The sequence below is a fragment of the Pipra filicauda genome, unplaced genomic scaffold, assembly GCF_003945595.2.
Source record: "Pipra filicauda isolate LSUMZ 115617 unplaced genomic scaffold, ASM394559v2 scaffold430_size1018388_pilon, whole genome shotgun sequence".
In the NCBI taxonomy this organism is placed as follows: Eukaryota; Metazoa; Chordata; class Aves; order Passeriformes; family Pipridae; genus Pipra; species Pipra filicauda.
The window spans coordinates 664852-809030 of record NW_024104566.1 but is presented as its reverse complement, the minus strand read 5'-3'; the positions used below and the strand labels follow the sequence as shown (position 1 = coordinate 809030).

Here is a 144179-nt window from a genome sequence, read left to right as displayed (position 1 = left end):
GTAGATAGTGTGTGGAGGGAATGAACTTTTATCAAGGCATAATTGAGAAATGCGTTAATTGTTCTTGCTTAGCCATTTCCTCTCTCTGTAATTCTATCACAAATTTGAAAAGACTGGTTTTGCCTTTTCTGCTGATAGAGACGGAAGGAACTGTCCCTGTAGTTTTCAGAAGTACTTTAGGATGTACAGTTGATGCATGTATGTTGGAACATGTTCTGTTTGTCAAGACCTTTTAACAGTCCTATTTGTCTGGTTGTAGCCTCAGAGAAGATCAGGAGCCCAGGCTGGGGTTTTATAGTCAGCTCCTTTTGGTGTAATTCTGCAGTATTTTTGCAAGGGACAGTTCCATACACCCTCTCTGTCACTGCCAGCTGCTCGCTCTGTTCCTCCTGTGCTCTTGAGTAAGTGTCTGTGTGATCGTGCCTTGAACCTAGAACAAGGGACTTGATCCAACCTGAAAAAAACACCTGTTTTACTTGGCAAGGTTTTGGTTGAATCAGGTTCCTGATTCAGCACTCATTATGTTGGCTTGTTCATTAGTGTCATCCCAAGACAGGAGTAAAGAACTGGGAACAGAGGGTAAGGCCACACTTTACATGGCAGCTTGTAATGATGTTTGAGTAAGATGATTTTATAATTAACTTCCTAATTATTACTTTTCTGCTTTCCTTAGATACAAACCATGTTGAGTATTGTCAGATGTCATTTTGTTGGTATCTCACAAAAACCTTTTATCATCATTGTGTTAATGTGCATTTAATCAAAAGTAACAACGATGCAGATGATTGCTGTGAAAGTTCCCAATGAGAGTGGATATATGATCTGTTTCACTGGAGTCATACATTTTCTTCATGCTCTTTTCTTGCACTAGTGAGATGGATTGCTTCTGGTGCCTAAATCCACATATTCAGAAGGGTCTATTGTTCTCCCCCCCTCCCCTTTTTTTTTTTTTAATTCCATTGAGGTTGTTTATATGTTTGTTCAGTGGTTATATCTGAAATTACTGACTTTTTCCTTTAGGAGTTCCAGTGCTCCGTTGTGAATCCTTGAAAGGAAGCAGGGATGGTTTGCTTCTCTTTGGAACATACTGCTCGTTTTTTAATACATTTTTCCCTGAGAGCCTTCCCTATGATTCCATACAGCAACCCTCCAGCATTCAGCTGAAAAACAATTTAATATTTCCTTGCATTTCTCTGCCAGCACTACTTGGACTCTGACTAATGCTAACCAGTGTAATTATCTGTGACTTTCCTCCTAAGCTTTCCATTTCCACTCAGTCCAGAGAACAGTGTTCTCCAATCCACAGCAATTATGAGTACGATATATGAGATAGCTGGAAGAGGGTATTGCGGATAAAAAAATGAGATGGTGAACTAAACAACCACTGCTAAATCAAATGCATAACAGGTCTGAACTTAGACTCTCTTCAAAACTGTCATTAAAACCATTGAGGATTCTGCTTCTATGCTTGCAAGTCTAGTGCTTTGATCTTTATTTATTGAGTCTGTGTTTGAACTCATCTCACTCTGCTAAGGTATTTGAAAAACATAGTGCTGAGTTGTCTTTGCTCTTTTACACATGAGAACCAAGGCCAGCCTGTTATTTTCCAAACAGATGGAAATAAAATACACATTCATATAGAAGTGTGTGGAGAACCATGTGAATATTCTTGTGTAAATATGCCCTAAAATATCAACATCCACATTCGATAACATTGATACTAGGGATATAAGATAGGAGGGAAAGTGGATTTATACCTGAGTCCCAGGAAAACGTGGTTGTGCACTTCTGAAGTAAAGGTGATTAAGGGTCCAGGTTAGTTGGAAGTCTCATGATATTGTGTTTTCTAGATGCCAAAGGTATTTGTAAGCATCTCCTTCAGGTCCCCTTGGGCTCCAGCACTTGTTTCTAGCAAATGATGCACAGATTCCAGGGTGTTAATTACCAATCTCAGATAGGTAGTGCTCCTTGCTTCCATTCGTGCTGAATTTCAAGATTTTTCTTATGTATTTAATAGAAATACATAAGAGAGATTTCTCAGTTTCTGTTGTTGTTCTCTGACCTTTGCTTTTGCTGTTACTTTTTTTGACTTCTGGTGTGGAGGAGTCCACAGGCAATGCAACTCAGGTAGACAGGCACGTTTTCTGAAGAGATTGTGTCTATACAGTGTGTGCCAAAGAGATGTGGTACAGCATTTGATGATTTTATAGAAATACTGGAATTATAAGGTATACGTGCTGAAAGAATAACAGCAAATCACAGAGAAAGCAAGTAATGAAAAAGACATTGTTTATTGAACTAATTTGCACTATTATTAAGATATTTCTGTTGCTGTAGGAAATACAAAAAAGAAATGTGGGGAAAAAACTGTATGTTGAATACTTAAGTGTGCAGCTTCCTCTTTTTTTATTTCTCATGCAAAGCTTTACATTTTGATCTTATAGTTCGTGTCTTTTACCTTTTTTATTGTGTTATACTGGATAGAGATGCAGTCATTTCATTGTAACCTATCCTTTAATTAGCAACCTGAATTTAGCTGCATATCTTCCTGATTCAGGAGTATAAATATGTCTCTAAAAAATTACATCTATATTTTTGGCTGTTCAGGTGCATGTTTTTCAGAAGTATGCTGTATCATTATCTTCAAAAACCTTAGGTTAACAAAATACGTTAAAAAGATGAAACCTACAAACCCTTATTTTAAGATATTTATCTTTAAAATAAAACATATCCTGAAATATATCCTAATTTGTGGAAAGACCTGAAGCTGGTTGAAGCATTCCAAACAAATGAGAGTATCACAAAATTAGAAAAAAACCTAAACATCTGTTTTGCAGTAGATTTTAGGTTTTTTGATTTTGCCATTTAAATTGCAAAAGTAAATGGCATGTAAAGTCAACAGCATTATTTTGTATAATGTTCCAAAACATGAAAATATACGAGAGAAATTGTCTTTTTGTATTTCTGTTCTCAGTTCCATTTAAAATAAATGAGTTTAAAAAAGAAATTTAGACTTAGATTTTCATGCAAAATACAGGTTCCATTTCTTGAATGTTTTTATTTTTAATTTTATTCCCCACCCCAAGTCTGCAAGTAATATCTGCTACCACAGTGCCTGCCAGTTTGGATTGCTTTCCAAACTCCGCTGCAACAGGATCAGGCTGTGGGGAAACATTTAGAAATAGTAATGTGTAGTTTCCATGTGCTTCAGCTGTGACTCACTGTGATCATCATCCAAAACAGCTCCTTTTTTAACGTCTCAATGACATCGGTCACCTCTGTGATTGAAAGTCTTGAGGATGTTTGTAATGAGGTCAAATGCTGTAATCAGAGAGACACACTCTCTTCATTTGATAAAACCTGCGATATGGGATAACAAATAACATTGATACTGCAACTATTGCAAGCTCTTCAACCCAGCCCCCTGTGTGCACACACACACATGCACGTTTCACCTCTAATCCTATAAATGTGCCTCCAGTCACGGTGGGGAAAGATGTTACTTTGGAGCTGGTGATGCAATGAACACAAATGAGCTGTTGAATGAGGCTCTAGAGTCAGAGGGTACCTACTCCTAGTTTTCCAGGAGTCTGTTGGTTCTGATTGCCTGCAGAAACAGGAAGATTGCACAAGTTTAATCGTCTTCTGAAAGCGAGCTGCAAAAAACGTCTCCTACTGGTCAATTGTAGCTTGTGGAGCTCAGAGACGGTATCAGAGTGTAGCAGCAATAAAATAGAATTCTGTGGTTAGTAGTTTTGGAGAGACAAAGGACCTACTGTGTTATAGTCCTGGTTTAGACCTATGCTTCATTTCCACCTTTTACCACCATGTAAGTTAGTGTTGTCAGTTCCACTGAAACTGAAAGTAACTTTTGTGGGCTTTACACTGAACACAGAAAGTCAGCATATTTAAAATTCTGATCTTCATTTTATTCCATAAAGAAATAAGAGTTTCTGCAAAAAAAAAAAGAAAATAAAATTAATGACACCGTACCTTATTCAGTTACCTCAGGTTTTCTTGTGGGAATCAAAGAAAAAAAAGAATAGTTTTATGCCAATTATCAGCTAGTTAACCTTTACTTTTTCTTCAGCCATATCTACTAATGTCTGCTTTTGACTTTGTTTTTTGATTTTATTTATTTAATTTCCACACTGGAAAGATGATCCTGTGGCACTGTGAACAACCACTGAACCTTCTGAAGAGATTTCTCATCTGGGCTGTTTTGCTGGTGAGTTGCTTGAAGCCTGATGCTATAAAGATAATAGAATTAGGAGACCTAGCAGGCCTCATTATTTTTAATTACTATTGCTGCTGCTCACACACTACATGTAATTCAGTAAAGCTGGAGTGGAGTGAGGGGGGGACCCAACAACTCTGCATTTCAAAATGGGCCATCATAGAAGCAGCAGTTGTCAAATCTTTCTGTGAATTATGTGTTTTTCAGATGTATCATTCTAATAATACTTAGGACAAATCTCAGAAATTCAATGAGGTAAAGAAGAAAAGGGAATGTGGGTCTTAAATAGGTCAAAATCTAAGTACCTTCTGCTTGCTTTTTGGTTCATTTATCAAAGCAAAATCAATTGTTATTATTAGCCTATTATCATCATCCTTCGAGCGAGCTGGCTTCTTTTAATCAATATTCTAATTCAATTACATCAAATACAGTTTTAAATTGTAGCAACCTAGCCCCATGTATGCTAAATTTATATGCATATCTTTATCCGTTATTTTCTTTTTCTCTTTGTTAATAAGATATTTCTTTACAAATAAGCAATAAGCAGCTGTGTTGAGGCAGTTATACATCAGAGTTGATAGTGGACCACCTACTCAGTTGAAATGCTCTTTGTCTTTTATTTGTATGAACTATATGCTTTAAATAGCTCTGAAACTGTCATTGAATTTTCCAGTCACAATGTAGAGAGACTGAGGACCAGTGCTCTGGGCCATGGTTTCCATTGGCTCCTTTCAGCTTATAAACTAGGTGTTCATGGACAGGGATACAAATAGTCCATTTCCCATTCCCTGGTAGTTTCTTTTCATCCTGTATCTGCTCTGCTCCTTCAGGGTTTGTCTGATAGCTACCTAGCTGTGTGTGTCTCAATGTTCTGATCTGCCCCTGTGAATTTGGTATTGCTGCTTTGTGCATGCAGTGCTAAAAGCAAAAGTAGAATTAGTCTTGCTCTCATGTCTTGCAGTGTCCAAAGTAGAGATTTTACAGCTTTGAAGAGAGCAACAAAAATTCACTTACTTAATTTGTTGGGGTATTTTTTTATTGCAGCTGCCTATTAGAAGGCACTGCAGATGGTCCTCTTCTTCCCTCCCATTAATACAAATACAGTAACTGTGCTATGGCTAAGAATAATTGTTTTGCTTCCCTGCAGGGATTTAGACACTAGTTAATCATGCAATAGCAGTTTCCATAAGATGTACTTTCCAGGACGATAATGTGGTTCTAGTTCAAACATTCATGACTTGGAAGTATTCAATATCTCTGTCTCTGCCCTAATTTATGACAGCAAGGGAAGGCTTGCCTCCACTATGTTTTTCCTGAACACATGTAAAAGTGTATGGGTGTTTGCACACATGTTTATGTGTATGTGTTTTCGTATAAATAAATCAGAAGCCTTTCTTTGGTGGTCAATGAAGAGATAACTGGGAGAAGTCTAATTCTGCTGCCTGTGTATGGAAGTAATTTTGAAGAGTGAAGTCAGCAAGGGCACGCTTTCTGCTACATCTTTCCAAATAATTCTGTTGTAGTTTAATTGATGTGACTGTAGGGCTGTATTTTGCATTTAAATATAATTCTAATCCTTAGCCCATTTACTTATGTATTGTGTCTGGTCATCCAAACGTTTCTCTTAGTAATGAACATGTCAACTCAGAACAACAAAACTTTCCTTGGCTCTGGTTTCCTAACTACACATGTGCATGCTGTCACTTAAATATGCAGTTTCTGTGTTTTTCATTCTGACAGGCTGTTTTGTCAGTTTTGAGCCCCGTATTTTCTCCAGTGTTTATTGTGGAGTCAGATGCAGTTTTCAGTAACATTCTGTCATAAGGGGGCTTAAAATCATAAACCCAAAGTGATTATTACCCTAATGGGAAATGAAGTGCAAGTAACTATATCACAGTGTTATTATGCTTACTTCTATGCCAGTCATATGTATGGTCAGTATAGATGTGTGGAGTGAAAAGGAGAAAATAGTTTTAGAACGGAAACATGCAGAATCTCTAAATGTTTCAAGGCACAATCAATTCTTTCCTCACAAAGTTTCTCCATTCTCTTTCTTCTTAGGAGAATGTACAATCTAATATATCCAAAGCCTAAATTAGGCAGGTGTCATGAAAGAAAAATGCATGGGAAAATCATAGAATCAAGGACTGGATCACACAGGACCAAATTTGAGTTAAAGTCAAAATAGTTAAAAGTGGTTTCCTACACATAACTCAGCATATTCATTTTTTTCTGTATTTTTTTTTGGTTTTGTACATCTAATTGTCATTAGGTGTCATTTACATGGAATATATGAGCTATGTGTGTGTATAAGGGCACAACAATGTAGTTTTCTGTTGTTCATACCAGAACCATACATGGATAGAGAGAGTATTGACAGCTAACGCATGTTTTGCAGTGAGCTCCGCAGTTTGAGGCTGTTACTCATGTGAGCTCAGTGACTGATCTGCTCAAACTCTCTGGTGGCTCTTTCTTCATTTTCCATGGCCAGGACCACAAACACTTGAGAGAGGCATTGTGTTTTCATTAGCAAAAGTGTGCTTCATCTCCCAATGGTTTGAACTCCCTTAGACACCAGTGAAATGCACTAGGGAGGTGATAATCCTTTATAGTAGATTTCTACATATATGCTGCAGTAAATCTATTAGAGTAAGAATAATTTTATTCATATGTGTATTCAAATACATGTACATTTTTATTAAACTGCATTACACTCTTCCTCAGATAAAACGTTAAAGTAATTTTTGAATATTAATTCAGTCACAAGAGTTTTGTGAGTCAAAGCCCTAAATTATTCTGCAGATGGTCAAATGATGCACTGTAATATTATGGTTGAGACTTTTGAAATGTAAAGAAGGGAGATGCCCTTTTGTCCAGTGGAATTTCCCTGTGGAATTTCTTTAGGTGCCATTACAAAATCCCATCTCAATGATATGCCAATGATCACAGGAAAGTTAATGGAGGAGATGGAAGGAGAATCAGGTGTCTTTTCATCCAGATATCTTAATCTGAGATATAACTATCTGATGAGTTCATCTGAGAATATAATACGCTCCACAAACTTTGAAGTAAGGCAGATGGACAGTATGCATAGTTAAGCATGTGAATGCTTTTCACCATACATTGGAAAGCACTTGTGCCTCCCACCATCTCCTTTTTTGGAATGTTCTAAAGGTTTTATAAAGTTCTCAATTACGAATGCTTTCCTATGTGGTATAAAACATTCCTTGCAATAGTAACTTCTGTTCTCCAGTGCCTACATTTACTCTGGTATCACGAGTGTTACAGGTGTTTGTTAAGAACTGAGTTCTGTGATAAGAATTTTAGTGTTGTATGTATGTATTTTAAAGCATTTTCTTCATCCATAGGCATGAAATATGGCACTTTTTCATACGATTGTACTCTGAAATTTAGAAAGTTATAATTACTTGGGTGTGAATTAAAATCAGAATAATCCAGAGTGCTAAATGAAACATTTTTCCTGTAAAAGTTGATCATGATTTTCTCTAGGTTGTTTAAACACTTATTTTGTTATTCCCAACATATTCTTTATACTTTCCTATATATTTTAACAGAGCAATTGCTGATTTATTGTATACACACCTGAACTGATAAAATGCTATCAAAATCCTCCCAAAATATTGGGGGAAATCTGTGAGGACTGAGGGTGCATATTCCACATAATTAAAGAGATAATGGGTACCAGAGTGCTCAAACCTTAGCCTTTTAGTCCTGATTTCAGTAGTTGCATGCACGTGGACTTTATTCCTCTCATTTCTCCCTTTACTCTGCTGATGGGATGTAAGGTGACTTTTGTGATAGAGGAAACCTGTGAAGTTTCTAATGTGTAACTACATATAGTCTTCTCTGTGGGATATCCTACTACAGTAACGTTCCACTTGCAGGCCAAAGAATGTGTTTTGCCACTGGTAGTCTGTAGTGTTTTTTGCAATATCTAAACCCTTTGAATCAAATGGAGTCAACACAAAAGCCATTATTTGCTCAGTGATATTTGTAATTATTTTTTTGTGTGCGTGTGTATGAGAAGCTGTTTTTCCATAGCTGTGCAAGATAAATCCTTGTTATTTTCTTTTTTTATTTATTTCTAATATATGGAAATAAGCACATTCAGAAGAAGCATTAATATAACTCTTCCTAACTGATGTAGCTACAAAGAGGTCATGGCACTGGGCAGATGTGGCAATGAAGATAGCAACATAAGCACCTTTGAAGTATAGGTTTAGCACAGAACAAAAGACGTTTGGTGAATCAATCCTTGTCCAGTTAACCATGTGTTAAAACTGGTGGCCTGTTGATGTACTTGTCACAGTATTCAAGATTAGATATGTCACTAGTTGCCTTGCACTTTACAGGCAGACTCCTATGGGCACAACTGAAATCTTGGATTTGTAAGAAAGGTTCATGATATGGAGTATGGACTGGACTTCATTTACATTGTGAAGCGAGAAGTAGGAAGAGCAGTTAAAGTTTCAGTACTTCATGTGATACATGCTTCTAGGAAAAGTAGCAGCACAGCCACTTCTGTAGCATTCCCATTCATGTCCCAGATGAATAAAATCATGGCAAAGTGGGTGAAGTTTTATAACATTTCATTCTATATTGTAAATACAAAAATACTAGAAATAGAGACAAAGATGTAATGTAGAGTAATCAGAAAATAGAGATGCTCAGTGCATGACTATTCACCTACTCCTTTGCTTCTGCGTTTTTTTCTTCCAGGCTTTGGGATGCTGAGGTGTTTTTATGTGCATCTTTATTCCAGAAGCAATTTGAATAGAGATTTGCGTGTTCATTTGTGGCTTGGGTTAATTAAAGGTCAATATTTTGGGAGGGATTAAGGGATACGTGCAGTTTCCATGGGATGAACCTCAAAAAGATTTCAGTGATTTATCTATTCATGTGCATATAAGGTATGGTACTTAAACATCTATTACAGAAAACAGCACACTGGGGATTTGGGTAATAGATCATTTTAATGTATGAATAGGTTACATCCCTAAATACTAGTTGGGAAGGGTTGGTTCGTATGGGAAGGGGGCTAAAGTAAATGGCCAAGAAAATTTATGGTGTTGCAATTCAACAAAAATATCGATTAGAAGATGAGGAACTCCATTTTTATAAACTTAATCAACAATGGTTGTTTTATTTCAGCTAGTAGTCTGTCAGGGACAAACAAGAACTTTGAGCCTGGAGTGATGCTGGGGAGGGGGGGAAGTTGAGCTGGCAATATTCTAGGGAAAAAAAAGTACAAAAAAACCAAATCCAAAAACGCTGATACAATTTTCCAGAAGATTCAAAGGCTAAATATTTAAAAGGGGATAGAAACTGTCTATGTTTTGTTTTGTTTGTATTGCTATATAGTTGCCTGACTGGAAATTATATTTCAACAAGCAACTGCTGTATTTATTGGCTTATATTTTATTTTGCTAATATTCTGCTAGTGTCCTGTATTTCCATAGGAATCATCTAATAATCTGTTCCACAAAATAGTAGGTTGCCAAGATCCATTTAGAGCCGTGAGTGCTGTGGCCAAAGGTCAGTGCTGGGGGAGCTCTGCTCCTCAGTGTGCAGGTGCCACTTGCGTCACAGCCATTAAGCATGAAACTAAAATCAATTTCCCTGCATCTTTGCAGGCTGGCAAACACAGTAGTCACCTCAGCAGAAAAAAAAGGCACAACTTGCATATGTGGTGTGCCTTTATGGAGAGCTGGACAGAGTCTGAAAGAAGTTTTGAAGAGCCTGTAGCTCTGATTATATCTCCAAAACCAGCTGTCGCGTTGTCTCTGCTGCCACCATTCCGGCCCACTCTGCTGCATTTGTATATCATGTGATACCAAGTGACTTGCCAACAACAGTCTGACGAATTTGCTTAATGCAGTAAGGTTTACAGTGGTATCAGAAAGAGTCTAATTCTGATTCTGGATTTAAAATTACAAAGGCTCCTCCTCAGTATGTGATCCACCATGACTGCATGCTTTCAGGCATTTCCATGCTAGAGATTCTGCTCCACCTTCCTGTCTGAAAAAGTGCCTTTCCTTCCCTCGTTGGTGTCACGGAGAAGATGAACTCCTGAAAAACTTTTCCTCCTGATCTTGAGATGATTCATCAGGAGGATGACAATGTCTCTCAGGTCTTTTAGCTAAAGGGCACCCAATTGATGAATATAATGATTTAAAAAAATCAGTTCGATACCAATCAGTTGACATAACAGTTTTGGTTACTTTAAAGTCAAAGTCTAATTCATGGTGAATTTAACAAAAGGGGAAAAAATCCTAAATCTGTTTTGCCCATGAGAGCAATTTAAGTTATGTGCTTAAGTGGTACCTTGTTCTTTGTATGAGTTGGTTGCTATTTATTTCTTCAGAGTCTTCACCTTATTTTATCCTTATTGCTTCTGTTCATCAGTGGTTTACAAGTACAGTGGTGTAAGGCTCAGAAGTACCAGTGACATACCTCAGCCTCCCTGGATTATGTCATATGTTATAAGTACTCATCTTTTACCTCAAAGCTTCAGGTGCTTTCAGGGACACAGGCTGAAGCCTTCCTGCTTTGACACAGCTATCTGGAGCAAGAAAGAAGCAGCAATTTTGCCTGGAGGCAAATTTTAAATAGTCTCTCCCTTTTAAATAATCCTTGGACTGGGGAGAGATCCATGGCTCTGAAGAGTCGTGAGGAGCTGCTGCTGAGGTCATCCTGTAGGATGTGAGCTCTCTAGGATGCCTGTCATCCACCTTGGCTGCTGGGAAAGCATTTCTCCCTTCTCTCACACACTTCCTTGGTTGTGGATTAACCACTGGATCACTTCAGTTTCCGTTTCCTTCTGTCAAACTTGTCTTGGGCAAGGCGGCCACTACTGAGTGCTTTTAATTTGACATTTTCTTTAGGAGCTATCAACATCCATGGAAATAACATCTGTCAGGGAGGTGGCAAGCTGGGAATTGGGTGCCTGCCCAGCCATAGCATAACAAGACCGCAGGGCACAATTGATGGAGTGAACAGGAAAATTTCTGAGCCATTGATCCACGAGCCCACATAATGTGTGAAATTGGAAATGAAGCCTGTCAGAGGAAGCTAGCCATATAATCTTAGATTATCTTCATAAAAAATACCTTTAAAACCTAAAACTTAGATTTAAAGACTAACCTTAACCATTGTTTGATAGAAATAATTCTTTGTTTCTTTTTTCTGGAGACTGTTTTTGGGTTTTTTTTGGTTGTTTGGAGGCTTTTGGTTGATTGTTTTTTGTGTGTTTGTTTGTTTGTTTATAAATGATTTCCTACTTGTAAGGATTGTAGTTTTTCCTTTTAAAATCAATTTATAAACCAATTTATCTTTGTGTAAACACATATACATAGGTAGTTATTTACAGAAATGTTTTTCAGATGCCAGCACGAAGAAGATTTTGCATTATGATTCTGAATGGTAGAACTAAACACCTGGCAGGACAAGAAAGAGAGACCTATTTAACATGCATAAGTCAAGTTATAAATATAACTTGACTTCAGTGGAATTATTTCAGATTAGCACGTATGTGAAACAGTCCTAGAGACTATCATATATTCCTCTTTTTTAATTTTCCCTCTCTTTTGAAGAGTTATTACTGTGGCAGTTCTATATTTCCTAATAGAGGTTTCCTAGTGGTTCTGAAAAGTTTGTTGGAAGCTGCAGCATGCCTGCTTGAAGTATTTTCTCATCCTCTGCATGGATTTTTCTGTCTCACTTGCCAAAAGAGGACATGAAATAAAGTGGCTAGGCTGGGACAGCACAACTTTTCAGCACATTTACCTTGTTAAGATCATCCACTCCTTCTGAGCAGTAACAATTACCTCTTGCACAAGGCTTTTTGTCTTTGGTATGAAGAGAGTATTAGCTATCCAGAAACTGTAATATTGCCTATGGAGGAGGAAGTGATGGCTGTTTGGGCACTGACTGCATTTTAATGTTTGCAATCCTCTGCAAGTTTGGGAGATTATCTTTTATGCTATGCACCAATCTTCTGCCTAAGCCTTTTAGCATACAAAATTCAGCAATTTTATTCTTTTTCAGCATAAAATTGGAGTAATGAACCTTAACCATAAGGTTAAGGTTTTTAGACTGTATGCAATTTGAGAAATCACAGTCACAGAATATGCTGAGGTGGAAGGGACCCACAAGGATCATCAAGTCCAACTCCTGGCCCTGCACAAGACCATCCCCAAGAGTCAAATAGGTGTTTCTGCTTCTAGATATGAAATAGATATGTACATACATTTCACAAACTACTGTTTGGTAGTGTCTGTCTCTCAAGATAAAAAACCCTCCACCTTTACTACATGTTAAGTGTCAGTAATGGCAATTACACTGGATTTTTTAAATGATTTTCCATGACCCTCACTAAAGAGATAGCAGATCATTCCTGTAGGGCTATTAACTTTTAAACAGGCTTGAGAACAAAGACTTTTCACTTGCCTCTGAGATTATGAGAAACAATCTGGAGTTCTAACTTACCTTATGGTTTAAAGAGTTGGCCAATGTAAAAGCAAACTAATGAACTGTGATGTTATTTTGGTAAGAATTAAAAAGTGAATCAGATCATAAGCGTATATGGCTTTTCCTACCACCTCTTATGAGTTTCCCAACTTTTGGTTGCTGAGGGCAAGTGTTTTTTAAACTGGTGGTCCTGTAAATATTCTGTATTCTTGGCAGCAAACTAATTAGCTAGGAAAATCTAGAAAATTATGACCTAATGTTCCACTTCATTGCTTATAGAGAGCACATGAAAACCAGTTTCCTAAGAACTGGATCAATACAATTCGTGTTTAAAGTTTGCTCTGAAGAGCAAATATTACTGTTTAATTAAAATTATTAATTTTATTTTTTAAAAGAAAAAGAGAAGAAAAAAGTCAATAAGATATTCTTCAAATATACTCATTCAACTAGTGAACTTTTAATATGTATTGAATTGAGCATAGGAGAAAGAACCTTTGGTGAGAAAAGTTGTGACATTTCCTTCATTACATCGTGTACAAACAGTACTCCTACTTTGGCACACGGAAGGAGAAAGTTGTGCTTCCAACTGTAAAGATATTTACTGCAATTATAAACTTGATAGAAAATCAACTAGACACCAATAGAGTTCCTTGTAGTTATTTTATTTAAACTTTATCTTCTAATTTTTTTTACATATGCAGCTAAGCTGAAACTTATTTGTGCACATCTTTAGCCTGTAACCTTCCATGCTCCTATAAAGATTAATTTTAGTACTATTTCAGTTTTCCAATATTGCTGGTTCACATAGCAATTTTTGTTCTTTATAAATATTTTTTCTTATTAACGTCATATAGATAAGTAGATTTGCCTGGATTTTAAAATGTTCAGATTTTGCTTGAGAAGTAAGAAATAATACTAATTTCTATTATTTATCCATTTCCCAATAACATATCAGACATTTTGCAGATGCAGAGCAAAACTGCTCTTTGCCTCAAATATCCTATAACTTAGGCTACTTTATTTTCAGATGTAAGCTGAGAAAATATTGAAATAGTTTTTCCAAAATAAAGCATTTCATACTTGTTTTACAAATTAAGCTAAAGGCTTTATCAGAGACAGCTGATTTCTGATAGTAGGATCATTTCCAGCATGAGTTCAAACAAAATGGAGTGGGATAGGGCCATGTGCAGTTTTTGTTGGGTTTTTTTTAAGTTCTTATCATATTATCCATTAGTGTAGCACTTTCAAGTGGTCAACATGGCCTGTTGAGCCTTTGTTGCTACTTTAATATATGTATTTATTGTTTCATTCTTGTAATCCATGAGTTTCCTCCTTGAAGGGCAGAGAGTCAAATTCCAGCAGTCTTACATGAAGACCATCTAATATATGTCAGACAGAGGAGAGAGGTATGTGGACCCTCACTAAGATATTAATTTATTGTTGTTGCAATGATTCATAGTTCTGCCTGATCTTGCCCTCTTAGAGTCCATGTCATTAATGAACATCGTCATGACACAAAATCAAAACTAATTTCATTTTGTAAGGGACACCCACAGCTGAGACTCTTGCTGTAAATATGATCATGTTGTTTTTCTGTCATAATGATGAGTAGATGTAAGTAATGTTAATAAGATAGCATTTCTAGCAGTGATAGGTGAGAAAGAGTTCAAGCTGTACTGTGTAAAGCTTGGAGTTTATATAAATGGGCTGAGAGAGATATTTCTAGCTATTTATCATATTAAGATAGTTTGCAAATCAGGTGGGGTATTCTTTGCTTAATTTAAAACTGTTGGATTAGGTATTAAAAAAACTAAAGTCAATATTATGAATCATGAAGGAAGCCTACTATAAAGCTTTTCTACACCAGAGTAGGAGCACAGCTCTGGAACAAAAGTCATGCACAGGATTTATCAGTTCCCGTCAGTTATTTTTTCAGTACTCTTTTAAAATAAAAACAGAGTGCTCTCAGATTGTCATGTGTCACAACAGCACCATAAGCATCTGAAAGGTTTAAAGAGCTCATATCATCTACTATTCTTTGATAAAATCACCATTGAAACATGATAAAGGGTATTTATCCCCCAGTGCTCAAGGTAGTTTATTCATTTCTGAAATCTCCTGTCATCAGTGGATGAATTATTGTGTCATAGTGTAGACTAGAGAAGGACAGAAAGTTAAAAATGGGCAACCTCTCCCATGATCCCACAATCACAGCTGGCCATCAATTTTTCTTCTTTTCTGTGATTAATCTACGTGGGAAAGGCTTTATTTTTCTGTGCAAAACTTGCTCTCACATGCTGCATGATAGCTGTTAACGTTAAGTAATTTAGAGATTAATATAACCCAATCAAATCTGAATCTCCCTGTTCTTTCACTGGTGCTTTTTGAGGATTAGTCTTGAATTCAAACCTAAATTAAGCTGCATGGATTCTTCTCTAATGGAAGTAGATCCATTTTGGCTGCTTTCTTTCATTAATATGATAATTTTATTAATTGTACGTGGTATTATTTTTACTGTTCACTTTGGTTTTTTGATTGTTATCTCTACTTCTGACCCTACAAATCACTGTGAAATGGTTTGCCACATAAATGGATCAGGTGAAAACAAACAAACCGGCACACACACAAGCAAGCAAAAAATGCAACAAACAAACAAAGAAGCAAAGGAAAAGCACCACACAAAAAAGAAACAACCCCAAACTGAAAAACTCACCCAAACCCAACCCAACAGCAAGAAAATCCCTAATTTTACCTCTTCATTAAATTAATCACCTTGCTGTGACATTCTTGTGTGCTTTCTAATTTGCAGGTTAGGGGCTGAAATAGAGAACTTTTGGAAGCAATTGTTTCTGTTCATTCTCTAATTAGAGGGTATCCATCCTCTTCTCTCTCAGTTGTACCTCACCCAAAGATTTGATTCCAAAACCATTGTAACCATTATCAGAACATGAAAGTACAACATTTCAATAGGTCAGTACCTACTATTTCAGTCTCAACCCCTTCTTGTTTTCATGTTTTTGCTGCAAACTAAAACTAGCATTAGTCTCAACACTCCATAAAAAGAATAAAGGAAGACTGGAAAGGAAAAATTTCATTGTATTTTTCTGAAACTCAAAAAGTTTAGAATTCTCTTATAGAAGCAATCATTAAGGTATTTTACCTACACCATGTGAAAGGTGGTCTTGTTAAGTAGTTTTACTTTCTCTTGATGTGCAGTTTTCTTGTCAAATAGGCTGTTGATTACCACGATTAAAGACAAACAAAATAACCATTCAGCTTCTAATATAAACAGGCTGCAGTCATCTAGTAAATTTGAGATCTGAAAATTGATATTAAAGAAAATGATCTGGATCTGTAATTTGTAGCTCTGGGGTTGTAATGCTAGTGTTCATTAAAAGTCATTCCTGATCTTTAAGTGCTTAAGGATTGGTTTTATAAGTTTAAGCTTTCAAATATGCCTAACAAATAACTGAGTAGGAAGAAAGAATGGTAATCAAAGTTGCAGCTAAAATGGTCTACAGAACTTTTAAACTTTCAAAATAAACTTTAAAAGTATGGTAGATGAGGAAACGTGAAGGTAGAGTAACATGATGTAACTTGTTCAGCTCTTTACTGACCTCTATTACACTGGCTTCTGGAAACTTAAATTCTAAGACTGACTGATCGTGATGAGTGTTCACCTCAGGATAGATGCATTACTTCTCTTTGCATGCTTCTGTCTATGAACATTATGATTGCAGAGTGGGAGGACTGGGAGGCACCATGTAGTTACTGTGCACAGGCACCTCAGTGGGGAAAGAAATGCCCATCTCATCTTCCTACAGCTTGAGCACTGTCCATGCCTGCCACTAACATCAAGCAGTGCTCTCAGTAAAATAAAGGGAGTTTTCTCCATCTTTTATTGTCTTTAGTAGTTACTGTTTGGGCAGACACTCATGAGAATATTTAATATATTAATCAGTGTTAATCCTCATTTCTAAGGCCAGCCCTGAGTGAGAAGGGGAGATGAGTCCAAATCTTCTAGTGGCCTTAGCATCTACTCCACAGCAATCATTCCCATTTCTCAGAGCAGGCAATAGATATGGGCATTTTCCAGATTCCCTTGTCTTCCTTTCCCATTTGATTCATGTTTTGGAGATTATCTTTGCTACTCGTCAAAGTTTTGTAAGTATTTTGAGAGAGAATTTATAAAAACCCAAACCAACAACATAACTCAAATCCAGCCAAGGGCATAGTGCTGTGCTTTAGGGTGAGACTGTAAGTTGCTGCAAATCAACCCTATTTGACTCTTCAGCATTGCAGTCCCCTCCCAAGACAGGGAATGAAAATACATCCTTGTTTCCCCTGAGGAATGTACTTTGCTCTGGACTGTATCTTTTTTTAACCTGAGAACCTGATGATGAAAATGCAGATCAAGAGCTGCCTATCGCCCTCCTGTTCTTCCACATCACTTTGTCATGACATAAAGAATAAAGTGCAGAGCAAATTATGTCTGGCAGTTTGCAGCAGGCTATCAGGGCTGCTGCAAGCATCATGCAGCTCCACTTGCAGTAAATCCACTCACACGGACTCATGGCTGAGGTGGTCACCCTGCTCCTGGGAGCCTGGCTGGCAGCTCCACCTTACACACAGCTGTTAGTTGTTCCAGAAGCAATTTCTATGTCACTTCCATTTTCATTTGGGACATACTGACTATTCAAAAAAAATTTATTTAATGTTTTCCCTTCCTCCTTGTTCACTTTCTGTGTTGTAAAGGTGAATTAAGAATATTCAGCTCTAGCCAGCCTAAAGCATGTAGTATTCTTTTTGAGGCACTGCTTGTCATGAGAAAAATCCAGATTGCTTGTTAGTACTGAGGCTTGAACTTTAGAGGAAACAATTACCCCTGTTAAAAGAACTCTGTTTAATGTTCATTGCATAATGAGAGGACAACAGGGAGGATCGTTTCACTACTTAATGGACTACAATTAAACTTAAAGCAAACTTTTGTCCTCACTTTCACCAGTGTAACACAGGCCAGGATTTTCCTCCTATGAGTGAACAAAATGTGAAAGGTATAGTTCTGCAGCTGCTTTGTTTTTGTGGACAGTTTCCTGACAGTGAAGTACTGTGCAAGAAGCAGCTGCAGAATCAGGCCCTTTGTACACATGGGCTTGCAGTAATCTTAAAAGAAATAGAATGGGACCAGCAAAATGGCACTTCAGCTCAAAGAAAAATCCAACGTCTTCCATCTGCTCCCTGATCTTGCAGCTGCAGTGAATTATGATGTGCTGTCACATTTATAGGGTGATTTCATCAACTGATTTATTTAATTAATTTAGATTTAACATTGTACAAAGGGTATGTGATAAAGTGGTGTAACTCTTTCCTCGGCCACCACACCAGCCAAGATTTATTTTAAGTACACTCTGCCTCACTGTGTCCTCCCTCGTTCTTTTCAAACAGCAGCCAAGAGAGAGTTCAAAACAGCTGATTGGACCTAAAGCTGCTTAACTAACAGTGCTGCCATGCAGCAGGACCAGCAACCTCAATCTTGTGTTATGATCCGTATATTTTCTCCACCAAAAAAATACCTATCACACTGGTGTATCCCTAGTGACTCTTGAATGCTAACAGTGGGTGCATCTGGGGCCAGACAGTTAGTTGGAGTGTTAACAATTTTAAGAATATGCATCTTGAATACCCTTCTTGGATATAACCTTGAAATGGCATAAACACCCTCTTTTACTTTGGGTGGAACAGTAAAATCTATAGGTGCTAATAGATAAAATCAGTAGCATTACAAATCCACACTTGTGATTTGGTATCATGCTGGTTGCAAAAATAAGACTCTTTCCCGATGATGGTTTCAATAATCATAGTACATTTATATAATGTAGAAATTGGAAATTGGGGCACGGGTTTAGGCAGCAGTTGTATGCAGACACAGGAAGTCATGATCTCTGTGCTGAAAAGATTCATATCAAATAGATAAGACAAGTTAATAGAACAGAAGTATTCAAAATTTAATATATTCTGATATATATGTATGTGTGTGTGCATGTGTGCATGAGAGAGAGCAAGAGAAAGGTATTTAATTACGTTTCTTGGCTGGGTGGACATAACTCTGAGAAACCAAAGGAAGCTGCAGTTTCAAAATTTTTTGCCTTAATATTTCTCCAGTGGTCATTTAAAATGGGGGCAAAGGCCAGGCCGAGTAAATCCCAGTAACATGCCAAGCATAGTTTAACTGAGTCAATGTAAAATATCTACATTTGTAACACTTATTTTGTAGAATTGATCTTGCTGCAGTTACGAGCCATAAGAATGCAATGATTCTCATATATAAGGAAATAAAAGTGATAATTTTTGGTAGAAGAAAGAATAAAAACAGTTAATAGGACTGGATATTTATTACAATGTGTACATAGAAGTGGTCTGAGCACCTTTTGTGTACCCTTGCATAATGGCCTAGGCTTTCTGAAGCCAGAGAAAATAGAAAGGTTTTCTGTATTTCATTTTCATTTGTCTTGCTGTGGTTTTCATACTCCTCAAAAACATTCAAGCTTTTGAACTGTATTTTCCTGATTAATTTTTCTATAAGTGAATATTTATTAAAAAACATAGCTTATTTCTATGGAATAAAACCACAGAAATAAAAGGTTTTTCACTAGTAGCAAAACTGTAAAATAAAAGCTCTGCTAAAATGTATGTCCTTAATCTGAAAAGCTTTAATGTTTGTTTGTTGTTTTAATTTCCCAATACTGGATAAAATCAGTGCAAAGGGAAAAGCATTATTACAGAAACTAGGGTTGTTTCCACAGTGCTAAAATTAGGATTGCTAGAACTCTAGGCAGTATTCAACAAATAAAATTGATAAAACCCCAATATTTTATTGTGTTAGACAACTATAAAAGGAGTTATCATGTGGTAGTTGGAAAAAAATGAGTTAAAACAGTGTAGGAACTATATCTTAATTTCAGAATTGACCTGCATAATTAGAAGAGGAGAATGTCACTGAGAGAACGACTTGCTCAGACTTTTTGGAAGTTTATTAATCAAAAGGTAGAGATGAGAGGGAGAAAACAGCATAGAATGTTGAGTAGTACAGAACCATGAGCTAAGAAGAAATTACACAGAAGATCGATTTTTCCAATAATACGCATTTCTAAATATCTTTTTACCTTATATCTACAGCTAAATGTGTGTATTTATGCCACAATCAGATTAGATTTACTTTCTCCATCAGTATAGTTTGAGTTAATTAAATTCTTCTTCTCCCTCCTCCCTCAAGAGTTTGTGTAATTCTCATGTTGCAACAGAACCATGTCTAAAATCAGAGTTGGTTCCCTGTCGCTACTGCACAGATTAACTGCTGTTCCTATTGACCAATTCACCTTTTGATTATTCAGTCAATACAAACAGCTCGGTGTGGATGCCAATGCCTTCCTCTGCCTCTCACTCTTTACTTTCTGTGATTTCTACAGTAGATATTGCTTGTCATGGGCCCATGTCCTGGTTCTCGCTAAGGGGATTATTTAGGCTGCCCTAGCTGAGTGCGTGTGAAGTCAAGGATTTCTCCTTGCCAAAAACCAAAATCTCTGGTAAGTGCTTTCAAATCTGAAGCAGCATGCATGTGAGTTGATAGGTGTGGGGAAATATAGTAGAAAATACTATGTTTAGCCAGAGATTTTATCTATTAGTGTTGAATGGGGTGTTGATTTTCATGATCATATCACATTTGGCAGATTCCTTCAGGGCTGTGCTTAGGGTTTTTTCAGTTTTACTTTTTTTCTCTTTTCTTCTTTCTGGTAGTGTTCAACTTGAAAACTGGCACCACCCGCTTCACTTCCAGACCAAACTGTGGTTTGCCTAGGAAGTGAAAATGAAATGCTTCTGAATCAGAAGTCTGATCTCCATATGGATTCACTCAGTGTTATTAAGAAGCTAACAGAAAAATCATCCCCTCCTGTCAAATGCAGAATGTTTGACTTTCATATCCATTTTTTAACTAGGAAAACATGTTTGAACCTGGGAGATCAAGCAGTTCACAGACATCAAGCTAATCCATCACAAATCTAACAAATCAACATTTAAAAATAGCCTTAATGCTATCCTTTAGACAGTAACAAACATTATATTGTTATTACTGTATTATTAATGTGTTTTTACTAGTAGCCATAGTAGTCATCTGAGAGGAGATGTCTTCATCAAACTGGACATGATTTTGTTAATGAAGTGATGGTGGAAAAATAAATTCTTGGCCCTAGCCAGCACAAGAGAGAAGGGGCTAAGAAAAGTTGCATTTATTTATTTTTGCTTACACTATACAAAATGATGTTGAGACATTTTTTGAACAAATCAAAATGTTCTCTGTTAGACATATTTACAGACTCCAATTTTTTTACACTAAACCACTGAAGGAGCTTATAGAGAAGAAACTCCTTCAAAGATTTCTCTATACGGTTCATTACTTGCTGTTTGATGGGAAAGGAATAATAAATTGCTTCCACTTCAAAACAGAATATTAGTGTAGCTATTCCAACAGGAGACTAGATGTATATGTAGCTAAGAAAAATATCTAGAATCATTGCAGTGAATATTGCTGCTTGAAAACATTTGAAACCACTGCTCATTCACAAGGACTAGCATCTCCTTAGGCAGCAGATTAGAGCCTTGGTCACAGTAATACCTCCTAAGGTGAAGTAAATGACACGATGTGTGCATGCTGGACAACTTCTTGTCAGACCCCTCAGAAGTACTTGTTAAACCCAAGACTCTTGTGGATCACTATTTGAACCCTTTAGTTTGTCTTTTCTAGCAGTTCTTACCTCTTTACAATCACCTTTTGCCATCATCCTCACCACCCGGGTTAGACTCCTTTTTCCACTCCCAGAATTTTCCTGACTCGTGTACTCTTTTATGGCTGTCTTCTGACTCCTTCTGCATTTCATGCCCCATATCCTTTCTCTTCAGTGTTTGCCTCTGCACTGTGTGATCACTCCATTTTCTTTCTGCCCTCAAAAATCTCATCTCCTATGTCAGGCATTTTAATTCCATTGCTGATTATATATCAGTGGTGAAGGGGCCATCATCTTGCCTGAGAAAAGTACATCTTTAATGCTCTGTAGCCATCTGAAATAGTAATATTCTTCTGTGCACTTACCTAGGCTGTAAGCATGCTGCACTTAAGCAAAAGGACTCCAAGCATCACATCAATAACAGGAGGAATGCAGCGATTATTTTGGTCATTTGAAGCAAATGAAGAGGAGACCATGAGCAAAAATACCCTCTAACCGAAATCAAGAGGAAATGCTGTGAAAACTGTGAACTCTACATAGTGTTGGCAACTCTTGAATATTACAGTTTTGTAAATCCTTCTACTTGTTTATCAAGAAAGGCAAAAATATCACTGTTTCCAGAGATTCATGGGATCTCTTGTCTCTTTTCCTGGCCTTCCTTTGACTTTCATGTTTGAATCCTTGGAAGAGTACAGAACAAAATTCATTGATTTGCCAGATTTCGCATTAAATGATACACAACCTCTGTGTTCACCGTAATTTCCACCTGAAATCATAAATCTGCTCACAGTCACTCAGTCTAGGATCACGGAGAAAGTTTTTAAAGGGCCCAAATGGAGGTTTCATAATAAAACCTATCAGCAGGTTTGGATTTCATTACAAACAATTTGTACTGTCCTTTTTCAAAAGCATGCAAGAAACATAGAAACTGGCCAAAAGACAAATCCCAACTGAGTCGTGCTGTCACCAGAAAGACCTGAATTTTTACCTGCTGATCATGGAAAAAAATGCTAGTAATGTTCACCAATGGGTTTTGTTTGTTATGTGGTGGGGATTTTTGTTTTGTTTTGGGTTTCTTTTTAGACAGAACAAGCCATCTTGTGTTGCTCAAAATTGGGATTTTTGCAGTCTATCTAGTGTATCACCACAAAAAAGCAGCTAAATTAAAAACTTTCGGAAAGTTGACCAAACACAGGACTGATCTTATATTGTGCCTAGTCTGTCAGAAAGTAAAAAATTCACCATAAGGTATCAAACCAAGAGCAGTTGTCTGCTAACTGAAAGAAGGCAGTAGGTTAATGTTATGTGTTGGAGAACTGCCCACCTATAGAATTATCAGAAGCCATAAAGGCCAGAGTTCCTCCATCCGAATGTTCATGTCTTTTTGATTGGTATTGAGAGGAGCATTATAGAAAACCTAATTCTAAAGATTTCTCTCTGCTAAGAGCCATGCTGCCATTTTTTTAAATTAACTTTTTAAGAAAATTACAGGGCTCTGAAGGCCAAAATAGCTGATATCTTTCAAAAATGGTGAAATTATTAAACCCATGAATAGAATTTGAGAAATTGATATGAAACTACAGCATTCTTGCAGACATATTGTCCATGCTCAAGATATATGACAGGACTCTGGGCACCTATGTGTAATATATCTTAAATGACTTCCTAGAAAGGTCTTGCTAAAAATACTGCTGTCTGTCTCCATAATTGAATGGTTCTAATATGTGCCTTTTAAAATGCTTATGCCTAGAAATTGTACTAAGGTTACTGTGCTTCTAGAAATTCCTTATATGTGGAAAAAAAAATCAACTATTTTAATGTGATATTGATTATGATATGATATATTAATACACAATGTCCTTCTGAAATTTTATTTCTTTAATGAATAAAGAGAATTTCATTTAAGATATTGAATTCATTTTATATTCTTCATGAAACACAAGGAAATGCATTTCTCCTAATGGAGAGTTAACAAGTCTTAAGACTTTACAGTTTCTTTGAAAAAACCATGTACCATTTCCCAGGCCTTTACACTGGATGTTTAAAAAAAATATTGAAAGAAGCCATGATGGTTTTAAAGGAGAAGGAAAAATCAATAGGCAGCTACTTAGAGTATTGCAGTATGCAGATAAGCAGCTTTGCTAAGTCTGAACTTTGCACAGTAACATCAATACAACTTGTAGAACAATGAACTTCAATACAAATGCTGTGGAGGGAGAGAGGGAAAATGCCTCTTATAAACAAAGCTGTAAAAGGTGTTAATGCATGTTGACAAGAGCCTGCTTGAGTAATTTACTGCGTTCAAATACTCTGCAAACCCATTCCTAGCAATAACTGCTTCAGAGAAAAAGGCATGGAACTGATGTGGCCTATTTGTGTGAAACTCAACCTTCCACCACTACAAAACAGTCTTGTTCAGAGAGGCTTTCCACAGAGGTTACTTTTTTTTTAATTGTGTAGAATTTAAATGCCTGTATATAAAGTATTTTACATGTGTAAATATTTCAGCGTAAAAGATTTGAAATATTTTGTGCATCATAGCTTCTTAAGTGCATGCTACGAAGATTACATTGGCATGTGTCCTGGATAACTGCATTACAATTATGAGTGGTGAAGGTATGAATAAGTTACTGCTTATACTAAAGAAAGGATGTGGTGAGGTGTGAGAGTATTAAGTGCCCACTCTTTATGCCTTAAGGAAATAATTCATTGCATACCTGCCTATTTATTCAGCTTTCTAAAATGGAGCAGTGAGAATGATCTAGCCATGAGACTTTCCAAGCACTGAGTGGGGCTGAAATAGTAATTCCAGATTACTGGAATGACATGATTACTGACAAATGCTTCAGCCAAAGTGGTTTTACTGGGAAGCCTGGCTTCTAGGAATTTCTTGGGCAATCCCTTGGAGACCTTCAACTGATCATCTGTCCTCACACACGACTAGAAGGTATAATGAATGGACTGCAAAACTTCTGGTTTCCTTTTTTTGTGGAGCATCTGATAGTTTTCTTACTGAGTTTTCCTTGTCTTTTAATATGTATACTGAGGATGAATACAATGGTGGAGACTGTCTGGTTTGGGTCAATCAAACCAGTTGTAAAATAACCACTGGTCCCTGAACTAGTTAGAAATTGCCATCAGAAGGCTCTTAGGATCCTGATAGCTGCTGCCACCTTCTCTGTAACTTGGACTTGTAAGTATGTCAGAAATTGTCTTTTCCCTGCCCTTGCTTTCTTACTCCTCAAGTCCACTGTCAAAATCACATGAGAAATCAACCACTGCTTATAACTTCCATTGTACGAAATCCTGCACGGTTTTGTAATGGCAATATTTAAGTTCAAAATGGGTAACTAGAAAATCTAAGGAAAAAGATTAGAATTAGAGTAAAAAAACAAGCAGTATGAGCATGGGAAGCAGTGATCTTGAGAGTATGCATCTTGGTTTGATTCCTAGAGTAGTACAGCTCCTAACAGAACCTTCTGACTGTTAACTAGACGAATTATAAGCAGAAAGTAAATGCGTTCATTTTTATGAAAACATAATAGCTAGATGTTTTTGCTGTTTATCTATTTCTATATTTTAAAATTATGAATACTGCAGTAGTGGGGAAAAAGTGAAGTTGAATGTTGATTTAATTAAAAACATAACAAAAAATGACTCTACAACATAAGCAATTTCAGCTACTGTCACTTGAAAGTTTAGAATAGTTTTGATATCTCATTTTTAGATAATTGTAACTTTCTAAAGATTGCATCATTTCATGCAATTCCAGGCAAAAAAAATTCTTTTAGCAAGCAGCCTTAAGTATACAAGGGAAAGCAAAAGGCTATGGTGTCATAAGACACCTGAGATGAGATCCAGGGATACACCTCGGCTCATTTCTCAATTCTTGCAGGCCAGTTGCTGCCCCATGATGTCAGAGAGCACCAGAGATTCCAATCTTTCTGGCCTGATGTTTCCTTAATGTCACCCAAGAGTTGTGCTCCGTCCAGAGTACTTTTATTATGCAAGCCCCCACCCAAAATGCTGCAGGAGTCTGTCTTTGTTTATTTATTGGGTGTTTTGTTGTTTCTGCTTGGTTTTGTTTTCTCAATTTATTGTTCAAAACAATTCAGCATAAGACCTTTAAACTAAGATGATGATAATGTAAAATGGCACCTACAATTTGAGGTGTGTCTTTCTAATACTGTGATACTTCTGAGTCAAACATGTTAATCCTGCATGACAGTCAGGAAGAATCAAACTGCTCTTGTTGCCCATCTGTCTTTGGTGGATAATTAAAAGTCTATCCGAACATTAATACATCGAAGCCCTTACTGTTTTATATGCTTTATTGAGAGTGTTTGTAAAATTATGGACTTACCAAGATCTGAAAGGGTTGGTATGGTTGAAACAGGCACTCAAATCGGCTTGGAACACTTTATGTCACTTTCTTTTGGCAATTTGAATTAAGCAATTTTAGAGAATTTTAAAATATTTTGAGTGTTTCTGCTTCTAGTAAAGTTGTATGAATATTTTTGCTCATGGTGTCCCTGTCAGCATGGAGTATGTCTAACTTTTCTTTCCTTTGGTGACAGTAAGCTACAAATCTGCTCTTTTTAGCTAGCTGCCTGAATTTTGGTACTTGCCTCACTGGTCTTTGTTAATGGCACAAGTTAAAGCTGACTGTATACCTCCTCCTAAAGCTGAAGCATTCAGCTCCAAGGAAAACTCCTTAGCAAGTGTGGAGGCAACACAACTCTTTGCCTAACTGCAGCAATGCTGTGGTACATGTGCTTGAAGATCCAGTTCCATGCATTTTGCTGGTCTTTTTAATGTCAACGAACCCAGATATTGCTACTGTGCACTTTAGTGGTTTTCTGCACTTTTCTCTCCTGCACTGAGAAATGTAAATCTAAATGTGACTTATCAGTGTTCTCCACTATCAGTCTGATGGGGTTTTTTTCTTTGTCACACCTCTGCCCTCTGTGACTACAATGATTTGTTTCTTTTCTGTCCTTCTGAGACTGATGTTATGTGATGTTGATTTGAAGTTCTGGCAGAGTGGCCAGTCTTCCATTTGTCTTGGAGAGGACACTGAAGCTAAATCATTTATCTGTTGCTGAAGTAAAGGAATTGTGCAGGAGCTCTCAGCAGTGAGGGTCGTAAGCTTGTTCCCAAAAGAGTCTGGCTTACTGAAAAATAACTGCTGTGTGAATAAACCTCTGTTCATCTAATATGCTACGATATTCATCCAAATAAGTGAAAAGGCTGTTCTCTGATGTATTTTATGTGCTTTTTAATATGAACCACATAGAAAATAGGGTGTATATTTCCAAGGGAAGTCAGGGATCATTTTTGATCATCATTTTTGCTTAATTCAAAATCTCCTCTGGACACATTTGGAAAAACTCTGCTTATATCCGTGCATGGATATCAATTTGCAATTTATCAAGTTTTGATGCCAAATATACTGTTTCTGTAGTAGGTCATAATTCAATACTCTGAGTACACAGCACCATGCTGTTGATGCTCAGCCCCAAGAGAGGGAGTGGGCAAAATATGTGAATCTGATTTCCAGCACTGACTTCAGCAAAGAAAAATGTAAATAATCTATCAGTTTTCAAATCTTTCACAACAAGGATCGCTTCCCTCTTGATTCCTCTTTTTCTATATGGGAAATAGGGCTTTATCTGCATATTGCTGCATGCCATCCTTTCATGTTTCTACTTCTAAAGATTTTTTTCTTCCAGATTTTTCATGTTTGTATGTGCAGTGTTATTTAATCCCAAGAGTGAGCAAAGTGTTTGACTTTTATAGTTTTAAGGTATGAATGCTGTCATTTTTAGGCACCTACTTCCCTTTAAACTAAGAAACAAATGCCTAAGTTTACATGCTCAGCTTCTCTTTGCAAGCCTACTAGGTACATCTCTCAGATGCACTAATATTTTGAGGAACTACTTTTTCCTATAGAGAAGAATAAACAGCAAGTAGCCAATGATTTATTTTGCCTCTTGGGCTTCAGTGTTTGAAGATATTTGTTATTTGCGAGCAATGACTCTGGTAATGTAACAGGAATTATTAATGGGTTATGAATTATGTTAAGCTTTTTCATTCCATATTAATAAGAAATCAAATGCCCTATGAGGCCTTTAACAAATGTATAAGCACAAGTTTAATTCCATGAACTTCACGAGCAGCAGTCATTCACATTTAATATATGATAAAAACATTGAAATTGGGGGTTCCAGTGTCAGAACACAAACCCCCCTATTTTTAATAACAGAATATCTCCTCAGCTGTTTGGAAAATGGAAATGTAAATCTGTTAAACATATATAAAAGATGTGGTGCACAAAGAGTTGGAATGAAATGCAAACCTAATACACAGACTTGGTTCACCAATATTGGCTTTTGTGTGCATCAGCAAGCTAAGTCAGATTTTGGAGAGATTTAACTAATTTATGCTTACTCTTTTGAAGTTTCTCATTAAAAAGTTAGAATATAATATCTGTTTATCCTTTTAAAATGTCATCTGAGTACTTAATTTTTTTGGGACATTTTAATTTTACCTGCCAGATTGTTCTAAGTAGTGTTTTCCATACCGTGTTTGCTAAGCAAATTCTACCTGTGATAAATGTAAGCAGTGTGGAATGGAAAAATGTTCAGAAATTGAAACTTGTTCTGCAATCATTTCCCACCTAATCATAATTATGTATTTTTGAGAACTGTCTCTGAAATGGATCTCCCTATACAGGCAGTCACTTATATGCATTACTAACTCATGTTACTTGATTTTTGTGATTTTCCCAGGATAAGAAATTGAGGCAGGGACATTGCTGCTCGAATGTTATTTAAACTAATCAATCAGAACAGAAAATGAAGGCGTTATTAACATTCAAACTGCATTTTCACTTCCCACAGACATGTTTTTTATTATTATGACTAACTGTGTCAGCAGTCAGACTAGACATAGACTCATTGCCAATTAATATAAAAATTCTTTTCTTTGATTTACTAGGAGAGACTGAGGGAACAGAATTGTTTTATTTTAGTTCATGCATTTTCTTTCCCCAGGCTTCACCTGATTGAGGTATTTGCTCTCTGTGGGTCAGTGTACTTTAAAGTTATTAATTACTTTAGTTCAATCTATAATACTTAATTAAAGCTTAAAACAAAAATAAATTGGTTATGTTTGGTGGAAATGGTGTCAGTCAGATGGGACTTTAGCAACACAATAGAGCCGATGGGTTTGTTTTGTTTATAGCGATACTGAATGACCTTGAAGTGTTCATCTGGCCAATGTGGACTCTTTAAGATAAGAACCCAATTTCTTTTCTTCTCTTTACCTGGGTTAGGATTAACAGTTTGCATTATCAAAAGGATATTAGTACATGACAAGCCTACAGATATTTCTCCTGTTATTCTCCTTGCTGTCACTTAGAGCCAGCATGAAGGCACTGTCAGCAGAACTCAACGTGTATTTGACTGCAGCCCTGGCTGAACAGAGAGGAAGGTAGCTTTAATATTTACCCTCCAAGATTTGCTATTGCATTTCTTAGTCTCATTCTGTAACTGAGCAGAACAACATTGTTGTTTTGTTGCTCTGAGAGGCAGAATTCAGAAATGAAAAAGTTATTAGACTGAAACAGCCTTTTGCCTGCATCCTTAGAACAGAGAGCAACCAGATTAAGAGTTAGGTATTAAACTCTTCCAAACCTTCTCTCCTTTGCTGGAATGATTAAAGTCCAAAGGACTTTGTAGCTGGTATCATTTAAAACCAGCTGGGCAAGAAAAGCCTTTTCAACATGCCACAAAATATTCTGCCCTATTCTAGACATCAGAGATAGCTGCTCTGCTATTTCTATACTTTTCAGTTACCAGCCAGGACTAGGAGCACGTGTTTTTCCGTAATAAAAACAAAACCATTTTCATTAATCAACTGCATTAAACAACATTTTAATCCCAAATTTCACATTTATGCAACATACCATGATGTTTTAAGTTGCATCCAGCTGTTTCTTTAAGGTTAATTCTCTGTGAGTAGAACTTGCTTTTGACATCCTAGAGAGATTTTTATACCTTTTGAATAACATAGATGGTCTGTTTTCTTTTGAATAACAACTATGGCCTCGTGAGGTGCTTCCTCCCATCTTCCTCCCTTCTGTAGTACAAATGCACTCCTTTAAAGGCAGCATCTGGGCTGAAGTTTTCTTCCGCTTATATAAAACCAAATGTTAAAAATGAATTTTAAAAAGGTCATTGTATGGACTATGAGTGCCAATCTGATATAGATGTTACTCAAAACTGAACACAGGCAAATATACCCTTTTGACTAAGATCGAATTCAGCTCTGGTTTAATATCTGGTTTATCTCATATCTAGCATTTTCTAGGGTAAAGCTTTAAAAAATATGGTATGTAATTTTATCTAACTCTTTGTGTGTGTGTGTGTGTTGTATACTCCTGTATAGTTTTGAAACGTATTTAGGTATATGTATGCACTGTAAGTTGATCATTGTTACAATACCTTAAATAATTTGGCTCCCAACGACTCCAACACTCACTAGTCTGTAAAGAATTGGATGGTATTACAGGTTGCTATCCTGCTGATTCTGAAAGACAAACCTTCTTGTTCTGCCCTGATATTTTTTATGTGTATAATCTTCGCACTCAGAGCACTGTGAAGATTCAGATGGTCAATGTGTACCTTGCTGGTTGGAAAACGCTGTCTCCTGGGACTGCTAAGGCTCAGGATTCAGGCTGAGCTGAAGCACTCACAGACACGGGGGAAACTGCACTGACAGAGGGGTCACTCCTCTGAAGGTGTTGTCATATGATAGGGGATGCTGACATTACTGGTGTTCCCCTAACAGAAGGCAATATGTGGGTGTGAAGTAGGCTTAGAGAACATAAGCTCTGTACAAACATCATGCTCTTTCTGCAGGTTAATCAGGTCTTTAATAAAAGACCATGAAAATGTCAGCAGTCTGAACAAATAAAACAGAATTGTAACTGAATGTTCATTCAAACAAAGAAATATAAACCCTTTTTTTATTAACGTTCTTCACACAGAGAGAAAATGGATTACAATTCTAATTAGAAAATATTATATAAATATTATCTATAAATTTCATAACAAAACTGAATATATCTGCACATTAATCTTACAGAGGTGATCACACTTTAAGGCCTGCAGTCCAAAATTTTTTAATGATTTTTTTTCCTTGGTAAACAGATAAAATAAATAGAGGAGTTAACTAATTAAGCAACCCTTTGTATTGGATTAATTAAGAGATGATAATGATAGGACAGAAAAGATGATAATTTTTGTATCAAGGCAAAAGGTCAATCAGTTATAGTTTTGGTCAGAAAGATCAAATACTCTTTAGCCAACCTTTTGTTGGGTAGTGGTAAAATACAGCTATCCACGGAAATATGTTTTTCTGAATAGAGGAAGATGAAACTGAAGGGGAACTAATAATATGTGCTTCTGAATCCTACATTAGATATTAATTTTTTATCCTTCCAGGTAGCATTATTCCTATGATACTATTTTGGGAGCAGGGTTTTTTACAAAGATTTTTTTTTAAAGTAATATGAAAACAAGTTGGCAAGGTGGTTTGCTTGCTTGCTCTTCTTATAATGCTTCTCTGTCTACTCTTAAAATTTACTCTAGTAAATTTTTTCTCTGTAAAATCACGTCAATATAATGATGGATCTAATAAGTGGAATGTAGATAGAAAGACAGGAAAACTATATGTTTTGTACACTGTAGATAGGTGGGAATACAGCTGGTAAAGCAAAATAGATTAAATTGCAGCATGGAAAATTTACATTTGATATAAGGAAAAACATCTATCCTCTAATATTGAGGAAATGAAGTATTAGAAGAGAAAGCCTAGCCAGACTCTGTAATTTCTATTTTTTTCAAGAAGTAGTTATACAAATATTAGGAATGACAGTCATGTCTGATCTTTCTCTGGAACAGGGGATCGACTGTGTAACCTTTGTAGAAGAACGAAGAATGTGGAAGGAATCATGCATTACCTATCTAAAAAGACTGATGAGAAAGTCAGTAAGCACTTCATCATTTTCACTGTATGAAAGGTTTCTGTCTTTTTTTTTTTTTTCCTTCTCTCTTTTCATTGTTTTCAGATGAAATGGGACAGTGTTTCTTAGATTCTATGATTCTATGGACCCTGCCAAAGCTGATCGTACCTGAGGAACCATGACCACACCCCTAAGATCCTCCCTGTGTTCTCAGATTTGCCTCTATTTGCATTTCCCAGCTGGAGAGAAGGTTAAAAAGAAGCCTTCTACTTAGTGACGCAAGGTAAATTCTAACTGACATCTAGTTTTGGCAAGGCTTCTCCTCTTTTGAATGCTGAGCTCTAAGCTCTGTTTCTTTGGTGTTTTTTGACACAGGTGTGGTGTAGTGCCATCGTGTGGATTCAGGATGGGTGGAGGCAGGACATAGGCTTGGAAGACAAAAGTAGGTGTGGGGCAGATGTGCAGGTAGTTTGAATCACCATAGCCAAAGAAATGAAGGTGTTATTCTAGATGATCAGGTTCTGAATAGCCATTCCTCCAAGATTTCTTGAATAGTGAGAATCATTTAATCTAGTAAATTGTGGAAGCAATAAAAAGACATAGTTGTAATCCAGAATTTTTTTGTCACAACCAGAGTTATGGATAAAGAAAAATTCTTTATCAATATTCTTCTCTTTTCCTAGATGCCTTTTTTGGTTGCATATCTATCGTGCTTATTGCAAATATCAGTGCAGGTTGGTCTACTTGCACAAAATTTTTGGTCTAACCATGATAATCGCCTAACTAAACTCAGTAGCATAAATAGTATTAGTTATGCCAGGTTAGTGGAACCCATAATGGGACAGAAAAAAGAGATATACAGAACAGCGGCAGTATGAATATGTCTGCAGCAGTGGGGACTATCAACTCCTGCCTGCACGGAAGCAACTAAGGCTGGAATGGGGCTTTCCAAGGAGTCCCCTAAACTGGACCATATTTTGCAGTATTTCTTAAAGAGAAAGACATAGATGAGATTGCCAAGTGGGATGTGAATTAAAATATTATGTGATGGATTGTGTCGCAGTTGCCTGTGGCAGACAAATGCTTTATTGTTTGCTATGTAGAAAATAGCAGTGCATATTTTGAAGCTCCATAATGAGTTAAAATAACGGTCTGGAATTCATGCAATAACAGTTCAAAAACCTGTAATGGCTACATCATTAGAGGGTAAGCTGCTATTGTGTAGCTGATCTAGTTTATTGGTTTTGGACCAAAGCATAAGATAGTTTTTGTCATCATTAGCCTTTGCAGAAAGGTGTTTGAGTGTCTAACAGAGTTCCTGTTGGGTATTGTCCCCGCCACTGAACATATTATCCAGACATTAATGTTGATAGCTTTGCCAGTGTGTTTATGAGACAGGCCAAAATCTAAAGAGGCACAGACTAAACTAAGTCCTCCCTTCCTTCCTTGTTACGGCCTTGATGCTGTACGTGAATAGGAAATCTATTATTACCTCTGCAGTGCCTGTCTCATGGATTAATAGCAGAATTTAGTCTCCCTGCATGTTAACATACACTACTCTCTCAGCAGCAATAAATTCACACAAAAGTACCAGCAGTTCACCAAAAACATTGAGTCCTGTGCTCTTTTGATTCACCTCAGGTGCACTGTGCCTGAGATTTCATATGAATAAGTCTGGTTGATGATTACTGCATGAGAGGAGCCATATTACTGCTTTAATTACTTATAATGAAGGATCATGGGATGGTGATGTCATCATTTTAAGACTTGCTATGTCTAAGTGCACTGCCAGGAAGAGGAAAGTTGAATGATGATTTATGTACCTTGGACAAAATTCAGATAAAAACCACTTCAAAAATGTTAATTATTTGAGGTCATTTTCTATTACATAGGATCTGTTCTTTAGAATTTCTTCCAGGTTAATAGTGTTCAGCCTGGGTTGGTTTGACAAGAAAAAGCAGCAACTGTGTGGGGGAGGGAAAAGAAAGAGACAAAGGGTGTGATTTATCGATGTGCACTTTGCTATTTGTGACTAACAAAGAGATGGTTCACAAATGTCTCAGACTCAAAGCTGTGATCTGTCAGAACTGCTGAGCTGGGGAAATACTACTACTAAGTAAAAATAGATTGGTCAGCAGTTGCAGACTTATCTGTAAGCAGGTTATCCCATACTATCTGCATGTGCAGCAGGCAGATCATTTTGCTGGGTTAGGAGTAAGATAACTTTGTTGCTGTGCTGTGTTTATCAATCAATGATTTTAATTAGTTACATGATTGACTAATAATCCTTACTGATTAATTGATTTTTTTTTTTTGATCTGGCTAACACTTGCTTTATTACAAGGTAATTTATATTCGAGCTATATAAAATAGCTCAAATAAATAAACCTTTGATAATAAAGGTTTATTATCAAAGTGCAGAAGGTTTTTATTGCTTCTGAGGGAGTGAAAGAGTAAAAGCATACAGAGGGAAGGAATACTGACATCTGTCAGGAAAGAAAGATATTAAAGGTACTACCAATCAGTGTTAGTCTGATAAAAAAATATTTGAAGGCTCTGTGAAAGCTTTGTGAGGGTTCGCACATTTTTTTGAAGTCTACTGCCATTAGCCAAAAATCAACCTTTTTTAATGATGAAAGGGATTTGGTTTAATATTATAACACTTCTCCCATGCTCTGTAATAACATAATCTGTAAATACTCTTATATTTACTAAATAATAAACCTAATGCTTGCAGTTTTCTTAACACCTCAACTCACAGTTTCATATATATACATATACACACATATATATTGCACACACATCATAGAATCATAGAATATCTTGAGTTGGAAGGGACCCACAAGGATCATCAAGTCCAACTCAGCCGTGCACAAGACAGCCCCAAGAGCCATCCCCATGGCTCACGCCATGTGCCTGAGAGCCTTGTCCAAATGCTCCTCGAACTCTTGAAGAGACAAACTGTGTTATCGTGGGTAGTTATGTGCATATGACTTTGCTCATCATAAGTCTAAGGCAAGCTTTGCTGCAGCTAGCAGGAACCATCACAGTAAACAAGTGATGACACTGATTTGGCTCATAAGATCCTGATCCACACGTGTGTGTCATTACAGCTTGTGGTAGTATCCATGGGGTGGCAATATGCTATATGTATCACAGAAATGAGTTTGCAGCCTGCCTGGAAACACTGAAAGAGCATCATAAGCAAGTTGTTACACTAAGCCTTCCAGGGGAAATGGACTGAGCTGTATACTACATACTGAGTTGCAGGACTTTTGGATGCTAGGCTTGAAAGTGTGAGCCTTGAATAAAAGAGTCTAAGCAAAGCAGTTTATCCAGGCATACAGACCAGGATTCAGTTTTATTTTTCTTCATTGCATTGTCTTTATACTGTTCTAGCATTGAATACCTTCTCATTTTATGTTCCAGTGTCTGTCACTGACCACGTTGGCTGTTTTCCTTGATTGAGAAAATGTTTGTGCTTGCTTGTTTCTGTCCTGAGACGTGCATTTTATTAGACTAATGACCCAGAACACTAACCCAGCAATGTTACTGAAGTTCTCCAAATACTACCATCAGTTCATCCACAGGCCTAGAAGCCTGACTAACACCTGCAGAATCAGAGTGAATTACACATTTATGATTTTCAAGGGATGGAGGTTTAATGAGAAAACATCAAACTGACTCAAGATGAAGTAGCCTGCTAACTGATTTTCATCCAGGTCAGGTAGTGCATGCTTTGTGAAGACTGCACATTACAGAGAATGAGGAATACACACAGCTAAGCTTATCTGGGGCTCTCTGCCAACTTCCAGCAGACAGGTGAAACTTTCCTTTGTCTCCTCCTCACTGTCAAATACTGTGGTCCAGGTCTGTATGTATTGACTCTGAGCTCTGTTCCCAGCTACTGACTCTGGGCAACTTACTTGATATCACAAATCCACCTTTGGGGTATCTAATAGGGAATGTGTTTTTCACTGATTCTCTTTTGAGAAGAGAAATAACCATAATAATAATTCTGAGAATGGAGAGTATGTGGTAATGTTCATGCAACACTAAAGGCAATAGATCTGAGTTATTTCCACTAACAACACTGCATTTGTATTACAGAAAGATAAATCATAAGTTTTTTTGCACTGGAGCAACAATAGTACAGTATGCCATGCTAATACTTGTAGTGAACTCTTTTTATGGCATCTAGATAGCAAGTAGTAGTAGTGTTTTTGCCACAAAAACTATGTAAATAAGAAATACTCCACCCCTGTTAAGGCACCATAGCTCTGCTTTTTGGTTCTGGATGGTTTAAATGCTTATTGTTAGCTGTGTTTCTTGAGTCATTCAGCTCTTTTGGGTAGCTAATGAATTGCTTTCTGCAAATGAAAGAGCATTACTGTAATTATTTTGTGTGTGTGATATTTCCAGCTACGAGTCTTTGCTAAGCTTTAGATCACCCTTATGCAAGAGCAGTGAAGCAGATGATGTGCAAAAGGGAAAACTGTCACTGCCAGATGCTGCGTTTCAGAGCATGTCCACTCGCACAGTGGAGACACTGAGCAGCTGCCTCAGCCAGGCTCTGAGCTCAGCTGGCTGGTGACAAAATCATTGAGTTTATTCACTGGAGCCCAGTGCAGCTGATGAAACCCTTCTACTATTAGCTGGGGAGTCAGTATCTTCTCACTGCAGTGGAAAAACAAAATAGATGACACATTCTATTTGGGAAAGAAATTTTCTGATTCTGTTCCCTTGGCCTTTAAACTCAATCATCCCTCCTGTCCCAAATGTTGCAGGCTCTAAGACCTGGGACTGGCTTTGTGTGCTGACTATGTAGATTGCAGGCTGAGCCTTATGAGCTGTTTGTCAATTTGTACTGGGTCACGGACGGCAGCAAAACAACTTTCCCAGGTTCACTGCACAGCTTGGAGCAATAAGGCCACTCTTGTGGGCTTTGTCAACAGGCTCTGGGCCACTCTGTCACTGCTCTGAGACTTGCAGCTCATCTGTAGCCACCCAGTACCAAAGTCTAAGAAACAACATAGGCCTGGGACCCTAACTTCCTCAGGAAGCTGATCCTGATGAGCCCTATACAGGTAAGACATCTTAGGTCAGTCCTGACATTTCACTCAGTATTGGTACTGGAAAGGTGACTGTTGGACAGGACATAGACAAGGACTGAGCTTGTCCTGCCCTGAGGATGTCCTCCTGGATAGCATTCACTACTCCCATGCAGGTCCCTTCGCTGTGCTTCATGCCAGCCTTAGTGGTTTTACGTCTGTATTGTGAAGTCTGCAGGGAAGCACTTGAACAGTTGATTGCAGAAGGCTAACATAGTAGAGAGAGGAATTATATAAAGAAGTACAATAAGATGTAGACAAGCAGAAAGTGTACCTCAGAGTTCAGAGAGGAAGTTGGAAGTAAAAAAAGAAAAGTTCAGAGGACAAATTTTTAGTGTGATCACATAGTGGAGATATTTTGAATTCTTACTCATGTAGGATTGTGTAGTGACATTAAGTCACCCTGCCTAAGCTGAGCTCTGAATCATCTTTATGAAGTCACTGCAGGTTTCTTATGGCAATAATCAATAGAAACTTTTTTTCAATCTTATTCAAGCATTTCCTGGAGGGAAAACTGTTTTCAGGAGTTCTCTCTCATGAGTAATCACAGGAAGTTTGAAGGAGATAGGTATGTTGCTGATGCAGGTAACAGTGGCATTTCAGGATGTATTTTAAAAGACTGGATAGGATTCACAATGAATGCACAGAGCAAAATAACTTTGAGAACATCCAGCAAATAGTTCGATTAATATTATAGAGCAAAACTCCTAAGCTAACACCCACAAATTTGGGATCTGTGGGACAGTTAGGTGAGGTTAAAGCCTTCCAAAATGGAAGATACTGAAGGCAGTAGGTCCTTTAAAATTACTTCTGGGTTGAGATTTGAGAGTTCTTGTCTAATACCTTAGAAGAAGTTAATATTCTTAACTTCATGCTCTGATAATGTGGTTCCAGTTGGTTTGTGCTAGAGCTTCTTGTCATTCTCTGTCTACTTAAACTTCTTCAAGTCCCCAGTGACTTGGAAATCGGTTCTGACAGAGCAGGCATTCTTGTTTTCAGTTTTCTACTGAACAAGATGTCAGCAGGTGACAACCAGTGTTTTCTTAACACAGTTAACGAGGTTAAAGAGACTTAATCTATATCCCTTTCTTGTGAATGTCTTATTATTCTGACACTGTTTCCCACTAGCATCTTAGCTGGTGGGTACTGAGGACTGTCAGCTTAATGTCTAACATTGTATTTCACTGCAAACTGCTTAATTTCATGTCCTCTAATCTGTGGAATCTTGTTAAGAATTATTGTGTTAGGCGTGCAAAATAAAGTAGATTCACCACAGGTGATTACCCGCTTAGCGTCTTGGAAGACTCTATCAAGCCAGTCTCAGGTACACTGGACATGTGCTTTTCTGTGTTTTCTGGCTGGTGGCATAGAAAGATATGTATGGTTTGTTCCAGACAGGAAATTTCTTGTTTGATTTGGTTTGACATTAAGCATCTTTTCCGTGTAGACACACAGCATCCTTTGAAAAAAGTGAGTTCAGCACTTCTACAAATGATCCCAGAGCTGGGATTGGGGTCAGCAGGGTGGAGATAAAATTCCCTCCAAAATAATATATAAATAGTTACTATTTTATAGAGAGTTCTTATCAGGCTTCATCTATGGCACCACAACTTGGAGGGGCACCTCCAGGAGACCCAGCCTGCCAGCGTGCCTGGGGACTGCACTGGCTGCAGAAGTCAACACCCTGTAGGTCAACATCCCTACAACTCTCTGCCCTATGACTTCATTTCTTAAAGTCTCCATCATCAACAGTTAAAGCATTGCAGCTTTTTAATATACCAGACATTCCTTTCATTCAGGGATGCCTTATGCAAAGCATTTGCTGAGGAACCAGTATAAAAGACTTGAGACAAAACCACCTTCCCCACGGGAGCACTTCCCCAGTACATGTTGATGAAACATGTCAAGACTCTCTAAATTGACTTCTTAGGTTCACTGCACGGTTTCTCTTTCAATCACAATCTTTTGTTCTGTCTGTGCCTTAGCTGTATATATTTTGTTACTCCTTCAATGGTTGATTTATTGGTGGAGAGACTGGCTGTGCCTAGTTTACATGAGACGTATTATAGGAGAGATGAAAAGGTCTGGTTTAACTTAGAAATACTAGACCTGTAAAATTGTTGATTGTAGGTTGATAGAGCCTTGACTTACCTGATTTCTGTTTACCTGGATCAGTCAAACCAGTTTCTGCCAGGTGTTAACCGGGCAATATTCCAGGCCAGTAAGTGTAATGGAAAAAAAGATCATTTCAGATTGGATCCCATGAATTTTGTTTGTCAGAATCTAAGGGACAATAGCCAATATTTCAAAGTTTTCTCTTCCAATTAATGAGTGGTGAGCCTGCTGAACTATTGCCCTGCATCAAACACCACCTGGTGAGGCCTTGTTTGTATTCACTGAGCTCTCAGTTTTAGTTAAACGCTGCTCGATCTGCTAACAAAACTGAAACAGCTGTGTTGAGTTGCTCTGAGTTGCCATGAGTTAGAAACAAGAAACTGTTTCCTTCAGATATGCCGCCTTAGAGAAATTCCAAGGAAGACAAATTTCTCTGAGCTAAAATACAGGATGCTCCACAGCCCAAACAAATAGAAAGAGACTCCAGGTAGCCTATCTGACAGTGCTAACTTAAAAGAGAAAACTGCCTAGCCGTTGATAATAGCAGACATATATGACTGTCAGCTCAGCTCGTAATATGCATAAATTAAAAATACGATGGTAACCTACTTTCAGTTATCTGCTTTAGGCACTTTAAATTTCTCTTGTCTTTCTCCCCCTGGGCTCTGATTCCTGCTCTGTAAGTTCATGGAAGTCAAGGCACAAAGGAATAGCATAATGAACTTCTAAGGGTTTATATTATTTCTATGCATGTGAGTAAAGGTAGGCAGTATTTCACCAAAACAGATATATTTCCTTCTATCTGAAAACGAGGAAAAATAAATACGAAACTGTCCTTGGTGATTGGATTTGCAACACCAAGAGAAAAAAAATACTACTTTTATAATATTTTTAATATGTGCATTATAGGTAGAATTGAGTTTACTGTTATCTCGTGCTGTTGTTGCTGTTTGTACTGGAGAAAGTGCAGTCAGAGCCTTGTGCTAGGTAATGGGTAACTGTGACAGAGACCCTGTCTCTTCTCCCCAGGTAAACCTTATATAATATTTTGCACTTTCATATAGGTAAGGTATCTTCTAGAAAAAAATGGTAAGAGGTCCTCTGTCAGTGTATACTTTGAAACACTTTCATGACCTGGCATTTTGAACAGAGACCTGAGGGAAGAAAGGATTTTTCCCATTTTCTTGAAAAATCAACCCAGATCTGCCTGCTTGTTAAGCCTCTAACTAAAGGAACTGGCACACTCAGCACTTTCTGAAGACTTTCTGCTAAAATTCCAGAGAAGTCCATTTGACCATAACATGTTTTGCACTCTACAGAGCCTTAGGGCCATGCAGTATATTAGAAGGTCGTGGACCTCTTGCTGCAGAGTGAATTTCTATTGGGCTGGCCAGGACTTAGCATCCATTTCTCCTTTTACTTGCCAGGATGATTTTGAGAACATTCTAGTCCTTTTTAAGTTCAAATGATGATCAAATTTCAAAGTTAAAAACCAGATATGAGTTATGGCACCTATTTTGTTGTGTGCTGTTCTTGTTTTGGAGCTCAACTTTGTTTTGTGGTTTTTTGGGGTTTTTTTTAGGAAAACCAAGTTGTGCTAATATGCTTGGTGCCTTGTATATTTATAATATGTCATGGCTACCTACACTAACTAGACCAACAGACTATTTTCCTTTGAAATGGTTGTTTTCAGCCGTTTAAAATCTCGTGGTAACTTATGCAGCACTCAATGTGGTTCCATGTGGTACAATTCTGAAAATTTAACTCAAAAAAGGTTAAGAATGGAAGAGACTACATTAAAGAACAGTACTATAGTATTAGGCACTCAAAACAGGAACCGAGTTTACCTTTTCAGTCTGAATTAACCCCCTTTGTTCAGAGTATTTGTATATGTAATTGCATATTCTTGCATTTACAGGACTCTGAGCTTACTCAATGCACAGGAAAAACAAGGCAGAGTCCTCTGTTAGTCTCAGGTATATTATTTTGAGGTTACATCTTTGAGTTGATTCCCAGGAATTAACAAGTTCCAGCACTAGTTCTGATGTTATTTCTAGGTGTTCCTGAATAAGACTGGTAAGGCATATTAGTGGGCAAATGAAAAATGCATGGGGCAATCTCAGCCCTCACATTTCCTCTTGATTTCATTTTTAATGTAATGTTCTTTAAATGTAGAGACATGTGTAATATAAAAACACATCCTGCTAGATCGATAGAATGCAGGGGCAAACGTGCCTCTATAAACCGTGGCACAAATGAAGATGTGTGACCTGACTATCTGAGTGCTTTCTTTTATGGCCATGATACCATATATTTCAATATACAGTTTAGTGTGAATCCAGATCTCTTGAATTAGCCTAGGATCATATTTCCTGGTTTCTAATGATTACAATTTAGTAACATACAGGGCTGAAAGTAAATCAGATTATGTAGATCATTTAACCCAATACAGGTTAACTTAGAGGTGAAATCCCTTGTAAGTCCTGATTCTGATATTTTTATACTAATTCCTATAATGACAAAATTAATTGTTATTTCATTGAATGTGATCTTCTTTTCATTAACTTTAGTGTACCTTCATGCTTATATTCATCCCTGAATAATGGCCATGAGTTTGTCAGCTCTTCCCTGACAGAATTTGACCTGATGATTTAGGAGAGAGAAGACTATCAGGTCACCATTTCCCCTTAAGGAATCGGGGCTAATCCACCAGTAACATGAATTATAGTACCTCTATTCTGAAACTTGGAAGTTTTCAACAACCAAGGCCCTTACCTGCTGTTGCCATAAAGCTCTTGTCATTATCAAAGAAGATAATGTGTATTATTTTAATTTTTTTTTCTTCCCATACTAAATCATACATAGGAGTAGCAGGGTCTGACACTTCTGTCCCAGTGGCTTATTTTGTGGAAGACAGAATGATTTGAGTGTCCATGCCTCTCACCTTTGGCCCTGGGCTCTGTCAAAGTTCTGTCAGGGATTTTGTTTCGTTTGTATGGGAACTCTGTAAGGCGGTGAGTCAGCAGCTACCATGTTTTCCCAACTGCTTGCATCCCACCATGGTGTCCCACCAGGACTGAAGACTGCTAACTCTGGCAGGACCACATCTCTGATAGCAGGTGACACTGTCATTGTCACTATGGCAGGTACCGAACCTTTCTGTGGGTGGCAGGAACTGGTATGAAGAGTAGTGTGGCTGGGAAGTCTCTTTTGGCTCCCCCATGCAAAGTTGTCTGTGCAAGGAAAGTGAGGCCTCTTCTAAGGAGCAATGTGGCAAAGTTAAACCAGAAAAGATTTTGGAGCTTAGTTGTTGAACTTAAAGAATACCATATTTGATACTGCTCAAGGAAGATATACTTTTGTCAGTCCAATTTGACTGCATTTCATACTGAAGTATTTGTCTATTTTGACTTAGTTATTTTTAAAATTATGATATTTGAAACTCCTTAGATTTGCTTTTCAGGTTTGAAGCCCCTGGGGTATACTGTGGTTATGTTTTCAAGTTTTCTGCAGCCAAATGTCCTGTGTAACCAAGAAACAAAATGTAAGCTCAAGTTCACAAATATTTACTGGTCATTTAGGATGTATCACAGCTTTATCTGGCTGTTACTATTTTTATTTGAGTTGGTGATGAAGTATTGTTTAGGGTCATCAACAAACTTCAGAAATAGTTTTGGTGAGTTGCAAATCATACTGAGGAGATCTGACTGTATATTGGAGAGAATCACTCTCCAACACATTCACCTCCCCCGGGTCACTATAGGGGTACTTTAGCCAGGCAGTGAACAGGAAGCTTGCCTTGGTCATAACCCAGGCTGTAAGTTCTTTATAAACAAGTAGGGAATTAAGGTTTCACATCTCTCAGGTGGGCTGTTATATTTGACACTGAATTCTAAGAAACTAGGATGAAAATAATCTTTTTATTTTTACAATCATAGTAGTACATTATCTGCTGGAAATGGACCTGGAGAAGAGTCAACAAAGGATGTTTTATATTTTCCTAGCTGGTTTTAATTTATCAGCTGCCAGTTTCAATATATTTCTCTAAATAGTTGTACTGTAAATTCTGGAAAAGTACATACCCCCTACTATTCAAATTCTGATGGGGTATGTGTGAATGTGCTTGTGCATGTTCATAACATTTCCAAGCAGATCCAAAATGTTTGTTTAAAAGCTAGAAAAATCCAGTCTTCAAAGTTCAGAACAACTTTACTGCTTATACTGATGTGGAGAGATATTTCATACTAATATTTGCTAATACCTCAGGGAAATTAATGCCTCTTGAGTAATGGAATAAATGTTGAGCCTCAATGCCAAGGTGCCTCTGGGTTACAACTGTTAGGATGATGTTATTGTATGGTCCCAGGCAAAAAAGGATTGTCTCTGCAAATGAGATAATCGTGAGTCATCAGCCCTGTTGCTGTCCCTGATGCTGGCTGGGGGACATTCCTGCGGCGATGGAATGACAGCCACCAGCACAGCTCTGCTGGATGCCCTGCAACATGCACATCAGCCTCGTGACAACGGGGTCTCTCTCACGTGGGACAGGGCACATCACCCCAGCAAGAGGTTGCATCCTGATTTAATTGGGCTCCTGTAATCCTGCTGGCACGGAATAGTATAGAAAATGCAGCTGTGGTTTCACTGGGTTTTGATACTTATGTTATTGAAAGGGCAACAGTCCAGTGTCAGTGCATCACAACACGCACTCCATATGCCTTGTTGCTGACATAATAGGTAGCATTCATGGACAATCCTTTGAACAAAGATAGGAAAACTGAGATTGAGTTTTCTGTCGGTTTTGAGGGCTAATGTAATAAGACAGATGCAAGATGACATGAGATCCTGAGTGGAAACGAAACAAGAAAACAGCCATTGTGTGCAAGTATTGGGAGAACTTGTTTCCTCTTTGCATGGAAATGCTGTAGCATAATCACCCTGTGCTTCACGGGAACCTGCAGCAACGAGGTCAAACAGGTGAAAGTTTCAGGTAAATCAATGGTCAGAGAACTATTTTGTTACTGACTTCTGATGGCGTCAGACATTGAGATCTTTTGTCCAAGAAAACAGATGGCTGTGATTTATGATTTTATTATGGTTTTGATAGTTAAGTTTATGCTTTCAGTTAAACAATCTGATGGTCAGAACTCAGGCAATTTTTGTGGACTAATGTATTTTCTAGAAGGCTCTATATTGTACTTACAGTGACACAAACTACTATTGTTGGAGGAACTTAGAATCTTATCGTCAAGAAGCAGCAGTGAGGTCAGATGAGTCCTGTTGAAGCCAGCTCATGGGAGGGATAGCTTTGACAGGTCACCAAGGAACATTGGTCATGATCCTGGCTCAGGCTCATGATCTGTTCTGCTTTCCCTCACAGCATCTTCACTTATGCCAGTCCCTTGTCTCTGTTTTCACAAGAATCCTGGTTTTGCTTTGACATCTGTTTATTGGACAACACTGAGCTCTTGCTTAAACTTCATGTTATCAAGATAGTTGGTAGCACTCTTTCTCCACAAGAATGATTTAATACCTCCTAACTTGAAAGAAATAGCTTCTTGGTTCCCTTGTCTAGGTGCCATGCTAGAGACATCTCTTAGCACAGGTTTGCTGTTTACTTGTGGTATTGGGTGTTTCTGACCAATTCATAGCACTTTTAGATGAGTATTCCAGGAAAACACACTGCTTTTAGCCTTTTCAAATGGACAAAAATTAAATAGATGATGTTCAAATGTTAGATGCACGTAACAAGTAGAGAAGAAAGGAATAGACAGAAGGATAGGAAAATAAAGCCCGGGAATTGTGGAAAAACATGTATATAAGAACTTGAATTAAGTATGCCATGCAGATAAATTGTCATTGTCAGGATCAAAATTTGATCTCTCCTTTTACTATTAGATCTACCTCAGGAATATCTGTTCAGTGCCATCCTAGTTGTAACTGTATGAAAGCCTCGACAGTTTGATCACAAAGTAGTGTTGAGTGCAATTTTTATCATTTTAAAATATTTTTTGCCTACATGATCAACAGCAGCACTTCAGACTCTAAGACTCTACAGTAACCAACCTCATAGCATGGGGGAAAAAGTACTCGAGTCCTGAACTGATCAAGAATTAGATTTTAAACACAATGTTCTAGGAGGAGTTTTGCCTGAAAATATTTCAATGTTCATGTGTGAGTGTTTGGAAAACATGGCAAGGTGGAACAGTCCTCAAGTGCCCTGCCCTGATGCTAAATGAGCATGACCTAAGACTTCTGATGGAACCAAGAAACTGTTATCAATTAGCATCAGTTTCAGGAAGCATTATGGTATCAAGACATCTCAGGGTGCCTTTATAGAAGAAAAACCTACCATAATTTAATAGCTCAGCCTGCTGTGCCAAATGAATGAGTCAAAGCAGGGGAGAGTATGAGCCATAGTTTCACAATTGCAGCAGCCTTCAGGAAAGTGTTGATTTACTTCCAAAGTATTTTTGCTAGGAGAGTGCTGCGAGATGTTACTATAAGGATTGAGCTTGTCTGGGAAATTAAGGACACCTTGCTTTTCTATTCCCCATTTACAAGCACCGATTTTCATTCAGTTTTCAAAAGGCCTCCAGGCAAAGAAACCAAGTGAATGACATGAACGTGTATTTTATGCATATCAGAGCAGAAGTTAGCTGTTGGAAGGAGATGGTTGTTGTAGGCTTGTATTCCTCATGTAAACTCAAGGGCAGATGGTTCACAGCCTGTTTTGGGCCTCTTTAGGGATGTGGAAACCAGGCTGGGCAGGACAGGTTTCATTTTTTCCCCCTGAAGTTTGAATTCCGAGTGGAAAAGTTAAAATGCCTCCATTTTGATAGGCTTTTGCGAGGTTTCAGAGGTGCTGCAGTTAAGTTATTTTTGCCTTCCATATGGTAGGCTATGTTTCCCGGATGAATTATGTTTCCTCAATATACCATCACTTTTCTTTGTTCACTGTAAAGAGACTGTAAAGGAGAACAGCTCCAGAAAGAATATTGACTACATTAACATGAGAGAGATCATCACTGTAGTTGGAACAATGAAGACACCAGTATTTAGTTCCTTTCTCATTCAAGTTGGCCATTTTTTTCCAGGTGTGCTGTGCATAAGCTATGATCCTCTGAAAATGAATAAATCTGCTTAACTTAAAAGCCTGGAAATCAAATGAAAAAATTATTCTGATGACCTTACTTCTGTTCCTTGTATGACGAACATGATGGCATCTAAAACTGGTTTTAGTGAGCTGGAGTAGAGCCTGAAGTTGGCAGAAGAGTATAGCTTTGGCTTCAGTTGCTGAGATGCCAGAAGAGATTGTAAGTCCTTGAAATTCTTCCAAGAAGTCACTTTGTCCTGGATGGAAACTGGCATTTATCAGTGCAGATGATAGTGGTGTATTTTAGATGGCATCAATATTGATTTGTATACTGCACGAGCTTTTAAATATGATTTAAGATAAAGCTTAGCTTAACGTAAGATGTTTCTCTACAAAGCATTGATTTAATGTTAGTGTTTTATATGTTGCTTTCTTTGCTATAGCCTTTCCTTTGGTTTATGGAGACTTCCCCAGTTCCCTCTTTCAGGTGCTTGCAAAAGCCCCACAAATACTTGAGCACATGAGTAAGTATTTGAAAGTTTAATTTATACTATCTGACAGGCAGCTTCAAATGCAATTAATGGTGGTCATTAGTGTTCATCTCAAATTCATTATTACCCTTCCAGGTGTTTGGACTTGGCTTATTGTTTTCCCAAGCCTTATGATGACCATGGGAATGCTTGATGGAGATCTAACAGAAAAGTTGAAATAGGCTAGTTCTTTTACCAGTTCGGTAGGGTGGTTTCTTGTACTTTGTCTCTTACAATGCTGGATATTGTAAGCAGAGTCCTTACAAGTCTAGAGAGAGAATTTCCTATTTGGCTTCTTTTAAATAATCTATAGCAAATCATGCTAGGTGCAATGGCACTGAGTATCAATCTACTGTGTGTCTCCTTGCTCTTGCTTGGGCGTTTCAGAGTGTGAAGGCTGGGGAACATCAGCGCTGTAGCTGCTGATCTGTGTCTGCGTCTGAATCCTGACGCCCAGTTCTCTGGAGCAGCGCAGCTGTGTGGAGGCAGCATCAGCTTTGGGCAGAGGGGTAGAAAAAACATTTCCCCAGCAGGTTGAAGATGCCCTGAGAGGAGAGAGGCAGGGTTTCCTTCAGCCGGAGTCGCCGCGTCCCCTCCGGAGCCTGCGCGGGCGCGGTGCCGGCGGGCGTTGCGGGGCTGTGCCCGCCCCGTCCCGGGCTCCCCGCGGGTGCTGCGCGGCTGCGGCAGCGGGGCCGTGGCCGGGCGAGGGGCAGGCTCGGCGCTGCGGAGGGTTCGCCGGGCGGAGGCTGCTCCGGCAGCGGCGCAGCGAGTGCTCTGGGCGGTGTTTGCCAGCGGCGGCTTTTTCGGAGTGCTTTTCTCGGCGATCCCGACCTGTTAAAGCGCATTTCTGCTTTGGCTTGGTTAGATTTTTTTTTTTTTTCCTTTTCCCCTCCCGCCTGCGGTTTGAAAGTGGCGTTTCGCCGCTCAGCGAGACGCGTGCGTTCCGGGTTACTTTGGTTGCTTGCCAGGTAGCGCACATATTTTACAGCATCCTCCCACCATCAAGCAAAAATTGTCTCCTCTCCCAAGGATTAATTATTCAACACGTTTAATGTGTTTGGGGCTGAGGGGGGAGGCGGCCACTCGGGCACATCCTGGTGCCGCAGCGCCTGTCCCCGCTTTGTCTCGCACCTGGTGTGTTTGCGCGGCTCTCCCGCCTTCTTCCCCCTCCAGCCGCCGCCTCCTGCTCCTCCCGCCCGCGCCCCGCTCCCTCCGCGCGGGGCCGGAGGACACGGCCCGTGGCACCGGGACGCGCACCGGGACCCGGCGGTGCCGCTGCCGCCCGGCCCCCGCACCTTGCCCGCGGGGATGCTCGGGGCGGGGTCGGCTCCGCGGGGGCTCCGCGGGCGGGGCGGGGCGGGGGCCGCCCGCCGGGCGGGGCGGCAAGTGCGGGGCGGCCCGGGGAGGAGGGCCGGGGGCTGGCCGGGGCCGGGCGGTGCCGCTGCCCGGTCAGCGCGGGGGGCTCGGCGGCGGGCGCGGCGCAGCCGGCGGGGTTTCGTTGGTGACTTCGCTTCTCCCCGCAGAGCCCGAGAGGCGCCGGCACCACTGAGGGGACGAGGCGCTTTTTTCCGGCCGGTGGTGGCGGGGCGGCACCGGACCCAGGAGGACCGAGGGAAAGACCGGCGGAGAGGCATCCCGGCGCGGGCCGTCCCGTCCCGTCCCTGCCCGGCTCGACGCTCCCATCGCGGCTCGCTGCCGCCGCCCTGGGCCATGGGCCAGCCCGACTGAGAGCCCGCGGGTCCGTCCGCAGCCCGGCCGGTGCTGCCCGAGCGCCGAGGCGGGGCCGCAGCAGCCCCGGCGCGGGTGAAGATGCTCTCGGCGGGGCGCACGGCGGGCGCCCTCCTCCTCTGCGGGGGTAAGTACCGCCGAGCCCGGCCCCGCGGGAACTTCGCGGAGCTTGGGTGATGGGTGTCACCAGCGCCTGGGTCCGGCTCCGAAGATCTTTCCCAAAATACAGACAAGATATAAATAACCCTAATACGTTTTCTTCTTTTCTTAAGCGCTAAGTTAGAACAGATGTGAGTTTTCTTGTTCTTTAAATTTATGATGTGAAAGGGAAGAATATTAAAGTGTATTCTTATTCTAAGTTTTTAAAACGTTACTCCTTTTCTGTTTTCCTCCTCTCAGAGCTTTTTGTATCATCAGATAAAATGCGTTTTGGATTGGTAAATGAAAATGACCAGAATATGAAAAGTTACTGAGTTGTAACTTAGATGATGCTATCCACAGATGCCAAGTTTCTAAAGCAAACAGCAAATCCATTATATCTCTTTTTCTTCCATATGGCTTTGTTTGCTGATGGATTTCTGACATTTACATGAATAAATCAAAGTTGTCGTATGGTAGAGAATGTAGTGTAACCTTGCACACCAAAAGTGCTTTTGTGAAAAAAAGCAAAGCCCAAACCAGTCCCGTAGTTCACTAGTTGATTTAACAGTGGGTAGAGTGCACTATTAATTCTGTCTTTGTGATATCCCATAAGTGTGTGACTTGTTCCTTCTTGTTATTTTCAAGATAATTATATTAGTTCACACCATTTTAAACTTCTTTCTGTAACATTCAAAGATTATAAAGCTGCTATTTTATTTCATTATTTTGTTTCATTCTTTAATTTCATTTTTTCCTTTAGCACGCTAAAATACTTCAAGTTGCCTGTATTCCTTCTCTTCCTAGTACGTTATTGTTAAGGCCTGATCTTCATAAAAACTCATTGGTACTGAAATCTAGGATATCTGGTGATAAAATGTGTAGGATATACTGCATCTAAACACTTAGTAAAAAAATAAAATGGGTTGTATCCCAAGACATTTCACTGTCAAGAAGAATTAGCTGTACTTGTATTGCTAATGGATGATCTATCATGCCTACTTTGCTTTTATCTTTGGCAAATCCATTTCCTTTAATGTTTTTGGCAGAATTAGGAGAAATGTAATTTACGCAAGTTCTTCAGCTGGAGGGGTATGTTTTCATTAGCCAAAATGATTCACATGCATTTGCTTGAAGATGATTTTCAGTGTTTTCTGTTTAAGTTGGGCAGATGAGCTTACTCCAGTTCATGCTGTGATAGCACAGATTATTGTACATACTTAATTAACTGATGTTTGGAACTCCAGAGCTGCTTTCTCGTAAGTTTTGGGGTTTGGGTTTATTTCATCATTTCCCTTTCAGTTGCACTATGATTAGATTTTACTTTTAGTTGTATGGCTTTATATGAACTACACTCTGAAACTTTCAAGGGGAAAAATTATTCTGTTCTCTATGTGTTCTCCCCACTCAAGATAGATATCTAAACCTTTCTGAGTATCAGACCTCAGCAGTTGAAAATAGTCTCAAAGACTTTTTATTATTAAATGTGACCATAAATTGTTAACTCTTGGATCTGTCCATAGTTTGGAGGAATATTATAGGAGTTAATTTGAGTAGGGTAGGCTGCCAAATAGACTTTTTGGTATATACCGCTTGCTTATACTTATAATTGCAAATATTTTGTTTATGCTCTCAGCTTTGACTTAATTTTTTACTAAAACTATGGGGAAGAAACGTTGTGTACATTTATGCTCACACTTTAGCGTAATTGTATTCGCAGTTATTTCTAGAAGTCTAACATATTAGCAATGTTGTATGGGTGTCTGTTGGTGGAGAAGCACTGTTTCACACTGTTTAGATGTGTGACACTAATTCCTGTTTTATGGAATAAAAGCTGAGTTGACAACAGGGGTAAGATGAGACATTATATCTTGAAGGTACCAGCAAAATCCCTGCATTCATGGAGTTTCAGTTTAGAAGCGGAGCTATCTTAGGAGTGATGATGCAATCCCCTCATAGGAGGAGGAATGCAGTGAAACTCCAGTGGGCTCCATCCTAGGGGAAAGGCAGAGATTCTTCAATGGTAACCGTGTCGTGCTCTTGCCAGCTGTTGTGAAGGAATCTCTCTCACCTGGGCAAGACCTCATCATAGAGGATTCCCACCCAAAGTTAACATGCAGTGATACCCTTGCACTCACCTGTTGTTGGTACATCTTTGGTTTACCTAAATGTGGGGTTTTGGAAAGCTTAAAAGTGCCATAGTTCTTAAAACATGTGTTCACAACAAACCCAAAGGCATTTTACTAAGTAAGCTGGGGTAATCAATCTAGTGAGCGTGCTGTTAGTTGAAAGAATTAGATTTGGTTATTTTGTATTGCTGGGCTTCAAAAAGCACACTGGACCATTTGTTCTGAAGCAGAAAAGTGTAGCCTTGCCGCTTTTGAACCAAAAGTCTTCTGCAGGCACTGGTATTAACACGCAGCAGCCTAGAAATAGCGAAAACAGAAGGAATGTTTCCTCTCAAATTAAGACTTTTGTCTCTTTCATCAATATCAATTAAAAGAAATGCAGGATTTTGTTATGGAACGTGTACATGTATTTTTCAAAAGTTTCATATCCTATCAGTTGTAGGGCTTCAGGGTGTTTACTTGCACATCATGCTGTGTGGCTTTTTGGTGCTGGAGTTTTGATTCATTTCTGAAAGCTCATTGATATCAGAGGAGGACCTTATTCAGTTAAATTTAAAAAAGAGTGCCTGTGGAAAAGGCTTGGTAGGATTTTCTCATCTGGAAAGTAATTTTTGTTATTAAAAGGAATATTTTTGAAGAGATAGTTTGTTTTCAGTGAATAAAATAAAGTTTGTAAGCATTATATTTTGCCTATTTTGTAAAATTGGATGGGAAACCTGCTTCTACATGAAAATATTAGGGATCCTACTTCAGCAAGTGTGCTCTTGAATACAGATTTTTCAGCTTTTTCTCTATTTTATTAACTGTGATATGAAACTACTGATGAATGTATCAGTTCTAATATGCATTTAGAATGAATTTGGATCTGTTTGGAATCGATTCTTACAGTATGTTTCCATGCTACCAGAGTTAATGTTTTATTTTGACCGGTTACAATTTACAGCAAGTCCTGGCTTAACTCATGTGTCCAGATCAAGGACAGACCAACTGTGCAAATATTAACATTCTTCTTCCCAAAGTTTAGATATTTAGTGTAATATTTGTTTTTCATGATAGTAAATGGATGCTTTCTCTAGGAAAAGAACACCTATGTGATTCTTCCAAAAAAAAAAAAAGAGAAATCTCCTGTGCACTCACACCTTCAGATCAAAGCAATGCTGATCAGATCAAATGGTGGAACACAGACCATTGTCTTGAGCCAGGGACTGGGCTAAGGCAGACACAAACTTGTGTGCCTATTTTTTTGATCAGTGCTCTGGTCAGAAAATATATGATCAGGATTTTACTTCTGTTTTATTATAACCCTGACTGTGAGGTAAGGTGAAAGGGAATCTGTGAAGAAATATGAGAGGCTCTTCACTAGATACATGTCTTATTTGAGGAGGATCGAATGGTTATGTGAAAATTTCAGACCTCACCGCTCTTTTTGATAGAAAACAAAGTATAAATTTCAGTGCTTTGGTTCCTTCCTACATTGTTACTTGTCTTTGCCCGGATGTTCAACATCTTACCTGCTGGCTCTTCCCCAGGCACCTCACAGCCTACTGGTGGCACTTGCCCTGTCTGGCCACCCTGCTGCTGCCTGCATTAGACCGTGAAACTGCTGCTTCACTCGCACAGGACTGACTGCAGAGTTCATCCCAGTGCTCCTGTGAACTGCCAGGGAAAGTGCTTGGACCCTTTGTGGCCCTCTAAGCTTAGTGTCTCTCCTCATTCTATTCCCTTTCCCAGGTTCCTCACCTTCCAGTTCCTTCACAAATTAAATTTTGCACTGAAGTTCACAACCTGCAGCATTTTGCATTTCACAGAAAGTAATTTACTTTGTTGTTTTTTTTCTAACTCATGCTAATAGGATCCATATTTGTGTTATATTTAGTTCCCTTGTCATTGTTATGTGCTCCCTTCTGAGGGTATGAGTCAGGGCAATATGTGGTATTGGTGTGATTAATTCTGCCAATCAGTTCGTTGCAGTCTTGGTCTTTGGCTTCATTCAAGAGTTTTGTTACTATCATAAAGACAGTATAAAGGAAATGAATATGAAGATTACAAAACCCCACCATTTTGATGCTTAAAACTCATTTGTTAGGCTTTGATTAGCAGACAAGATTTCTCGTAGCACTAACATAAGCAGTCAGTTTGTATGGCAGTGTGGGTTCTGTACCTGAATGCAAGATGCATATTCAGTAGTGTGTCCACCTTCAGTTTTCCATCTGTATGTCATATTATAGTCTTACCTTTTTTTTCTTTTACTGAAGCGACAGATATGACTGGTGAGAGCATGTGTATTTTGTTAATTTTCATTTTGTCCCTTTCCCCTCAGTTTGGCACCTGAAAGGAAGGAAAGGATTTATTGTGTTGTTGCTGTACTTCCATGCTTGGCTGCTGGTCCTGCTCCTCCACAATGCTCTCTTGCCCATAATGCAAAGTAGCAAACACAAATATGCCATGGGTTGGAAAAAATCCATACTACAGCAGCCTAGTGTTTTTTGGAGAGCCTTGATGTGTAAAGGTCATTTAGAGCCTGTCTGCGGTGAGGAGAGGGTTTGCTTTATTCAGACATTGGCATCCTTCAGCTTTCTGGCAGAACTGTAAGTTGTGCCAGCTGGTGATGGACTGGCAATTGTCTCCTGGTTTTGAAACGTTACAAATTGCCTGTAACAAAATCAACAAATTGGATGTTTGTATTAGTAATAGTAATATTGCAAAGCTTACCTGAACACAGGTGGTAGTTCCCTACGTGGGAGAGGTGAATGTTAAGATCATCCTCTTTCAGGATTGAGGCACGCTCATGCTACAGTCTGTTCTTAGCTCTTGCTTTCCACTTTTGTTTGGTTTGGCAGAAGCAAAGCTTAAAAATTCACCAAAATATTCTAAAGAAACTTCAGAATTGTTTATTCTCCAGGTGATTTTTTTTTAAAAACTGTATTACATTTTGGAAAGCAAGTGACTGAAATATTGCAAGGATAAATACAGCAATTTCTGTGGGAGAAGGGTAGATTTGAGGTTTGCATATTAGTTTGGTTGGATCAGAATTCAAGTTCAGTTAACAGCTGTGTTACAGATTTGCTAATTGTCTCACACTCTCTCTCAGTTTTCTCTAAAGTACCGCCATCAAAAACTTTCTCCTTTGAAGATCATGTGCATTGTTGATTGACTAACACATAATTCCAAACTGGGGCGTATTGGAGCTGATGCAAAGTGGGGAAAACACACTGGGAAACTTTACAGAATCTCTAGAGCAATGATGCATCAATGAAAAACAGCATCAGAGAAGCTGTAGAATAAAATCTATTCCGAGGCTTTATTTTTACATTGTGATCCTGTCTTTCATCAGTGAGATATATTGGTCTATTCCACAACGTTTTGGCAAAGTCATTTTGAACCTTTTGATGAATTTTCATGTTGATACGTTGCTAGTTAATAAGGTTATTGAGAAAGTTTTTGTTAATAAAACAATAAGTCAGCTGAAGTGTGAATAGCCAGAGGTATTTTGCTCCTTTGGGAGTTCACCTTTTTTAAAAGGTATCCGAAGCAATCCCTTTTTTCCCCACATGAGGAAAACACAAAACTGGTTTTGTTAAAGATTACTTCATAGAAGCAGATGAATAGTTTCAGATTTCTAGATCTTGAAATGAGACCATAAACATACCAGGCACATTTTTACCTCTGAGATGCCATGTAAATCTGCTGAAGCGAAGATGATCATCAGAGCTTAAGGGAAAATTGGTGTGATTGCAGTCAAAAAAAAAAAGGGATTGGAAAATTTGCTGGGGTAACACTGCCAAAAATGTTGTTTGACTGAATTACTTTAGAAATTTGGCTGATTGTAAATCAGGTGATTGTAAAAAGAAAATGGATATATGACTCTTAATGGCTGTCTAATGGCTTTTCAGTGTATGCCTTTAGAAAACTAATTAAACAATATATTTAACTGATATAACAAAGTTGCTTGTGTTGCTGTAATGGGTGGTTGTTTTTTTTTCTTTAGTGTCCATTATGGCTTTCTTGTAAGTGAGACAAATTTCAATCTCAGATAATAAAATTAAATCTAGGTTTTTCTCCTAATTCAGAGACACCAGGTTTTCTGATATGGGCAATTCCATTATCTGTTCTTTTCACATGTGAAATGGCAAAACTGACATCAGTAGACAAGAATTTCACATATCTCTGAAGCCTCTTAAAGACTAATTTTGCTACTGAATTAGAGCAAGCATCCAGTAGTCCTATCAGTGCCATTCCAAAAGTGGTTTGGAGATGAGACTTAAATCCTCCCAGTGGCTTAAGGACACAAAGTTGGTATTGCAAAATGTAGATGCATAATTGTGGATAGTTCTTTACCATTCTTACATCAAGAGCTGATACTTTCAGACTGGCCCCTAACACAGATGGTGCAGAGCAGCTCCCCTTGATTCCCTTAGGAGGTGATAGTTCTGCACTGGTTGGCTTCTGGAGGTTTTTGGCATTTGTTGATAAGTTTGCCTTCCATATTGCAATATCTAATGTGGACTTTAAAAAGTATTTCTGTGCAAAGAGAAATAAGAATGTAAGAAATGTCAATAGTTCACAAAATGTTGGTGAGAATGGATTGGATTCACTAGGTTATCTTCTCCACCCCATGCCACTGTGTTGCTCAAAAATTACCTCTCATGTTGAAAGTAGCTCTTTTGTGTTGCTGCTGTGCATCTGAGGGGAAGGTACTGACAGCCAGTATTTCTGCTTGGTCAAGAAGGAGGGTAATAATTTAGATAAGTACAAATAAAATGGAATATAAAGAAAACCTATGGTTTCCTGAAATTTAGCCCATAACAGTCTATGGCTTTAAAAAGCTGATTTAAAATAAATAAATAAATAAATAATTTCTATTTGGATGGGAATACCCAGTATAGAGTGATTAATCCATATGTTTATGACTGTCAGTCATCTCAGAGTAGCAGAGGGTTTAAAATGTGTATGTACTCTAGGGCAGCAATCAGACTTTCTTTTACACAGAATAAAAGCAGGCACTGGGAAATTATATGAACACATATTGCCAAATTGTTTTGTCCAAGACTGTAAGTCAAGAGTGCTGTTCATGAAATCTAAATAATAAGGAGGGGGAAGAAAGAGATACAAAAAACTCTCATCAGGAAAAGGCTTGAAGTTTTGATTTTACTAGGAAAAGAAGTTTATTTTCCAGGAAAAAAATACCAAAAATTCAAATGGGGAGTAAGGGAATGGGAGTGGATTTCAGCAGAGGGCATTAAATGTTATGTGAAGTTGCACTGTGATGATTGGGATGTTCTGAAAGGACCTTTGGAGAAAGTATCCAATGCTGATTATTAATAACAGAAAAGTGCTGCTTTGGCACCTCCAGTATGAAAACGTAATTTTGTAAAGCGTTTTAACAGAGCTTTCTCCCATCTCTGAAGTGCTTAGGCATATGTTTAGGTTTATCCTGTATCAGCAAAATGCTTTAGACTGAGACTGCTGCATCAAAGCCCTGTAAAGAATTGCACAGCACTTCCCAAAGTTAAAACTCTGGCAGTACATTCAAGTGCCAAATGTCTCTTTGCTACCATTTGATGTCAAGTTCCCCTTTCCTGGTGTGTGCCCAGTCTAACAATTGGCATGGCTCCGAGGTGCAGGTTTCCCTGTTGTGTGACTAAGATATGACAAGTCAGAATAACATCTCAAACTTCTTTTGCTGCGTGCAAAATACAAAGACTCACCTGGTTTGGGAGCTGCATGTGCTACTACTCAGGCATGTAGGTGAGGTTAGCTTGCATAGAACTCTGTATTGCCTTAGTTTACAATATCAAGGCTGGTTTGTTTAGAGCTAATTTGGATAGCTTTGTCCTCCCTTGTCACCTGAGGTTTAGGTACAATGTTCCTGACTGCTTCCTCTATGTGACTAAGGTAAGCATTTGAGATACTTTTCACTGACAGCATGAACAAAGTTGTGTGTGTATATATATAGAGCGAGAATGATTTATTTAACTGGATAGTTTTAATAGGTAGCTTTTTTAATAGTCTAACTTCCCTGAGTTAGACCAAGTAGGATGTCCTTAAAGCTTTCTATACGACTGTGGTTTCTGTGAACTCTAGATATTTGGCAGTGTTTTCTGGTGCTACCTTGGCTCACTTATGCTGCTTTTGAACCGTGAGTTATATAGTAGGTACCCTGTTTATTTTGATAGTCAAAGTGCCTTTGAAAAGAGAAGCAAATATAAAAGAACTGTGATTATCTGTTACTGCTTTTGAGCAATTCTGGATAGAGCTTTCTCTAGCTGAGCCTGTGGACGTCAATGAAATAAAAGGAGGAAGATGATTTCTGTAAAATGGCTCATCCCAGTTGCAATTATAAAAAGAAAAAAAAAAAGCAATGGGAATGTTTAAATTTTGGGTTTGAACATACACGTTTTGAAGTAATGAAGAGGAAACAATATGGCTGTAATATAAATTTTATTGCACACTTCAATTCAGCATTGCTGACATGCTCTGAATGAGAAAGCATTTTAAACAGTTTTATTGCTTTGGTAAACTTTTGCCTTTGGGAAGATCAGAAAAGTTGTCCTAAGTTGCTTTGCTAAGGACTTTTTGGCTAGTGAGAGAGTTTATAACATACATTTTCCAGATTTTTTTTGTACTTAGAAAAGGAGAGAGAAAAAACCCAAACATTTAGAACTTAGCTTCTGTAGATCCAGCAACAAGCAGGATATCTTAAGAGACTGTGATAGATCACCTATAAAAGCTCTGTAAAGACCAGAAACCTTTATAAAATTATTTTTCCTTATACTATTGAGGAATTTAAGTGAGCCTGTTGTTGGGAAAAGGGTCTTTATTTAACTGTTTATTTTCTTAGATTTCAGTCTAATAAAATTTGAAACGAAAATTGGACCAAAAATTTAAGGGCAGTAAACAGCTTAAGAAAATAAGTAACAATGGCAAGCCCAAGGTTTTGCTTCTTGCCTTTTTTTTGTGCTCCCCTACCCCTCTTGTCCTTTTTTTTAATTTTTTTTTAATCTGGCTGCAAAAGACTATTTTCGTTTGTGTTTTTATAACTTTTCCAATAATTTATTAAGCCTTGTCTCCTGGGATCATGCAGTTAGGTGTCAATTTTTCACTTTATGGAAAACATTTTGTCCTCTGTCTTTGCACAGGCCCTTTTGGGTTAGCCATCCTACGTAACTGACAGTTAGAGAGCAAATTAGAAGAATCTGTATTAGTCTCTACTTTGGCTTTTTAGAATATGTTTGTCCACAATGCAACTTCTGGGAGACAATACAGGAAATGTAGGTTATTTAAGTATTTAGATTGGTAAGCACAAACTCAGTTTAACTTGAATATAGTAGTTACACATGTCAGAATAATCAGGAGACTGGTAACAAGGACTTAATTTATAAAATGTTCTATTGCTGAAGAATCCTTATGGCAAACGATTTTTTTCTCTTTCCACTGGTAATCCTTGGTGATGGTGATAATGTGAGAATTACTACACAGAGTCACACTAAAAATTCACCTAGCACAGTAGTTTATTTCCTGGTGATGCCTGGAGTATCCGGTTTTGAATGGTGCATTTTGGCCTTCATACTTCTTGGAATGCAAAGGGAAATAATAAGAACTTTGGAAATTCTGGTTTTGAAGAAAAATAGAAATGATTGGCAATATTTATTCACAGAGAACAGAGTTCAAATTTTTCAGTTTATGCAGAAATATTGTAAAGATGGATGTAATTGTGGAAATGACACATGAGACATAACAAATGATATAAGGAAAGCATTTTGGTAGCAAGCAGCTGCAAGAATCTCTCATCTAAAGTCACTGTGGGATTTCTGTTAGTTGGGAGGATCTTAATGGGTGGGACAGCAATGTATTGATTTATTGTATTGGTTATGTATAATTGATCCTACCTAGGATGGTTTGGATGACTTCTCTTGGAAACTTTTGAGTTCATCTTACAGTTTTGTGCTTAAGGTATAAGAAATAGGACAAATGTAGCTTTTGAATGTCTGCTGAAGTTAATGCCTGGTATCTGATCAATCAGGGCTCTTAGAATGTGATAACTTGTGTCTGCAGTTAATGTAATTTGAGAGTTGATAGCAAAATACTTACGTTCTTAATCATCAACAGCTGAATAGGCAGGAGTTAGATGCCTTTGATATCAAGATGAGCTTTTGGTGTTTCTGGTTTTCAGAATATCCCCGGGGATGTATTTGATATGTGGTGGTCTTTGTCTTCTCAAAAATGGAGTTCTAATACCATGCTCAGCATTCTCAAATCCCAGGCAATGAACTGGGGACCTCACACTGACACTGAGCATTTCCAATTAGGGCCTTGAAAAATCTATGTACATACGGCCTAACCTTGTCACCCAGAGGAATTAAGAGTGCTGTTTTCTTCAGACAAAAAGAGAAATGCATTGGAGAGATGATGTTTGTTGAAGTAGACACAGGATTTGATGATCCACTTTCTTAAGAGTTAAACTGGACTTATGCTTTGGTAGGCTGTTCTTATTAAATGAGAATTTAATGATAGCAGAAAGACCATGAAAAAAATCAGCACTGGGGTTATAACTCTACTTGTCAGTATCATCCACTCTGAATCCTAAATTGCAATTGCCAGGCCCGTTTATCTGTCCTTGTCTTCTGCTGCTGAGATCTCCTCATTTTATCAATGAAATGCTTTGTTAGATTTTAATCTCTGAAGACCTGCAGCTTGTTTGTTTCCATTGTTTCACAGTTAGCATTTTCCACTGCAGTAACACGTTCACTGTAGTTTCGCATTTTCCATTTAAGCGTTTATGTTTCAATGTGCTTAACTTAAAGTGGGGCTTGGGGCATGAGCTACTCAACCACTGTTGGTTGGCAGCATTGGTCTCATGGAAGGAACTGAGAATAAGGTGTTTTACAAAATAAAACTCTGGGGGAATATGGTGCAATTCTATAATGTTATCCTATTCCCCGTTCTGAGAAGATTTTTGTTTACCCTCTCTGTACCAGCGTGGCATAACAATAGGTTGTATCCCGTTCTGAATGCAAGAAAGAGGCAGGAAATCACTATGAAGAGAGACTATTATTCCTCCTTTCCAAGGACTGAATTCAATCCTAGTCTTGATTTGAAGCAGAATTGTTACCTTGTCACCTCTTCTGGCATTTGGACAGAAACCTACAAATGTGTGGAACTGCCATTGAAAATGAAATTGCACTGGGCTATGTGATTACCTTTCCAAATGTCCTGATAGAGAGTGCAGACACTGTCACAGCATCTGTGATTGTTTAGACATGTGATTTGGTCTGGGAGGAATGTTTTGTTTGGATTTTTTCCACATTTAACTTTTGAATAGCTTGTGAGTCCAATCGGTCTCGCAATAGAATGAAAACCTTAACTCTTTTTACATTCATTAGAAAGATAGGAAGGAGCATTATTGTCACAGAGGTGATTTGGAGAAGCTGCAGAACACCTCCAGAACACCTCATCTTTCCCTTTTCATGACAGACACCTTTCTAGCAGCTTTAATTGTGACTGCTCTTAGATATCACTAGATAATAGGTGTAGATGTATCCCTGTATCAGGGAGTATATTGCCTAAAGTGGTAACAACACTGAAGTTTTTTGTGCAAAGGCCTGCCTTTACCTTTTTTTGTTAAAAGCCCTCATGTATCTAGGGTTGACCAGAGTTCCAAAGAATGAGCTTAACAAAAAAGTTGTCAATGAAAGAATAAATTAAAAATAAAATAATAATAAAAAAATTCACAATGAAACTAATTACTACACTCCAGCTTCTGTGCCTGTCTTACTTGCCTGGAGAAATTCCAGAAAAGTGGGTGTTAAAATGCTAGTTTCTTTTCTGTTCCTAATGTCAGTTATACTGGATGAGGGAAAACAGACTGAAGCTTAGGGAAAATCAGGAAACTGTCAATGCAGAAGTACTGTCAAAAGCAGAATGGGCAAGATTTTCATATAATGGTTCACTAGTGTGTTTAAAGTTGTCATAGTCTTTTCTGGCATCACCTAACGAAGACTGATTTTTTTCACCTAGTTTTGAGGTAGCCTGCGGACTGTAAAATAATTAAAACAAGAATGAAACTGCCACTATTATGAATGGTGGGCTTGTTTCTTTTAAAGATGCTATACTTGATTCTGGAGAGCACATTGAGACTAGTTTTCATTCCTTCTGCCATGGTAACTTTTCCCAACATGAAGTAATGAAAGACAAATTTGGTGACAATTTCCAGAGTTTGTAAATTACTTTGGAATAAAAGCTGTAAAAGGGGAGGGGGGGTTTCCATTTATTTCAATGCGACATTAACACTGAAGTGTTAGTCAAAGATCATCTAGAATATCACACAAATTTTTCGGGGACTCTCTATTTTAAGTATCTACTGCTAGTTTTTAATAACAAGATATTATATGGTGATATATGAAGTGGGAGGTTCACATAAAATAAGTATACTAGAAATTAAATAGGCCACATGGACTGTTTTGCTGATTTTTATCTCGCTAAATAATGATCCTGTTATTTTGCAAATGCTGGTGGAGAACCAGGTGCATTACAGGTGCTTTCCGTTTTCAGGAGTCCGTGTTTCTCATTATAAAATTGAGTCAATTTATTGTCAAGTACACAGATAAATATGTGCAAGTTTATTTGGTTTTCCTCTCTCTGGAGTAGTGTTTCTCAAACTATGGTTTAGTTCAGTACGTGTTTGACAGATGCTGGTGGTCTTTGTCTCCGTGTCAGTGTCGCTGTATTGTGCCTCCAGCAGCTCAGTATCCATGGGAAAATAGGTTAGGTTTTGATCACTGGTTGCTGAACTGTAGGCCTCTGATGGACTGTCAGCCACAGTAAAGATCTGAGAAGCTTTATTAAACAACTGTTTCAGTAGTGCTTGCAATTAAGGCCTCGATGATAAACATGCATGTTGTCCTAAAAAGAGCAGGAGGATTGAGAGATACAAAATGCAGGAACCCCTCTTGTGGGTGACAATATAACAAAATTTTTGTTAAACGATTTTGAATACACAGCTAGTCCTCTTTTTTTTTTCCTCTCTTTTCTCAATTATACATATATATGTGTGTAAAAATAACAAAGCAGTCGAAGAAAAAAGTCAAAGCAAACAAAAGCCTCTGACTGTCAAATGCCTTGAGGCTGCTATTCTTAAGGCACAGAAGAAGACTGTAAAGTAACTTTCTGAAACAATGGACATTTTCATTATAGGAGACTTAAAAATATGTTCAAAAATAAAGTTAGAATCAAGCCTTCTTCAGAATATTAAAGGTTTATCTGGCCTGTCTGCAGCTGTCAGGTTACTCGGTCTGTTTAAATAAAATTTGTAAAGTAGGGATTAGTCTACTGGATCTGTAAAGTAAGGATTTCCCCTTTGTACACTTAGGCCTGTCAGATCTGGTTTGGGCACTGATGTCATACTTAATATATTATACTTTAACAGCAGTTGATGAACATCTATTCTTATTAGGAAAGCTGGATAGGTTTGTCAAGTGAGAAAGGGAGAAATGGCCATTTCACATCTTACTGTCACATCTCCCAGCAGTTGTAGTATTCAACCCTGCTTCCCTCACACTTGGTATGCAGAATGAATGAGGCTGTTTTAGTATGACTTCTGTTTTTATAGTTAGCTGAACTTTGAAATTGTCTCCTAAATCATCCTTGCCAATAGCATTAACTACCCCTTTGCTGGTAGTCAGAGATTATTCTACAGTAAGTTAAAGGGTAACTCATCTTCTTTTGTGATGACAGGAAACATGGAGGGATGTAAAAGATAATGGCTAATTCAAAGCAGAGCACTCCACTCTGCTTCTGGAAATCCATCAACTGCATTCAAACACGGATCTGAAATTTTGCAACAAACTTGGAAAGCTCTTTCCTTTTCGCTGCTTCAGTAAATTGTTATCTGGTGGAGGATGATGCAGATGCCCTTGAATTATAATGCCTTTCATTACCAAGGGGTGAATTGCACATTAGCCTGGCATTCAGAATCCTGGAGGATTCAACTGCTGTGCTTTTACTGCTTCAAAAAGGTAAAAGAGAGATGCAAAGTAGATAAATTATGTGGTATTAAAGAAAGGTCTTTATCCTTCCTTCTCCTTTTGCAGTACCAAACCCCTGAAAATAGATCATTTAAAAATGTACTCATGCAGAGATGAGTCATCCCAGCTGTATGGCTGGATCAGGTAGTGAGGTGACAGGGGCAGGTGGAGCACAGGAACAGCAGGTGAATTGATCCTTGAGTAAACACCTGTGTTTGCTTTTTTAAAATTTTCTTGTTAAAGACAGCTGCAGCAAAGGAACAAGAAAAATCTAATGTAATAACAAGCTATAGAAGGATATTTCAGAGAGTTACTTTTTTCAGAAACAAATGGTATCTAGCTCTCTTCAGTGGCAGTTCCATCCATACTTCTCTGTTCATCACCTGGGTTGCTTCTGGTACACAAAATCCTGTTGTGTTTGACAGCCAGATTGTTGCTGCTCTTATTAGCTGTTTCAAAGAAATGACATTTTTTACTGCAGATGTGTGTGTGTGTGGGCGGGATGTTGGGATCAAGAAAACATTCCTGCTAAATCAAGAGCATTATGTCTTCATTTACTGTGTTCTTCTGGAGCAAGGCATCTTGTAAGACCTTGAGCAAAAACTATGAAAATTCAGGATCAGACTGTTCGCTGGTGGGGAAACATGGACTGGTTTGAGACAGGGGCAACTCCCTTTTAAACACTCCAAAAACCTTAGGAAACAGTGGGTCCGAGACAAATTTAAAGACAGCTCTCTGTTCTGAGAGACTCTGTTTGGAAACAGGGGGAAAGACAAGATTCTTCTGTTACAGCCACTCTTAATCTTTAAGTATAGAAGTAATTTGTTTAGGCAGCATTTACGTATGGCATTCAAAACCACTATAAAAATTATGAAGTAGATTGGTTTTGTTAGACTATGATTATTCACAACTTTTGAAATGTGTCATGTACCACAAAGCATTTTTAATTTCCTGAGAACAATGCAACTTAAGATACCTTTCTTCATGAGGCCATTTGATTTATTGGAAAACTGCTAGATCCATGCATCACAGCCTGTGTTAATGATTGTTGTGTACCATTTCTACTGTGAAAACAGGAGAAGTGTGGTAGTTTGTTAAATTGTTGATGTACATTTTAACATGCTATATATATGTCTCTATACAAGGCCTGTTGAAGAAAAATAAAGGAAATATTCAATGCCATCCTTCCACCGTCATTGTAAAGCAGAGTAGGAGTTGCCTTATTAAAGTGTTCTGTCTTCCTTTGCTACCACATGCAAAAGAGATTTATTGAAAGTAGAGAAAACAACACTGATGAGAGAAACAGACTTACAGTGAAAGCCATTATCACAATATAGCTACACTGTTTAGCAAACACCTTATGGAAGACAATACAATGTGCCAGCAAGGCTGCTTTTATTTTCCAGTATTTCTTTACAAGCTAATTGACAGTGTGCTTGATAAAATTATTCTTGTTATGATAGATGTATTTCCATTACAAGTAAATTTTACTAAATGGCTTAATTTATTTCATTTATTCCTTACAAAGTCAGTATGATACTTGAGAATCAAGCAGTTCTTTGATGTCAGTGTGCTAAATGATTAAGGGGGCAAAATAAATAAATGAACGAGTAGGAAATAAGATAGCCATCTACCAAAAAGAGTTTAAATTTTGTCCAAACATTGACAAGCACTGCTGCCTTCAGAGGGCTTGGACCAATTCCTACGACTCACACCCTTAAGAAAAAAAAATTAAACAATTTAAAAGTACTTGAACGTTTGCATCCGCAAGCTTATTGTCTGTGATAAATCAGAGAAGGATATTTTGCACAAAGCTATTGTCCGAAAAGTTTATAGCTGTTTAATGAAACAAGTAGTTGGTATAATTTTGGTGCAAGGATGTACCTTTTTTTCCAGATAATACGCTTGCATGATACTGACTTGCAGTACGGTTCAGGCGTTTTTATTGGCAGCTTTCATGATTTATGGCTTGCTGAGTGACATTTTATTTCCTACTCAAGGTAGTAACAGCTTAGAGTATTCAATTAATCACTTTTATAAGTAAAACTGATGCACTGGATATTTATAGAGCAATTTTCAGGCCAGGGTTCTTGAGATATCCAAATTACCAAGAGAAAACCATGTGGATGAACACAGCCTAGTGCATGCAGATACATATGAGCCAGCAAGGATTAAAGGAGGGGGCTGTAGCTGTAATGTCTAGACTAGCATTTGTGACTGCTAATACACTGCTAATATGGGTCTGTTTTTTCAAACAGAGGTGTTCAAAGGAAGCTTAAGGTCTATTATGAGTTTTCCTCCTGTGACAGAAGAGAAATAACTTTGGATAGGATCAAGCTTTGTGGATTTCAGCTGCAAAACTCTCATTAAGTTTCATTTCACCTTTTGTGTTGGTTTTGAGACCCTGTCAGAATTTCATTTGGCACAGAGAGAGCAGTAAGTTCATTGAAGAAACACAGAGTTTTAGAAACCATAATTACTTTTACAGTCTGCTGGTGTGTAGCCTGGCAGGACAAGTGTCTCTGTCCAAAGACTCTGTAGTTCATATCCCTGCATTCGTGATTAGATTTAATTTCTTAATAAAAACATTAAGTGTGGTTTAGGGAAAACATTGCAGTGAGATGATTAGTGATGGAATGAAAATACATGCTCTTACTGGAAATCAAGTGCTTTCCTCTGACTTTAAGGCATACAGTGATGAATATGCCACTGCTAATGTGCATTTTTCGCTCAGCCTTAGAAGAAGAGGAACACTGAAGTGAATATGTGAATATAAATGCCTTGGAAAGAAAACTAGGTATCTGAAGGGAGGTTTGCTCATATTTTGGAAAATAATAACAAGTTGAATGAACAGGTTATTGTCAGAGCTTTTGTATATCAGGATTCTTTATGTGGAAAAGAATAACCTTCATGATCTCATGGGATTCTGGCTTCTGAGAGGTCAGCACACTGGCTTGTCAAGGAGTGCTTGACAGGCTACAGAGGACAAAACGTCAGATGAGGAGTTAGGAAAAATGGTTTCCTTGTCATTTCAGTTCTTGGCCAGATTTCTTCCACTTCACCCATTATTTCCTCCTCCAATTTATGGTGATAGAGATCCAATATTGTAAAAACTGTTTGTGATCTGTGAATGGAAAAGTACTCTTAGTTCTAGTAACTAAATGTTACAGTCTTCTTGCTTGCTGTTCTCAAGCATTGCCATAATTTTTTTAAGTATTTCAGTACACAGGTTATTGAAAAAACTTGTTTTATTTGTTTCTCTTACAGAGATATTTCTTATTAATTTCATCACGTAAGATACTGCAGCATTGTGGGAATGGTGGGAAAAGACAAATGCTGTTAATCCACTCTTTTGTTGGTTTAAGTAGGATTCTCTCTTGGGTATTGCCTCCATTTGGAAGAATCAGACAGTGCTTGTGCCGGTTGTAATATGGTGTTTGTTTAAAGGCAGAATTCCAAATATATTTGTTGGCTTTTCTCCTGAAACATGACTGTAACAAGGACATGGATACCTTAGAGAGCTAAATATCCTGCAGTCTGGTTTGCTACTGATGTGCATACATAATTTCCACTGACAGTAATGGGAGTTACATGTGTATAGAAAACAAAACAGACCCTTAAAAAATGTTGGTCAAATAATAAAAGCTAGTCTAAAGATAGGGTGGAAACAGAGAGTGGGAGGGTGACTTTTTTTTTTAACTTGCCTTGTCTTTAAAGATATCCTCACTTCACTCATGTTAACTTAATATTATTTTTATGGATTCAGTTCTGATTTATTATGGCATGAGAGTTAAGATGGGATCCATGTGGAATAGCTAAGCAGAATATGGTTTTAAAATATGCTTACTCCCTCTCCCAGCTCTCAGAGGAATTAGAAGTTTTCCTGTATGGTGGTTGTATGGTAGAGGAGGCAGCCATAACCATTGTGATGCTTGAAATCTTTTACACAGTAGCAAATAGTGCTGAGTGTGCACTGCAGGGGCTCTGTGCCCACACCACAGCATGGGCAGGGGTGCAGAGAGTCCTCCTGTAACTGAGTTACTGTATCCCAGTAGCATCCAGAATCCAAAATGTAAAACTGTCTGTCCCAGCGTATTTATTGGGAGCTCTACTGTCCCTTGCACTGTGTTATTTTGAACTCTGAAAACAAGAAACATAACTGCTTTGGATGCTGTCAGGATTTTGAGTGTTTTCCTTGAGCTTCCTTGAGAAGGGAGAAGCAAATTCCTGGATAGTTAGACCTGGCACTCTGTAGTCTATCCCTTAATTAAATTCTCTGCAACCAGTGTGTTTTCATTGTTAATCAATGGACATTTGTCCTCAGAAGTAACTAACTCTGGGGAGTGTAAGAAAGGATAAAACTGTTCAGAAACCCAAATGTTACACAAAAGGAATAAAAATAAAATTGTCCTTTTTCAAAATAGCTGAACATTATGGCATCTTAATAAAAGGAGTGCTAGAATATGTTCTCCTAATAAACCTCAGTAAAACCTCTAAAAATAACTACACAGATATATTCTAAGTTGATTACCAGTAATTGAACTGACTTAATGTAGTTGGATGATGTCATGTATAATATTCCTCTAAAGTAATTTCTGTAGACAAGCCATTTGAAGTCCTCTTGCAGCCAGCATAAACATCTTCATGTTGCTAAACTGAGCGCTCGGACTAAAGCGCTCAGCGGGAGAGCTCTGACATCTGCCTGTTTTATCTTGTTCCTTCGAGCTACTGTTAGAACTGCCTGTTAGAGGCAGCTTTGCTATGGCAAATACCTCATCCTTGTTTTAGTGAAAACCTGGAAACTATATAACTGCATAGCAATTTAGACCGGTTAGTTGTAGAATAAGAAACGCTAAAGATGGAAAGGATGTTTGAAAATGTCTGGCTTCCAAGTTTCCCTGCAGTATGCATTTCCAGTGTTCTGTCCAACTTCAGCCTGCCCAAGGAATGGGGACTGTTCCATGGTCTAATTCATCTCACTAGAAGGAAGCTTGGAAAATGATTTTCCTAGGTTTTAGTCTTGTTTTTGCATTTGCTTATACATTTCCTTGTATATCTGCTCTTGTATTTTTACAACCTTTTGAAACTTTCCAGTTGGTTAATGCAGGTAGAATCTTCTTAAATTTGTTGCTTTTGTGGAGGTGTTTAATAGGGTTGTGTGTGTGGTTTTTTAGTTTGTTTGATTATTTTATTTTATTTGTTTTTGAGGACCAAGACTGATTTAAGTATTCAGGGTGTCGTACAGGGTATAAATGTGGATTCTTCAGTGAGAAATTGCTGTGTCCTTGCTTTGAGATTTTTTTTATTTACTGATCTAGACTGCTTTAATTTAGAAGTGCCTCAAAATTTTTTTTCATCAACTCTCTGCTATTGACAGTTTCATCTGTGCCATGAAGTACTGGGGTATCAGTCACCCTTGGGCACTTTTTGATTGGGTCACCAGTATATCAAATACTGAATAATCAATTTGTTTACACAATGGAGAAATTGAACTATCCAAGATTTACCTTGTTCTTTACCACATCTAAAGGTCTGGAGCAATAGTTTGTGAGAAAATTTCATACTTTTGCTGGTTTTTTTCTGAACCCACAGGATTTTTTTTTTTTTTTTGGTCCAGAGAGGTTAGTCAGTGAGTGATTCAGTAAAGAAAGCACTGATACTCAAATCCTGTCAGAAATTTGCACTAACCTCCTGAACCTGTCAAAGTGCCAAAGGCACTGTTAGTTACAGTGCTGCCCTTAATCAAGAGGCCTGCAAGCCCAGGACTATGGCTTCTGTTCTTGTATTATTAAATATCAACAGCTAATAGCATGCTTAGTTAGTACTAGTTGATTCTTTAAATGATAGCTTATGGGGGAAGAACACATCCTGTGGAAATGGGGAACAGTCATTAGCTTCCTCTTGAATAATGACATTTAGGAGCAGGCTTCAACATGCCCATGTTTTGCCCCTTTCCCTGTTAGCCTTTGAAGAGGTTTCCTCTTTCTCTCATATGTTGATTTGCCAACTGTCCTGGGTTGCCAGCCCAGAGCACTTAGTTCTGTTTTCCCAGAGGGCTTGTGACATGTTTTTCACGCTCCTACTGGCCCATGAACCTAGCTGGCTGAATGAGTAGTCTTTTTAAAACCTCTGTTCTCTGTGTACTTAAATGACACATCCATTGTAACCTTTTTCAGAATCAGATGCACGTCTTATGGTTTGAGAGTTGCTGGTGAAAGCTATGGTCTTCCTAGGAGTGGAATGCCAGCAGGACAAGGACTGACAGATTTTGGAGTCTTTCTGTCTCTTATAAACAAGTCTCAGTCATTCAGATCAAGACCGAACCTATAGAGTTTTGAGAGAGGCTGACAATACCATTTTTATGTACAACAGTGCACTCTCTATTCATCAAGGAAATGACCACAGAAATGTGTACCCAGCTGTCTCCGTATCAGTAGCATCTATGCATAGCAGCTGCTGATGTTTGTGATGATCATTTCCTATCAGACCTTTCTTATTTTGATGGATAAGCATCCAAATAATTAGTTAAAATCTTGGAACTCAAGGACACCTAAGAACCTTCAACACCTAAGAATATTCAAAGCTATTTCAGTGACACTGCTGTTGCATTGCCTTAACCAGTGAATCTAAGCCAACACTGAATGATGTTCCCTCAGACAGGGCGTTGTGGCAGTATGCCCTGCAGTCCTTGTCCTTGAGTATCCCCTGCTACAGCCCTGGTCTCGTGTCACTTAGACCAGAGGAGCCTGTGGAGCTGTGCAGGACGCTGCAGACTGTGTGGGTGTAGGGTGCTCCCATCTCCAGCTGCTCAGGAGGTGCCTGCGGGCTCTCGCTGTGGAGCATGCCTTGGCCATTAGCAGATACCATCTGAGCAAAGCCCGGCTCCAGTGCTTTGATTCTTTGTTGTAATTTTTAAATCTTTGTAGCTGCTTTCATGAGGAAAACTTCTGGGTTTTTTAATTGTTTTTGAAAGTCCCTTTTGTACAATTTTACAAGAATCACAGCAAGAGAAGAGATGATATCACGGCCAGGGCTTTAATCTATTATTTATTAGACCTCAGTTAAATGAGGTGCCTGTGACAAAGCAGGGTGCATGGTTTCGGGTAAGTCCCCTGGGTCCTCTGGTATGCAGTGTATTAGAACTGTCAGTGCAAAGCACTCGTAGAGAGGAACTTTGTATTTGGACATAACCCCCCTTACTACTTACAGCTCCTCTTTGCAAAGGAAATTATATCCTTAAAAGCAGATTGTAGATGGATTAGGTCTGCACTGAAGGCACATCTGTGTTAGAGATTTTACCTGATGGACATAGTTTTGCCATTTAGATATATCCTTAGCCTTTCTATGCCCCAGTTCCCCAGGTGTAAAACAGGGGTGAGATTCCTGACAGCACAAGGAAGAAGTGGAAATACATTAAACATGATGAGACCACTTAGTACTACAGCAATGGGGAGGGATTCTGTAACGAGGAGATTCCATTTCACATTTGTTTTTAAGGGCTTGGGAACACTTAGCTGCACAGAAACTACACCACAAATTTCTGTCCATTAGTCTATGAAAACCTTCTGCAAGGAAGGAACTTTTTGCATCTTAGAGCTGTTGTAGACCTGCACATTCAAACTGTCCTGTGCTTTTCTGTGTGAGTAAGTAAATATTTCTCAACCTATGTTGGAAATTCTTTTTCTTGTCCTAAGTCAGATATTGTGAAAAGAGTCTGTGAAAAAGGATGAAATAAATATGCAGGGGATTTAAAAACTTTGTTTACGCAAAATATGAACATGTAAACAAACATGGCTTCTTTTTTTCTCCCTGTTCATTTGTTGTTAAGCCAAATGAGCACTCATCCAGTCAGCAAAGGATCATCATTTTATGCTGTTGAGGTTCAACCAGGAGAAGACGTGGACTGGGAGACCTGGGACAGTGAGATTCTTTGTGGATATTTTGATCCTCAGAGCGACAGTCCCTATCAGACACTTCTCAAAACCCTTACTTTTTCAGTTACCTTAATCATCTTTCAATGGGTGTTACTTTTTTGAGAGCAGAACTGAGTACTTACAGGGGACTCTTGGGGCAGGAATGACATTTAAGATCAGATTTGCCTTTTTTCCAACCATTTGACAATGTACTCAGAACTGAAATGATCTAGCCAACAGCGGTGTGATCCAGGAGGCCACTCTAAGCAGGTGTTTTTTCAACCAGTTGTTAGAGCTCCCAGTTGAGGCTTTGCTTCCGGAGCCATTGAAGCCTTCCCTGTCAGATCAGTGGCTTGGAACAGTGATCAGTGTAGCAGGCTTCCCATTTGCATGGTTTCCTGACAGGAGGTAGATTTCTTTTATTTCTAAGTGTTGATAAAATCAGAACTCAATTGCTAGGCTCCCAGCCTACCTCCATGTCAGCTGTGTATTAGTAGGATGCCTTCATTTTCTAAGGTTTGTAGGTCTCTGTACAATGTCTCCAGTGCACCTCACATATCTTACTGACAGTGGTTCTACTGAACGATTCATTTACTTTGACCCTCTTTTCTTTCTTATGAATGTCTAACCAATAGCAACAAATTGTCTTAAAACTTCTGTTTCACTGTTGGTTGGTTTTGTTATTTTGTTTTGATGTTTTTCCCCCCCGGTTCTGTGAACAGCTGTAGTAGTTGTCTTTGCATGGAAAACTGGCAAATTTTTAGTCCTTACAAACAGTTCAAGGAGCAAAACCTACAGAAAAGGGAAGAGCTGAGCAGTATGCTTCCTATGTTTTTAAGAATGTATAGGAAAATACACACAGAAGAATCAGGGACCAGTTATACTGAAGCAGTATATACCAATGAGGCAGAGACACTTTTCTATTTAGGCATACTAATTGATGATTTGTATATGTGGCCACCTAACAATACTGTAATCTTTGCAATCACCCACAAGATTTAAAACATAAAAACCAAATTGAATAGAACAGCATGCATAAGATGGCACTTGACTGCTCCATCTGGTGTTGTAGTATCAATGAAGATTGATTTAATGGTATTTTCCTCACAAGAAATGCTCAGGAAACCAATTTCCCATTTTTTCCTAGTATGTTGTCCAGGAAAACAGAATTCGAGTGAATTCTGTTAAAGTTATTGGAAAGTTATGGATGCTCTCTCCCTGGAAAGAATAATGGCAAATTTCATTGGGACATCTGTTTGGTTGTTTGAAAAAAAAATGGCACGAAGTTGACTTGATTTTTTTTTTAGTTGTTATTTCAAATGCTATTTGATTGAAAAAATATTTTGGATTTTAATGAAAAGTATATCCAGTGCTTTTCTGGGTGCACATTTATATACATGCAGAGTAATGAAAGGTCATTTTTGTTTTACTTAACTGTTCCTTTGTGACAGTTTTATTCCATTCATGGGAGAAAAGTTGAGAAAATATAATAATAAATCAAACTTTATTGTGGTTAATACCTTAAACATTGGAAATCATCTGGAATCTGTGATCAAATTATCAACTGACTATTGTCATTATTTTAAGTACCCATTTTCTCTTTCCATGTAAATAATAATGAGCAGTAGGGAACTGCTACATTACTTAGCACATTTATTAGCAATTTTTCCTTTTGTTGGGGCTTTATTAAAAAAAAAGGAGAGAGTGGAGTAGTAGCTGAGTGTCTGAAGGTAACTGACTTGGATTAAGTTGATATTTCTCTTTGGAATGTCCTGAAGAGTGCAGTACAGACCCAAATTAAATGCATATATGTATGTAAATTCAGTATTTTTCAAGGCTGAAGCAAAACAAGGGTTAAGGTTTTTCATGTCTTTTGAACTGTGATAATTTCATAAAATTGCTGTGCAGCTGACCTGGGCAGGAAACCAAACTTCTCAGTCTGAAGTCAGATCCAGACCTATAACTGAGAGGAAATGTGTATATATGGAACTTAGTATCACCTCTTCACTCATTCAAAAAATTTTAATTAAGGCCTCTTCTCTAGCTCACCTGTAATTTCAGAAGCTTATTCTCACTAGTTTGATAATCTGCCTGTCTCTTGCCTTTATCAGATTAATGTAGCAAATTATGCTCAATATAAAAATACATTAAATAAAGTATTATAAATTTCACATGATATGACCAGCCAGACTAATTTTTAGATGTTTAGAATGTATTTACAAAAACATCTTCATAAAAATAACCTCACAATCTCCAAAGTCACGATACCTTGGAGGAGGAAATCTCTATATTTTCTAGAGTCAATGTTGTCGAGATAAACAATTTAAACTTGCAATAGTGCAGTCAACCTACTAAAATATTCTGTAAGTTCCTCCTTAGGTGTTTGCTGAACACTGCTACTTTAAGGTGAGAAAGGTGTGAGATAGCTGTGTAGACAGACTTTTGAACGGCCTGTAGTTGCACTTTCCCTAAATTAATTTCTACCTCTCAAGGTCTGTTGCCATGGTTGAGTTTGTTTTAGAAGAGGAACTAGTTTAGATCTTAAAACATGATGGAACAATTTGCATTATATGCAGGTGAGGCTTTCCATTTTTATCTTTGTGCTAAAAATCTTATTCCTGTTTCTTTAGCTGTGCCCATCCAGTTGCTGAATGTGCTTAATCTCGGTTTACTAATTTCCAGTATCTTGTTTTGTCTTGTAGTTTCTTATGGTTTCTGTTGAATTGTCCATTAATGTATCTTTGACAGAAAAGCATGTTCATAAATTTTCAGTGCAACGGCCTGATTAAATGTTGTGCTTCCTCCATGTGCTATTTTGTAGGTATCCAAATGGGCTGTGGAGGATTTGAGTGTTTTGTCTGTTGTTTGAAGTACAAGAGCAGTAGTTTGTTCATTAGGAGCATGAGGCTCAGGGTTGCAGATTAACCAGCTGCACTGCCTGCATTCATGTGGTCACAACCTTCCAAATTTACCCCATCATGAAAGGAAGAATTAATTATAGTCCTAATTGACTGTTTCCTTGGATATAAGCAGGAAGGAACTGCTAGGAGGCAAAGTGATTAATCAGTTAAGCCAGTTACATCAATCAAATGTGTGAGAAAGTTCATCATCCCAAAGTCAGAGTAAAGTAATGCCAAAATACAAAAGCCATCAACTCTTTCATTGGGGTTTTCTGTGTTTCTTTTGTCAATTTTCAGAGGAATTGCAAAAAAAACCCAAAACACAGAAAAAACAAAAACAAACAAGCAAACCACAAAACCCAAACAACATGACACATGGTGAGTGACCCAGTCTGTTCTTGACAATCTGTCTAGATTATGGTGGAAAAGGTAATACAACAATCTGTTCTCTTATCAGATATTGCACGTAGTCCTCATTAAAAGACCTTAGCATACGTTTTTCATGCAGATGGACAAGTCACATGTATCTCCCAAACAAATAACTCTGTGCTACTATCTCATAAAACCTGTCAGTTGTGCCAGTGAACTGGAGTTTCTAGGTTGCAGTCTCTTGTGAGGTACTACCCAGAGAACTTGATCTAGTGCAAGCAAAAAGCTTTAACTCGCAGTTGAGAGTGCCTCGTGGTGCTCCCCCTGTGTCCCCTGGCTGCCAGCCCTTCTGCTCCCAGGGAACATGTGGCACCTTGAGGGCAAGTGAAAAAATTCTGGAAAATCCCTTTGAACCACTAGCATCTTCAGCTGAGGATATTTTGGCTAATTGTAATCGACTGGATTGTAAACAGCACCTTTTAAAGAGCACTTAGGTTTTCCTTGCTTTGGCTGAAACCTCTGTCAGAGAGAAAGGGAGGAGACAGGATGGGTAAGCACTCTTCTTTGTGCCAGAGTGCCTTTGTGCAGGGCCAGGTCCTGCAGAGCTGGGTTGGCCATACAGCCTTTCTTCTGGGCAGAGCTGGTTTAAACCCAGCTCACTCCTTTAGTTCCTCACAGTTCCACAATGTGTTGACACAGCTGAGGTGATGGAGTGAGAGGGGAAGAGACCACGTGTGGGTGAGAACAGCTTCTGCCAGTGTTGCCAATAACAGCAAAGGTCTGTGGCACTAAGGTCCCAGAGCCTCGAGGCACAAGCTCAACACAGACCATATGAGTAACTTTGCTTCACAGGAACCACTTGTGTTCTTATATGTATGAACTGTGTTTCCAGGACTGGAAGCACAGGAGCATTATTTTAGGAAGCAGACCAGTTCCATTCACTTTTATCTGTCTATAACTAGAAGCTGGTAAATAGAAGGCTTTCTGTTTGCTTGAGCTCTAGAGTGCTGTGGGTGCCAATCTTGTGACAATTGAAAGAAAACTTGGGAAACAGCTGTGCAGGAGTTTAGGAGGGGTGTGAAACCATAAGAATAAACAGGTTCTATAAGTTAACACTGGAAAAACTAATTACAATTTTGTAGAGTCTACTGGATGTAGTGATGTATTCAGATATAAAATCTCTACACAATATGTATAGAAATACCTATAAATATCCAGAAAAAAGCATCTGAGCAGTTATGCTGAACAGTTCTTGATTGTAGCTAACAGATTTGGGTCCAAAGTCTGTTTGTGTGTATCTGTATTGCTACTTTAGTTTTATGTTCACAGATGTGTATTCATGATTATGAATGAGCATATACTAGTACATAGTCTAGCCTGTGTGCAACCAATATGAAATTTAAGTGTTGAGATATAAATTGTTTAAATCAGAATATAAATATAAGCAGTATTAATCTTGTCCTTGCTTTGTTTCTGTATTTTAAACATTAGACTCTGTAATGATGATGTGTTGAATGTTAACAGCTTCACTTATGAGCTTTCTATGGTAAATTAATTGTTTTAGAAAACAGGGTATTCTGCACGCTTAAGAAGAAACAAATTTAATCCAAATTGTTCTAGAAGAAACATGATTACAGGTCAAAGAAACAATTTGAATTTTTTTTCCTGATTATAATGAATATCTACACAGTGCTGTTTGTGTTAGCATATATATTTATGATGTGGATTTTATTTATATATGTTTGCTTTTATACATATCAAATCCATTGCAACTTTTTAATGCAGCTACTTTTAATCTTTTATCATAGTGCTCAATCTTTGGCAGATGGTTCTTGTTTCGTAAAACTGAACATTTCTAGGAAGGTCATCTTTCACTTGCGTATAACTTAATTTCTTGAATCAGAGGTGAAATGTAGGAAATAACATTGGGACTGTAAATGTATCTGTGTGATCAAAAGGTCTTTTGGCTAGTGTACTTTTGGACTTGGCATAAAAAAGGTTCTCTTGACTAATGGGACAAGTGGCTCTAGGTGGCTTTGCTTGAGTAGGAATATTGGACCAGATGATTACCAGAGGTCCCTGCCAACCTCAAGCATTCTGTGATTTTGTGGTGTGTTGTTTTTAAAAAAATCTATAGCACATGACTACCATTTCTGAGCAAATACCATCTGTGCCTTCTCAAATTTTCTTTCAGAAGTGGAAAAGATATTGGTAACTATACGTGCTTCAGAGATGGACAAGGTGTCTCAAAAATAAATCCAACCTACCATGTGTAGGGTAATGCTGAGGAAACAGAAATATTGTCTGCAGGTGAGCAAACTGTTTTACAAAGGATCCAAGACATATGGCCATGGAGGTTGCCCATTCTATTCTGGACCTCAGCCTTATGACCATGGAGGCCTGTTGTAGAACTCTATTCTCTCTCTTGCTCCAGGAGAGAGTTATATTTTAGTCGTACAGCTGTATAAGTTGATTTGCTCTGCCTTTATTCGGAGAAAAGTGAATTAAACCCCTAATGAATAAATCTAATTTTAAAATTACATTGTTGATCTTCACTGCAGCAACATGCGAGATCCTTTCTGAGGTTTGCCAATCAAATGTGCAAAGTACAGTACAAACTAAAATATATGCAGCTAGGCATTCCCATTTTCAGAGACAGAGCAATGTGATCTTTGTAAAAACTGGTATTTCAGCAAGAATTGGGTCAACGAAAAAGCTTTGGGTTGAGTAGGTCCACAAAGTCCTTATGGCATCCAATAAAAAATAGTGGGTCTAATGATATAGAGACTGACTGACTCCACTGGGCTTTTTGGTAAAGTAGCATTCGTTCAAATGGATGGTGATCACTGAAGAATTACAATTGATGTGCTACGTTAATTTTGGTTTAAAATGGGATATTGTCCAACCTTAAAAACAAAATGTTACTGAATTAAAGCTACAGAAAAAACCACATTAAACTCTTAGAGTAGTGCTAATTGTCCAAATACTATTTTGAACCTAAATTCTGGACAAAAAAGTTTAAAGCAATGTATACCATTACCCAGGGAACTGTAGCCAAGACTTTTAAATATGTTTTCCTTAGCATAAGTTCTAAAAATATAGCACTTTATCATTCTTTTTGACTAAATATTTTTATACAATAGTCCCCAAGCATACATCTTTCTCTCCTTAGGTGTAACCCATGCTCTCACACATTTATGTCACTGTGGATATGCTAAAATTTGTGTTCTTATCCTGTCTGCAAGTATTTGCAAAGTGTTGCATGTAGTCTCAAAGCTAGTGAAGTCTTCTAGAGTTCTTGACCTCAGCAAGTTTGGATAAGGCCAGTGACTGTATTAAAAATAAGTATTTTCATGCGATATGTCTGCACTTGTCAGCTGTTCTGAGTCTGTAGCCTGGTACAGGCTCAGCATTACTTAGGCAGTAGAATGAAGTGTGCTTTTAATCTGTGGCCTCTGAGGAGAGCTGCATGTCCAGGTGCTCCTTTGTGAAGTGTGGGCAGACTTGGCACAGCAGTGCCAACTGTGGTATCATGGAATTGTTAGGGTTGGGAGGGACCTCTGGAGGGTCATCCAGTCCAACCCCCTGCCAAGGCGGGATCACCTGGAGCAGGTGACACAGGAACGCATCCCTGGGCAGCCCATTCCAGTGCTCTGCCACCCTTAGTGTAAAGGGACCTCATGTTGAGGTGAAACTTCCAGCCAATTCACCTCTACCTTCCACTCAGCTCTTCTCAAGCTGTTTTCAGTCTAAGAGTCAAGCATTTAGGGAGACTTTTGAGCCTGCTGTGCGTCCTTAAGTGAGACAGTCGTCAGTCTGTGGTTTTTCAGGATTCTCCTTCTTCAGCAAGACCAGTCAGATGGTGAGCTTGAAAGTTAGACAAAAGTGCTGGCAAATAGTAGGTCTATTTCTATGAATCTTACCCTTAGATATTGCTACCCAAATTTCTGTTCTCTCTTCAACACTAACTATAATCCATGTAACTAAGCATCTGATGCCTATCAGTTGTTCTCCATCTTTCTGAAGCACTCAGTTTTATGTGCAAGTATATGTGTGCACAGAAGACCACACAGTAACATTGTGCTTGCACCACAGGAAGTGGGGGTGAGTGCTGCCAGTGCTTTTGACATTTTATTTTTTATATAGTATTAAAACGTTGTATGTGTCATGTCATCGTTACAAACGTTATTGAGGATGACACCTTTGCAGCAGATCAGATAACCTTCGTCTAAATTACTTCCCACAATTGTCTTGTCTCTCAGTGGGCTGCTGTATTTGCAGCACTCAATGGAACTGGTATGCTGAGGTACTTGGAGACAGATCTATGCAGAGTCCCTCCAGAGAATGCCCAGAGAGGTGTGAGGGTGCCAGGCTTCACTGGAAGTCCCTTTGTACCTGAATCCAAGTTGTCGGTTTGTTTTTTTGTTTTATTTTGTTGTTTTGTTTTGTTGTTGTTGTTGTTTTTTTAATTCTACATTGTGTTCCAGATACACAAGCAATTGGGTTAGATAGCTGAGCAAAGTTTTCTCCAGTGCATGGAAAAATATGGGAGGTCAAGCCCTTTCTAATAACATATAAAAACTAGGGAATAATTGCTGGAAACAGCATTGCCTTCAAACTGATTAATGCAAGCCTAAAGCTGGAATCTTATCTCTTTCTTTAAAATCCATGTTGATTAAATTGTTAATTGCTTTAAATTGGAGAAATATGGAATGGACTGACACTTATTTATTTTCCTTCCGACTGCTTTCGTCTTTGCCAGCCGGTGTGTGGAACTCCCAGTGAGGACCAGGAAAACTGTTCATTCCAGAGCAGAGCAATGGGAAAGCCACAAAATACTTTCAAGCAACTCCACCCTCACTTTTCTCACATTGAAATCTCAGTAGCAAAGTTGCCCAGTACATTTCACTGCCCTTAGAAAAATATTGGCACATCAGCAAAGTGCACCAAAAATGTAAATATGGACACGTGCGGTTGGGTAATGCTTGGGAAGCAGCTTCAGTGCTCCTAGAGGGACCTCTGGGACCTGAAGATTGACTTATACCCTGGACCTTTTATTCTTTAGCCTGAAACTAGGAGAATATTATTAAAAATTTTTTCTAGATGTCCAGCTTGGTTCTTGTGTGCATCCTGCATCATATACATTGTGGTGGTGTCTGGAGTCAATGTGGATCCACGTTAAAACTGAAATTGAGTTTCTTATTTTCAGTAAAGCCTGGGTTACCAAATAATGCTTTAGGAACATTTAGCTTCAGCCTTGGGTCCTGAACCTGTTTGCAGAGGAGATTTATGAAGAGTATATCCTACTGCAAGCATGTTAGCAGTAGCATAGAAAGAAATCTGTAAGTTATAAAGGCTTGTATGTTGTGGTCTCCTTTTGGCATGAAATGTAACAGTTGTCAGTAATGATAAAATTGGAATACATAAGTTTCTATAAACTTAAGCTTTGTTAAGTTCTTACAACAAAAAACATTAAGCCAAGCAGCTATTCATTCCTGGTACAGGGAAACCCATGGAAAGCATTCATGGAAAGGTCAATGCACTTGGTGTGTGCCATGACTTTAAAAGTCTGCTTGTTTTGTTGATGCTGATGTTTGTGGTGTGTGTATGGAGGGTTTAAGGCACAGGTGAGAGTTTCTGAGCAGAGCCACCAAATCTGCAATTTTTAATTTACATTTCTCTGGTATTCAGTTGAAATCTGAACTTGTGTTTTCATTACACATTACAGTCTTTTAACCTGGGAATATTGGTGCCTTGATAAGGAAAGAGGGGAAGTAGAGGAAATGAGGTTTTTTACTGACACTTAAATTTAAAGCATGAGCTCTTGATGAAATAGAGCAACAAGCACCTTTGCAGAGGAGTTGAAAAATCAAAATGCCTTGATAAAATGTGCATGAAGATACTGTGCTGGAACAAGACCTGATTACTTGTTTGTGACAGGAGATGCCACTGGAGGTGTTTTCAGCTCATAAACAGAGCAGAAAGCATCAGTTTCACCATCTGAGAAAAATGTAAATGCATAAACTTTGTGCTTCAGTATTCTTTTGGGGTTGGGTTGCCCAGGAGCTAGTAGCTGAACGACGACAGCACTTTCTTTGACTCTGGGACTGTCACTTACAGTTTGTTTATGTATCAAAAACGTGTGATCAGAATGACTACTCTGGTAGACCTACAGTTCAGAATAAATGTCAGCATCAAGGACTATCTGTGTGAATCACTGCAAACCAGAACTCAGTGCAAACCTCAATGTAGTAGAAGTAGCTAATAATTATAAGCAGTAAGTGATCAGAAGTTACCCAACAGAAAAGCTGCTGTTTAGCAACCTCAGTAAAATCTTTATCAAAAGTGACTTTACGAGAGATATAAAGAATTGTCTTCTGTTGACATTGGAGGATATGAACATGGGGCAAAGTTTTAACTTTTAAAGTAAAAAAGGCATTGAAATAGTTATGGAATGTGTTAAGCAAATTCAGTCTTTAATAATCGGAGTAGGATTGTTTTGTGTGTGCAATTGCTTGGCAGTCTGTGGTGGTTTGGCATGCCCTCCAGCAAGGGATTGGGCTGGAACCCAGAAGCTCACTTAAAAGAAAATAAAGCTGTTGTAAAATCCTGTACAGGCCCCTACCATTCCAGGTTTTACTGCTGCTTTTATTGTTGTTTCTTTTAGACTTCTCTAGTTCATTGCTATAACTTGTCAAGAGTTCAGTGTAGTTCATGTCTGTCTTAAAGCTGGTTGAGAAGAGCTGTCTAGAACAGTCTTCACTGTCCAATGCATATCATTAGTGGTCTGTCTTCCTGTTTCCAAGCCTTGTCAATACAATTTCTACCCTTTTGCTGACAACATTTATGCTTTAAGACAACAGCATAATGACTAGCTACTGTGCAGTAATGACTGAAAGTCCCCAAAGGAAAATTTCTGTTCTATTAAGCATTGATTTTGACAGCTGGGATACGGGGGGGTTCTTGTCCTTTTATTATGATTTTTTTTTTTATGATGGCAGGTGTGACACAGATCTTTATGAAACTGTTTTAGAAGCAGGTCTGCCTTGTAAGAGTACCTAGGAAAATGTATTCTCTGACAGGTGTCTTAAGGAATTACAGGTTCAAATGCAGATGAGTCTTAACAGTATTTTAGTTCTTATATGTATATCTATTAAAAAGATAATAGAAATTGAACATTAAAAAAACAACAATATGAAAAGAACTTATATTCTCTATTTCATTTCATAGATCACCTAAAATATGGTAAACTACACCTAAAATACAATAATTAAACCAAAATGCTCTGTTAATTCATGACAAAACTTTAAATAAATCAATCAGTAAATAAGCTCACAGTTACACTGAGATTTTGCTTCCTGGACTGAAAAATTGAACTGCAGGCTCATAGCTCCCTTGAGTGTTTGGAAAGAGAATAGCAGCTCTTAATAACAGAGCACTTTCCTGTGAGAGGTGGACATTCATGTCATTACCATTTTTCTGGCAACTTTTCAACAACCAGCAGCAAAAGTTTTCATTGATTGCCTCCTGCTGTAAGTCAGTAATTATACTGCTCTGTCTCTCTTTCATAAACTGCAGGAATTGCAGAAAATAAGGGAAGCTAGAGATATTAGATATGGATAAAACACTATTCAGGCTGAGCTATTTCCTATGTCACTACATGTGGTCTAGCAGGCTAATTTTTACACATCTGCAGTAAATATAGAAAATAGATTTTCCTGTGCAACAATGGAGAATCCAAAGTAAAAATTCAATCCAGATGCTGTAAAGTCATCCACTCCCTAGAAAACGAGAAGGTTTTCTTTGAAAAGGCAGCTTTTCTCTGAAAATGAGGTCCCTCTTGCCACAGCCCAGGTACAGGGGTTGATCTTTTTGAAGATTTAGTCATTGTACAGTTTTCCCAAACTTATACTATTACCATTTGGTCACGGTTTTGTTAATTGTTGCAATCCAGTGATGCTGGGGGGGGGGGGAAGCTATTTGTGAGAAATATTGGTACCTATTTCACTTGAGTGTATTTTCCCTATGAAGATGGCTTAGGCATAGGAAATGGATGGAGGTGTTTGTGAATTGCACTGAGCTGTCAGAAAGTGATCCCTTATGCCTGACTCCATCTATCTCTAATCGACAGGAAGACTTGCGTTCATTTTGATGATGCAGAATCAAGTGCAGCTGGAGGAAAGGAAATGGGGAAATTTGAGCTTAAGTAGTAATGGAATGCAGGAGTTTGTGCATATACAAATCTTTGTCATAAATCAACAGTTAATTGTTTCTCATTGATTTTCATGACTTGGGATTGTGAAAATTTAGTACTTTATTAAGGAGTAGCACAGCGATCCAAATGTATATCTTAATGTAGGAAATGCATTGTGATACTGATGTCCTTTTAACTAAGATAATGAATTTAAAGTTATTTGTCTTTGCCTTCAAGGATCCTTTCATCTTGTCAAGTATGCTGAGCAATTTCTGCAGATAAGAGTGTCTTGTGATTTATTTTCATGTTTTTATGAAATGAATATGTTTTGTTGTCAGTACCTTGTGCTCCTAATCGCTGCTATAATATTCACCTTCATATGAGCTCAGCACTGTTAGAGTAAATATATGTGAAAGCTAATTAAAGTATAACAAGAATTTAGAGCACTTGTATGTTACTACATTATTAATTGAGGATTTTATGGTTTTGAGATTTACAACTAGTGTATGTCAGTTTTATCACAGAACAGTGATATGTACATCACTGGTCTTCTCTAGCTTCTCATTATCCAATCTTTATGTATATATAATACATAAACACATTCTAGAAGGCACAGAGAGAGCATGCACAGAGGATGACTAGAAAAACAAATCTTTATTTAAAAATTAGAAATAAAACAGCAGACCGAGTCCACCGTCTTGGCATCTCTGGTCATAGAATGCAGAATAATTCCACTTGGCAGAAATACAAACAACAACATGAATGAGCCTCAAATGCGTTGGGTTTTGGGGGTTAATTGAAACTCGTGAAAGCAAAAGAAAATTACTGAAAAGTGTTAGATTAGAGTGACCCAGTGTTTGCAGAGTCTGTCTCTGACAGAGCTGGGAGTTCTACAAAGATCTCATTGCAAGACTATACTCTCAATTTTGCTTTTCTTCTCAATAATCTTATTCCCTTTCTACAAACCTATATAATGCAGAAAAGAGAGGATGTAAATGTAAAAAGAATCTTTGAATACTTGAATCTCTTATTTTGTATATCTTCAGCAGTGCTAGGTTAACCCCCAGCCCTATCCAGTTCCTGCTGCAGGGGGAGTATGTTCACAGAATGCATGCTATGAACTATTATTATTAAATCATAGAATATCTTGAGTTGGAAGGGACCCACAAGGACCATCAAGTTCAACTGCAAATTACTACAGTTTACCTTTTTGAAAAAATAATGAAAAGTGTACACAGGATTGTACAATGTTTCCAGTGCTAGGGAAGTACTGATAGCATCTCAGTGGAAATACTTCCTGGTTTCCGATGCTGGAATTGTTGAAAGCTTTGTCTGTGTTCAAAGATTCAGCTACTATTTTTAAAAACTAATTTTTTCTTGTTCTTAGTGTTCCTTTTGCTTTAGAAGGTTCGCACTGAATAAGGTGTTATTCAGTTACAAAAATGGGCTACAAGCATGAGCTCTCTTTGTGAGATCATTTCTCTGATGCTTGCAAATTTGGATTAATTCTCAAAGCAAAACACAGAGAGGTCACTAGAAATACAGAAGTATGGAACATGATAAATTGAGTCTGTACAGAGCTGTATTGGAGTGATATAAAAATGAACCATTATGTCATCTTCATTTTTTATACTGCCATGTAAACACCCTAAATTTGACCCAGATGTAAATAAATTATATTAAATATTTATTATATAATTTGTGCTGCAAAGCAATAGTGAGTTTCTTTGTCTTACATTTCAGCTCCATACTCCTGTAGAGCAAAATTATATCCAGGTATTCTCAAGCAATTAAGCTGTACTTTATAGGAATGGCAGAATCAGGATCTAAAGAATTTTCAGAAACCCCTGCAATCTCTCACAGAAGCTTTCCATGCATGCTGATTTCTATGAGGGATGGTTTAAGTTTTACTAACACTGGTATTTAGAACAGTGAAGCATCAAAAACTTGCCTTTTTGCTAAAGTAACAAAACCCCAAACCCGAAACCAAAAAAATAACAAAAACCAACCAACCCAACAAACCAACTCCCCAAAAACATGAAACCAAACAAGACAAATGAGAAATCATAAGAAAGCAAGAGGAAAGAAACTTCTAGCATTTTTTTTGCACTTAAAATTAAAAAGTGGTTTTCTAAAACTTACGTAGAAGTACAGTCTCTGGAAGGAAAGGTTTGACCTTGGTCTGAACTGGTAAGTAGAGCTTCAGTAGAAGTGCTGTCCTGTTCTCTGGTAGATACTGAGCTGCACAGATTTTCCACAGTTCTTACAAATCCAAATTCATTTCTTTTTGTTAAATTTAGAGTCTGTGTTTGATCTTGACATTTGTAAAATTTATGTTCAATATGCGTGATACAGAAAGAAAGCTTTCATTTTGTTAAATCCATCTTTTGGCTTTACTAGGTCTGTCTTATTATTGTCTTGTGGAATTCATTCTCATTTAGTGACTAGCAGGTCAATATAGGAGGCTGACTGAGCTTTTTTTTATCTAATATTTCTATCTACCTATTTTCTAGATTTTCAGTCTAAAATTTAGGGTTGTTTTCAATATGAGCATGGGAATCTGTTGAGGAAAATCACAAGAGAGGCAATTAACTTAAACCACACCAATTTAACAGGTCTGGAGTATATTCTAGTTAAGTACTGTTTCTGCTTACCATCACTTCATAAGGACCTGTTCTCTCTGGAGGTATCATGTTCTGTAAAACATATGTATTTCACTAATACTGCTGTTATTGAAATTTATTCTGTTGTTCTCTAACAATTCTGCTGCATTTAAATGTATACAACAGGTGAAACTTAGCAATTACTCAGCTCCATAAAACTGGAGTATACTTTGAGAAAATTCCAATATGAAGCTCTACAGCAGTCTTTCCCCAGTCAACTCTAACCTGGGGTCCAGACAAACAGCTTTATAAAAAACTAATTAATTTCATTTTCACTTTAATGGAGTTTCTTATGTTTTCTGGTTCATACCAAATCTGTTACAATTTCTGTAATGATCAGCTTAAAAATAACACACCTAAAAGTAAATAATGTCTTGCTAATTAATTAAGTGAATGCCACTTCTTCCATTTGCCATTGTCCTAGTGACCCTCAAACACATTAGGAATTACACCTGGCAGTAATGCTGCAGCCTAAACTCGGTGAGCTGATGGTGGAATTTGACCTCTCTGTATAAAACCAGAAGAAATGTTTGTGATTTGTGCCAGAAGCAGTGTCCCCTGGGTGGTGGTCCTACATCCAGGGTGGTTGGCAGGCTGGCTTGCCCTGGTGCCGGGCTGTGTGGGCACTTGAGGGGGAGATCAGTGGCCCCAGGGTCCCCCTGGTCCCCCTGGCACCGGTGCTGTGTCCCCTGTGGCACAGGCTGACCCATGCTGTGGCCACCTGGTCAGCTGGTGATTGAATCCCAAGTGTTGCTTTTAGCTCTGCTGTTTCATACTACTTTTCTATTAAGTGACAAGTGGGGTTTTTTTCTAAATTACAGACTTTTTGGTTTATGAGGGCAAGTTTATTTCCTAATTGTGTAGGGACTAGGAGGGAATTAAGTGAGGAAGTCCTTTAATTTAAAATATACAAGTGCATTACTGCACTTGTTCTCTGATGAATCGGACATTAGGTATATTAATACTAGTAATGGAACATAATGGCTGCTCGTCAGAAGTAAAGATAATTATTTCAGGAACACAAAACTAACGTTGGCAGATAATTGCTTGTTGAAATCTGATGCTGTATAACAAATGGAGGATTATTAACAACAGACTGCCATGTTCATCTGTTATATCATTAAATCCTGCATGTTACAATGATAGGGTTGTCATTTCATTAAAAGCACCCCCCTTTTCTTGGAGATGCATGTCAGTGTTTGATTAAGGATTTTGACTGCATGAGGGCTGTTCTGTTCTAAATAAGTTGTTATCCTCCAAAATGCGGAGAAGCTCTGAGTAAATTTTGTCAGATGTGGATTATATATTACTTGCTGAATGAAAACTATCATTCCATTTCCATTTCTCTAATTTTTTTTCTTTATGTCTTTTTTAAAAACACAAACCAGTGTTTTTAATTGCACGTTCATCCAGCAGGCACCTTGAGATCTGTGAATATTTTCATCTACTGGACTAAAGTGTAACTTATAACACAAACTAGTGAAAAGAAGTTGGAAGGTAACAAACACTCAGGCTTGAGAGATACTTTTCAGATTACGTGAGTAATGAAACCCAAAATAACTTTAGAACATAATGTTATATTTCAGCCATTTGAAGCTTCTCTTCAGAAGAGGATATTGGAGTTGGTTCTTCTGTCTTATGGACCAGGGTAACAAAATGCTCCTGACCAGCAACCCTGCTGTGTGCTGGTTGTCCTCTCTTATCACCATCTCTAACATGCTTTGAGACTCTGCAGGTGATCCACCAGACCTGAGATGGTTTTCCAGTTATCTGATCATGTCCTTTCCCAGGACAAATCTTGTGACTTGGAGGGTTCACTCCAAAACATTGTCTGAAGTCTGCAGTTGTACCTTGAAAGATGGTTACAAACATTGTTTGGGAGAATGTCTTACAGCGAAGTCTTCCTCTATGCTAATAAAAAATTTCATGCCACTTCATTTTGTGACTAAAAAATTAAATTATGTTTTTTGTCGTCGTGGTTGATCATAAGAATATAATGTTTCTATAGTCCATTTAACAGCTTTCATCAAGAGTTGTCCCCCAGTGCTACTCAAAAGTAGAGCGGCATGCATAAAAAGTACTGAAAACATGTAAAGTTTTCTGCAGCAAATTGTGTACAAAAAAAAAAAAAAAAATTTGTATCAAAAAAGGCATTATTTACCTAATAATTCATGACTGAAAAAAGCCACGTGAAAAATTGCCTTATTTGAAAAGGCAGTCATGAAGGCTTCAAAGTACATATAATCTCATTTCTCTGCTCTCGTTTTACCTGCTTTCTCTCGCTGAACTGGAAAACTGCTGTCATAACTGTATCTATTTCCTGTAGGAGCTATTAGTTAGTAGCATTACATCCGCTTAAACGTGATCACTTTTCTCTTCTGTGTGTTACTGATATGCTATTATCCCATAATTTTGCTCATCCATCAGAGGTTGCCATGTTTCCTGTGCTGTTTGTAGTATGGAGAGCTGAAACATCCTCTAAAAAAAAATTCAGAGATTCCAAAATATTTCAACAACACTCTCTCTGTTATGTTACTCATGTATATTACAGAGCACAACCTTCTCGTGGTATATTTCAAGTTGTCATGTGAAATTTTTGTCTGCTTTTAATTCCTAAGCAAAAGCACTTTAACAATCAGTTTTGAATGTAACCATCTCAATTCCTCTTTATTTAAATGGCAGATTCATTAAAAACTCCATCTGGCTTCCATAGGAAGCTTGCACAAGTCCTTGGAAATGGATTTTTTTTTTTTCAGGACACAAGGAAGTGTGGCCAGGATTTAGAACCTCTTCCTCCTGCAGCATACTTGCCAGATGGCAAGTTTATTGAATCTGGTTTTAACTCACTAGGGCTTAAAAGAATGAGAACAGCTATGAGATGTGGGTGCTATGTTTCTACTTCAAAGGTCTCGTCTAAGATTAGCCTCCTGAGATTTATATGCAGAGTGTAGTTCTGACCTGAGCAGTCTGTTGCATACCTCTCATTTCTTTCAGTGCTTGAAGTGGAGTTAGGGTGACACAAACAACTTTACAAAATCCCAGCAATTTCAAATATTTGGTGAATCTTGTTACATAGCTAAATCAAATTCATATTTTTTAATTTATTTTATTTTACAGTGTTGTAAAGTCTCTTCACTTGAAATACGTTTTCTTTACATTTTCAAGTTAAACATGAAGGTATGAGATATCCACTGATGTCACTTAAAACTATCCTTGGGTGTTGCCCTCAATATAGAAGTCTGCTCTGTACTAAAAGCTAACAGTTCTGATGGACAAAATTTAGTTTTATCAGCTTTTAGGTGTGAATCGAGGAGTAAAAGATCTTGTTTCTACTTTAATTCTCTACAGCAGTGTTCCCTCCTTGCTTAAAGTGGCTTTTAATTCAAGACAGAGTCACAGAGTAGTCTGAGTTGGAAGGGACCCACAAGGATCATCGAGTCCAACTCTTTAGTGCATGGCCTCTCTGGGGATCTAACCCTGACCTTGGCATTATTAGCACCATGCTCTAACCAACTGAGCTAATTTCAGTTTTAAAAGTTGTGAAATACATTTCTGGTTAATTAGTGGTGCAAATTCTAAATCATTTTATGAAGGAACCCTCTTTTCAAAATACAAAGCACAGGTTTGCATTTCTGTTATTTACAGAGAAATCAGATTTTTATATTACAGGATTTTTTTCCTTTTTTTTTTTTTTACTATGGAGAAGACTCCTCCTGTGAACTGATGCCAAAGAACTTCAGAGAGTCTGCAGCATAAATATTAACTTTATCTTTCAAGTGCAGACCAGTCAGGATGCTGACCTCTGCTCAGGTGTAGTTGCTTGCAAGGTTTCAGGCATTTAAGTGGCCATGTCTGCCATAATTATTTATGTATTTGGTTAAACACAACTGTACTCTCATGCAGTGCGAGCCCCGATTTATAAAGCAAAGAATATAAAGATTAACACACTTCTTTAAGAAAAGGAAATAATTGCAACTCAAAATATTCCAGTTTTTCCCTTTTGCACTTTCACGTTACATATCAATACTGTTAATATGTACTCTACTTTCTGTATACTCCTTTTACTGGAGGTGATTTCGTGTCTCTCTGTGGTGCTGGTTCTTGTACCACAAGATGTGTTTGTGGTGCTGAGCACACAGCATTACTCATGTTGGGACTACAGGCTTGGAAATAAGGAAATAATAATTATTCCTCTGTCCTGTAGCTAGTGTCGTATTAGGCTCATTTGTATGCATTTGTGGGTTAAAAGTAATTTTTTAGTCTTGAGTAGTGAATTTTCAGTGTTGAATTTCTTGTAAGGAAGTTTTTATTGTTCTAGAATCAAGTTTTTATACAAAATAACCCAAGAGAGACTATTTGCTTGCACTGGGACTGGGCTTGCTATTTGGGTATTACCTTATCCCTCTCGATAACGAACCTCTTTGTAGGACTTCTAATAGCTCATATTCCCAGGTTTTCCTTCACTTCAAAACTGAGAGGGACTGAAAAAATATTTGAAATTTATTATAAATGTTCAGGAATCTTAACTTAAAAAGAAGATGTTGATAGCACCAGAATGAAAAGTAAAAATTTTCTCCAGAGAGAGGATGTCAGGATTTAATGTTTTTCTAAAACTCTCAAAAAGAATATTGTTGGCTTCCCTTTGATTTAAGTCCTTTGGAGTGAGTTCACCTACCATATTACTTTAGCACCTTATTCATATATTGCAAAGTATATGTAGGAAAAAAATAATGGGTCTCTGTAAATCTCATGGATGTAATTGCATCCAGGGATACTGATGATGTCATGAATCACTGCAAGGTACACTCGTTTCTGTGGTATTTCCAAATGAAATTAGAGATCTCTTGTTTACAGTTTGTTTGCGGTGCACTCCATTCAGTAGAACAGTGTATGGATCCAATAATAATACAAAATAAATATGTGCTATAGCCTGATGCTATTTTGAAGATATTTTGGAATTATATCCTTAATTTTACTGCTACATTACTATCATTTCCAGTTGTGTCTGGCTTGATTTAAGCTGAGAGAGCTTTATAGTAGTAACAGACGGGAATTGTTATTGTTTACATTTGTTCAGCAGATGTGTGAGCTTTTTATATGCTTTACTCCTTATCAAAGTGGATTAAATGATGCACAGTTCTGCAGTATGCAAGTGTTCTTTTGGATGGGAACAAGTACGGTCTGTCAGTGCATGTGAAGTCCAAGAGTGACAGTTCCAGTATTTCAGTGCCTATGAGTGCAATGAGCATCACTTTGTCCTTTCCTTGCTTATCGAGCATTCCACTGTGATCATATTTGCAAGAAATGAAATTGGAGGAGAAGAATTGGAAATGGGTAGAGAGGCCATTGCAAAATGACCCAGTAAAATGAGATCAGTTGAAGAAATGGGCATCAAGGGGCAGTTGAGCTCTACTGAATGTAAATGTCTGCAGTGCCAGGGTGGGAGGTGATTGGGTCAGTCACAACCATTGTACCAAAAAGAAATGTACGTTTTCCTCCTCATTCAGTTCCCAGCTTTCTCATCTGTCATATTTAAAATACTTACAAGACTTTCATATCAGTTTTTTTTAAACAACTCCCATTTTCTGTACCGAAAGTATCATGCTGGCTTGTTGAAAAAGGGAGGGAGCCACAAAAGGACTCCTGTGTAAGAGAGGTTTTATGTAATCTGAGGAAAAGTGGGTAATACATTTCTGTGTTTTCTCTCAACAGAGAGGATGTTTAGGCTTTCAGTGGAATTACAGCTGAGAGTGCCAGGTAGAAACTTAAGTAAAATTTGGCAAGCAGAACTTCCTTAAGTGTTCTACTTAAACTGGACCTTGTCTACAGCAAGGCAGTTTTGCTTTCAAAAAGCAGATGATTTTGTAACTGGAACATAAGCTATAGAGGACATTTTTGGTGGCTGTGTCCTTGGCTTGAGTACAGTAAAACTGTATTTATTTACACCAGATGAGGATCTGCCTTTTTCCACATCTTTTTTAGTGCTTCTTTACTTCTTAGAGAATGAAGCCTTTGGTTCTTTGGAAATACATCTCTTAAGAAAATACCAGTGCAGAAAATGATTTAACTGGGACTGCCTCTTCTCTTGTATGCCTTCCTTTGCAGTGGCCTTTGGTCTCTACTTCCCCAGGAAAGATTACTTGGAGAATGTGTACATCGATGAGCCAGCAGGTATGCCGCTCCTGCGCATCCACGCCTTGAAGGATTCACATGAAGAAGTGGCCCACTTTCATCTGTGCCAGACTCTCATAATTTCTCGAGCAAGATCCCATGAAAATAATTGGTTTCAAATCAAAGAAAAAACAGGACTTCTCTACCTCAGCAAAAGCCTGGATAGAGACGACTTTAACACGTTGTGTAAGTATAAGAAGACTAGTTTTTCTTGTTGAGATATCTGTTCTTAGAGAAAAATACATTCAGATGATGAGATTTCTCCAGCAGAAGATGAGCATCACATTTGAAAAAAACACATCTGCCCTTTTAAAATGAGGAATCCGACCTCAATGAAACCAACAACAGAGAACAGTATGCCAAAGAAAATGGTGACCTTGGACAGATCTAGTTGCTTGCACTGGGGACTCCAATAGGGTGGGAAAGTTGCATTACTTGAAATATTTTTTTTCTGCATTTCACAGCTGTATAAGTCAAAGCTTTACACTGAGGTTTGCAGTTTGTTCATCTACTGATGCAAGTGAGGCCAATTCCAGCACTTAGTGCCCAGAGCAAGGCTGTTAGAGAGGTTCAAACTCTTGTAAATGGTCCTTGAATTCTGGTAACATGGATTCACAAAGTACATTTGCATATAACACCCCAGAGCTCTTAGAAGAAATGGTTAATTGTGCCTCTCTCCCTCTCTTGAGATTTGGCTTTGTTAGAGAAGCTTACTGTTGAACTACAGAAATTAATTATCTCCTTTTTTTTCCCCCCTTCTTTTATACTCTACCAGCAAATTGGTTTTGGTGATTTTGATCTATGAGGAAATTAGGTATCATTAGATGGTGGAGGAGGAAATGGGTGAGGAGTTAATGGCATAGTGCTGTGATCAGTTGCAGAAATTTTACTGTTGGAGAGAGTCTGTAGTAACTGTCTTCAGTTTGTAAGAACCACATATCAACTCTACCCTCTGACTTAGGTACCTTGATGTTGAAATTTTCAACTTCATACACTTACTGTTTTATTTTTCGAGTGCTGAGTGTTTGATATCTGAAAATGATACCATTTTCACTGCATTTTTGGTACTTGGTGTTCATGAATATCAGATAGCTCTTTGTAACTGAACAAAGGAGGAGCATCTATCCAGCACCTGAGAGCCTTGTTTTGTTCCTGCAAATCAAAGTGACCTACAATATCTTTTCAAGTGAATTAGATCTGTTACAGAGGTATTTCTGTGCTGTCTGTAGTCAAACCAAGGTAATCAAAATAAGGCTTGAGGGTGTAGTAGTAGATGCCACAGGATACTTTTAACTTCTATTTTATCTCTTGTCCAGCTCTTTATATTTCAAAATGATGAACAATCTGTCCTCTAAACCTAAACAATTTGACCCGTATCCTCAACTGGAATAAACTGTCAGAATGCAGTGACTGAAATGATAGTAGTTATGGGTCTGTCCTGAGTATCTCTTCCATTTCATGCATTATTTTTCCTGCTTCCACCCCACTCTGCTCTAGTCCCTTCAGAAAGCAGTCCTACAAAAAGCTGATTTTTAATAGAGACCTGCTTTATGTTAGTGTCTTACGTCTGTAATGCTGATATTGTTTGTGAAGTTCCATAATGTAAAATTGGTGCTAAGCCCTTAGGTTTTTTTAGCTTACTGGGATTATTAAGGTTTAAGGTCTTCCCACCAGAAGAATTGTTTTATCACATAATAGGACTAAATGATCATTTATGAAATAATGGACTAGAGTAGAAAATGAGGAAAAGAAATGTTGACTTGTCTTCTGTAAAATATTTCTTCTGCTGTTTTTTTTCCCTTGAAGCTGTAGGAAACTGGATGCCATTATCAAAGGTGATGCTGTATGTCTTCCTTTCATCCCACCCTTTCCAAGAGAAGGAATGTGACTCTGCTACACGCACCACGGTTTTCCTCTCTTTGATCAATGCTACGGCACCAGCTTGCAGTTCCTTGACAGCAAGGCAACTTTGCTTCACAGAAATGGATCTCTCCTTTCACATCAAGGAGAATAAACCACCTGGCACATTTCATCAGCTCCAGTTACCCTCAGTTCATCATCTGTGTCAGAATCTCAGCATTTCCTACAAACTGCTAGCAGGTAAAACTGGAACTGAGCTGGTCATGTACCAGCAATAGATACAAACAGCTGCACTGTTAAAGATCTCTTTTGCAGTAGATCCTCTAGATTGATTCTGTAAAGGAAGTTCCATTGCAAATGTAAACTGAGCCTGAAGATTTTGCTTTTGAGATATACAGAGGGGATGGGAAGGAGGACTATCCCTTTCCGTAAAGATTACTTTTAGAAGTTTGTACCTGCTAAAAGCAGACTGAGAGTAACCTGAGCTTTAAATGGTCCTGCTTCTAGACTGTAGAATCTTCCCATCTATTCCATGTTTTCTCCCTACCCTAATATAACCACACAAATTCCTTGTATTTCACTTCTGAGTCTGTCAGAAGTCGTGATGCCCAAATGGATTGCAAAAGAGTATTAAAGAAGAAAACTATCAGAGCCCTATACTGGGAATTGATTGTCCCTCTTTCTCCTGTGGCTGTTTTCCAGCTGAGGGTCTGCCCTTTCGCTACAATGAGAACACCACCAGTGTGCGTGTGACACAGCGCCTGGACCGAGAGGAGAGGGAGAGATACGAGCTGATTGCCAAGTGCACCGTGAGAGAGGGAGTCAGGGAAATGCAGGTTGAGGTGCCCTTCCTGGTGAATGTGTTGGATGAAGATGACTCTCCTCCCTTCCTTCCCAATGGCACTGATACTGCGGATGCTGTTGTGGAGTTCAACAGGAAAGAGGTAATGTTCCCCTTTACCTAGTGCCTGGAGTAGGAACTCAGCAGTGGGAGGTGTGATTACTGGGAAGCACCAAGTTCTGGATAATGGATCTCAGCAATGAGCCCATCATCACACCATACTCTAGAGACTGTAAAATGATGTTTGTAGGATTCCTGTCCCCCGAGTTATATCTTATTCAGGCCCCAAAAGAAAGAAGAGTTTGGGTTAATTAAACAGTGTGAAGAAATTTGAGCAGTTTCCAAGGTCAGGATGGACAGTTGCTGAGTCTGTGGTTAGGACTGCTCTATCTCTCCACACTGAGCTCTGCTCTATTTGTTGAAGGGTTGTTTCCCCCAGATAATTAAAACTGAGTGTTGTTAGAGCAAGTATGTCTGTGTACCAGTCCCATACATGCAAATCTATGTAAGACATCAGAACTACATTCAGAATATTTATTAGGATGCTGTAACAATAGTGGTTCTGCAGGCAAACATTGCCCCTGTGAAGTTTCCAGGGCCAGGCTGTTAAGGGAGAGCTCCAGGATCTTCTTTTTATTGTGACCTTTCACTTCCCCCTTACCAAGCCAAGGTCATCTTTCTAAAGATCTGAATTCCTGGGTGTCTTTTGGTAGTCAATTCTCCCTTCAAAGTACATTTTGATCATATTTGTGTCAAAGGGAAGGGAAAAGGGAAGGGAAAAGACTGATTTTGGGAGTTTGCTGCCATCTCCCGACTAGAAGTCGTCTTTACAAGACACCTGTGAACATCCCATTTGCCTGGGCATAAAGTAATTCCTTTTTATATTTGAAAATTTTGAAATTTAGCTCTGGATGATAGAAAGTGAAGGTCTCATAAAACTGTTTGATAAAGTAAAATATTCTTTTTGAAATTACATGCCTGTGACGTGTTCACAATGTAGTGAATTTCAGTGATATTTTGTAGTAAAAAAAGAAAAGGCATTATGTTTGGAAACATTCCGTTCAAACAAATCTGAAAGAATAGAATTGCTAATAAAAATCTTAAAGGCCTTTTGGTCGCAGTATCCAAGTAGAAAACAGCAATCTAGTAGACTAAGCAGACAACCCAGGCCACTTCTGTCACGTGGGTAATGAGTTTGACCTGTCTGAATGTATTTTGTGTCTTGTAAGTGCTGATATTACTTACCTGCTTTTTTAAGTAGCATTGTAGGATAACTGATTTTAAGAAAAGAAAAAAAATCAAGAGCTGTGTATGTGTGCTCATTTCCTACCTCAGCAGTTTAGCACTGTATTTAGACTGGGGCTCAAATGATTATATAGCAAGTTCTTTTCCACTGTTATCCTCTTTTGAGCTTCTAACTCAGATCCAAACAGGTGTGAAATAGTGATAACCTGAATCTTGAAATTAATTTGAATGAAAGTGGGTTTCAGTGAAAGTTGTAAGGTTTTATTTGACCAATATTTCATTCTCCAAAACACACATCATTCAGCAATGCCATTTATTTTTTCCTTCTAGGGAACTGTTCTTGCGACACTGACTGTGTACGATGCAGACACCACACCCATTTATCCCCTTGAAAGCAGCAGAAAGAAATACACAGGAACCATTGTCACTGATGATCCTTGGATAAGTGAAACATTTCGTGTAGAGCACATCTTTGATGAAATCCACTTCAGCCCAAATGGCAGCCAAGTGAGGGGAACTCGACATGAGTACAGTAAGGTCTCTTTCTTCAAATAAAGGAGAAGTTGCTTGTTAGTGATTGACCAGTAAGCATTTTGTAAATATTGAGCCAATGAAAGCTGAGAAATTTCAAGTTCGGAAAAGACTGAGTTTTAAATATGTACTGAAAAAATGGAGCTTGTGCATCTCTGGGATAGGGAGTGTACAGGATGATGTTTTGTAAACTGGTAAGTAAGAGGTTTTGATTTTAGGATTCTCAGCATGGTAGGTAAGAAGGGAAGAGGGCCTCCCAAACATCTTGAATGACACAGATATAACTCCATAAGAACGTATTTCATATTTAAATTGCCTTCTGTTTCCTGTTAGGAAATTTTGATATGTATACTTAATTTTATTATGTCTATTTTTGTTGGGGTTGCTGTATCAAAATATACACTTAAAGATAATGTGGCCTGGTAATAGACTAATCTTTTTCCTTTGCAGAACTGGTACTGAATAAAAGCATTTCAGTCACAGAGCATCGTTACTTCCAGCTGGATGTTTTGGTGAATGACACGGAATTTCATGGCCCAGAAAGATCAGTGATGCTTCATTTCAATGTCTCCATCCTCCCTGTCAGCATTCAGTTTTCAAACATGACTTACCAGTTCACAGTGAACAGAAATGCTGAACGCTTTGCACAGGTAAGAACTGTGTTAATGATACATTAACTGGATGGATCACTGGGATGAGGTGCCTTAAACTGTTTGTTGGTTTTAACTGTTTTAAGTAGAATCAGTGAAAAATGTGATACCAATATGATTGGTGCTGGATGCAGTGGGTAGCAGGTAGACTGGGCAGTAGCTCTTCCATCACATAATAATAGAGAAAGACCCACACATGGAAGTACTAATAGAGAAAAATAGTGTGTGTTATGGACAGGAGGACTTGCAACCATGAGTGGCTTAGGCTTGAATAACTGGAACAATATCAAGGGCAAAAAAATAAATTTGCCCAGCTGTTGGAGTTCCAGCTCTACATATTCCAGTATATTAATGGCTTTTCTTAAGATAATGGCTAGTTAGTAATTAATGTGCATCCTAACTTAATCCTCATTTTAGCTTAATCACCACCATTGCCATTAATAATGCTTCCCAGAAACACTTTCTAACAGGTTGACGTTAATCAGGTGAAAATTACAATGTAATTCCTATGGAACATGTACATTAATAAGGAACTAGTTCAATATAATTCATGTTATGAAAATGAATATTAAAAACATCAGTGATGAGCCTTTTTGGGAGAGCTACTGGAAAGTATGCCTTGTAACTATTGTAGCAGAGAGGAGGACTGAGATTAAAATATGATCATCCCAATTACAGAGAAAACCAATTCATTAGAAGACTCTTAAGGAAGAATTAAGTTTTATTAATCTTTAAGCCTCTGGCTAATTGTAAAAAGAAAGAAAAAGGGAAATTAGATATATTGCATGTTCTTTTATTTAATCTGATGAAATACACTGTGGCTTGATAGCTCTTCAGAGTACAGAACAGGCTGTACATGAGCAATAAAAATGCTACTGCTCTGACAAGGGACATTTTGTCCATAGTCTGCACTGAATATCCTAAATCGGAGGAAGATACTGAGAGTGCTCACATAGCAGTCTCCCTATGAAAAGCTACTCCTTTATGACATTTTGTGATGCCTTGTGGCTGCAACTTTTCAATTTGCAATCTGTAAGAAACTTCAGAGGCTATTCTGTTCCTTTTGTGCAGATCAAATTATTTTTGATGTTACATTTGAGGTTTTTGTAGCACCAGATTGTGAAAGCTTTACTCTCCCCTGTTGCCTGGGGACAGGGTGAAACTGGTGGATTTCCCCCTAAAAGAAGTAATAGCACAGATGTGTGAAATACTCATAGTCTAAGCTCTTATGATCTAGAAATGTGCCCTAACTGTATCTTTGTCACAACATGACAACTTTGTAAAAAGTGTGGAAACTTACCTGTTAGGTAAGTATGAATTTAGATTAATTAATTAGGGTTTTTTTCTGTGTGTGTTTTTATATATAGGTGTATGCATACAATAATATTATGAATGAATGAGCTCCACATTAAATTTGGTCAGTTGTTTATCTGTGCATGCCCTAGATTGCTTGAACACATTAGTTTTAAAATCTGGAAGTATGCATTTTTTTTAGTTCCAGAGTGCAAAACAAAAAAAAAAAAACCACAAAAAGTTGGCTTTTAAAGCTGCTGGTTTTGCATGTTGTCATGAGAATCAAACATCTGAAAAGGAATTTTAGGATTTCTGGAAACAGTGATGCTTCCCACCACTTGTGCAGTTTCACTGGGTGGCAGTAGTAGTAGGGAAAACTGTTCCTGGCAAGAACTCCTCCGAATCTTTGGGAAGAGATCTTTTTCTTTGTGCCGTCTAAATACAAATTCACAAAGAGATTTTGTTCTGATTCTTGAGCAGAGAAGTGCAAAACTCATCCTGGCTCTGGAGGTGGTATTCTCAGTCAGTGTCATCTCAGTTAAAGTGTCATCCACTTACTTCTGAGACTGGGTTTGAATTTGGTGTGCTCAGCTTGGAGCACAAGTCAATGTAAGAAGCTTAGTCCCCAACACTTCACATTATTAAAGTTGGCTGCATAATTAGCCGTGATATGCCAGAGCAGTCAGGAAAAGTACTGGGCCAAATCAATATGAAGGCTGAACTGTCTCTTGCCCTAAGGAAAACACAGGAGCGTGAAGAAATTATTAACTGCTGGGCTGATGCCATTTGTCTATTTGAGCAGCTAAATGAATTGAATAACAGGAGCATGGCCTGACGGTACAGGCTTGCCCAGTGGCATTTAACTTATCAAAGGACTTAAAGATCTATTGACATTTACTGAGACAAATGATGAATAGCATTGGCTGAGATTTTTAGAGAGGTTATATGTCCAAATGTCCCCAGAATTCAGTGAAGAGGAACATTATCATTATCCAGACTTCAATAAACTCTGGAGCTCAAGAGATGGATTTTTTTGTTCCTATTTCTGATAATGGTATTTCTATGTCAACTATTGAGTCTCGCAAAATGCACCTTTGAAGGTTCCTCCCCTATAAATTGATGTTGATTATTACCCTTTACCCTGATAACCCTGATTACCTGATTTTTCACCCTCCTGAGAAAGAGGAACTGGCTGCTTCCACCTTTTTCCCCTAGGGCTGTGCTTTGCTGCACCTGAGAACTGAGCTGACTCCAGAATTTGTGGAGCAGAGCAAAGTTACAAGGTTGGGCTTTCCTTAGTAGAATCAGGCAAAAAGAGAAAACCTATCTTTATCTTTCTTGCAGAAATTTCTAGAGGGGGCTCTTCTAGCTTCTCCTCAAATTTTACAGAGAAAGCAAAACTGGCCAATGCGCTGTTCTAAGGATAATCTGCTCTTCAGGGCCCCTGAAGTTATGGGATCTTGTCCATCCCCACTGAAGGAAATTTCTGTTGGTCAGAATCAGCAGTTCCTGGAAACAGCAGTTATGACAGAGTAGGCAGAAAGGGCAGTTCAGTGTAGTTCTATATAAAGGTCAACGCCACGGAACATCACTGTGTTCTCCTGCCGCCTCGAGGGAACACCATCTCAGCAGCTGCAAACCTCTGCCAGTTGCAATGCAGCACCAAGGTTGGGATGACGTGGTTCTGGAAGGGACATGTCTAGACCTTGTGTCTAGACAGAGTTTATAAACAGTGGAAATCTTGTCCTCTTTTTCTTCCTGCCAGTCCCAGCATGCTATGGAGAGGAGAGAGCCAGAAAGAAATGGCCTAGCTTCTGATTGCTTTAATAGTCTTTCTATGTTATCCTGCCACCAAAAAAACCGCAACAAAACTGGTGCCAAATGAGCCATCAGTGATGTGAGTGGGAATAAGTTAGATAAAGTGGGACTATCTTATGACAAAATATGCTTATAGAACTTCAAAGGCTTCCCCTCTGACTTTAAATAGTCCAAGTTCGTGGGAAGAGGTCTTAGTACAAAAACCCTTTTTTTTCTGTTACATTTCTAAATAAGAATGCTGAAACCAAGATGTACAGATATGCTTTTACCAGCAGTGGTGTTACTTGAAAACATTTCTGAACTGCAGCGTTTGAAAACAATCCATCACCAAGTTCCCTTCAATAACACCCCACCCTTCACATTGTGGTTTTCCCTGCAAAGGAAGCCAATGCCTCTGGGCCTGATCCGAATCCCACTCTTGTAAATGGAAAAACCAAAGTGAATTTTGGATCAGTTCCTGTAGGAGCTAGACAGGACATGGGGCTTTACATTCCTCTGCTTCTTAGATGATGTGTTTCAGACTGAGGAGTGTTCTAGCATAGATATTCTGGCAGGCAGAAGTTCAAATATGGCAAACCAACATATTTTAATTTTTAGAATAAAATGTTTTAAAATTGCAAATGGGAAACAATGAGGTTCTTATTCCTTTTAAGGCTTTCAGAGAACTCTGCTGGACAGAAACTTTTTGACTGTAATATTATAAACATGAAGTAATAGCAATTTTTATGTTATTTGAAAAGAGTCTTAACTTTGTTAATGCTGAACTCTTTGCTTTCTTGAAGAAGACCATAGTTTTTTTCACTAGTCAGCCTGGGACAGAGCAGGGACCGAACTCAGACTTTCCCAAGGGTCTTGTTCTTACTGAACACTGCTGATCATCAGCAATAGGCACCAAATACTACTGATTCTCTGGGTCAAGGCTTTTTGCATTTTCACTGCTAGCCTGAAGGCAATGGTAATTCTTGACCTCTCATTTTTACTGAGAATAAATCTCATTTAAAGCTTTTGTAGTAAAATATAAAATCTGTAAACCCAAAATAAATGCTGAATTCTGCAAGTAGTAATATCCTTCATTTTATTCCAGATGTTTTTGGGAAGCACTTAACATTTTTTGTGTATCGTTTTGTTTCTGTTGTTTGTGATTTCTTTGTTGGTGTTTGAGCCTAGATAGGAAAAATCTGCATTGAAAACTGTATGAAATTCCGTGGTGTAAACATCACCTACAAGCTGCTGTCCCCCAATGCAAGCTGCTATCCTGTGGGCATCCTTCAAGGCCGAGAAGACAAATACGGAAGCCTTTATGTGAATGATTCCTCTGCGCTGCGCAGACCCGAATGCAAGGAAATCCAATACACTGTTCAAGCTACAGACAAGCAGAGCAGGAAACACGCCAAGACCCTCCTCACTGTTGTATTGGAAGGAACTCGTAAGTACCCCAGTCAGAACTATTCACTTACTGTTTCTGTGTCACTGGTATTAGTGATGCCAGTAACTGTAGTAGGGTGATCTGTAGCTGACGGCATTAAAATTGAAAATGAATCTGAGCTACAAGACACAGATCACAAAGTCTGTGTTTTGAGTTTGAGTCAGACCTTCCTGTAGCAGATATTTGTTTGAAGAGCTAATGCACAGAACTGATGCAGTGTATCACATGCAATTCATAATGCTCATGATGACATTTGACTTAGAAGAATCTTTAGTGTGTGTGTCTGTGTGACCTTTATTTTGTATTTCACATATTCCCATGGAAGAAAAAAGAGTGTGCATATGTGTCTATATGAAACAAGAAATCTCTGGCCTAAGTATATTTATTATATAGATATAAAAATATATAAATAATTTTTCTCCCCCCTTCTCTCTCCAATGTTTCCTTTTCTTTCTTTTTTTTATTTTTAAAAAGTTTTCTTAACATTCTTGTAGCAATTGCACTGACATCATTTGACTGAAAAGTTCATAAGGGCAGTGTTGTGACCCACCCTTAAGGGGAAGGAAGTTAGAAGTATTCTATAACAGCCACAGCAGAAGAGCATTTCACTGGAAACATACTGATTTCTCTGCAAACTATATTGCATTTTATGCAAAACCTTACAATTCTACCTGATAATCACCTCCTGTCCCTTCTATCATGTCAGAACTCCTATGGCAAGAGCAAATGGGTTGAAGAAAAAGAAACAAAAGCTTGCAGTGGACTTGTGTTTTTGCAAAAGCCTTGTATTGTCTGAAAACATACATTTCCAGCTGATGCTCTTTGGGCTATTACCGTGTTAGCCCAAGAACTAAGTATTTTCTCTTAATTAAAAGTTCTGTATGAAGCTGTAAGTACTTGTGTTCTCCATTTTTCTGTTATTGGTATGTTAGCACGTGTCTACAGTTCTAGGCAGTGACAGAGTGCTATCAAGCAGAGATAACCATGTCATTATGATCTTGCTGCTTATCTTTTATTTCATAGAAAAGAAACACCTGGACTTTTCTTTAATGGTTATCTAAGTTTACTCATAGTTGGGTCAGTCAGTGTTCAGTCTTTCACTGCTTTCTTCATCTTTCTTTCCTTCCTATCTATCTCCAAAAACAGAGTTTTCCTAATATGAGCTGACTTGCTTGTGTGTTCATCTCCTCTGTCCTGAATTTACAGTAAACACTTTCCCCAACAGTTTTAAAAAAAGAAGAGGACTGCCCTGACTCTTGTGCTATAAGTAAGCACCACGCTGAATGTGAAGAGTGTGGTGGCCTGGGAGTACTAACAGGAAAATGCCAGTGGAGACAAGGCAGTGGAAAAGGTACATTTAAGTTGTGTGAAATCAAACTTCTGTTTAGTTGTAATAGTGCATTTTACTTCTGTGGATATAAACTGATTTATACATGTTATAGTAAACTATGCAGAAGCTGGAGCTAAAAAAGTTAATGCCTCTATGAAACACGCACTAGGAAGGAAAATGTGATTGAGTTGGAATGGTCATTCTTGATCTTGACCCTATTGAACATGAAATGTAAATCACCCGGTAGTGAATTGAGGTTGCAGCAGTGTAACTGGAACAGGTGACCTATGGCAAGATGATCTTTGTGACTGTGAATTGAGTTTGGAACATAGCACTGTGCCTCTGAGCAGGTACACCCCAGCAGAGTTGGTGAACACAGAAGCAGTGTCTCAGTTTTCTGTGGTGTGTAGCACACATCTGGCTGGTGACAGCACTCCTGACTCTTCCAGAACAATGCTTCTGTGTCGATGCTTTATCCCTTCAAAGTGCATAAGTATCACAAATTCTCTACCATCACTTGTAACCCTCATATTTACATGTAAAATTGTATAGAGACATCCTCAGCTGTGAAAGCCACTCTTCAGTCTCAAGTTAATCAGCTAACTCTTTTTGCTCTGCTAAAGCAATACTTACTGTAACTGCAAGTGACATGAAAAAATAGCAAAAGCAGAAAAGATAGCAAAAAATGCTTCTTCCAGTTGCTTTTAACTGTTGTCTTGCTTGTAACTTTAGCAGATATTTATATTTATAGATGTTTATTTTAAAACCTGTGCTTTAGAGTGTCAGTGTGGAGTGAGAAGATGCAATAAACTTTCCTTCCAAGCCTTGTGGTATTTATGCAGCTGTCTGTTTGTGTGTTGACAGGGATCACCACAAACTATTCCACGTGCACCCCAAGCATCAAGACTTGTCCAGATGGCATCTGTGATGTGGTGGAAAGCAAAGATCCAGCTGTGTGCCCCCAAGACTGCACAAGTATGGAAATGTTTAGGATGGGCTTATCTGTGTCACTACTGATCACTTCTCAAATTTCACTTTCCTGATCCCAGATACTTTCACAAGCTCAGCATCTCTGCATTTGAATTATACAAGAGAGTTAATGTTATGGGGATTAATCTTGTCCTTTTTTAAACCAGGCAGGTAACACCTATTGGCTGACAGTGATGGAAGGATAAGGTTTTTTCAGTAATTCTCATTCTGCTCCCTGTTAAATCACAGGTAGTGTTTTCCAGTGGAGGCACTTGCTGGAAGAGGTTTTAGGCATGTTAATGACCTACTTCCTAACTTAAGCACAGTATGATAGGAACTGCGTCTATTTGAACTCCCAGCTAAATAAGTTAAAAGAAACAAATTTCAATTTGAAATAAATGTGTTTACAAAGGATCATATGGGTAGACAAAAGGTAGAAAAACAGTGTAATGCTCTTTAGCAATTTCCATCTTCTGTGAGATGATAATTTTTAAGTTGATGTTTTTATCCATCAGTATCTAATTCAGGAATAAAGACATAGATGTTTCTTGACTACTTCTTCTGACTCTGACATCGTATACTCCAAGTTTAGTTTTTAAAATGGGGTCTTAGAGGAACTAGCATTTTCTTACAGTTTAGGACTTAATGTTCTTCCATAAAATGAATTACTAAAGAGACTTCTTTGTATTTCTAACATGCAAGAATGGGATTGTGTATTGTAAATTAGTGTTATTGCAAAGATAATTATTTCATTAGAGTGCATAAAAACAATCCTTAAAGTGCCAGAAATGCTTGAAGGAAATGGAGTAACTTCTCTAATCATCTGAAAAAAATTCTTTAATGATAATAACTACAATCAGTTTTAATTCTAAAAGTGGAAATATTTGTGCCAGAGGGTACAATACTAAAACACATAATGTGCAACATATGCAGCATCAAATGTTTTGCTCAACAGAAGCCTGAAAGAAATATTGTCTTACTTGATAATAAGCAAGCAAGTAAGGCAAGTTTTCAAGATGTTATGCATGCCCTTTAATGCCAGAGTTGAATAATTGTATACATGACTTGACACAATTCAGAACCTGGGTTGGTGCCCAAAAGCAGTGTACTTACAGACAGAGAAATAAGTATGTTCTGGGAGCTCAGAGGTGCAGGAGTACCATTTTATCAGCTTTTACTGGCAGGGGACATTTCTTTGGGAATGGCAAGCAATAAATAGAAAGGCCCAGATGCATCGAGATCAAGGATGTTCTTTAAGTACAGACAGTTGTGACTTTATTTTTGTAATTCATTTGTTGTTTTGATGGCCATGTACTTGAGTTCCAAAAGTGCTTTCTCACACGAACACTATGAATATTACATTCAAGGGCACTCAGCTGAAACTACTGGTGTCATGGCTGTGCCTATCGAATAGAGACAACCTAATTGCATTCTGAGCAAGAGACTTTCTTGTAGTAAGTAACTGCTTCAGAGCTGGTTGAAGTGAGTGAATCTGGCTAAACAGTTGTAAATTAATTATCTTTATAGGCTCCTCTGCACTTTGGCTTTCTGATGATGGAAAAATATACTGCTCAGACCTATATACCTTGCTGCTTTCTTGTTTTTAGCAGTAGTCGTACATCGTCTTTGGTTTTGTCCAACAACTAGTATTTTTACATTCTGAATTTCTGGAGTTTATACATACTGTGGAATAGGGCCATGTTTTACTCTTTTTCCAAATGACTTTGAAGCAGGGAAAGCTCTTTCCCACTACAGGACAGCTGATGATTTTAAACAGGAGTATGTGAAACGTCACACAATCCAAAACAATAGTGACAATTCCTGGAATTTCCCTACCAGCAATGCTTTGGTGAAAATTAAGCTTTTTGGTCTCTGGAATGTGTATAGGAAGTTCCATGTTTCTAATGTACAGCTGCAGTAACAATGTACTCCTTTCCCTGCTGTGTAAAACCCCTTTGTCTTCAAATCCCTTGCTCAAGAACAGTTTAAGTAGGACTGGCTCATTCCCTGCTTCCCTCTTCTTCCAGGTCCTCAAACATGAGCAAATATTCATCAATACATAACATTTTCTGAGGCTAAGGGGAACGTTATTTCATCACCTTGTCACGACAGAGAAAGTTGGCTAGGGAGTGGCGGGGAGCATAATCAAGACTTTTTGGGAACACTGATGCTTCTTTAAGTGTCAGCTCAGAGAGCAGTGACTCAGCAGAGTCTCTTCCAAAATTAACCAGCTGAGTTGCAGACAGTTTAGTAGGTGTGGCCTCTTTAGAAGGACGGTCAAAATCTATTTTGCTTAAATACTCTCCTAAAAAAGGATGTTTGCCTTTATGTTGGAAAAAATATTGTCCTTCTCTGTTCATTTTACCAGTCCCAAAAAATGGAAAAGAAATATTTGCTCTACTACTGCATTAGATGGGATGGAGGACAATGAACTGAAATAAAAAGAAGACTATATTGAAAAAACTACTTTTTAATCTTTTGAATACCTTCATGGTTTAGGTGATTTTTCTGAAAATCAGCTAAACTTCAGAATTTAACTGGTTTCTGTTTATACGATGGTGTTGGTGATTAAAGGAAGCTTATAGATGGAAAATGTAATGAGTAATGGTCATTTTTATAATATATACAGAAAAAAATTATTTACTTGGAAGAGTTGCTGTTACTCTACATGAAAAACTCCTGTTTGAAATCAAGAGTATGAGTTTCTGTGCTTTTTCATAATATTGAACAGTGCATTTCTAGATAATGAAAGATCCATTTTTTAATCACTTATACTTGGCACTTACTCTTAGTGCTTTTCACTAGACTGTCCCGTGGCATTTTACAGAGGTGGTTAAGTATCATTATCTCCATTTGACAATGGAACAAATGATACCTAGAATATTATGCTGACTTTTCCAAAGTAAGGGGAAATTGGCATCAGAACCAGGAACGGAACTCAATAACTGCTAATGAGGACTAATGTTTAAACAGTCCAAGTCCCCCTATTTCAGAATCTCAGAAATTTCAGAATTTAGAGTCTCCCCTCAGGAGTCCCTGTCATTACTGCTGCATTGTGCTGCCCTGTCAAATTCCAGATACTGGGATAAACCCATGGCTAACTCTGAGCCTTTTATTCCCTTTCACCTACATGTAAGAATCTTAGCTTTTGTCTGTATTTGATTAGGTGGAAACATTATTGGTGGCCACGGGAAGGGTATTGGAAATCTTGGAATTAAGTCAGGACATGGAATTTGTTACTGCTTCCCAAGACAGAACTGTTATTGTGAGAAAGATGATATCAAAGGTAAGTCTAAACATTATCTGCTGTTGTCATAGTAATCTTTTTCTCTGTTTGTATCTACCATGTGTATAAGTACAATGATCTACACTTGTGGGCTTGCTAATAAGCAATATCTTTGGTCAGAGACTGCTAACATACAACTAGTTAAGAACTGTCGCCTTGACATCTACTGTGGAGCCTGAAAAATTCCAGAGTGGCTATTTATAGCCTTGGCTAAAGATTCTTTTTTGTTCATTACCACATGACAAACAAGTCAGTAGTCCTTTGATTTCCAGCAGCATTTGCATTTCAGTGAGACTCACCTGATATTTACAGAGGCCCCTAGGAGCATTAAAATAATGACTTCTATTACTTTTAAGTAATTCCAGCTTCCTAATAATTTCTGAAAATCTCAGCTTCAAAATGTCAGAGATAGCCAGCACCCATGGTATTAGGAGGAGGAGTGGATTGCTTTTTTCACTGACCTTTGTTTAAATAGAAAAGCTTTGTGCAGTTGTTTGAAACAGATTGAAACAGATAATGGATTTTTAAAATTGTATTTATTATGACTAATAATAAACATAACATGAAATATTTTGCAGCTCTAAAACCAAATTATTTAGAATTTATCTAGAAAGAGAAAAATTAAAATAGATGTAAGAAAAAAGGGAAGTGTAAAGCTTCTTCCTTCTTATTTCTTTTTGTTTAATCTTTTTTTTTTTTTCTATTCTAGAAAGGTAGTGTGCTGTTTCCACTTATTGCTGAGGTATAGCATGCAGGTGTAGCTAATTACATATGTGAAGTCAGTTAATCCTGACTTCAGATACAATAGTGCCCAGGACATTATTTTGGATCTCATAGTTTCTTTGGGAAGTGAATCCCTAGGGATGCTGTCTGGGGGCACACAGACTTAAAGAAAGTTTCTAAAGTAAGACACTAAAAGTGCTTCTGCAGAAAGGGAAGTAGTAAATGGGGAAGAAAAAGCCTGCATGTTTCTTTAGCAGCAGATGCAGCATGAGGCAATGTTTTCAGAAACAATTACTTTGTAAAAGACAAAGCAGAAATATCCTATGTCGCCTTATAATCCAAAAGATGAAGAGAAATATTCTTTATTATCTAACAGTTGAAATAATTAATTATTTTTTTATTTGAAGAAGAGTTTATTTGATGGCTTAAAAGACTCTACCATAAACTGCTGTGCACAAGCAAAATTCAGTCATAGGTATCCAGAGAGATAAGTGGTATCTGATATCAGAAGATATCAGGCTGGGTGTTAAAGAAGAGTGTCAGAGGTAGCCAGTATCTATGAAGATGAGGAATATGTGGTCAAGCTGGCTGTCCCTACATTGCCACAGGCAGTTAGGCAAACAATTCCTTGCTGGTGTCCAAAATAAAAAGAAGTAGTAGTGCAATGGGCATATTTGCAATTTCTCAAATTTCTTTGCGAAACAGCTATTAAGTTTTTCCCTAGGTTATTAAATTATTTTGAGCTCTATTTCTGCCACACCTGTGTGTGTTACATGCCCTCCCAAATCAGAAGTAGGAGATCACAAGCAACATTCTAAGAAGCTGTTCTTGGTCCACAGAGCAACTATGTGATGAAGTGTGCAAGACTGTGATAGCAGGGGCAGTGCTGCTGTCCTTCATCATTTCTGTGCTGCTTTCTTCCTATTTCATCCATCGTTACCACAAGAATTCTCCGAAGCCACCTATTGCCTCTGCAGAAATGACATTCCGGCGCCCAACCCAATCCTACCCCATCAGTTACTCCTCCAGTAACGTCCGACGGCCTTCTCTGGATTCCGTGGAGAACCAGGTGTCCGTAGACACCTTTAAAATACCAGTAAGCCTGATGTCATTTTGCATGCTGTTTTTTGATGTCAGCCTTGTTTATCCATGCAGAAAATGTTATAGAAATACCCAGTACAAATAATGACATTGGGATTCACACGTACAAGCTGGGAACTGGAGATACTTAATGAGCATTTGGATAAACATTATAATTTATAAGGCCTATATGTTCTTCCACTTTTGTTATGCTTTAACATATTGTAATACTTCACATCTAATTTAAGTTCATGTTTTTTCCTAATGTAACTGCATTTGATAGTAGTGTGGTATTACTTTTAACATTGTCCAGTTAAATACTAATAATAGCAGGTTTGTACTCTGTGATAAGCCGTAATACTACAACAAGGCTAAGTTTAAAACATAACAAAAAACCCCTGCTAAAATCTCTTCCTGATTTTTGACATACAGATTGTGGATGTCAGTTGGTGTGGGAGTTTTACCCACATTTAAGGATTTTTGCCCAGTCATGATATCATACCTTTAACCTATTTTTTTTCTTCATTGAATCCCATACTACCCAAGATGCTTGCCAGATGGTGCATTTTCATGAACCAACACAGTAGAGAAACACTGACACTTTATGTGACATATGTGGCAACATTACATCTATTTGAATGTGAGATATTGAGGTCTTCACAGACCTTGTGCTCTGCTTTAATTGCTTGTCTGATTTCTGTATCTGTCATCATTTTGCAACCTTAAGGTTTAATAGTGTTAATTTCATAAGAGAGGATAATTGTTTTTTCTGACAAATTCTTAAGGGAAAGCCTTATTCTGTGAGTAAAACTAACTGACTTCTTCACAAAGGTCATATATTCAGTTATTCTGAAAGCAAGCATTTATTCTGTATTACTTCATTTTTCATTTGTACCCTATTTCCCAGACCTGCAAATACAATCCATTATCCATAGACTACATGTACAGCCTGTTTTAAAGGAGGTGTTTTCAAGGTAATGGAAAAAACACTTGTAAAATACCTACATATTCATAAGGTTTTATAGGAATAAACTGATATTGATAAAAAGAGCAACCAACACTGTACACTGAAGTGTTCCTATTCCTGAGGAATGGTCTTCTACTGAATATTGATGCTTTGGGCATAGCCAGCCACTTCTTTTCCTTGCTTCATCTCATAGAGTTGCTTTTCTCTCCTGCAGGAAGATCCAAAGTGGGAAGTCCCTCGGAAGAACCTAGTTCTGGGCAAGACTCTTGGAGAAGGAGAATTTGGAAAGGTCGTCAAGGCAACAGCATTCCGACTCAAGGGAAGGGCTGGCTATACCACTGTAGCAGTGAAAATGTTAAAAGGTACATTCCCATCTGGATTTGAAATGATTTGCAAACTGTTTGTGGTAATCTCTGAATTGATTTTGAGAGGGGCCAGCACGATAGCAAAAGGTTGGCTAAAAACAACCAGTGTCACCACCTCTATTTCTTCCAGCATTCTGACATATTCTGACAGATTTCTGGCATATTCTGACAGATTTCTGACTTTAGGAGCTAGCATCACATTGATCCAAGTAACTAATTCTAAATCATAATGTGCAAGGAACCTCTGTCTTAACATAGCAAATGTATTTAATTTTGTTTGGCATTGATGGAAATATTGTGAGGGTTTGTTAAACTTTCTAAATTTTTTTTTTCCCCTCTATCCAGTTTTCTGGACCAGAGCTTTTCAAATAAATTGTGTTATAATCATGTGAAGAGACAGAACAGACCTATTAAGTTACTTTTCTGATTGAGAATTCCATCCAGATTGAGAATTCCATCTAGTTTTATCCTTTCTGATCTGCTTTTCAATCATTAGGAGCTCTGCCAAACTGGCTTGAATAACCCAGTGCTGTCTTAGTTTTCCCTAAGACTTTAGAACTGGGAAAAACAAAGTATGCCTTGATAATGTTAAGATGATATGAGACCTTGAACTCAACCACTTCCTGCTGCTTATAAGTAAAAGCGTGTCGTTAGAGAAAAATGTTGTACTTATTACCATTTCTGTTATATTCAAACTACATCTGCTGCTGCTTGAAAGATGCTGCATATCCCATCACTTTACCTAAGACCTAAATGCATTATGAAGTGCATGCCTTCATTCAAGAGGTTCAGTGGAGAATAGGTCACATGGAGGAAGTCTAGGAACTAAGATTTTTCAGAAGTAAAGACTAGTTAACTATTATTTGTAATACTTGTATGTCACTATCAACAGAATAGTCATTATTTCATTTCATGTTTATTTGTGCACTTAGTGACAGTGCTTTTTCTAGCACATTTTCATCAGCAACCTGTGCCTGAGTTCAGATTCCAAGATATAGTGGTAAAAATGTTGCTTTTACTTGCAGATAATTTAACATTCAGTTTCCCCTAGCTGTTTTGAAGGAAAGAATTGACAGAATTGACAATGTGAAGGAGTAAAATTTTATTTTAAGCACCTTATTTTAATAAAGTGATCTGACATTTACGGTAATGCTTCAGGCTCTAATGAATCTCTCTGTAATGTAAATTAAACTGCTAATAGTCACCTGAAATTCTCTTTTACAGCTTCACACTGGAGAACATTTGTCATTCTGCAAATATTTATGTGTTATTATTGGTTTAACTTGACTGTTCACACATGATAATCAAAGTATAAGAACCATTGTATTAGTTTTCAGTGCCCTTTGCAATGCTATCACGAAGTATAAAGGACAGTTATTTTGGATCAGGCCAACATCACCCATTGTTTCTCCGTAACAGATGCAGAGCAGGTAATTTGTCCAAGCCAGGGACTATACCAGACTATGTCTGATCTTTAAAAGGCAATGGTAGGTGCACCAGGATGTTAATGGAGAAAGCTTCCTGCTTATTTTATAAAAGACAACTCCTGCCTGAGCTATGTAGATGGGCACAAGCTGTGGTTAAAAACAGACCAGTGAGGACTCTCCCCTACTGTGTCAACTTGGCATTATGTACTGGGGAGGGAACAGGGAGCAAAAAGCAAATAGCTGAGCTCCATAGTCTTGGAACTATGGATGGATGTTTAAAGGAGCAGAGGGATAATTTTTTTTTACCCCATTATTCCCACTTTTCTCATATGAATTAAATCTGACATCCTGCCTGATATGAATGCCCTCATTACAATAAAATTAAAGCAGGAAACACCAACCAATATGTAAATACAAATCATTGGTAATTCGTGGGGAAAAAAAAAAAAGGGGCTTAAAGCTTCAGGGCTAGATGTCTCCATTTGAAGTTAGATTTTCCAGCAGATAAACAGGCATGGTACATGGAGAATTTTGTTCTGTTGTGTGTGTTCATGACACATTACTCCAGAACTAGAAAAATAAGACTTTTCTCACGGGCATTAAGTTGAGGTTCTTATTTTTGGTTTACATAAATACATATTTTTTTTGTAGGCCTCCTCAGTATTGAGAGACCATCCGATATTGTACTCCCTGGGGTAGAAGACTCTACTATGAGTGGAGATTCAGACTATGAGATAATATATGGTGGATACAAACATATGGTAGTGATGGAAACATATAGTACAACAGAATAAAAATTATTCTGATCAGAGCAAACTAGTCGCACATATATTTTAAATGAATATATAAATTAATCCTTTGGTGCTTACAGCCTTTATGGGAAAACATACAGCAAGCTACCAAAGAGCACAAGCTGAACTTGTTTTTATTAGCCTTAAATAAGGATGAACCCGTACTTGTCAAATGCCCAACTCACATACTTGTCAAATGCCCAGTGTCACACTGTAGAAACTATCCAGGCAGGTTCTGTGTGTCAGAGAGATTTAAGGTGAGGTAACAAAAGGGTTATCTCTGACCCACAGTGTCTTTATGACTAGGAATCTCCTTCAAGCCCCAGTGTGTCCAAACAGGAAACTTGTCAGTCTGAAGAATTTTTCAAAAAAGCCCAAACACTTGAAAGGCTGAGAAAGCCTCTAGAGGCCATATGTTATCACATGATTCTCACTGACTCTGCATACATGTGACCCAGTAAAATCAGTCTGAACTAGACATTTAGCTTCTGAACCCTAAATCTGGATCTGTGTTAGTAGATTAGGGGATTTTTACTCTGTTGGAAAATGTATTTAGGAGGAGGAGGGCTTTATCCTGTCAGTTAACTTAGAGAGCCTTTTTTGGTTTGATCAACGTAAAATCTTGTCTTTCTTATGCTTCTGAAGCTTTGATTGCACTGATTCACCCTAAAAAGTTTCTCTAGAAAACTAGAAAAGGTCTGTAGTAATTTCATGGCATTTGCAACACATTACAGACTCTGGTCTGGATTCTTGCCTGACCTACTTGTCCTGTAGTCATTTGTCTCAGGGCAAAGTGGTGACCAGAGCAGGTTACTACCAAGCCAGAACAGCAGCAACTTTCACTAGGTTCTGATGTGAATGACTGCAGGACAGTGGACATGGGGAAATTCCTCTCCTGTGGAGAGTTTTCCAACCCCTTGCTAACTCCAGGATTGATGGTAGATGTCGTAGTTCAAATGGTACATAGAGAACTCTTGAGTAATGCTTTCCTAATCATAACTGTGTGTTTGGTCACTTTCTGCAGAAAATGCTTCCCAGAGTGAGCTGCGAGATCTACTTTCAGAGTTCAACCTCTTGAAACAGGTGAACCATCCCCATGTCATCAAACTTTATGGAGCCTGCAGTCAAGATGGTAAATATTAGAAGCTTGTTATTAAGACAAAACCATCAAGCAAGGAAACAAAACCAGTTCATTGATGGGTTTGTACCACTGCTTAATAATTGCTGAGCACTCTTTAAATTTGCTGCTGGCTGAAAAAAATGAGGGACGTATAAGAAAAACAATGTTTGAAAGGAAGGGGAAATAGTATTCCAGTGTAACTAAGCATTCTTCAATGGTTTTCTTCAATGCACTTTTTGATTTTGAAGCTATTTTAAATTAACAAGTCTCCTATGAATTCTCTTCCAATCAATATATATTTTTATATTATCTTGATGCTCAGTAAGTGTTTTCTAATATGGGTTATATTTCAAGTTTAATTGAATTTTCATTATTGTTGTTGTTATTTATACTAAAATAATGCAAAAAGACAACTACAGAATCCTTCTGTTAAAATGTAGCTGGATAGTTGGATTAATACTCAGTTTTCCTCCACTGTCATAAAACTATTATCTCCCTCTTACAAAATGGTTGCTAAAAGCCACAGTCATGGATGGGTATATTTCAAGGGGGAAAATCTTCGGACACGTGTATGTCCGAAGCTGCCAATGAAGCAAATTTTGTTGTACATAGAAACTGCTCATTTTGAATGAAGTTGCACGGCAACATTCTCTTCCTTTTGCATCTGCAGTTGTGCAGCCTAAAATCACAGTATGGATTCTGCAACTCTGGGCAAAGGCCTGCCTTCTTTGCCACCCAATTCTGTTGCAAGTGGCACTCTTAGTTGTAGACAGAGATTGTAGTTCAGGAGTGAGTCATCTCTGAGTCTTAGTAAGATAATGAACCAGTGGGGCGGGTTAATTTTTTTCTTTTCAGAACAATGTATTTTTTCATCCCAAAGGAAGTGAAATTTTTCTGAGTCACAGGCTTTTAATAAATATCAAGTTAATTCATTAGTGTCTGAGGTGGGAGGGCTTTGATAGAGCAGACAAATGTATTTAGCATTAAGGCACTGAGTAGGTATTATTCATGTGGATAATGGGGAGCAGAAATTAATGGATTGCAACGCCAGAATGTTTCTAAGTGCTCTCAAAAGGCACCTTAAATGCAATGCTGGAATTAGCAGATGATTTGAGCTCAGTGTCACAAGCTCAAGAAAATTATTTTTATTTTAATTTTTTTTTTAAAGTTTCTCTAAGACTGTTTCACAGATCTGATTTGTAAGAAGGTTGTCTCTTTTTTTTTTTTTTGGTCTAAAATTATCTAGATGAGGGAATATAGGCAGGAGCCAGCATTCTGCCTTGATTTAGGCTGAAACTCACTCACTTTGCATAGAGGATGTAAGCTAAAAATATTCTCATTCTCTGGCTGATCCAGTGCTTTTTACATAAAGGCCAGAGGTGTCTGGAGCAATGTGCTGACTAGAAGAAACTTTTTTGAAAAAAAACCCATAAAATGGTTATCTGTTAGTTGTTTACTTATCCGTGTCTTTGTTTCTTTCAGGCCCACTGTATTTAATTGTGGAATACGCTAAATACGGCTCCTTGCGCAGTTTTCTCAGGGAAAGTCGAAAAGTAGGCCCAAGCTACGTGGGTGGTGATGGCAACAGAAATTCAAGTTATTTGGACAACCCTGATGAGAGAGCCTTGACAATGGGAGATCTGATCTCGTTTGCGTGGCAGATATCCCGCGGGATGCAGTACCTGGCAGAAATGAAGGTAGGGCAGTGTAACGGTGACCCGCGCGTGTGCTCGTGATAGACACGTCAGCTCTTGGTTCCTCCACAAGAAGCATAAACACTGCTGTTGTTTCCTTCCGAAAGCTCGTGCATCGTGATTTAGCAGCCAGAAATGTGTTGGTGGCAGAAGGGCGCAAAATGAAGATTTCTGACTTCGGCCTCTCACGTGATGTATATGAAGAAGATTCGTACGTAAAGAGGAGCAAGGTACAGTGCACATTAAAAACAGAACTGAAAATTATTAGCTAATCAAGAAAATTAATTTATACTGCAGCACTTGAGCATGGATGAAAAAGATAATAGCTATTAACTTAAAATAATTCTCTATTTTAAAGAAATAAAAATGAAGATGAAGCAAAATCATGAAAATCATTGGGACAGAAATATATATATATGTGTAAAAGATGTATCATATTTAAGTCACTGTTAGCTCTTCCACTCCTCATTTATCCAGTCCTCTCATTCCACTCCTTATTTATCCAGTTCCTCATCACACTGTGTGAAAACACAAACAAAACCACACATCTTTTTTCTTTGTCTCTTCCGATTTATAATTAAAAATATAAACAAAAAATCTCAAGGAGCTGAAAGAAGTATAGTCAATTTATATAAAGATCCTAATTTTGGGAATGATCACTTCTACGCAGAAGACCTGAAGCAAAGCCCTCTTACAAACACTTCTGAATGTATGAAAGATGCCAAATATTAATCAAAATTTTACATCACAGGTCAGAGTAGATCAGGAGCTCATGATATCTGCCAGAGGTTACTTAAAGTAGTTGTGTTTTTCCTGCCAGAGTAAATTATTGTTGGGTGCCTTGATAAAGTTCTGCCTTCTCACAGTGCTCATGGCAGTATGGTACCATGGCATATGGTAACCTTTCACCTGTAGGAATGTGAAAGGAAATTTGATGGAAAGACAAGTTGTTATGTCACTACTTTCCTGCAAAAGAAACACTTGAGCATTATAACTTTGAGACTAAGAAGATAAGGCTTGCCATTTAATTATTCTTTTGAAAGCCACTGTCAAATAGAGTAAGATAAATCCTGCTTCCTGCCTGTTTTCATCCACCTGTCTCTGACATCAGAGGAATTTCCATGAATCAATCCCAGGCTAGACTGTGATCTTCATGAACAAAACTTTCTATTGACTTTATCAGATGAGCATTGTTGGTTCAGTTCCCTCTCTGACTTAATATGAAAGAGTTGCCAACAGAATTTTTGCATGTAAAAATGTTAGAATTTTATGAAAAGATTTCCATAAATACCGTGCATTTTTAGTTTAGCTTTCCCTGTTTTTTCAGGCCAGTTCGTGTGAATGTTTCATAAGTCAAAAAAAACTTTTAGAAGACATGGTCTTATGTAAAAGGGTTTTAGCATGTTTGTTTAGCTGTTTTCTGATATGTTTTTACACTGATCTGTACCAGTTACTCTGTATTTTAAGAATGATACATTCACATAAAGGCATTTAGGCAGTTTCATTTTACTTGGTGGGCCATGATATACTGAATGGATATTTTCTCTTCACTTCTGAGACACTCTTCGCCTGTAGTATTATTCAGAGCCTAGCAAGCATCTGTCTGCTTGGATGGGGAGACAGGGAAAATAAAAAATTGAGAGGAAGGCAGAAGGATAAGTTTCAAATCCTACTAAAACAGGTTTTGCATAGATATATATGAATTTCATGGGAATGAAAAGTAAGGCATATGAATGCTAGTCATATTGCAAAGGTTATGAAACGTCTTGAAATTTTGCAAACCTAGATTTTCATGAATATCTGGGGCGGATTTTTCAGATTTTCTCAGTGAATTTCTACCAGTGAGAAGTAGCAATATGTAGATTCCATTTAGAAACTAGTAACCAAATATGACTGTCCAGGTTCAGTTTTGAAATCAAAGGTATCAGGGTCCTTCCATTTATGCATCATCCCTTATATAAATGAGATAGCTCTTTCTCTTTAACCATCATTCCCCATCATTTTTGCACTTGCACACTTTGGAAGTTCTTTGTTAAGAGGAGAGCTGAGTTTATCTGTCTTAAAAGTAGTGACCACCAGCAAAAAAACCACACAACCTTCTCACACATAATTAGATTGCTAAGTGTTTGAAATGAAATGAATGAGTGATTTTAAAAACTCTTACAATTGTCCTCACTATTTTTCTTAGGAGATGCCAAATCATCAAGTCCATTGAAAAATGCTATAGTATGGATAGAGTATCTTTTATCATTTTGAAGATAAATACCTTTTTTTTTTTTTTCACTAGGAAACTTAATTTTCTGACCAGTAATTGCATTGTTGCTTTTTTACCTCCCAGGGTCGAATACCTGTGAAATGGATGGCCATAGAGTCCCTATTTGACCATATCTATACAACACAAAGTGATGTGTAAGTGTAAATTCTTGCAGACTTTCTGGTTTCTGTGCTTGTTTAAAGAGATGAGGGAGGAAGCACAACAAGGTACATAGGAGCCAGACTGGTTCCTCTTGCAAAAAAAACATCAAAACCACAGTTTGGATGGCACCATCAACTGGCAATGATACATAAGATTTTTGCCATTGAATTAAATATGAATAAAAGATTATCAGAGGTATTTATGTACATAATTCCTGTTGAAATCAACAAGGGTTGGATGTGTCCATGTGACACGATTGCCTTTGAATTTATAAACACAAATGATTTGTCTTAGCTAAAGGTAATAGCTGTATCTGAACTTCTCAGTTCTGTTCATCACTTACTGGTTACTGATGTAACACTTACTGGCAGGTGAGAGATGGATTGGAAGAAGGGAGGAAGAATTTAATGCCTGACCTCACTCCTATTGGAATCAATGACAAAACTCCAATTAATTTTAATGACAGTTAGTTCAGACCTTAGCAGAATGGTCCAGTTCCAGTGCCAAAATACAAGTTCATTTGCATGATTAGGGAAATAGAGCCCCTGAAGATGGATATGCTGCTATCTCCACCTGTGATGATGAGGTGACAAAACAACCACAGCTAAGCTGTTTTCACGTTAAGATCAGATACTTGCATTTCTTTCTCTTTGGGGTGAATGATGCTTGTGATTTCACCAGGTAGACACTGAGTATTATTTATTTAGGAGAAAAACCTCTGAAGGACTGTAAAAGCAGCAGTACTTATGGCTGATTTTCTGCTAGGTAGCATTTTGATACCTTTCAAGTTTCCCTTGAAAGAGAGGACGTGACTAAAGTAATGTTACTCAAATGGAGTAAAACATACCAATTTCAGTGGCATTGCACTTTGAGGGCAAAAACACTTTGATAATAGCAAATGTCCAAATAAGCATCTTTTGATTTGTACTTCTAAAATAATTACATTTATTTTTTACTCTTTTCTCTGCAGTAGTGAAATAAAGTATTTTGCATGCCTTGGAAATTCCTTACAAAATGAATTTCCAAAATATTTTCCTTTATTTAGTTTCAGTTGGAGTAAGAAAAGAAAAAAAGATTGGGGTAATTCTTGAGAGAATGTCACAGTTACGTAGATCTCCTTCCAGGTTTTTCTGGGTCTCTTTTTATCCTCCTCAGAGCATCTGTTGTTCTGACTTGCTTCTTTAAATCTACTTTTCTCAGAGAATTGTTAAAATTCCTCTAAAAACTTCTTAGCATATTTTTAATTTCTTCATTTTCTTCAAAACAGTTTTGTCACTATGGTTTGGGGCCAGAACAGATTGTGTTGTCACGTAACTGCCTCTTCTCTGATTGCTGATTGATCTTCTGGATTCAGCATCATTCCTCCCCATTTGTTTTCCTGACGGGCTGTTATTAAGTAAGCCCAGGAGCCTGTTTCTTGTACAACACCACGCAGAGATTGCCCGGCTGGCATCAGGCAAGCTCAGAGCCCTGAGCGACACAGCACGCTGGTGCTCTGTGGCTTTCCCGCTACCCAGGTCTGGGTTAGTGTCTCCTGTAACGCTGTGCTGATTTACCAGCTTTCTTGGAGATGCATCAGGCGTTCTAAAGAGAGCACTGCCTTGTGTTTTGTAGGTCTGCTTCAGTACAAGGGCATAAAGGAGCTAAATATCTGCACATGCTTACACGGTGCCTTTGACTCACTTGGTGGGGTCACCTTCGCCGTGTCATTATACATTAAATCATCTGAGTGCTGTGCAGCAGCTCCTAATTTAGCCAAGTTCCTACAGAGCAGAACCAAGGCCACGCAGAGTTGCAATCCAAATCCTCTCCAGCACTGGATTCCACGTGTGCCAGTTCAACAGCAGCAGACTGATCAATGAAGTACTTTTTTTGCAGCATTGATTGTTATTTTTTTTTAGATAATTGCACTCACTGAAAATATTATTTTATGGATATTCTTTGTTGTTTGTGGCGATGCAGTTATATTTTAGGTGAACATATTACTCATCAACCATTCCAATATGCTCTTTTTTCTGATATTTTGTGTTTCTATTTTCCAGCTTTCTAAAGCTGTTCTATATAGTTAGTGGTTAGCAAAGCTTAATAGCAGTACCACTTGCCAGCATTTACAAAAATCCCATTTTTGCTTCAGAGGTCGATGACATCAGTGGAAAGCAAGCATACTGTCTTCCTCTTCACATACTTTTCTTTCCTGCCTTCTTCTGATCATATTTTTATTCAGCAATAAACATAACTTAGAGGAAAATTTTTCATCCCTCATTTGTCCTCCCACAGTATTTAATTTGTATAATAATTTTGAAGTATTGCAGCATTCTATAGCATTCTATTCTAATACATCCATCTACTAAACAGTTCTAATTAAGAAATTATTCATCTGATCTCTCCTTCCATAATTCTGTAAAATTCCTCTTAAGCAGAAGTGGATTTTAAAAATAAAGCCTGCCATGCTCCAAAGTTTATTTGAATTAATCATGGACAGAATTATAACCTGATGGCAGAGCATAATTGACTTCAAAAAGGGTATGAGGAGAAATATTAATAAAGTATATGAAAATGCTATAAATATTCATAAGCTTTCAAGAATGTGCAGAGTGATTAAAAATTAATTCAATGAATGGCATTAGGGAGAAGAATGGCAGCATACCACTTAGGACTGTGTGAGAGTCACTTTGGCTTCTCTGATCATTTTGGAAGTTTTATTGCTGTACTTTTGGGCTTACCATTGTTCTTTAGAATGTGAGAAGCGCAGGTGGAATGTAGTCAGACAGGAGGTGAGGTATTTGGCTAACATTTTGCGATGGAATTTTCATAGGGAATTAGATACCCCTGTTTGGTTTGGCAGTAGGTGTGTAACACTTCCTAAAATTTTCTTAAAAGTAGAATTTACAGAGAAATTACCAAAGCTAACATTTTTTCATAAATTGTATGCAATTTTGCTTCCAGATGAATCCTACTGAGCATTCCCTTTCAGTGAAAAAGTTTCCTTCATTTTGAACATCCAGATTTTGTCAATTCTGTCAGTTGAGCAGATTCAATGTAATTTGTAGCTCCTTTGTCTCTCAAAAAAGCCTTTCACTAAGGAAAGGGAAGTATTTTTGCCTCTCTTCTCCTGGCCTGCCCTCCAAAAATGGATTAATTCTTCTAAATACTTCCAACCTATTGCACAAGGTCTTTTTGTTTGAGCTCCTCAGTAAAGCAGGTTTATAAATTCACCATTTCTTCTGTTCATTATAGAAAATAGTTTCTTCTGTTCTATGTCAAACTTTATTTTAGGCATCTGGTATTTCCAGAATAAATTCTTTCCTCTTCATTCATTAACCCTAAGAAGAAAATTAAGTCCTGAATCACTGAAATGGCCCAACAGACCAACTGATATGGTTGAAGTAAATACATTGTGCTATCTCATAGTCGAGACAGCAAACCAGTCCCTTGGTAACTGTGTAAATTTAATTTAGACAGTTATTTCTGATTAGGACTCTAAGGGCTAATTAGGGATGTTAAACTCCCTCTGTAGCCAAAGGAAAAAGAGGGGCACTTGCAGGAGCACTGCATAGAAGAGGAACAAGCCTTTGGGCTGGGCCACCATGGGAAGGACTTTCTGGTGTCTAGAGAAGATGGGCCTTCCCAGGATATAGTTAGCTTTTGTCAATGGATAAAAGAGGGGTTTCCATTTTCTCTGCTGTTTTGGTTGCTAACCTGTTCAATGAACAGTATTTGGAATAAAGATGGCTCTGTTTGCATCTGTACAGCCCTTCTGGCTGGGCAGTATCTTGAATTTTGTTGGGTTCTGAAAACAGTAGAAAGAGATTTGTTGTGTGAATGCCACACTAAGCTCATGAAACCCACCACGATAAATAAAAGCTCACTTTGTCTTTTTCAGGTGGTCATTTGGAGTTCTGCTATGGGAGATTGTTACTTTGGGAGGCAATCCCTACCCAGGTATTGCTCCTGAAAGACTCTTTAACCTCCTAAAAACAGGCTATAGAATGGAGAGACCAGAAAACTGCAGTGAAGAAATGTAAGTAGCTCTTTATCTGATTAGATTCATAAATGTTAATAAATGCACTTTAAAAAAAAAAGTTTAAATAAATACCACATAAATACTATTCTGTATATCTCAGAGATACAGTCAAAATATGTAGTGCTTAGAAGAATGTCATGAAATTAGTGAACATTAAAGTGACGGAAAAAAATTGCCAACAAAATCCTTACAGCTACATCCAAAAATATTTGTAGGATATTGAATAACATGCTTGCCAAACAATTAAAAGAGTTTGAACATTTAAAACTTCTGAGGGTGGGGGAAGGAGGAAAATTTCATAAAACACAGTGGTAGGTGAAATATTCAAGAAAATATCTTTGTACTTTCCTGCAAATGAGACAGATGTTCCATCCACAGTCATTCTCTATTAATTGTCCTGGCATTACAAAGGAGAAATGATACCTTGACACAGAAATCTACACTCTAGAAGATATAAATTTTCTGTGACTTGGTAAGCCCATGGCAATTTCTTTCCTATTTGGAGACAGTTCATAATTTGTTGGCTGATTTATTAAAACACTCTCAATATGAAATATATTCTGTCTGTGGTCTTCCATGTCATTTGGAGATGAGGCATGATTTCTGTTCAGCCTGCAAATCTGGTCATGGTCGTGGTTTTTTTGAAAGTTACCAGGCTGTAATCACTGTGACCACTCTTTTGACTGATTTTCAATTGGAAGGATGCTTTGGCCACATCTGGGCTGAGAAAATACAGTATAAATAATAAATCATTTTTTTAATAGACAGAGAAAAAACATTAAGCATTTATGAATTTAGGGCAGTGTAGAAGTTTACAAGTGTGATTAGCAGGTATCCTCTAGGAAATGTATAATATTTAATTTTTTCTTTGTTTCATCTCACCAGGGAATAAGACCTCAGTTCAAACATGTTATATCATTGATAATTATTAGGTTAGGCAAGCCGACCGTCTCTGTGTTTCATTTTCTTATTCAAGCCACATCATGGTTTTCTGACTTTTTTCAAATTTTTCTGTTTTACTCAGAAAATTTTCTGACAGCCTTTGAAAGCCGACTTTAAGGACCATTTTTCTTAAATTGCATTCTCTGCTTTAACCAGTCAAGCAAGAGAGATTGTGGACGAAAGCAAAAAATGCAGTGCTTTTCAATAGCTTGGTCTAGTTCTCATAGCCAACTGTTTCGCAATTAGAGCACTTACGTGACAAGATTACTTAGTCCTGAAAACACCTGAGCTAGAAAAACAGTGTGAACAGCACAGGCTGGAGAGTTACACTTCCAGAACTTGGCCAACATTTGTCTGGTAGTCACTCCACTATAAAACTTTAATTCTATTCCCTTTCCTTTTCACACTGTATGCCATAGAAGGCAGTTAAAGACAGAATAAAACCAGATGTAATCAAATAACAATAATTGAAATAATCAAAAGAACATTAGTTTGTGCAAATAGTCTTAGGTTAGACTTCACTTTGAAGAAAAGTTTACAGAAACTTTTAAGAATTTAAGCAAATGAAGAACAAATTTCTACTTTCTGGTATAACAGCAGAGTTTTTCAGGTTGATATACAAATTTCTTTGGTGTCATATGCAAACAAAATTAAATTAAATCTGGCCTGCTGCCTACACAGGAGGTGGTCCCCTGAGAAACTGAAAACAGAGAAAGAAACCTAAGACTACAGTCCTTCAAGGACAGCCAAGTGCATCATTATTTAAACTCATAAAGACTCATGGAAATAAAAGCCCATTGTTGTGAATGTCAGTTGTTAATTTAAGGGAACATTTAACAGAACACAGCAGAGATTGATGTACTTGTGGATGGCCTTCATGCCACAGTTCAGCTTCAGTACAATAAATTATTTGAGCAGAAGCACAGCCCACTTCTAACAATTTTGGGTTTTTTTCCACCTTGTGGTGGGTCACAGGTACAACCTCATGTTGCGCTGCTGGAAGCAAGAACCTGATAAAAGACCAACATTTACTGAGATCAGCAAGGAACTAGAGAAAATGATGGTGAAGAGTAGGGTAAGTGTGGAAAGCATGAATTTTGAAAGTTTTTGGGATCATCTGAGTTTGAATGTACAGAAAAAATTATTTTTATTTTAAAGCAAAGTAATTTATTTTTCATCAAATCTTGAAGCATTTACGTATCTAGTTTCTTGCAGCATTTTATGCAATCAGAGAACTGAAAGGTGTATGATCCCACCATTCTAAGTTACTTTAGAACTATTATAATCCTGTATAGAGTTTCTTTAAATGATGGATACTGAGGTCTAAAAATAAGTCCAAGTTGCATATATTTATAAAATGTATACATACCTACTTGCACATAAAAACTTAATTTTTTTTTCCATCTAATAGTTATGGGGAGAGAGGCAGTTACAAATGACAACCAGAGGAAATAGCAGCGATCAGATTTGAGAATTTACATTGGGTGCAAAAAGAGCTAATAAACAAGTGGGAACAACTGGGTTCAGAATGTGAATGTAAAAATAAGTTCTAAATTAAAAATGGCAAAGTGGAAGGTCCAGGCTGTACATTAAATCACTCTATCAACCACTAACTTATAGTTGCTGAGAATCTGTATGCAAAAGATATGCATGTCCATTGACAGACTTGTAATATAGAAGCTGGCAAGTTTTCTGAAATGATCATCATAATTAAAACAAAACCAATCCAAAATAGAACTTGACAAATTAGTCATTTTTCTTCTTGCCTAAGTGACAAATTCTGAAGATTTTTTTCCCTCATAAAATTGCATAACTTCATCTTTTAAAGTTCAATTTCAGTAAATTTTCAAAGGAAAAGCCACTGTGAAAACAAAAACTGTATTTTAGATTAGTCGAAAATGCTTCATGTTTCTTTTGTGCATCAAAGCAATTTGGTAGCATAGATGAAAACCAACAAATTCTTACAGTTGACCTAAATATTTACTTTTAGAACAGCATCAAAAGCTTTATTTGACAATATTTGCTTGTTATATAACAGATTTTTTAAAATGATTATGAGATCTGAGTACCTTCTCCTTTAAGCATGCATATGTATCTACATATATGTATTTCAGGCATACATATGTATCAGGGCATACCAGAAACTGAGGAAAAGAGAAATCAAAGAAATCAGCACAGCCCTTCAATTTTTGGGGTATTTTCCTGATGTGCAGAATGAAGTAGGGGAAGTATTAATGTGTCTCTAGCATGTCCAGTGTCCGGGAAAACCAGATGCTTCCAAAGATGCTGTGGTGCCAGAGGTTCTAGCAAAAGACAAATGCAGTGGGGTCTGTAGTTCCTTGTTGTAAAGAAAGCAAATGCACATTTAGCCCTTATACCCAAACAGCAACACTGTACATTAACCAGCTTTTTCTGTATTCACTTCTTAGGACTACTTAGATCTTGCGGCTTCCACACCTTCCGATTCCTTACTTTACGATGACGGGCTCTCAGAAGAGGAGACACCTCTCGTGGACTGTAATAATGCTCCCCTCCCTCGAACCCTCCCTTCCACATGGATTGAAAACAAACTCTATGGTAGAATTTCACATGCATTTACTAGATTCTAGCAACACACACACACAAAAAAATTGATTTTTCTTCTGCACTGTTCTCAGACTCTGTAACCCCATTACAGTGTTTCTTGTCCGAATGAAGCCAATCAAAATTTGCTTGGAAGCTTCTTTTGGGTTTTTTTGTTTGTTTGTTTGTTTTTTCTTTTGGTAAATGTCAAAGTTTGCATCAGGATCATCCTTTAGTCATTTTGCAGCTGTGTTTAAAATAAACATTTTTAAAAGGATGTGAAAATAAGTAAAATGACTAGATATCATACAGTAAAAGAAAAAAAAAAGATCAGGGAAGTATTCTCAGGGGAAATATAAAATGCTAATGAGTATCTAATTCAACTATCCTGTTGGGGGAGGCTAGAACATTTAAAATATGTTAGATTCTGCACCTCTAATTTAAGCAATAGACTTTTTTTTTTAAATACTGTTTTTTGCCATAACTCAATGATAGGACCCATCTGCAATATTTTTCATTTATTAAGAAGGATTTCTAAATTTCAGCTGCTGTTAATACATTCTGGATCCATAAGCTGAAATGTATTTAATGTATCATAGGATGAAAACAGATTATTATATACAGAAGGTAGAAATACTGTATATAAATATTATATGCAGACTAAATTGACATGTAAATTCCTTTGAAAATGTAATTAACAATGGGCATTTTGAAACTGCATTCAGCTGTTTTCACGTCCTTTGATTTGTTATGAACATGTTATTACTAAACCTTGACTGAATGATGTAGCAAGTGTTTTTAAAAAGAACATATGCTTTCATATTGTGATGGTGAGATGGACAGTAAAAATGGTTCTTGCCAAAACTCCTACATTTTGTCTCCTGATTAAATATTCTACATGGTTTTAGATATTTACGAACATCACAGATACTTTTTTCATTCTTCAAGCAGTACGACTTTTAAAAAGTTGGATCTTTTAGTTTAAAAGTTGCCATTAATACATGGCTTTGGGTCTATTTTTGATCTATACCTTAGCTATTATTTTCTTCATTAGGTTTCCCCAGCTCACATTGACTTTGGGGCACTTAGTGGTCAGATTGTTAAAAGAATGAAGTAGCAGGAAAAGCTGCCATGAGGTTGATGGCAGATGCTGCATGCTTAATAAGCAACAAAATCAGTTTTCTGTTTTTTAAAATCTCAACCCTGGTATGGTTCTGTGCTTGTACAGCTGAATCAACATGGTACTGAGCACTCTGTGTGTCCATTTTGGTAATTGCTTGTGCCTGAACTGAGAAATAGTTTCTAGACTAAATGCAAATAATTACAAGCTTAAAATAGACGTTTAAATGCTGAATCAAGACAAGAGTGCTCAAGACTTTGTTGGACTTTACTCAGTTGTGCTACTGGGATTTCCTGAAATTAAGCAGGGGATCCCCTGGTGAGGGTGTGAGAGTGTCCCCAGAACCTCACTGAAGCCAAAGGAAAGGCGCCCATTTAAGTAAATGGAAATAACTCTCAGTCATTGGAATGAACTTTGGATCCTGTCCCAAATAGGTTTATTAATTATTGAAGCATTTCCTGTACAGCAAGAACTTCCTCTTGCAAAGCAATACATTGCTATGATTGTTAAAAAATAAAATTGTGGAAAGTTGGAGGCTCATGAGAAGAACAATTCTTAGCTTTTTATTATGCACATGTGCAATGTATGCACGCAATTTTTTATCGAGTAAGCACTTTAATTTTTCCAGGGTTTTTGCCTACATCTGAATTTGTGCTTCAGGGATTTCAAAACATCATTTATATTAATTGATTTGGGACAAAATCCAGTGGACTGGCTTAAAATATTAAAGGGAGTTTTGCCAAGGGCCTTACTGTCTGCACATGAAGTTATGGTTCTTCAGTGCAGAAAAAATTATCTGTTTTCATTTTTAGGCATGTCATACCCGAACTGGCCTGAGGAGAGCCCCGTTCCACTCACAAGATTCGATGGCACTAACTCTGTGTTTTCAAGATATGCAAATGATAGTGTATATGCTAACTGGATGGTTTCACACTCACCGGCAAAATTTATGGACAAGTTTGATAGCTAAAATTTTCTTTGTGAAAGGTAAAGGACTCCTGAGGAGAGCAAAGAGGCAAAGAGTGGGAAGTCCATTGGCTCGTTCTTTGTACAGTCAACAACTAACTTTTAAATTGGCAAACCCTTTTATTGGTAGTTTTTAAAATGTGTTATTCATGCTGAAGACTGTAACTCGTACTTTCCCCTTTCAGAAAACATATCAAGCTGGATAAAAGTTGTAGTTCCAGTACTTCTTTCTGGATTGCCATTTTGCCTATGGTTCCATTTGGCAACTTCTTACTGCAAATGGCCTTGCACTTCATCCTCGATGTTTTTTAGACTAACCATCCTGTGTTACAGCTTTCTTGGATGGCAAAATGTACTTGAACTGCTACTTTTATAGTGGCTGTTAGAATACGACCACTTGACCTAAGCAGGAAGCACAAACAATATATGGAAAGGAGGGGGGAAACAGGCTCTGAAATTACTGAGCTTGCTATCAAATGACAAGTGTTACAATGATGTTGGCAGTAATGAAGCCTGTATCTTGGTTTGGAAGCAAACATTAAGTAACTCTATAGAGGACTTGAGATTCAACATTTGAAGTCTTGTAAAATGTATTGTCTTGTCTTAATGAGAAGAGAACTTGTTTTATTAGTCTTAACTTCTCTTACCTTTAGCACAATGGAGATAAATTTGATACCAGATAAGTTGTATAGACTGATGGCAATCAAGAGTGTTCATCTGACACAATTTACTTTCCATCACCTACATGTTAGTAATGTTAAAAAATACAATCTTGTACAATCATAATTTCTCTTATGAGTTAAAAATAGGCTATACAGTCTTTTTAGACTGGATTCATAGAATTGAATAGTAGCATCATGGAATGGTTTGGGTTGGAAAGAAACTTACAGATCATCTAGTTCCACACCCCACCCCACCCCCTGCTGTGGACAGGGACACCATCCACTAAACCAGGTTGCTCAAAGCTCCATCCAATCTGTCCTTGAACGCTTCCAGGGATGGGGCATCCACAATTTCTCTCTCTGCGCAACTTGTTCCAGTGCCTCACCACCCTCACAGTAAAGAATTTCTCCCTAATACCTAATTTAAACCTGCCCTCTTTTAAGCCAGACCCCTGTCCTATCACTACATGACTTTGTAAAAACTCCTTTCCAGCTACCCTGTAGGCTCCCTTCAGGTACTGGGAGGCTGCTCTAAGGTCTCCCTGAAGCCTTCCCTTCTGCAAGGCTGAACAGCCCAAACTCTCTCAGCCTGTCTTCACAGGAGAGATGCTCAACCCTCTGATCATCTTTGTGACCTTCCACTGGACTCACTCCAACAGGTCCACTTTCTTATGCTGGGGACCCCAGAGCTGGATGCAGTATTCCAGGTGGGGTCTCATAAGACTAGAGTAGAGGGCCAGAATCACCTTCTTGACTTTCTGACCACAACACGCAGCCCAGGACACATTTAGTTTGTTGGGCTGTGAGAACATGTTGCCCAGTCGTGTTGAGCTTCTCATCAATCAAGACCCCCAAGTCCTTTTCCCCATGGCTGCTCTCAATCCATTCTCTGCCCAACTTGTATTTGGGATTGCCCTGACCCAAGTGCAGGATCTTGTGTTGGCCTTGTTGAACTTCATGAGGCTGCACTGGCCCAGCTCTCAAGCCTGTCAAGGTCCCTGTGGATGGCATCCCTTCCCTCCAGTGTGTCGACTGCACCACACAGCTTGGTGTGGTTGAAAAATGTGCAGAGGGTGCACTGATCCCACTGTTCATGTTACCAACAAAGATCTTAAATAGCACTTGTCCCAGTACTGACCTCTGAGGAATGTGACTCATCAGTGGTTCTCCTCTTGGACATCAAGCTGTTGACGACAACTCTTTGAGTGTGACCATCCAGTCAATTCCTTATCCACCGTGTGGTGCATCCAGCAAATCCATGCCTCTCCGGTTTCAAGATAAGGATGTCATGCAAGACGTTGTCAAATGCTCTGCACAAGTCCAGGTAGATGGTATCAGTTGCTCTTCCCTTATCCACCGGTGCTGTAATCCTGTCACAGAAGGATATTTGTTGGGTTTGCTCTTAGTGACACCATGTTGGCTGTCACCAATCATGTCCTTATTTTCCATATTTTCTCATCAGGTTCCATGGATTTGTGTGCCTTCAGGTTCCTTAGATGGTCTCAAACCTGATCATCTATGGTGGGTAGTTCTTTATTCACACAGTCCCTGCCTTTGCCTTCTCAGCAGAGTGACTTGGGCCCCAGTGGCTGGAGCACTTGCTGGTGACAACTGAGGCAAAAATGTCATTGAGTACCTCAGATTTCTCCATGTCCCAGATAACCAAGTCTCCCAGTTCCTTCTGGACTGGGCTCACATTTTCACCGATGTACCTATAGAAGCTTTTCTTGTTGCCCTTGATGTCCCTGGCCAAATTTAATTCTGTCAGAGCTTTAGCTTTCCTAACCTGATCCCTGGCTGCTTGGACAATTTCTCTGTATCCCTTCCAGGCTATCTGTCCTTGTTTTCACCCTCTGTAGGCTTTGTTTTTCTGTTTAAGTTTGTCCAGGAGCTCCTTGTTCATCCATGCAGGTCTTCTGATGCTTTTGCCTGACTTCCTCTTTGTTGAGATGCATCTCTCCTGACCTTGCAAGAGATGACACTTGAATATTAACCAGCTTCCTTGGGTGCCTCTTCCCTCCAGGGCTTTATCCCATGGTACTCTACCCAGAAGATCCTTGAAGAGGCCAAAGTCAGCTCTCCTGATGTCCAAGTTAGTGAGCTTGCTGTGAGCCCCCTCGCTGGCCTGAGGATCTTGAACTCCACCATTTCATAATCACTGCAGCCAAGGCTGCCCCTAAGATTCATATTCCCCACCAGCCCTCCTTGTTGGTAAGAACAAGGTCCAGCATAGCACCTTTCCTCGTTTGCTCCTCTGTCACTTCGAAAAGGAAATTATCAACGCATTCCAAGAACCTCCTGGATTCCTTATGCCCTGTTGCGTTGTCCCTCCAATGGACATTAGGGTAGTTGAAGTCCCCCATGAGGACCAGGGCTTGTCAACATGAGGCTGCTCCTATGTGTCTGTAGAGGGTCTCATCCACTCAGTCTTCCTGGCTGGTTGGCCTCAGCAATCCCCCACTATGATGTCCCCTGTCCCTGCCCTCCCTTTAATTCTGACCCATAAGCTCCTCACCATCACCAGGCACAGTTCCAAGTGCTCAAGGTGGTCATGAACATAGAGGGCAACACCCCCTCCTCCCTTTCCCTGTCTGTCTTTCCTAAAGAGCCTGTATTCTTTTAACTCCAACACTCCAGTCATAGGAGCCATCCTACCACATCTCTGATGCCAGTAAGATCACAGCCCTGCAGGTGTGCATGGTCTCTAACTGCTCGTTTATTCCTCATGCTATGTGCATTTGCCTAGAGACATTTAAGTTTGGCCCCTGATGAAGGAGAGTTACTGGCAGGAATATCTGGAATTCCTTTGTGCAGCAGTTCAGGTGCTCTTCTGCTGACCTGCAATCCCTCTCCAGGCTCTGGGCATCTCTTGTTGGTGCTGGCATCAAAGTAGGAGTGGGATGGATTGAGGATTCCCTCTCCCAGCAGCTTCAGTTTAAAGCTGCCTTCATCAGCTTGGCAAGCCTGTGACCAGAGATGCTCTTCCTGTTCTCTGGCAGATGGGCCCCTCTCAGACTCCATCAGCCAGGTTTTTCAGCATGAGTCCCCAGGGGTAGCCAGACCTCTGCCCATGGCACTAGTCCCATAATCATTTACGGATTTGCCAGATTCAACTGGCCCTTTCAAACCCTTCCCTTTGACAGGAAGGATTGATGAAAAAACAGCCTGCACTCGAGGGTCCCTTACTGCCACTCCCAGGGCTCTGTAATCCTTGGTAGTCCTCACACTGCTCCTGGCTGTATCATTGGTGCCCACATGAAACAACAGCAGTTCGTCTTTGGACTGTACGAGGCTCGGTAGTCTCTCAGTGACATCCCTGATCCAAGCCCTGGCAATCAGCCCAGCGAGCCCCTCTCCAGAGAGCACATCAGGTTGGGAAATGGGTGCCTCCCTGCCTCTCAGAATAGTCCCCTGCTACTGACACCTGCCACCTTTTCTTAGTTGCTGTGGTTGTTACACAAGGAGGAGATCAGGCTGCCTTACTCAGCACCAGCCTCTCTCCTGATACAGTGGCTCTATAGTGGCTCCTCTTCAGCCTGCAGAGTGGTGAAGCAGTTCTGCAAGGGCACCTCATGTTTCAGGGGAAATCTCTTCCTCTTGCAGGTCCTTGCCATTTCAAGTGTCTATTCTTCTGCCTTATTGCCCCCCCCTTCCCCCTCCCCCTTCTGTGTGTGTATGGTGGGGGAGTTTTTGCCGGTTTGGCTGTGAGTTTACTGCAGGCTATGCTCAGAACCAGCTCTCTAACTCCTTCTCAGCTTCCCTGGAGTTATGTAGCCTTCTCACTACCTCCTGCAGCTTACCACTTGCTGCACGAGGTCCTCTGCCTCAGCACACCTTCCACAGACATTCAAATACAGCGATTCTGTTTGCAGTCTTATTCTGTGGGTTGGAGTCCTCCTCTCAGCTCCAAATTGGATAAATTTACCATGCACAGGACACTGCCACAACATAATTCCAAATAAGCCTATTACCTTGAAAGTCACGAGCAAATAACACTTGCACAGCGAAATGGCTCTAAAACTCTACTGTTGAAACCATACAAGGAAAACGTCATCGCAATTTTTTAAGGTGAAATATAAAAATGTTATGCTTACAAAAGTGACTTGATATTTGGGAGAACAATCAGACTGTGAGTCATGTTCAGTGTGGAAGCGTAAATGATCAGCACTACTTTTGTCTTTGTAATCCACCATGGTTAAAGGTAACCTTTTGTTTGCTACAAATGTTGGGATGTAAATCCCGAGTGACTTGTTGTTAGCGTTGTGATGGTTATTCTAAATAATCCAATTCTACCAAAGCTTGCTCCTGTCACTTACAATCCAATTTAGATGTTTCAGATCTGTTTTCAGATGTTGTTTTGTGTATCAACTTTATGTTTCCATTAAAGTCTGTGATTTCAGAAACATGATCTTGAGTCAGACTGCCAAAACCTGAACACAGATATTCATTTTATGAAAAACGGGCGTGTTGAAATTTAAAGACTTTCACTGTTGGATTTCATACTTGATCCTGTCCTGGTTTTGGACAAGCATTAAGCAGAGTGACCTTTTCTTTGTACAAACATTTGCCATGTTGAGTAAAACTTATGCACAGTAAACAGATACAGCTTATATCCAGAAAGGGTTCCATTGTGGTATAATGGTGATCTTCACTGGCGTGACACAACTGTCAGGGTGCATACTTTTAAAACAAATGGCACTGAAAATTAGACATATTATATGTGGGGGTTTTTTTCTATTGAGAGTACTATGAAAAAGTAGAGGAAAATGACACTTGTGGTAACTTTTGGCTTTGTCCAGTCCCATTCCTATATTTTATGCTTGTAAATGGGAATTCTTTACTTGCCATGAGCAATCAAGGCATCAAAATTTTTGGGTTTGTTTGGGTTTTTTTCTTCCTTAAATGAAGAATTTCTTTTTACTCGCTACCTTCAGCAACAGTGTGCAATTGAGAGATGTGAAGCACATGGTTTCTAACCTGACAAGCCCTGCGACAACATTGTAGGTGAGTGGAACCGTAAGTGATGTTGGAATAGCCAGTGGGTGCAGGGAGTATTGTGTATTTTAGACTTCCAGCATAAGTCAATGTTGTTTCAACCATTAATTCCTGTGAAAAGTTTCACTAACAGTTATTACCACCCATGTTACTGGACACAGATTCTGCATATAAAATACATAGGTCATAATGACAGTAGCCATACACAATTACCTGTATTAAGTGCAGTTTAATGAAAAAATCTTAAGTGTTTCCTAATCCATTTAATTTTGACTCCCTTCTTGCTCATGAATGTTGGCAAGAAATAGATTATTGTTTTGGAGTATTCATTCACAATATGAAAGCTTCTTATGTCTTCTGCATATTCTATTTTTGTAAATATTTCCCTTGAAGTGTTTCCTGTTTGTTCTGTGTTGCCACTAGTTAGAATGGTGACAATCTTGTTTCAGTTCCCCATTAGAGAGTAGATGTATTTCCCACATGGGAAAAAAGTGATACAGCAGATGATTATTTCCATCAGTGCCAGAAATACTTATGTACTTGGCTGCCCTGAGGAAAGTGAATTCGAAGGGAACAAATGACTCACCTAAATATACAGGTTGGAGGAAATAACTTTCTAAAAATTTCTGCTAACCTTTTCTAAATATCTGTGAAAATGACATGGTTTACCTGGTCTGTGCTTTGAGTTGTGACAGATGGGGGAGAGCATGAATCTCATGTGTCAGTACAGTCCTTAGAGCAGCACAAGGAAATTATTGCAATATTTGTTCGCACAAACTTTTCCAGAGGTAGAGTAGTTAGAAAATCTACTGTGAAGTTGCAGATTTTAATTTGAAGACATTAACCTGTTTCATATAATAGAAATTTTAAAACATACTGTCCCATGGATATGAGGTACATAACAATTGTGGGTACAATTTGTCATGCAAAATATGCATGAATCTTTATGGTACGCTCAACTGGACCTAAGCAATTATCAAAAACATAGAGTAAAAGCAAGTTTCTATTACTTAATGTTTTATTATCAATCTTATATGAATAATACAAGCCTCAAAATATATCTAAAAAGGATATTTCTACTGTTACTTGTGAAAGTTTTAAAAAATTACTTATAATTTTTAAATACTTTGTTTCAAAATTCAGCCTACCTGAAAGCCTTGTTTCTCACTGTAGCTACAATAGTAAATTTATAACAAAATACCAGAGATAGCATTCCAGAGCACCAGCCCTTAAGTTGTTCTTAAGGGAACAGGCACTGTTCCCTTCCCCATAAACAGACTGCAGATTGTCCATAGTGCAATGAATGATTTGACTTTTTCAGCCTAAGGTGGCTTTCTGAAAAAGAACCATATCATTCCCTAAAGATGTATAAAAGTGCTTAAAATTTTAATAAGAAAACCTAAGCTGTTCAGGTCCACTGAATCTAACTTCACAAAATTTAAGTAGCCCCTCTGAAGTTAGTGGAATCATTCATGAATATATTATTCATAAACATTTGCTGGTCTAAAATCAAATATCCCAATAATCAGCTAGAAAAAGTACGAAGAATATTTCCAAAAAGGGGACAAAGTAGCAATAGTCTTGGTCTACCCATTCCTAGTACAATATTGTAACTTGCCTATTGGCAAGCAGTATTTAGAAGCAGGTGCTAGACACTAGAGGACAGGTAAGCACAAATACATTTCTAATGTTTACCTAGAAGAGACAGTGAATGAAATACTTTTTGGTCTTTATCAAGTTCTTCAGTACAGCTGAGTTGTTAATGTGAAACAGCATTTTGTATTTGTTTCTCGTCTCTAAACTTTGGGATAGCAGCCTGTGTCTTCAGTTACAACAGAGAGATATATACCCTTACTACAATTCTGAGAAGATTAATAGTTCCTCTCTTTTTATGGTGTGTTTTTTTTGGCTTTACCTAGTTTTATAAAGGGTTACATGGTATCTTAACACAGCAAATTTCTTGCTAAAACCTCTTTCTCTGAGCTGTTATGAAAGTTAATTTTGCTAATAATTTTCTGAAATCAAGTAAAAACATTTTGCCTACCTGAGGACAGACAAGTGCACTTCCCCTCAAGCTCATCTGAAATAATTAGCTCCTTGCTTTGGGCTAATAAGGTGCATCTCATAAAAATGCAACTTTACCTCATCTGGAAGCTTTTTCCTATGGATTAATGTAATCCAAATGGTTGGGACAATTTAAGAGCATTGCGGTTGTACCTCTCATCATCTCGGTGGCCTCCTCTGGACCTGCTCCGACCATGGACCATGCCCTTCCTGTGCTGGGGACCCCAGGTCAGGTCTCACTAGAGCAGAGTAGGAGGGGAGAGTCACCAGCCTTGACCTGTTGGTTACACTTCTTTTGAGGCAGCCCAGGATACAGATGACTTTCCTGGTGGAAAGATTATCCTTGGTAGCAGGACTACTTTTTTATGTATTTCATGATCTCCTGTAAGGGAAGGACAAAAGATAATTTAAGCCAACACATCTAGAGCTGTACTTTTAGAATTATATTTGCAAAATAATTTATTATTGAATACTTCAGGGACATGTGATTTTAAGCTTTCAAAACAATAGTGCCAGAAGTAGTTGTGGAGTTACTTTACACCACACTAGCACTACATCTCTTGGACAAGGAGTCAACAGATGACTGCAAAGAGCAGATGTGTGGTCTCTTTCTTCTCTGCTATCACCCTGGTATTCCCTTAGTCCCCAGTCAATCATTGCAGTTTCTAGTCTGATTCTTCTGCATTCAGCAGGTCACATAAATAATTGTTAAAGCCCTTATATAATTTTTCAGCTGTTCAGGGCTTTCCCTCCCAACATGATAATAGTTGAAAGAGTTTGATGTGAACACTGATTTCCATTTGCAACATGTGCCATTTTCATAGCTTCCTGCCAATGCAATTTCCTGTCTGAATTTACCGTGCTTAAGGATGGAAGTATTTTAAATTTTTTAATAAAACAAAATCAAATGAACATGTATTTTAGGCATTTGGTTTGCAACAAATCTTGCTTGCCTACATTTAGGTGTATTTTAGGATGGTTTGGGGAAAAAACCCAAACAACTCCAGTTCCTCTTTCAGATTTTGTGATGTAAGCTATGGCCAAATGCAAGTCACTAAAACAGTAGGAACACTGATCCTGCTTGTTTGCCAAATTGCTACCAATAACAAGAACAGTATCTCTTTATTTGAGAGTATCTCACAAAAAAGGAAGAGATTTGGAATAACTTCATTTCAGTCTTACTTCTGTTGTGAAAGAAAATGTCAAAAGGGTGGAATCTCAAGTAAGAGGTGGCTAATTTGACACATGAGGAGGATGTGAGTGAGGGCTGATCTCATTCCTTGAGAAAACTGGTAAAGGGTTAATCTTCAGATGATTGAAAAGCTTGGAAGAGCATTGTAAAGACTGAGACGTGGGAAAAGCCTATGGAAAGATCCAGGAGATAAACACCAGATTTATAGTATGTTTTTTTAATGCGTATGTAGCTTCAAGAACCAGCCAGCAAGAAGCAAGCAGAGTTCACTGTTCTCCAAGGTAGTTTTTGTCTGGTCAAGACTGTTACTGATTGATTTGATAGAAGACAAGAATTATTCTTTCTTGTACAGGGTATGAATAATTGAGGGAGATTTTAGCCTTGAGTAGGAAATTGTTCAAACGCTCACTTAACTGGTTTTGCTGTGCAGAGAGGCTTTCTGAACAGTGGCCTAGTCCAACATAGGAAATAGAAAGGCATTAAGTTTATACTCATTATAAGGACTTTTATTTTAAAACATGGCTGTTGAAGGTCTCACTCAGTGTTGCTCTTCCAGGATCGTTTCTCAAAATGAACTGTGACAATTTTTTAAATACTGAAGAGAAACAGGGGATGTGGGTTTCTGTAAAAATACTACTGAGAATATTTTAATTTATACCAAAAACCATTTGTCACCATCTTTATATGCACAAAGATAAAGTAAGCAATCAAATTAGACTGCAACAAGTTGTCATCAGAGGCAACTTTTTAACCAAACAGAAATACTGTTTATTGAATCATTTCTCTTTGCTTAACTGAGTCTCCATTACGGTTTATCCGTGTTACAAAATGTGAAATGAATGCTTTGAAATGCTAGACCTTAAACTAGAGATTGCTTCTAATTGTTACCATTTCAAATGATGATCACATATTTATTAGGCAATAAATAACAACATTATTCACAGTGCTAAACCTTGAAATGCAGTGATATGAATAGCACATATTATCTTTATTCTATAAAAGGCATCGAACCTACAGTAAAGACCTTGTCATGTAAGGTTTGAGTGTAGCTCAGGGGGGAGGAGATACAGTACTGTAGCTTGCATATTGACCCTATAATTCACACTACAACAGAAAGCTTACCAAAATATCACATCCCCCTCAGCAATTAAGCAGCACCTCCTTATGTGTCACAGTCAACAAGAGTCCCTAGTTAATCTGGATACTGGAGTTCAGTTAAAAGCTGAAATTAGAGCTTTTAAGCTTTTAGCCTACTTGCTTATTCCACGCAGTCCCTTGGTGGCTCCCTGTCCCCAGTTTTAGGTTTGCTGTGCCCCCACCTCCCTCCACAGCAAGAAGGTTGCTGCTGGCCTGGGTGTCTGGGACAGAAAGTTGTGCCAGTTCTGCTGGCAGTTACCCATCTCAGGCAAGGGATGCTCAGGGACCCCCTCCTTCCTTCCTTTTGGCCCTCATCTTTCCAGTACCCCAGCCCAACGGGTTTTCCCCATGGAAATGGCCTGGGTGCATAAGCACAAGTGAGCATCATCCTAATCATCAGTTCTGCCTCACACCTTCTTATTAGTAGAAAGATTCAGGATGTGCTGCTTGTGTATAGTCCAGGTCTTATCAAACCTTACAGACAGCCTGCACCTGCTAACAGCTGTCAAGCAGCAGCCTTGACTGAGAGATCAAAATTGCAAACATTCACACCACACAAACATACACAAAATTATCAGCAATATTTTAGCATTCACAGGTTAATCTATTTTTTTTTTCACCTGCTACATAGGGCCAAATTTTATAATTCACATTTTTCTGCATTCGTAATGAATACCTTAATGTTTTGAGTGTACATCAGTAACTTAAATACAGCTTGCACGCAGTTTCTAAGATGCTTGAGTTGCAGAAAAAGTAAATTTTAAAAACTTTTTATCTCCATGCTTATCCTGTCATGATTTTTTTTTTAAATAGTACAAATCCTTGCTTGTCTAGCCCAGTGTCAGAACTGGTAACTAACATTCATTAAATTTAAATTAAAAAGAGGATAAAACTGGAATAGGAATGTAATTTATAACCATTTGAGTCCATCTAGTAAATAATTCTGAACCTGATGCTCCTTAATTTAAATGGGGTACAGGCTGCCAGATCAGGTCTTTCTCATTCTAGTTCTAAAAATAGGAACAGGAAATGAGAAGCAGGAACACATTTTCCTTGCTCTTGAGAAGGAGTGGCAACAAATTCAAGTGATTTTTCGAAGCATCTTGCTATTCAGCTCTCCTGTGATTGCATTCCTAATGTAAAATCTTGCTTTGAATTAATTTGATTTGGAGTTCCATTTTACCAACAGCTGTGAGCCACTGCAAGATTCTGATTAGCAAAACTGTTTCCTAACAAAGATAAAGACAAAACAATTGTTACAAGTCAACAGTTAAAGGGGAGCTTTGTGAGACTGCTAGGAAGGTAGTGCAGTGACATTTGATCCTGACTTTGCAAATCAGTTCATCTTTACCAGCTGGTTTTATAACGATAATAGTGAAATCTCAACAGCGTGCTTTAACACATATCCAAAATCAGCCACTGCTTTTATGCACCACGGGAACAGATGCCAATTTCCATGAAAATCTAAACAGAGTGTTTTCAACTGCTCAGTTGAGGTATGGTGTTTTTTTTCTGGTTGTCTGTTGATATTCTATGATATCCGGGAGGGTTCTCTTTTGATGAGGGAACAGTGTAGATCCTACCTTCCTTTTGCCTTGCCTTACGTTGTTTCAGCCCTGTAAGAATTTTTTCAGTCATTGGTAGTAAAGTGTTACTAATACAGTCAAAGTAGTTATGTGATTTTATTATTTATTTCCATTTCATTTTATTGAAGGCATAGTTTACAAATATTAAAATTGTTGCACTTAAAAACATTTTAATGATGTATACACAACACTGAATGGTACCAGAAACAAAAGAATCAAATAACTTATTTTATGAACTGACTGGAGTTTGACTCAAAGGGAGGGAGATGTTTTTTGGGCAATGACAGATATGCCTATAGCTAACACTAGGAAGAAAACCCCAAACCCTAAACTGGAGTGGAGTAGATAGATATTGCAAACAATAGACCAGCACATTACAAACAATGAACAAGAGAAGTTTCTTGATCTCTGATCCTGTCTATTGTACAAAGAAATGATCACTGGCTTTGTAGTAAATGTTTCCTAAGCTATCAGCATGGAGGATCATCTCTGTACTGTACCTCTCTACAGTTTTGTCTTTATTTTGTCTGGAAGGTGGTGGTGGTTTTATTGACTACTGGACAGGCTTAGTGGGTACCAGTGATTGTGCAGTAACAAATATTAAATACTGATATACTGAGTATTTTCTATAAAAATTTAAGCATCTCAGATCAAGGAAGCCCAAATATTTTTCTCTATAAAGATACTGTATTTAATCTAGATATTTATCTGAATAACTTGAGCTCTGGTGCATGAAACTTTCCAGCACAAGAAAGAACCCAACCAGATAACCAACCAAAAGACCTTGATAATTTATATTGTTATCTCATCAGATAAAGAATGTTCATGAAAGATTGTGTGGCTTAAATCTCACATATATAGAATGATCTAACTTATTTCTCTTATTGCATCCTAGATAGTTGAGCCTATAGTTTAAAAAGTAATTTAATAAGATTGATTTTAAATATATTACTTTATAGTTTTCATAGGTTATGTTCTGCAGTACTGAAGAGCAAAAAATAAAAAAAGAACGTCTTTTTTTTTTAGTATGTTTTGCATAACATTGAGTCTTCTAGTCAAAACCCTCCTATCAGTTTTCCATTCTAGGTACAGACTACAGTTACTTGGACTTTGCTTCAGAGCTGCTTTGTAGTCAATATATTTGCGACAAAATTTTCTTCTCTTTTTGGAAAAATGCCTACAGCACTTGGTGCCATTAGACAGAAGCTATATAGTAAAGGCATTTGGAATAGTCAGAAATAAACTGGTATAGAATTCCAGCACTACATACATGGATTACTTTCCATATACGTTGTTACTGGTTATTCTGATGTGATACCCTGGTGCAGTTGCAAGAGAGCAGTGGAACCCTGGGCATACGACCCATTGTGCCTGCCAGGAAAAATAAGGCTGTGTGGCCAGGAAAAATGATCAGCTACCACTGCAGAATATTGCCTGCTGCTCTCAGCTGGAGCAGGCAGCAGAGCCCAGGCATTTAATGCAGCTCCCTGCAATTCCCCTTCTGTGTTCCTGTTCCCTGTGGCACAAACCAGAGCGACATCCCTACTTCTTGTACGGTAATGTTTCCACAGTCCATTTGCTACCACCACAGAGCTCAGCAAACACTTGTTGCTAACAGCAACTTATATATTGATTTCAAAAAGAAAAAGTTATTTTAAGAGATTGTATTCTGTTGTATCCTTCCACACACTTTTCCAGATGCTAATACCACTGCTAAACTATCACTATTCAAAGAAAAAAAACAAGTAGACTACAATAAGCACTGCTGTTATCAGAACAAAGCTTTTTCAGATAGTAGATAAAATTAAATCTTATTTACATTCACTTACAGCTGCGATTGTATTGTTTATTTTTTTCTGATAAGGAATGTCTTCTACTTACGTGAATTAGTACTAAAATTACTGAGTCTGCTTTAATGTACGAAAGGACTCTATATGATTTTAAAGTTGGTTGATACTGTTTTCTAATGGGAATTTCTGAAAGGAAGTAATTTAGCAACTGTGATTCCCAAAACAGCAGGAAGAAAGCAATCCATAGCAGTTCATTTCCCAAACATTATATAAATTATATGCTTCTGAATCCAGAATGTAGCACATTATAATACCAAAGAATTACTATTTATTTGATACCAAACCACTACATGACTAAATGTAATCCTTCAACATTCAAAGATATAGAGGCCAAAAGTCTAAGCATTGCCAAAATCAACATGTCAATGAAAAAGAAGGGGCACAGTAACAATAAATACAGGAAGGTTTTTGCACGGTATGTTGGTACAAACTAAGTTTACATACACACTGTCTCTCCTAAACCTATTGCAAGTCAAAGAGATTATTTCAGTCTCTAAAGCAGTGAAGTAAAATATCCTGACCTTCCAAGCGCTTTTAGTACTCATTGTAGATGCCCCATGATGCTGATAAGACAGTGTCCTTTCTACTTTGGGAGGTACAAAATGAGCCCTGGGCTGGCCTTTCAGTGACCCAGTTGGTGCTCACACTGCAGCATCATCAGCAAAGTCTGAGGTCAAGCTTAGTGTTCCCCAAGGCAGACAGAAGTTAATTTTATAGCACACAGCCTCTCCTAAAACCCCCCATTTCATAGCCCATAGCAACAAGATGTATTTGGACAGGACCAGTGACAAAGGGTTAGAGAGTATAACTTAGAAAGAAGCTCAAACTGAGGATTTTAAGGGATATAAATCAAGATAATTAAAATACTGTAGGGTCGTTTATTTCAGGCTTTTAAAAATTCTTCATGCTTTTGGTTGCATTGTTCAATATCTGTTATAAATAATTTGCAACAATTAAAACAAGTAAAAAGAAGGCAGCTTCACATGGGATCATGCTGGAATTGTGCCATCAGTAAAGCTGAGCTGTGGTATTTGACAAAAAGCTCTGTGTCAAGGCAAACTAATGACTATTGTTTGGCAATTAAAGCTCTGAATTTTCAGGCAAAATAACAGACCATCTTTCTTATTCTACATACATGTTTTACTTTGGCTCAAGAGGATAAAAGAACAAAAATATCCTCTGTTGAAGGATTGCTTTTTGCTTTTTCTCCTTTGGTCTCATTTACATTACTCTTTCACTTTGGTATCATGTTCTCAGATCAGCTCCTCTCTCTTTTTTCCTTTTGTTTCTTCCCCTCCAGCCCACACATATGCTTAAAAAAATAAGAACCATGGGAAAAAAACTCCAACCAAACAAAAAACCGAAAACCACTAGAGGCTGGAGCTAATGCTTTGCTGGAAAACTCTTCTTTTTTTTGAATAAGCTATTGCCAGCCACTTCCTTTCCCCTAACTGTACCAATTTAAGAACAGTGTTTACCAAAGTTTAGTGAAACATTTTTAAAGTCTGTCTTTAAATAATCATCCTATCATAATATTTTAGGAAAATTCAAAGCTGTGTCACCTATATATATATGTACACACCCTATTGCTTTCAGATGCTAGGAGGTGTGCAAACTACCCCTCTAAGGAAAATCCTGAGGCTGAAATGAACTGTCTTAAAATATAGACATTTCCTAAATGTTTTCTTGCCTGCTTTATTCACAAACAAACTGGGATTTCCTCTGTAGGCCTCTTAAGAGTTACACCAAATAGGAACTATAACATCTGTCAGCATAACTATAGGTCTGAGTTACAAATCTTGGAACATCTCATTCTGATAGAAGAGTCAGGAAGCTATATGCAACATCACTGCAAAACCATCATTTTTCCTGTTGTGGTAGACCTCTTACATAGAGATGACTATGAATACCCATGTTGTTATTATTAGAGCTTAAGAAACCTATTTTTATCTTCTCTTAATCTGAAAAAAAAAATTAAAATCTTTCTGGTAGTGAAGGAACTCTGGTAAACAGAGTAAACTTGCACTTGAAGTATTCTGTGTACAATCTCCTATAGAGATCTCCCCATATAGTGGCAACTAGCTCATGTACGGAAAAGTGGTACCTGGGAAGCCTGAAGGACAATAATCAGAATCTGGTCGCTCTCTGTAGATCAACCAGTGGGTGATACAGGGTTGTCAGAGTTTATTTTGGACCTACATTGTAGTGTTAGTTAATGAAATCAGTAATTTCAGCTATTTCTATTCTGTTATCTTCTTTTACTTCCAAATAATATCATGTCTACAGAACACTGCAGTCTCCAGTGTCAGGAAAATAACATGGGTATCTACCAAACTCCTACACATTTACCACGATGCAGAAGACAAGCAGGTGCTGAGGGATAGTCAACAGTCCTCTGTAACATGCAACATAAAGTTCACTTGAGGTCAGGTTTAAAATAGTACTATATTTACATACTGTTTAAAAAAAAAAAATGGACCCACATTTACCTACACATTTGGGAGTGCATATGTGAAAATCTTAAACCTTCTGATAACTCTCTTCTCTCTGAGCCTTTTCAAGTATATTTTTGATGGATACCTAAATGATGATCCAGCATCATGACAAGTTTCAGTGGATAGGAAAGCACTTAGATGGGTGGCTGGTCACACCAGCCAAGTGTTCTTTCTCTGCTCATTTAAGGTATTCCCTGGAAGGAGCTTTGTTGTCTGAGGGCTTGAAATCTAGACTGAACAGAACTGGTCCTTGGATGCCCAGCCCCCTCCCAGGCTGTGTGGTGTAGCTATTTATGAACAAATGGGTTTCCGCCTGCCTGGAGACAAAGGGCTGCTCTGTGCTAAATGGGGTGCAGACCTCAACAGAGCAATAACATGACAGAGGATGCAGCCTCTGCTGCTGAAGCCATTGAGGGCTATATTCTGGAAAGCTCTTTGTGCCTACCCTTCAGGAAGGTGGGCAGTCACAAGCAATCCAGCAGAGTGATGTCAAGTGGAGGGTGCAGGTCTTTACAGAATAAGCCTTTACAGACTTTATAGGACTCTGTTTTTGATGAGTGGGACCAGAAGCATTCAATTTCACACAGTTGTGAAAGAACATTACCAGCTCACTGGCTTCCTGAGCTTTACCCTTTTAAACTGTTATAGGCCACCATTCACACAAATGGCTGAAAGGTGCACGATTTTTTAAGCCTGGCTTCCTTTCAGGTCAGGCCCTGCAGAAAAAATAATAATTAAAAAATTAATGCAATGAAATGTTCTTCTGGAAATACAGAACTGTAAATAAATATTTGGGTAAGTAGAAAAATTATTGGTAAATTCCGCTTGCTGTTGGAAACCCTGATTTTCGAGCACAAAGGCTACATCGCAATTCCACGTTTTTTGTTAACATCTCAGAAATCGGCTTCGCTGCGCTGCTGCTGGACGCCTGCGAGCCTCGGAGCTCCACTGCACTCGGGCGGCGCCGCGGCGGCACCCAGAACAGCCGCGTACCCGCGGGCACACGGACCCCTGGCCGGCGCACAGCTGTGCACGGCGGGCGGCGCTCGGGCCGCTCCCGGCGCTCCTGCCGAGCCAGCGGCCGCTCCCGGGGCGCTGCGGGGCCGGGGCGCTCCCCGCGGGCCCGGCGGTCCGTGTGGCGGGGGCGCTGAGCGAACGGCCCGGTGGGGCTGCCCCAGAGCCGCGGGGGGGGCATCGATTACGCTCCCAACCCTCGCCCTCAGCACGGACTTCTCGCCCTCTCCGCTGCGCCCCGGAACCCGGCGGTGCGTGGGCAGCGAGGCGCCCCGGGGCGCTGGGCGGGCGGGCGGGCGGCAGAGAGAGAGATCCCGAGCCCCTCCCCGCCGGCGCTCGGCAGCAGCCAAGCCGGGCCCCGCTCCCCCCGGACAGTGCGCGGGGGACACGGTCCCGCCCCGGGGGCGGTCGGGGGCGGCCGGTCCGTCCCCTTTAAGCGGCGCGGCGGAGGGTCCCGCCCGCTCATTTCCGAGCGTGCAGGAAGTGCGGCCGCGGCGCCGCCGGCCCGCGCGGTGAGTACGGCGGCACCGCGCCCCTCCGCCCTCCCCCGGCCCCTCACCTGCCCGCCGGGCCCGGCCGCACCCCCGCCGCCGGGGGAAGGTGCCGCGCAGCGCCCCAGAGCCCCGCCGGCCCCGGGCGGGGGTATCGCGGCGGGCCCGGCCCCGTGTCCCGGCCCGGAGCGGGGCCGCGGGTGGCCCGGGCTGAGCGCCGCGGTCGGCGGTGGGTCCGCGCAGCCGGGGCCGCTGCTGGGATGGGGGCTGTCCCGACCGCCCCGGCGGCGGGGGCTGGGCACGCTGGCCCGCTCGGTTTTTACCGCAGAGCTGTCTCAACAATAAAACGAGTCTCTCTCTCTCTCCTGACGGCTGCGTTTCCATTGTGTTAACTGGCTGTGGGCGTGCTGGGCGCCGCGTTTGTGGGGCGCAGGCACTGGGATGCGGCGGGGCGGCCCCCCCGCAGCGCCCGCTCCGCGGTGGACCCGGACAGCGCAGGGCCGGGGCGGGCACCGTGTCATCGCCCGGGCTGGGGATGCGGGGCTGCCTTTTAACTTGCTCGGACTGCGGGAAACCTCCATTCCTTCTGCCAGCCTTCCCCCCAAAAATAGAGGAAATGATGATGAGAGG

The 144179-nt window shown here is 38.5% G+C and overlaps 2 protein-coding genes across 5 annotated transcripts in view; both read left to right on the top strand.

Moving 5' to 3' along the window:
* Positions 1-47138: 47138 nt before the first annotated feature.
* Positions 47139-126992, top strand: RET (ret proto-oncogene). 4 transcript variants are annotated; one of them, XM_039385750.1, is made up of 21 exons: positions 47139-47249; positions 47913-48244; positions 90552-90803; positions 92424-92717; positions 93180-93421; positions 94894-95095; positions 95545-95744; positions 100023-100281; positions 101507-101632; positions 102476-102586; positions 105747-105866; positions 107429-107685; positions 108851-108998; positions 112244-112351; positions 113822-114036; positions 114141-114263; positions 116372-116442; positions 120333-120470; positions 122391-122490; positions 123845-123992; positions 125910-126992. In XM_039385750.1, exons 2-21 carry the CDS (start codon positions 48199-48201, stop codon positions 126065-126067), a joined length of 3318 nt encoding a protein of 1105 aa, XP_039241684.1. In that variant the 5' UTR covers positions 47139-47249; positions 47913-48198; the 3' UTR covers positions 126068-126992. The 4 variants fall into 4 exon arrangements, with proteins under 4 accessions (XP_039241684.1, XP_027576494.2, XP_027576493.2 ...); XM_027720693.2 differs by lacking the exon at positions 47139-47249 and adding an exon at positions 47469-47523; XM_027720692.2 differs by lacking the exon at positions 47139-47249 and having other exon boundaries at positions 47839-48244.
* A 16487-nt stretch (positions 126993-143479) lies between these two features.
* CSGALNACT2 (chondroitin sulfate N-acetylgalactosaminyltransferase 2) overlaps positions 143480-144179 on the top strand; it is a 33815-nt gene continuing 33115 nt past the window's right edge. Inside the window, exon 1 of the mRNA XM_027720689.2 lies at positions 143480-143570. The gene's annotated coding sequence lies outside the window, so the exon portion shown is untranslated. The remainder of the gene's footprint in view (positions 143571-144179) is intronic.

Excerpts from the sequence above, each read along its gene's own strand:
- RET (XM_039385750.1), top strand. The coding sequence starts at position 48,199 with ATGCTCTCGGCGGGGCGCACGGCGGGCGCCCTCCTCCTCTGCGGGG. Across the intron at positions 95,096-95,544 it reads GGGAACTCGACATGAGTACA|AACTGGTACTGAATAAAAGC; the intron begins GTAAGGTCTCTT and ends TTTCCTTTGCAG. Across the intron at positions 95,745-100,022 it reads ATGCTGAACGCTTTGCACAG|ATAGGAAAAATCTGCATTGA; the intron begins GTAAGAACTGTG and ends GTTTGAGCCTAG.